Source organism: Choloepus didactylus (genome assembly GCF_015220235.1).
Source record: "Choloepus didactylus isolate mChoDid1 chromosome 11 unlocalized genomic scaffold, mChoDid1.pri SUPER_11_unloc7, whole genome shotgun sequence".
NCBI lineage: Eukaryota > Metazoa > Chordata > Mammalia > Pilosa > Megalonychidae > Choloepus > Choloepus didactylus.
The window spans coordinates 115371-259549 of NW_023637584.1; the positions used below are offsets into that span (position 1 = coordinate 115371).

The 144179-nt window shown below is 40.0% G+C and overlaps 1 protein-coding gene and 3 pseudogenes across 1 annotated transcript; 1 reads left to right on the plus strand and 3 right to left on the minus strand.

Moving 5' to 3' along the window:
* Positions 1-31865: 31865 nt before the first annotated feature.
* LOC119524754 lies at positions 31866-32989 on the plus strand (annotated as a pseudogene).
* A 7167-nt stretch (positions 32990-40156) lies between these two features.
* On the minus strand, positions 40157-48174 carry LOC119524751 (annotated as a pseudogene).
* A 2252-nt stretch (positions 48175-50426) lies between these two features.
* Positions 50427-81457, minus strand: LOC119524752 (calcium release-activated calcium channel protein 1-like). Its single transcript, XM_037823417.1, is given in 8 exon segments — positions 50427-50457; positions 50459-50747; positions 50750-51169; positions 51444-51510; positions 59892-59972; positions 60063-60200; positions 65496-65766; positions 81381-81457. Coding segments are annotated over 8 exon segments (1374 nt in total).
* A 7758-nt stretch (positions 81458-89215) lies between these two features.
* On the minus strand, positions 89216-96858 carry LOC119524753 (annotated as a pseudogene).
* Positions 96859-144179: the final 47321 nt, after the last annotated feature.

Below are 144179 nucleotides of genomic sequence, written 5' to 3' on the forward strand. Positions count from 1 at the left end.
GTGCAAGACATTATCATAAATTAATTTGATAATACTTGGAGATATGAAATATTCATAATTTAGAATATAGTCCTCAGGTGTCCCATTCATGTCACCATGTACAATGAAACACATACCTTAAGTTATCAGTTTAAAAAAACAGCACATTATAAAATACTACATTTTGAAACTACTTTAAGCTATTTTAAAGCTATAATTGGGTGACTATAAATAATCCACATTAAGACATTCAAGGATTGTTTTTCAAAAGTAACTTTTTCTCTATAATTTTACTGAACCAGTTGATAAGCAGTGATGCAAAAAATAGATTTCCTGATTTATTTAACATCAATTAGATATAAAAACAGCCAACCAAGGTAATTCCATGATAAATTTCTGCAGTTATTTTTCCTATTTGCAAATAGGAATGATCATAATCATATACTCTTAGACTTTATGAAAGTTTGTTTCAGCTGGATTTAATATAATGTATCATTGAGAGAATACAGGGACCAATGGATAGTGTTTGTGTTAAAACTTTAGGTAAACACTGCTGCCTTTAGGATACATTTGAATTATTCAATGGTGTTCATTTAAGGAGATTTGATATTGAATCTTCATTCTGGATTTTTCCAGTTTTATAAAAAATTCTATAGTTTTACAAAGGAAACATGAGTTTCAATTGTTTCCTATGGTTCAAAAAGACATAAATGGAAGGGGCAAGATGGCAGACTGGTGAGCAGTATGTTTTAGTTACTCCTCCAGGAAAGTAGGTAGAAAGCCAGGAACTGCGTGGACTGGACACCACAGGGCAATCTGACTTTGCGCATACTTCATACAACACTCATGAAAATGTGGAACTGCTGAGATCAGCGAAATCTGTAAGTTTTTGTGGCCAGGGGACCCGCACCCCTCCCTGTCAGGCTCAGTCCCAGGGGAGGAGGGGCTGTCAGCTCCGGGAAAGAGAAGGGAGAACTGCAGTGGCAGCCCTTATCAGAAACTCATTCTACTGATCCAAACTCCAACCATAGATAGACTGAGACCAGACACCAGAGAATCTGAGAGCATCCAGCCCAGCAGAGAGGAGACAGGCATAGAAAAAAACAACACAAAAAACTCCAAAATAAAAGCAGAGGATTTTTGGAGTTCTGGTGAACATAGAAAGGGGAAGGGCAGAGCTCAGGCCCTCAGGCTCATATGCAAATCCCAAAGAAAAGCTGATCTCTCTGCCCTGTGGACTTTTCCTTAATGGCCCTAATTGCTTTGTCTCTTAGCATTTCAATAACCCATTAGATCTCTGAGGAGGGCCCTTTTTTTTTTAATCCTTTTTTCTTTTTCTAAAACAATTACTCTAAGAAGCCCAATACAGAAAGCTTCAAAGACTTGCAATTTGGGCAGGTCAAGACAAGAGCAGAACTAAGAGAGCTCTGAGACAAAAGGCAATAATCCAGTGGCTGAGAAAATTCACTAAACACCACAACTTCCCAAGAAAAGGGGGGTGTCCACTCACAGCCATCATCCTGGTGGACAGGAAACACTCCTGCCCATTGCCAGTCCCATAGCCCAGAGCTGCCCAAGACAACACAGTGTGATGGAAGTGCTTCAAATAACAGGCACACACCAAAAACTGGGCATGGACATTAGCCTTCCCTGCAACCTCAGCTGATTGTCCCAGAGTTGGGAAGGTGGAGCAGTGTGAATTAACAAAGCCCCATTCAGCCATCATTTGAGCAGACTGGGAGCCTCCCTACACAGCCCAGCAGCCCAGAACTGCCCTGGGGGGACGGCACTCACCTGTGACATAGCACAGTCATCCCTCAACAGAGGACCCGGGGTACACAGCCTAGAAGAGGAGCCCACTTACAAGTCTCAGGAGCCATACGCCAATACCAAGGACTTGTGGGTCAGTGGCAGAGACAAACTGTGGCAGGATTGAACTGAAGGATTAGACTATTGCAGCAGCTTTAAAACTCTAGGATCACCAGGGAGATTTGATTGTTAGAGCCACCCCCCTCCCTGACTGCCCAGAAACATGCCCCATATACAGGGCAGGCAACACCAACTACACACACAAGCTTGGTACACCAATTGGACCCCACAAGACTCATTCCCCCACTCACCAAAAAGGCTAAGCAGGGGAGAACTGCCTTGTGGAGAACAGGTGGCTCATGGACGCCACCTGCTGGTTAGTTAGAGAAAGTGTACTCCAAGAAGCTGTAGATCTGATAAATTAGAGATAAGGACTTCAATTGGTCTAAAAATTCTAAAAGAACCCTATCAAGTTCAGCAAATGCCAAGAGGCCAAAAACAACACAAAATTCTAAAGCACATGAAAAAACCAGACGATATGGATAACCCAAGCCCAAGCACCCAAATCAAAAGACCAGAAGAGACACAGCACCTAGAGCAGCTACTCAAAGAACTAAAGATGAACAATGAGACCATAGTACGGGAAACAAAGGATATCAAGAAGACCCTAGATGAGCATAAAGAAGACATTGCAAGACTAAATAAAAAAATGGATGAACTTATGGAAATTAAAGAAACTGTTGACCAAATTAAAAAGATTCTGGACACTCATAGTACAAGACTAGAGGAAGTTGAACAATGAATCAGTGACCTGGAAGATGACAGAATGGAAAATGAAAGCATAAAAGAAAGAATGGGGAAAAAAATTGAAAAAATCAAAATGGACCTCAGGGATATGATAGATAATATGAAACATCCAAATATAAGACTCATTGGTGTCCCAGAAGGGGAAGAAAAGGGTAAAGGTCTAGGAAGAGTATTCAAAGAAATTGTTGGGGAAAACTTCCCAAATCTTCTAAACAACATAAATACACAAACCATAAATGCTCAGCAAACTCCAAATAGAATAAATCCAAATAAACCCACTCTGAGACATATTCTGATCACACTGTCAAACACAGAAGAGAAGAAGCAAGTTCTGAAAGCAGCAAGAGAAAAGCAATTCACCACATACAAAGGAAACAGCATAAGACTAAGCAGTGACTACTCAGCAGCCACGATGGAGGTGAGAAGGCAGTGGCATGATGTATCCAAAATTCTGAGTGAGAAAAATTGCCAACCAAGAATTCTTTATCCAGGAAAGCTCTCCTTCAAATTTGAGGGAGAGCTTAAATTTTTCACAGACAAATAAATGCTGAGAGAATTTGCTAACAAGAGACCTGCCCTACTGGAGATACTAAAGGGAGCCCTACAGACAGAGAAACAAAGACAGGACAGAGAGACTTGGAGAAAGGTTCAGTACTAAAGAGATTTGGTATGGGTACAGTAAAGGATATTAATAGAGAGAGGGGAAAAATATGACAAACATAAACCAAAGAATAAGATGGCTGATTCAAGAAATGCCTTCATGGTTATAACGTTGAATGTAAATGGATTAAACTCCCCAATTAAAAGATATAGATTCACAGAATGGATCAAAAAAAATGAACCATCAATATGTTGCATACAAGAGACACATCTTAGACACAGGGACACAAAGAAACTGAAAGTGAAAGGATGGAAAAAATATTTCATGCAAGCTACAGCCAAAAGAAAGGAGGTGTAGCAATATTAATCTCAGATAAAATAGACTTCAAATGCAGGGATGTTTTGAGAGACAAAGAAGGCCACTACATACTAATAAAAGGGGCAATTCAGCAAGAAGAAATAACAATCATAAATGTCTATGCACCCAATCAAGGTGCCACAAAATGCATGAGAGAAACACTGGCAAAACTAAAAGAAGCAATTGATGTTTCCACAATAATTGTGGGAGGCTTCAACACATCACTCTCTCCTCTAGACAGATCAACCAGACAGAAGACCAATAAGGAAATTGAAAACCTAAACAATCTGATAAATGAATTAGATTTAACAGACATATACAGGACATTACATCCCAAATCACCAGGATACGCATACTTTTCTAGTGCTCATGGAACTTTCTCCAGAATAGATCATATGCTGGGACATAAAACAAGCCTCAATAAATTTAAAAAGATTGAAATTATTCAAAGCACATTCTCTGACCACAATGGAATACAATTAGAAGTCAATAACCATCAGAGACTTAGAAAATTCACAAATACCTGGAGGTTAAACAACAAACTCTTAAACGATCAGTGGGTTAACAAAGAAATAGCAAGAAAATTGCTAAATATATAGAGATGAATGAAAATGAGAACACAACATACCAAAACCTATGGGAAGCAGCAAAAGCAGTGCTAAGGGGGAAATTTATAGCACTAAACGCATATATTAAAAAGGAAGAAAGAGCCAAAATCAAAGAACTAATGGATCAACTGAAGAAGCTAGAAAATGAACAGCAAACCAATCCTAAACCAAGTAGAAGAAAAGAAATAACAAGGATTAAAGCAGAAAAAAATGACATAGAGAACAAAAAAACAATAGAGAGGATAAATATCACCAAAAGTTGGTTCTTTGAGAAGATCAACAAGATTGACAAGCCCCTAGCTAGACTGACAAAATCAAAAAGAGAGAAGACCCATATAAACAAAATAATGAATGAAAAAGGTGATATAACTGCAGATTCTGAAGAAAGTAAAAAAATTATAAAAGGATATTATGAACCACTGTATGGCAACAAACTAGATAATGTAGAGGAAATGGACAATTTCCTGGAAACCTATGAACAACTTAGACTGACCAGAGAAGAAATAGAAGACCTCAACCAACCCATCACTAACAAAGAGATCCAATCAGTCATCAAAAATCTTCCCACAAATAAATGCCCAGGGCCAGATGGCTTCACAGGGAAATTCTACCAAACTTTCCAGAAAGAACTGATACCAATCTTACTCAAATTCTTTCAAAACATTGAAGAAAATGGAACACTACCTAACTCATTTTATGAAGCTAACATCAATCTAATACCAAAACCAGGCAAAGATGCTACAAAAAAGGAAAACTACCGGCCAATCTCCCTAATGAATATAGATGCAAAAATCCTCAACAAAATACTTGCAAATCAAATCCAAAGACACATTAAAGAAATCATACACCATGACCAAGTGGGGTTCATTCTAGGCATGCAAGGATGGTTCAAAATAAGAAAATCAATCAATGTATTACAACACATTAACAAATCAAAAGGGAAAAATCAATTGATCATCTCAATAGATTCTGAAAAAGCATTTGACAAAATCCAACATCCCTTTTTGATAAAAACACTTCAAAAGGTAGGAATTGAAGGAAACCTCCCCAACATGATAAAGAGCATATATGAAAAACCCACAGCCAGCATAGTACTCAATGGTGAGAGACTGAAAGCCTTCCCTCTAAGATCAGGAACAAGACAAGGATGCCCGCTGTCACCACTGTTATTCAACATTGTGCTGGAAGTGCTAGCCAGGGCAATCCGGCAAGACAAAGAAATAAAAGGCATCCAAGTTGGAAAAGAAGAAGTGAAAGTGTCATTGTTTGCAGATGATATGATCTTATATCTAGAAAACCCTGAGAAATTGACGATACAGCTACTAGAGCTAATCAACAAATTTAGCAAAGTAGCGGGATACAAGATTAATGCACATAAGTCAGTAATGTTTCTATATGCTAGAAATGAACAAACTGAAGAGACACTCAAGAAAAAGATACCATTTTCAACAGCAACTAAAAAAATCAAGTACCTAGGAATAAATTTAACCAAAGATGTAAAAGACCTATACAAAGAAAACTACATAACTCTACTAAAAGAAATAGAAGGGGACCTTAAAAGATGGAAAAATATTCCATGTTCATGGATAGGAAGGCTAAATGTCATTAAGATGTCAATTCTACCCAAACTCATCTATAGATTCAATGCAATCCCAATCAAAATTCCAACAACCTACTTTGCAGACTTGGAAAAGCTAGTTATCAAATTTATTTGGAAAGGGAAGATGCCTCGAATTGCTAAGACACTCTAAAAAAGAAAAACGAAGTGGGAGGACTTACACTCCCTGACTTTGAAGCTTATTATAAAGCCACAGTTGCCAAAACAGCACGGTACTGGCACAAAGATAGACACATAGATCAACGGAATCGAATTGAGAATTCAGAGATAGACCTTCAGATCTATGGCCGACTGATCTTTGATAAGGCCCCCAAAGTCACTGAACTGAGTCATAATGGTCTTTTCAACAAATGGGGCTGGGAGAGTTGGATATCCACATCCAAAAGAATGAAAGAGGACCCCTACCTCACCCCCTACACAAAAATTAACTCAAAATGGACCAAAGATCTCAATATAAAAGAAAGTACCATAAAACTCCTAGAAGATAATGTAGGAAAACATCTTCAAGACCTTGTATTAGGCGGCCACTTCCTAGACTTTACACCCAAAGCACAAGCAACAAAAGAAAAAATAGATAAATGGGAACTCCTCAAGCTTAGAAGTTTCTGCACCTCAAAGGAATTTCTCAAAAAGGTAAAGAGGCAGCCAACTCAATGGGAAAAAAATTTTTGGAAACCATATATCTGACAAAAGACTGATATCTTGCATATATAAAGAAATCCTACAACTCAATGACAATAGAGCAGACAGCCCGATTATAAAATGGGCAAAAGATATGAAAAGACAGTTCTCTGAAGAGGTAATACAAATGGCCAAGAAACACATGAAAAAATGTTCAGCTTCACTAGCTAATAGAGAGATGCAAATTAAGACCACAGAGAGATACCATCTCACACCGATTAGAATGGCTGCCATTAAACAAACAGGAAACTACAAATGCTGGAGGGGATGTGGAGAAATTGGAACTCTTAGTCATTGTTGGTGGGACTGTATAATGGTTCAGCCACTCCGGAAGTCAGTCTGGCAGTTCCTTAGAAAACTAGATATAGAGTTACCATTCGATCCAGCGATTGTACTTCTCGGTATATACCCGGAATATCGGAAAGCAGTGACACGAACAGATATCTGCACGCCAATGTTCATAGCAGCATTATTCACAATTGCCAAGAGATGGAAACAACCCAAATGTCCTTCAACAGATGAGTGGATTAATAAAATGTGGTATATACACACGATGGAATAGTACGCGGTAGTAAGAAGGAACAATCTTGTGAAACATATGACAACATGGATGAACCTTGAAGACATAATGCTGAGCGAAATAAGCCAGGCACAAAAGGAGAAATATTATATGCTACCACTAATGTGAACTTTGAAAAATGTAAAACAAATAGTTTAAAATGTAGAATATAGGGGAACTAGCAATAGAGAGCAATTAAGGAAGGGGGAACAATAATCCAAGAAGAACAGATAAGCTATTTAACGTTCTGGGGATGCCCAGGAATGACTATGGTCTGTTAATTTCTGATGGATATAGTAGGAACAAGTTCACAGAAATGTTGCTATATTAGGTAACTTTCTTGGGGTAACGTAGGAACATGTTGGAAGTTAAGCAGTTATCTTAGGTTAGTTGTCTTTTTCTTACTCCCTTGTTATGGTCTCTTTGAAATGTTCTTTTATTGTATGTTTGTTTTCTTTTTAACTTTTTTTTCATACAGTTGATTTAAAAAAGAAGGGAAAGTTAAAAAAAAAAAACAAGGAAAAAAGATGTAGTGCCCCCTTGAGGAGCCTGTGGAGAATGCAGGGGTATTAGCCTACCCCACCTCGATGGTTGCTAACATGACCACAGACATAGGGGACTGGTGGTTTGATGGGTTGAGCCTTCTACCATAGGTTTTACCCTTGGAAAGACGGTTGCTGCAAAGGAGAGGCTAGGCCTCCCTGTGGTTGTGCCTAAGAGCCTCCTCCTGAATGCCTCTTTGTTGCTCAGATGTGGCCCTCTCTCTCTGGCTAAGCCAACTTGAAAGGTGAAATCACTGCCCTCCCCCCTACGTGGGATCAGACACCCAGGGGAGTGAATCTCCCTGGCAACGTGGAATATGACTCCTGGGGAGGAATGTAGACCTGGCATCGTGGGACGGAGAACATCTTCTTGACCAAAAGTGTGATGTGAAAGGAAATGAAATAAGCTTCAGTAGCAGAGAGATTCCAAAAGGAGCCAAGAGGTCACTCTGGTGGGCACTCTTACTCACACTTTAGACAACCCTTTTTAGGTTCTAAAGAATTGGGGTAGCTGGTGGTGGATACCTGAAACTATCAAACTGCAACCCAGAACCCATGAATCTCGAAGACAGTTGTATAAAAATGTAGCTTATGAGGGGTGACAATGGGATTGGGAAAGCCATAAGGACCACACTCCAGTTTGTCTAGTTTATGGATGGATGAGTAGAAAAATAGGGGAAGGAAACAAACAGACAAAGGTACCCAGTGTTCTTTTTTACTTCAATTGCTCTTTTTCACTCTAATTATTATTCTTGTTATTTTTGTGTGTGTGCTAATGAAGGTGTCAGGGATTGATTTAGGTGATGAATGTACAACTATGTAATGGTACTGTGAACAATCGAAAGTATGATTTGTTTTGTATGACTGCGTGGTATGTGAATATATCTCAATAAAATGAAGATAAAAAAAAACTAAAGGACAAATGGGGTGGGATGGGGAGATGATTTGGGTGTTTTTTTTTCACTTTTATTTTTTATTCTTGTTCTGGTTCTTTCTGATGTAAGGAAAATGTTCAGAGATAGATTGTGGTGATGAACACATAACTATGTTATCATATTGTGCACAGTGCATTGTATACCATGGATGATTGTATGGTGTGTGAATGTATTTCAATAAAACTGAATTTAATAAAAAAAAAAAAAAGATTAGGTAAGGGATAAACAGAATGTGCTATTTACATACAATGGACTACTATTCACCCATAAAAAGGAATGAAATTTTGATATATGAGACAACATGGACGTAACTTGAAGACATCACGTTGAGTGAAATAAGCCAAAAGGACAAATACTGTATGGCTTCACATATATGAAATACCTAGAAAGAAGAAATTCATAAAGACAGAAAGTAGATCGCAAATTACCTGGAGGTGGGGGGGTTGGGGAGTTATTGTTTAATGGATATGGAGTTTCTGTTTTCGAATGTAAAAGTTTGGTAATGGATGATGGTAATACAATATTATGAATGTAATTAGTATCAATGAATTGTACATAGTAAAGTGGTGAAAATGGTAAAAAAAAAAAAAAGACATGAATGACAATAGAAGTTTTGACCTGTTCTTCTTAGATGAGTCTGGGGGCTTATTTCTCCATTTCATAACATATGATACTTCTATCAGAAAACAAACACATGCCAGGTTCACCTAATTTAATTGTATGTTCATGACCAAGAGCTCATATGTCTCTAAAATGGGACAGCTGGATAAAATCTATGTAGACCAAACCTCAATACTCTACCCTTTGCCAAAAATCCCTTGATATAAAATCATGGTTGTTAAAATTTCATTTAAATTTTCTTTTCATTCTATCCCTTTGGCAAATGAAAAATTCCAGTTTAGTACACACTTGGGAAGCATTTTGTTATAAAAGGTATCTTGTCATCAGCTGGGCACATCCCTTGCTAGGATGGCCACAAATTGTATTTCAAATCCTGCGTTATTTGTACATATGTGCACATGTACTCATAAATGCCTCTCTGGGAGCACCAAGGAGTAGAAGTGATGTGTGACAGAAGCTTACTTTTGCACTTACAAAAGAAACTCATTTCAATCCATTTGTGAACAATGTACAAGAGTTTGTTTGGGAGACTTGCTTTTTCTAAGTCTGTGTTGTTCAAATGTGATATCCCAAAATGCTCCACTAACTCTGACTACATCTGTAGTTATTTAAGGCAGATATTGAGCCCACGAGTCTAATCTCTGAGTTCTCCTGAAATTACCTGAATTACACTCAGAATAGTGACATTTTCCTTCACCTTGGATCACAAATAGAAAGACTTTGATTCCAGAATATAGGTAGATGTATTCCCAAGCAAAGGGAAGAAAGGACCTACCTGCAGTTGAAGATGTGGAAACTAGCCTACAAGCAGAAGTCAGGATGAGAGAAAATCTTTGTGTGAATGAAAAAAAAGAGACTAAACCTATAGTTACAATATCTGTATCCAGAATTACCTCAGCCCTCTTAGTTTCATGGTTATTTTGGCTTTGATTGTTGATGTGAAACCCTTCTTCAGAGGTTTCCCACTGTAACTGGAAAATTGCCAGATGGAGGATGTACTGGGTACTGCAGTGAAGATGATTTGAACAGAACTGTCAGATAAACTGTGATGGAAGTGTCTCTTGAGGAGCAATAAACCTTTGTTGTTTTAACCCTCTGAGATTTGAGGCATTGTTGGTTAGTACATCACACCTTAGCCCATCTTCAGTTACAGAAGTGGAATAATGCCAAATGCTATATAGAAAATTGGGAAGATGTGCTCTCATACATTTGTGGTGAAATTTTGAATTACATAGCATATTGCATAGGGATATAGCCATATATGTTCCATGAAGAGCAGGACTGTGTTTGCTAAATAATTTAGTTCAATACTTACAAAATTCCTAGGATATACAGGTGCTCAATCAGTTTTTGTCAAATGAATAAATAAATTGGAAGACCAATTTAAAAAAAAAAGAGCAATAATATAGACAAACTTCTAGAAAGACTGACAACGAAAAATATGAGGAGACAAAATAACAAAAATCAGAAATGAAAGTGGGCACATGGTAAAGCCATACTGATATAAAAATGATTATAATAGAAAATCATGAACAACTTATATGATCAAGAAAAATGGAAAAATTCAGAGAAACACTCAAATTACAAAATCTGACTCAAGAAATTATTAAAAATCTGAAGTGAATTATAACCAGTAAAGAGGTTTAATCAGTTATTAAAAATGTCTCAATAAAGAAAAACCCAGAATCATATAGCTTCTGCAATGAATTCTACTTGATAATGAAACAGAGTTAATATAAATCCTTCTTGAGCTTTTATGAAAAAGAGAAGAAACGCTTCCTAAAATATTCTACTAGAAACATTTACCCAGGTAGTAAGACAGGCAATGACATTGCCAGAAACAAAAAAAAACTACACATCAATATCTCTTAAGAATATAAACACAAAATATCCTCAGTAAAACTAGCATGCCATATGGAACATCATATAAAAGTATTATGCACCAGAACAAAGAGTGAACTATCTCAGGATGGCACTTGTCATTCAGTGAAAGAAAATCAATGCAATAAACTGTATTAATCCAAAGAAATGAAAAAAAGACATGATCATCTCATCTGATTCAGAAAAATCATTTAACATTAAAGTTAAACAACCTGTCATGATTAAAAATTACATGATAAAGTTTATTCATGTAAAATGCACAATTAACCTCACACACAGTAAAGGATAAATGAAAGTTTTCCCAAATATCAGAAACAAGGCCACGATATACAATTTCACCACTGTTATTCAACACTGGTCTGGAAATTCCAGACAGAGAAAATAGTCACAAATAAGAAACAAATGGTATCCAAATTGGAGCTGAAGAAATGTGTTCTCTATTCTCAGATCACATGATCCTTTGTGTAGATAATCCAAAAAAATAAAAGTGAACAAAAACACTACTAGAGTGAATGACTGAAATCATCAATGTTGTTGTGTTAAAGATAAACACCTAAAATCTGATGTGATTTTATACACCAATAATTAATACTCTAAATAGGAAATTAAGAAAATAATTCTATTTCCAAAACAATTCTATTTACAAAAGCATCTTAAGTAATAATATATGTAGGAATACATTTAAGCAAGGAGGTAAAAGACTTGTACACCAGGAAGTACCAAACATTGCTGAAAGAAATGAAAGAAAACCTAATAATAGAAGTAATTATCATATACATGGATTGGAAGACATAATATTGTTAATATGGTGTATTATTCAGGGTTCTTGAGAGAAAGAGAACTGAGATGATATATAGTAAGAGATTTGTTATAGAAATTGTCTCACACGATCATGGGAATAGGGATTCTGAAATCTTTAGGACAGTCAAAGATGTAAACTCAGAATAAGTTGGCAATACTTGAATAGACTTTTTGCAAAGTTGATAAACAAATGGCCAGTTAGGACATGAAAGTTGCTTAATATCATTGCCATGATGGACGGCAAATGAAAACAGCAGTGAAATCCCACTTCACACCAACTGGCAATTTTTTAAACTGGAAAATAACAGTTGTTGAAGATGTGAAGAAATGGAACTGTGCATTTTGATAGGAATGTTCCATCACTGTGCAAAACAATTTGTATGTTCATCAAAAAGTTAAACATTGAAATACCATCTCATTTAGACACCCTACACTTAGGTATACACATAAAATAATTAAAAATAGGTACTCAGAGAAATGTATGTACATACTTTTTGCATCAGTAGTGATATATGCTGCAGTAATGAACCTGGAAACATCATGTTACATGAAAGAAGCCAAACAAAATAATGTCACATATTTTATGATTCTATCCATCTGAAAGGACTAGAATAAGAATGTGTACAAAGACAGAAAGATGATTAATTGTAGCCAGCAGTTGAATAGCAATGGATTGGGGAATAAGAACTTAAATGCACGCATGGGTTTCCCTCTGGGTGAAAAATATGTTTTGTTACTAGATAGAGGTGGTGGTTGTTAACACCAGGAATGCTCCAGTGCCACTGAATTTCCACTTGAAATGGATCATTTTGTGTCACATGAATTACACTACAATTTTTCAAAATGCAAAATGGATCATAGATTTACATAGATTAAATCAAAGGATTTATATAATTTAAATAAATACATATGTATAATATAATAAACATGTAAAGCCACAAAACTATGAGAAGATAATATAAGAGAAAATGTTCATGTCCTAGTGTTTGGTGAGGAGACATGATAATGAAAGAACAATCTACAAAAAAGAATAATGATAAATTGGACATCATAAAAATTTTTTACAAGGTTACTCCATGAAAGACTGTCAAGTGGATTAGAAGATAAGTTACAGACCTGGAGAAAATATTTGCAAACTACACTTGTGACCAAACACAATGATTATGTATACAATTGGCATAAATCAGTACTATAAAACTAATTAGAAAATGGGCAAAGGCATGAAGAGATAGCTCACTGAAGAAATATATTGATGACAAATAAGCACATGAAAAGAATTTCAACATAACTTGCCATTACAATTAAGATCACCACAAATCTTCACTAGACACCAATTAGAAGCGTGAAAACTTTTTTAAAATGTGAGAATGCCAAATGCTCATGAGAATGCAAAGAAACTAGATCACAGGTGCACTATGTAAAAATGTAAATTGGTACATGACTGAACAATAGTTCTGCAGTTTCTCTACAAATATAAACAGGCAAAAATCATGTCACAGCAATATTCTCTGGTTATTTATCTTTGATAAATGAAAGCATAAGTTTACACAAAAGTATGTACACAATTATTTTTAAAAAATTATTTGTAATAGTTAAAACCTGGAAACATCCAAAATATCTGTCAATAGGTAGGTAAATGATAAACCAATCTTGAACATTCTTACAGTGAAATACTGCTTAGGAATGAAATAGTAATACATGCAAAAACTTGGCTGGAACTCCATGTATTATATATAGTGAAAAAGAGTCAAAATGGAGAGGTTACATGCTATATGATTCCATTTGCAGTCATAAACGATTAGGGAGGTTGGTAGAGTGACTATACAAACTGCCTGAGGAAGATCATTGTGGTGATGGAACTGTTCTGTGTGTTGATTGTGGTGGTGGTTACACAAATCTAAACATGATAAAATGACATTGACCTATAATTATACATTGTATCAGTGTCAAATTCCTGTCTTTTCTATTTAACTATAGTTATGAAAGATTTAACAATTAGGGGTAACGATGAAGAGTACATGGTATTTCTCTGTATTCTCATTGTAGCTTCCAGTAAATCTATTATTATTGCAAAATTAAAAGTTTACAATTCTTGAATTGTTTTCTTTAGCACTTAATGTCTGAAAAGATGCTAATATACTGGTCAGTTATGTATTTGAGGAGTCAATAATAGGTATGAAGAGAATAAAGAATTAACCTTTATCAGTATTTGGTGTGTGAGAAATGGAGTGAAGAATATTTTCAAAGAAATTTAAAAGATAACTCATTCAAGAACAGGGCCAGGGAGCCAGGGCAAGATGGCAGAGTGGAGGTATGAGTTTTAGTTACTCCTCTGGGGCAGCTTGGAGATAGCCAGGAACTGTGTGAAATAGACACTGTAGAGGAATCTGAGTTTGGACATGGTCATACAACAATCACAAGAAAGTGGAGCAGCTGAAGTCAGCAAAATATGGAAGTTCTCACAGCCAGAAAGCCTGTGCACCTCCCTGCCATGCATAACAGACTGTTTTGCAACTGGATTCCCAAGGGAGGAAGGGGCACCAGTGCTGGGAACCAGAAAGGAGAACTGCAAGTGCAGAATGGATTAACAAACTCAGACTGCTGAAGAAAAACTCCAACCATAGATAAACTGAGACCAAACACTGGAGAGTCTGGGAGCAGTCAGCCCAGCAGAGAGGAGATAGGGCTAACAAAAACAGCAAAACAAAAACAAAAAACAAAAACAAAAAACCTAAATTTTGGGGTTGGTAGCAAACATAATACAGAGAAGGGCTGGGCTAAAACAGAATCAGGCACATATGCAAACTGAGAGGTCCAGGGCCCTTCTCTGAAAAGCTGTTTGTTCTTTTTTTTTTTCCCACTTCATTTGCTCCCCAACTCCTTGTCTTTTGGCCTTTTAATAGCCCATCAGAACTGCAAGGACAGAATTAAAGCACTTTTTCATTAAATAGTCTATACTGGGCCCTTATTCTTCTTTTTTTACCTTTTCTCTTTTTTAAAAAATAACTATTCTAAGTAGTCCATTACAGAAAGCCTCAGAGACTTGCAATTTGGGTTCAGGCAAGAGCAGAGGTAAGATAACACTGAGAGACAAAGCAATAAGTCTAGTGGGGAGACAATTCACTAAATCTCATAATTTCCCCCAAGAGAAGTGGGTCATGGTCCACCTGCATTAGCAACCCTGATTCTGGGAAATCAGATCCCAGAGGCTGGAATTCAGAAACCAATTCAGCAAGACACACCCCCAACAGGGTCAGTGTCACCTGGAGAAATAAAGTCTCCCCACCTCCTTACACTGATGAGGGATCTGCAGGCCAGCGAGAACCACCTTCTGGACTGGATGGAAAAGCACAGAATCAAAAGGCCTCACAGGAGGGTCTCATTCTCAAGGAAACTCCATACCCTACTCCTGAGATCTGGGACTCTCTGCACTGGAAAAATCTGACTGGATTTGATCTTATCTGAGGAGACCCTCACACAAAAAGGCTACAAAGAGGCAGGGCAAGAACTAAAAAATTAGAGGTGAAAAACTCTGATCAACTAAATGTAACCTAAATTAGAAGCCTAGATTATGGTGAACTGAATACCAAAGATTAGAGAACAAAGCCAACCAACAAGAAAACCCTACGTGAAAGAGTGAAAATGAGCTCCAGAATAAACTAATAAAGAGAGTCAGATGGCTAGAAAGTTTAAAATAATGAGCCACACTAGGAAACGTGAAAATATGGATCAGCCAAAGGAACAAACTAATAGCTCAACTGAGATACAGGAGTTGAGGTAACTTATGCTAAATCATTGCCTATATAAGGCACTGACACCACTCCTATGCTTATGTGGCCTCTTTCCTTTGTTCTTTAACTTCAGAGCCAGTTTGAGCTAGTTTGGTAACAAGTTATGAGGCTATTTCAGGAGTTTCTACATCTGACTCTCCATTTCCCCTATTCCATATCACCTTGTGTGAAAGCTAAACTTAATTTTATTCTCACTTGGTGAGGCAACCATCACTCAACATGTGAATCCTGGACCCAAAAGTTGTCATCTCCAGACATCCATCTTTGCCTGATTTGAGTTGCAGAGATAGAGTGCTTCCCTTGTGGCAATGTCCAGGGAGCCTCCTGACATCTTCTGTGAGGCTGCTGAGCTCTGTGTTTGCAGAGCTCCATGCAGGAGATTGTCAAGGAGCTGCTGGAGGGGGTCATCTACACTGTACCTTTTGGAAGTTGCTGGGGCCTCCTGGCAACTACTGAGGCCAGAATTGTGTGCGAGTGACAGTACGTGCAGCCAGGTCACCAGCTCAGGTTCCTGAGGCAGATGGGGTGAGCTGCAGGGCACAGATCCCACCCTGCTGACTTCCTCAGGCACCTTCCCACAGCTTTGACATCTAACTGGTTCAAGGGCTTCTGTTCTGGTCCTCAGATATGTGAAGACTTTCTCCCACCTGGAAACACCTGGCATCTACCAGTTTGCTGGAGCAAGGATCTCCATGGACACACTGTTCTCAGACCAACTTTTAAGGTAAAGACAGACAAATCAGGGTGTTGTTTTGAAATCACTGCTTCCAAAGTGGGCAAGGAATGAAATGTGGCAGACACTTTCCCTCCATGTCTGGAACAGACCTCACTTCCCACACTGTGGAGGGAAGGTTAAGAGAGCCAAGCATGAATCATTCTGTTTTCTGATTTGGGTGGTTTGTGATGACACATGGACATAAAGCTCTTCCCAGGCATTAATGCAGTGAGTTTCTATACTGATTCAACTACCAGAGTGATGGCAAGTGTCTCATAACTTCATTATTCCCTCACCTCAATTCTACTTTGGAGACTGGAAACTTTTTCTGCTAGAAGCACTCCTGCCCACCTTCTTGTCCCAAGTTACAGAGGGCTTGGGACAGGCAGAACTACATCTCCCAAATCCACCCATGCTCCTGGATTCTCAGTACAGCTGGTGACCACCTGCTCATGCTCAGCTTTGTCCTAGCATGGAAACATGTCAGCCTGGAAGAGGGCATGGAACAGCCCAGGGAGCATTGACATGGAGGTTGTTTGGAAGAAGCTCATGGAACTCTCAGTGCTGGCTGTACAAGAGGGCAACTGGGCCTATGTAAACATCCTCCTGGTAAGTTACCAGGCCTTCCTCACTACAAAACAGGTCCTGGACCATGTATCCAACTGATGACTTTCTGCCCCTCCTCTACCCCATCACAGCTCTGCCACTCACGAGAAGAGGAAGGTCATTGCAGCCTCTAGCTGCATATTCCTCTTCTGGAAGATGGGGTGGAAGCAGGAACAAACACCTGGGACTCAATGGGCTGAGTCATGTAAGGTGCTTGGGGTGGTGGCCTCTGTGGAAGGGTTGGTCAGTGGGGAGATGTTTTCATCATTAAGTAATTTTCTCTCCACATGCACATGAAGAAGCTCTGCCACAAATCAGCTTTGGAAACCTGTATTCACATTCAAAGCAGTTTTGAGATTGCATCTATGTGGATCCTGTCCTTAATGGAGTCTGGGAATGAATTGTTGGGTAATAGCAGAGGAACCCCAGACCCTCTAGGGAATCATTTATCAAATATTCATGAAGCATCTACAATGTGCAGACAACTTTTAATGCATTTAGCCTGCTTTATTGAACAAACCTGAAAAAGGCCTGGTGATCCTGGGCTTCCCTTCTAATAAGGGGGTCAAAGAGCAGCATGAGATTTCATCAACAGGTGGTGCACAGAGGAAATAATATGTGACACCACAGCCCCACCCCAGCTCTGCTCGCCCCTCAAACCCTCCATGAGCCACAGACACATATCAGAAGTTGTCATGAGAATGCAGCTAACAAATCTGCCTGAGGATTCAGTTCTCTGAGCCTCAGTGCCAGGAGGCTGTTTTGGGCAGTACACATGCCCTTTGGTTGACAATAAGGTGGGTACAAGAGACCCTCACAAGGCTCAGAGAAAATGAGGCATGACCTCTGGGAATGAAGCTCAGACTGAGGGGCCATGAGGGCCCAGAGGAGGCTGAAGTGAGGGGCAGGCTCTGTTTGTTCATCTGGCAGTGGTTTATGAATGACCTGTGCATCAGTCTGAGCCAGGATCCCTTCCCTTGAGAGGGTGGACATCAGGAGGTATTGTGGCAGAATGGCCATTCATCTCACTCTGCTGCCTGCCCATCCACCCACAGCACCATTTCCTGCCTCTTGCTCACCTGGCTGGATTAGTACCCAGAGGAGTTCTACCAGACCCTGGACTTTCCATGCCTCAAGCAGCTGGATGCCTTTGCAGAGGTTCCCCTGCCTGGGTCTTCCCTGGAGAAGCATGCTTACATTCTCTTTTCTGAGCTGGTTCCCTCACAGCTGAGTGAGACAAAGACAGAGGGTGAAGAGCACTGAAGTTGAGGGCACATGAGTGAGTGGAGAGGAAAGTGCTGGGCAGCACAAGGAAGAAACTCCAGAATTTGCCTTTGGACCCAGAGTAAAGAGGAGCTTCAGACCCCTCAGCAGAGGCATTCCAATTTGGGAAGACTTCTTGTGGGTGAAGTGCTTGGGTGGTGCTCTTTGTAGAGGAAGGGCAGTCATTCTGCATCTGGAAAGACCCATAGAAAGCTAGTTCTGTTGTTGCATCATCCTCCTCTTCCAGCTCTCATGTCAAACAGAGTTGCAAACTACTTCAGCACTGCCTACTGCTCCAGACCCTTTACTGTCAACAGACGTCATTCTGGCTCCAGAGTCTGAGGCAACTGTGGCACTGCCTCTCCTTTCACCTACAGCAACAATCTTTGCTCCACCTCTAGAACTGGAGACAACTATGATGCCACCTGCCATACCTCCTCCAGAGGTTGCATCATCACCTGCTTTGGAGGTAAATCTCAAGATTTCACCTGATGTACCATCAGTTACAGAGCTGAGAGTAGCTCCAATGGAACCTCTACTGCCTCCTCCCAAGTTCAAGCCACTGACAGCTTCTAATCAGGGACATCTGGTTCACCAACAGAAGCATGATCTCCAAGACAGGAGGCAGCTCTGTCGCTGCATTCAGAGGTGGTATCCATGCTAATTGTGGAGCTGGAGGCAGTTACTTCACCATAAGTAGGATTGGTTCCACAGCAGGATGAGGCTTCCATGTTACCTCTACTGCCAGCTGCAGAACAAGAACTGCTACTGTCTCTGAAAGCAGCACCCGCTACCTCACTATTTGTGGCACCTTCTGCAGATCAGGAGGCAATAATGATGTCATCTCCAATGCCACATGTAAAGCTGAAATCAGAGCCAGCTCTTGTTCCAATAAAAAAGCATCCCTGCTCCTCAAATGAGAGCCTCAATGATGGAGTGAGGAAGGTGAAGCTTCCTCTCTTGATGTACCCACCCAGGCTGGTGGCAGAACAGTTGACTCAGATGGATGTGGTGAGCAGTGGGTCTCTGCAAGGTAGCATTAGGGGGACTATTCTGGCATTTGCTATCCCCAACTTGCCAATCTCTGATCTGGCATCCAATGATCAGGGTCCAAATAACATCTCCATCATTTTCCATCCTGGTTACCTTGAAAAGTTTCTAATTCCTAACTCTTCATTCTCCACAGCAAGAGAGGATATCACAGGACACTCACCACACCTGCCACACCAATGGACTGTGGAGAATAAAGGACTGCAAAGCAATTTCTGCTGGTGGGGATGGGCCCAGTGAGGAGCACAGTGAGGTCTCTAATGCACAGCTTTGTTCAGGGATAACCCAACCACATTTCCAGGAAGTCTCCAGAGCATCCACATGGATTAGACACTGATGTATCCTGGACACAAGGGCAGGCCTCTAAACTAAGGTCTTGAATGTAACACCAACAATAATGTACATCTAGCCAAGAATAGATGGATTCTGGGAGCTGTTGGGAGGAAAGCAAACTGTTTCCTCAGCATGCATGGTGGGAGTCACCATTCATTGCTTGGCAGTGGTGAGGATGCATTGAAGGAAAATCAGCTCTTGCCATCCTATTATTGGGTCCTGGGTCTCAAAAGTTCTGAGCAACCTCAAGGGGCAAAGCATCAAATCTAGAACCCTCCACCAAGCTTAAGTAACACCCTCCACTTGCAAAGTTGCAGTTTAGGACACTGAGCTTTGCCCTGGGGCTGGTGGGTTCACACTGGGGTGTGGAATGGCCAGGTGACATGCCCATCCTCCACAGGAGCTGTTCAGGAAGATGCTGGCCTATGATTGTCTGCAAGCCTTCAGTTCCTTTCTTGCAAAGAAGGGTGAGGCACACCTGGCACCTGCCATTCGTGCTATCATTTCCCATTCAAACTGTGTGGCAAACTTTGTCATCATGACCTGCCTAGGAGACAAGAACATGAAGGCATCAGACAGGGCCAGGGTTGTGAAGCACTGGATCGAGGTGGCCAGGGTATGCTGTGGGAGAATGGGCTCCTCCACACTATCAGGTCCTGGATGTCACTCATCAATTTCCTCATCTCTAAGGATTGGAGTTTGTGGTCCAGGCCACTTCATGGACACAAGAGTCCCTATTCAGGTGACACTGTCCTTACCTTGTCTGAGCCAGGAGAAGGGCACTCACTTATTACCTCAGGACCTTCCTTGAATTAATGTCTCCTTCCTGAAAATTTTCATGGGCTCTGCACAATGCATGATGTGGCCTCCCTGGCTGTCTGCCTCATCTATGAGGAAGATGCTATTTCAGCTCCCCCTTTTGGCTCATTCCTTTCTCCTTTCCCAGGAGTGCCACACTATCAGAAAATTGTCACCATTCCATGCCATCCTCTCTACTCTTCTGAACCCCTCAATTCAGCATCTAAATCAGACATGGGACAAAATTGCCAGGTGGGTCATCCTCTCTCCAGAGGAGCCACAGTGGGAACCAGGGACCTAGCCAAGGGCTGTTCATTGCCCTCTTAATGGCCTGGGCCCTTCTAGAAGGCAGCACATCCTGGGGCTATGACCAGTGGGGGTGGGTGCTGGCAACCCCATGACCAGAAGGCAGCAGTCCTGTCTGAAGAGAGGGTTGCCATAAAGTTCAGGTTCATAGCTGAGCCATAGGGGAGCTTTCCAAGGGTTTCCTACAAGGCACTGCAGTTTTTGTCCAATTGAAATAAAAACTAGGAAGAATTAGCTCCTCAGTTGTTGTGGTATGGAGGCCCCATCTGGATATGGAGGGTTTATTGTCAGTGTTTCAAAAGCATTCATCCATGCTATTGGGATCCTAACAGTATCAAATCAAATGGATTTGCATTCACACCCCTCCTCATGATTCCCCCAATTTCCTCTTCTTTCTCCTCTCCAAAGGGGCAGCTCCTGTAAATTCAAAAATATGAAGAAAATCTCCCTGAACAGGGCCATGCCAATCCAGGTAAATTGGAGCCAGGTGCTGCTGCCAGGGTTGGATGTGGAGCTCTTAGATTAACATTGAAATTTTCTTGGAAAATTCCAGTCTTGTCTCCTCTGGGCTAAGAGGAAGAGGGATTTGTCTGACCAAGTGAAACCTGAGGGCAGTTGGGGGAGGGAGGCCCTGGTCATCTGGTGTGTTGGAGGAGCTGGGCTATTTCAGGAGGAGACACTGAAGCAGAGGATTTAGCATTTCCCCATCCCAGCTGTAGGATTCTCACCCTGGGGCAATGTCCTCAGTGACTTACATCCAAGGTCATTTGAGAAATATTTGGAAGACTTATAAAATCACAGCAATTTATTCTGGACCATCTTTGTAAACCGCCACTTAAAAGAGGAGCAAAACGTCAATGCCTCATGCTGCAGGGAGGCCACTTCCTAAGTGGACACAGAAAGAGGTCTTTGCACAGGGAACTTCCCAAGAATATTCTGGGTGAAGGGAAGACTTTGGACTTGCTTTTGTCTGAGATTAGGGGGTAGACTCCAATGAGCTGGGGATGGCAGGAGCTGCTCAACCAGGCTTCCAGAGCCACCCCATCACTCTTCCTCTGTGAATTGTCTGGCTATATTAACAGCCACAAACTTTGAAAGCAAAACCTGGCTGCAGTGTTCAGTGGTGAGGTGATTTTAATTCAGAATGTGCTCAGATAGAGAGAGCAGAGCCAATGAATCATTGAAATCCTGCAGGACTTGAGACAAGTTGCCTATCTCTGGAACTTCTATCTCCTTATCTGGAAATGGAGTGAGGGCCAAATTGTGTTGCTTTCCTCAAAATGCAGCAGGAGATTCAAGGGAAGACAGGAATTTGGATGAGTTTTCCAGTCACCCTAAGGTGGAGATGTTTCTGGAGAGAGCATTCTGATAACAGGGTGTGACTCTGAGTCCTGTGGGAAAGAATTTCTGCCTGCACTTTGCATATGAGCAAAGGGTTCAGGGAGGCTGTTTCACTTTTTCAACATCCCAGCCAAGGGCCTGTTGCAGCTGGGATTTCTATCTGCACTCAGAGCCCATGACTGATGGCAGCAGCATTTCTGTCAGGTGATGTGGGCAGGCTGTCCAAGGCCCCATAAGGCTGGAAGGATGCTGGAGAGAGGGGAGGATGGCCTCACTGACATTGCCCTCAAACTTGGCAGGAAGGGAACTCCAGAGTTTCCAAATGGGGGATGAAGCCAAAGCAAGAGCAGAAGAGGAAGCTGAGGGAAAGCGTAAGTGTCCCTGAGAACAGTGAAGGGCAGGGCTGGCCACAAGGACCACAGAGGGGCCAATTCTTTGTGCACCACTGCATCCTGGTGCCCCCACACCTGGAAAGCCTGCTTTGGATATGACCTGCTGCAAAACCAGAAGTCTGTGTCTTGATCAGCTTGTATATAGGAGGCACTGTTTTTAGCTAGTCAAAGGAAGGCTTTGGGAGAGCCTAGTTGAAGGTGGATTTTGGGAAGAGGGGCTCCAGTGACCACATAAGCTTTGTAATTTGCCAAAATCTATCCTTCAGAAGTGACTAGCAGGACTACTTGAGTTCATGGGGATGGGAGGGGTGCACATTGGGAGGTAGAGAATGTCCAAGATTGGGAGATCTGGGTTGTGGGTAGGAGTTTGAGATTGAGGAGACTTCAGGTTAGGTGGCTTAGGTATCCCCAGAGAGCTTAGGGTTCTCACCCACACCATTTCCCACCTGTTGATGCTCTCCTCAGATCTGATCTCACTGCAAATATCTCCTCCAGGGTCTTAGGAGTAAGTGGGCCTGGGAGTGGGGGCAGGGGAGATTTGGAACACTGAATTGTGAGGGAGAGAGCACCTTCCTGAACTCCAAGCTCTCAACAATCTGCACAGCTCACCATAGGAGTCACAACTTACTCCTGGGTTGGGAGTGACATGTCCACTTCCAAACAAGGAAGCAAAGGGAGACAGAATCCACAGCCCATGTCCCATTCACACACCGACTCCTGACTTCACAACTGCGTAAGACAGTGGCTGTGCAAGACATGTCCTCCCACTCAGGTATGGGCATGGGGGGAGTGAAGTTGGCCATTCCATGGTTGTACAGAGTGGCTGATGAGGCCCTTCATGCCTGACACCACAGTCTCTTCATCTGTCAACAGAGACAGATATGCTGGAAGGCCCCTAAGCCTCTGCCCAGGTCCTCCTGTTTTGGTGTCCAGAACACTGAGAAGGTCTAAGTCCTGGGTGTCCTGGATTGTCCCTGTTGGCCCCTCCCAATTGTGCTGTAGGAGAGGAGTGAGGGGACTCCTCAGGGCCTGGAGGACCTCTTCTGATAGAAAGTCTCCATCTCTTGCCAGTGAGATTGATCAATTATGAAATAGCATTGAAGGTAAGGAGTTGGTGGTATCACTGCAGGGGTGGTGTGTGGGTAGGAGGGGCAGGATATCAGAACCCCAATGGGGCTGGACATTCCATTGTTCCACTTGCTTTCAGCATTTTTAGAGTGAGATTCAATTCCTAGAGATGTGGTAGATCTGCCACAAAGTGTTGGGAATGAGGTGGCATCTAGGACCTTTTTCTAAAAGAGACACTTTGAGAATCCTGTGCTGAGTACTGGAAATCTTGGATGAAAGGGCAGGTTAGGAGATGACCCACCACAAGCAAAGACCCAGACCCCAGCAGCAGCCCTTGTCATGCCCAGCAAGGCCACCCAGGCCTCCTCTCCATCTGTTCCCTCTGGCCCTGGGAATACCAGGTCATTGCAAGGATCCAATGCCTCCAGGCAGGAGGCACCTATATCTACTTTTGGCCAATGGAGCAATTTGAGGCCTGGTTTGGGGCTGTGGAACAGCTCAGAAAGTCTGAGTGTTAAGGCCAGGGCAGAAATTGGGCAGTAGCATGGGGCACCCTCCCTAAGAACGCATGTGGCTGTGGCACTTTGACCCATCAGACCTGTGGCCTTGGGACCCCTGTGGCTCCTGGTCTCTCCTACCATTTGGATTCTTGGAGGGTGCCCTGAGCTGTAGCTTCTGGTATCCTCACTGTAGCATCTGCCCTGTAGCTACCATCTGTCTTGTGAATTGGAGCCACCAGCCCTGATTGCCAGCAACACACTCCACTCTCTAAACCTCCCAGGTGTTCACAAGCCTCAACATGCCAAGTATTTGATCAAGGACAACGGCAACTGCCTTGTGGATCAGTGTTCCTATAGGCTAAGTGTGGACTCAAGGCTTTGACAGTTTACTATTGGGTCATCTCACCACTCCTGAACAGCCCTGTGATATAATTGACTCCCCATTTTGCTGGGCCTGGTTTTCATCAATAAAAATAGGAAATGCTGAGCCATCTCTCCAGTGACTGGTGACCAGGGCTCCCATGGCCTGCCACAACACTCGTCAGGGTGCCTGGAGTCCAGCGGGCAATGGATGTGTCCCTGACACCAGCCCTGAGTAAGTCACCCTTCCATCCAGCCACCAGGAACCCATCACCAATCCCAGAAGCAGTGCCACCCCACAGTCCAGTGTCCTATTCCAGCTTCACCCCAAAATCCATAGTGGGGACCCAGCTGCCTTACTTCCTGGACATGTGGCTGATGCCTCCAAGCCTAATCTGGAAATCAACATGGGTCTTTCACTGAATGTCTGATGGCCATGAGAGTCAGGTTACTGATACCCCTTCTCCCTGAAGATCCACCCCTTGGCCCCACTTGACTGCCTGCATTCCCTCTCCACACCCCAAAAAGGATTGAGGAGTCCCAACTTTGAAACAGACTTTCTGGAAGCCCTCTGAAACCTGCAGTCAGCCAGAGGTGTACTGTAGGCTCCCAGAATTCTCCTGATCTCCCCATCTCCCCACAGTGTGAGGAGTTGACCTCCTCATCCCACATAGAGACATCTGATATGACCCTCAGTCTCCAGTGGCATCACCTTCTTCTTAGTCCACCACTTCCTTGGGGTCCCACAGAGCACCCACATACCCTCCAGCTCACAGATTCTGTATAATAAGCTGGTGGATAACCAATGCATCAGTTGCATCAGCCTGCACATGGGCAATGGAAACACATATAAGAGCACCCTGGTGAAACAGGCTGGTGGCTCTCCATGAGTCCCTTCACTTAGTCAGATGGGAAATGTGGAATTTTCAACATGATCCTTCCCTGGCATCTTGGAATCAACAGCTAGTGAGATGGAAAGGACAGACACTCAAACAGATCTGGAAAGATCAAAGGCAGGTGCATGATGGCTTTCAGGGCCATGGACAGTAGGTGTAGCTGTGCAGTTTCTACAGTGAGGTTGGACAGCCTGGGAAGACCTCACTGAGGCAGCCCCATGGAGGAGGGGAGGAAAGGAGCAGCCTGGAAAGGCCCAAGCTCAAAGTTGTCTTGGCCCACTTTAGGAGAAGTTCAGAGGCCAGAGGTGAAGTAAAAGGCATTATGGGATGTGACTGAGGTCAGGAGGCCATAGAGGCCAGGTCAAGGGTGGGACAGGCCCAGGGAAATCTGTTAGAGACTGCTGTTGCCACCCCAGTGGTGGGAGTAGGGTCTGCCCCAGGGATGTCACCCTAAGGGGAACAGTTCCTTGATAGATATGTCCATTTAGCCACCCCAGCACATACCCACATGCAGGCTGGCTGAGGTACCTTGTTACACACTTGTCCTGCTCTGAAATTCTCTTGAGGCCTGGATGTTGGGTGGTTGTAACTAGGCTGTCACTTGTATGCCTCTTCATCTGAGCACTGCCTGTGCCCTGGCACATGGGATGAGGCAGTTGGGTGGGTCCCCTGAACCAGCACAGGCCTGGAGCCTAGTAGGTTTAAGGGTGCCCAGCTTCTCCACATTGCTACCCTCCAGGCTTGGGCAAGAAGTCTTTCTCAGAGTTCACTCTTATTGTTATCCTGGAGGGGCCTGTTCAGGAGGTCAGTAAACTGGGGATACATAGATGGCCAGTGTGTGGTGGGAAGTGCTGGCAGAGAATGGCAGAGACTAGCCATGTCCATCTCCAGCACCTTCCTGTGTGATGGCTTCTGTTCCTGGGGCCCTTGAAACCTGCAGATATGCAGGGTGAGGACATAGAGGAAAGGGTCTCAGCCCTCAGTGAGGGAACTGTTGACAGATATGCAGTTCTAATAGGAGTTGGGTAAGGAATGTTTGGGGAGACCCCACTCATCCATGGAGGTCTATAAGGGGAACAGTAGAGGGCAGTGGGGCCCTTGTACACTCAGAAGAGTCTAAGGCTCAGAGCCCTGGGCTCCCTACTGAGAGTACTCCAAGGGTCCCTGGCCTCTGGCTTTGTGAGAGCCAGCTCCAGATCCCATGCCCTGATGTTCTGTCCCCCTACATGCCCAGCTGACCTGCCATGATTGGGCTCCAACCATGATCTGCAAAGCCATGGAAAAGTACTACCTGGAAGACAAACCAGAGGATTACATGCTGGTGCAAATAATTTCAGAAGATTGAAGTAAGTCATGGAGCTTCTCCAAGAGGCCCACTGTATGGGGGCAGCCTCAGTACCCCACTTCCAGCCTCCAGTACTGAGGCTTCTGTCTCAGAGACACTCTGAAATGGGTGGTTGTCAGTATGTCAGTGTCCTTGGTGCACAAACAACTGCTCCTGCTGGCTCCTTCTCCCAGTCATGTGCCTTCCCTGGGTGTGGCTCAGGCAGTGGGGTCCTAATGCAAAGCTGACATCAGTGATGTCCAAGAGAAAGGTCTCTCTACTTTGCCCAGTGGGCATGAAGCCAAGTCCACAGTCTCCACTGGCAGTGCACCCTCTCTCAGGGATGGGGTGAGTTGTCCATCCCAATTGTGAGGCTCTGGACACCAATACCAAACACTAAAAGCCATGTTTTATGATGTGAAAACAAAATCCCCTTGATCCCTTTGAAGGCTCCAAGGAACCAAGTCAATATTCACAGCAGTGACTGAGAGCCAGGCAGTCTAGTCTGGATGAAAGGCGCCATCACTCAGGGCCTATATGCCTGCTTCTCATTCTCAGTGGGAGAGGAAACCACTCCATGTGAGAGCACATAGCCTGTCTGTGCACTGTAAATCATAACTTAATTTTCTTTTTGCTGTGCTGATCAAGCCTTCTCAACCATTAGCCCAACAAACAGTTCTGAATCCCTGGACATAGTTTTCTGAATCTCACATATGTCCCAGCACCATTTTGGGGAGATGGGCAGGACAGTAGGCTCTGTCTTTCACACAAGAAAGACTGAGACCTAGCGAGAATAAGGATTTAGAGAAGAAGCCACACACCCAAGGCAGGAGCAGGAAGTCCAACCCAGAATTGTGTTACAACAGACCCTAGAGCAGAACAGGTAGGTGGAAAATAGGATCAGAGAGGAAGTCAGTAATGGCTGTGAGCTTCCACAGAGGGAGGAGGCCTCCTTGTACTACTGCTCAGAAGGCCTGTGCTTGGCCTATCCTTCCTTGGACTCAGTCACCTTGTCCTGAGGACTGTGGGATTAGGGGGGATGGCTGCATTCTTGAAGGATTCTTCTAGCCCCAAAATCCCATCAATGAAAGCATCTAGGATTGGGTAGCAGGGTATGCAGATGGGAGGACCCTTTGGCAGCTCTGCCTGAACTTGACAGTGGTGGAGTCAGAGTCACTTGTTAACAAGATTTGTTGGGTTCACTGCTTCCTGATATTGCTGTTCTGCAGGTGTCTTTCAGAGGGGTCTTTGGTTGTCCTAGACATGGATTGGGGGACTCCCATCTCCAGCACAGGCCTGCACATGTGCAGTGCTCAAGAAGTGGAGTGGTTTGGGGTACCATTGAGTACAGCTAACTGTCCCACTACTTCTGCTCCCCAGGGCTGATGATTCCTGACAATGCAAATATCTTTTATTGCATGGAACCTTCAGGGAATTATGATTTCCTTCTGACTAAACAGACCTATCCCATTGGGAACAGGATGAAGAAGAAAGGGTTCTCAACCCTTCTTCTGAGGAAAGGGAAGGGACTAAAGTTGCAAAAGGGCAGCTTCTAACTTGCCCTGATGCTTGCTGGCCTCAGGGTCACCCTTCCCAGTTCTAGCTGTTTAGTTGTTGTAGCCATCTGTGACCAGAATATGTCAAGCCTCGCACGCTCTTTCTTCCCAATGAGCCAGCTGAGGCCTCACTGTCCTCACTTCAGTTCTAGCCCTGAACCTCTCTTCTTGTCTGGCTTGGCCTTATCCCCTTAATGACTGACCTGGACTCAGCTGCACCAATTGCTGCCTTAGGGTGCACTGCACTTCCCTGGATACCATGTGTCCCCTCCCATGACCTTCACAGAGATTCTGAAGCTGTCTTACCACACTGCAGCTTTCCCAGGCTGCACCAAACCTACAGCCATCAGCACCTACAAAGTGTGAAGGCTTCTCCACCAACACTGACCCTAGTCCCCCATCCCCAAGTAACAGGGAGGCCATCTTCTCTCAGCCAACACTTTCCCAAGTGAAGAAGGAAGGGCTCAGCTGGAGCCAAAAGCCATGGTTTCCTGGGGTTTATGAGACCACTAGAAGTGCCATTAGTGGAAGGGTAAATTTGGGGGATGGGTGGATTATTGAATTTTTGTATAAAAGACAAAAAATATATCTACTGGAGAGGGGTAATATAGCAAATACTAGACTTCAATATTATATTAAATTTTGTTTTCTTCCAGCTTGGCAGTTGAGGATTACTTTTTTCAAGTTGTCTGTAGAATGAGATAACATTTCTCATCTGGTCATTCAAGTAAGAAGCTGGAGTGATGCAGTGTTGTCAGTTTCTTGTATGTGAGTAGCTAGACAGGCCAGTGAACCTTCCACAGCTTCTGGAAGGAAACACACAAACCCCTTTCCCCAGAGTTAACACCAGAGTAAATGTGCATTTCAGTGTCAGTCAACTGCCCAGGAGGTAGGTTTGACCATCTGAATTCCCTGGCATTAGAGGTCAAAGGACCTTCTAGAGGGCACAGCAATCACCTCAGAAATTGCTCAAAGTAACATTAGCAGGGTCCTCAATTCCCAACAGGGTCCTTCCTATGATTCCAACTGTATGAGTATTTTGAAAACCACAAAAAACAGAGAGTATAAAATCTGAGGTTGTCACAGGTTTGGGGGTTGCCAGGGTGAATAGGTAGTGCAGAGGGCATATTTAGGGGAGTGAAAGCATTCTGGATGCCACCATATTGCTGAATGCATGGCATCATTCACCTGTCAAACCACAGAACTATGCAGGCAAAGAGTGAACCCTAAATTTCACAATGGATTTCAGTTACTAAAAATATATGAACAGGTGTTAGCTAATTGGAAGATGTTAATGCACAGAAACTGGGTTTGGTAAATGGCATATGTGAACTCTGTTTTGACTAATAAGCATTCTAGCCTCACTCTGGGCAAGAGATCTCAGCGTCAGTGGAGGATATGAACTCAGAACCTCCACTGATTGTCCCCCCAGGCAGCTACATTTGAGAAGCAGGAACAGTGCTCCCCAGAAGGCAGGGCCAGTCTGGGCTGGTGTCATACCTATGTCTTCTGGCTCATAGCCTCTCAGCAGATGGTCCTGTTAATGTGTGCAATTAGCCATGAGCCCAGGATACAACTTCTGAAGAGCCTAGAGAGGCTTGCCCCTGACCCAGCCTCCCATTATAGAAAAACAGAATGTGGTAGATGTTGTGGAAAGCTGTTCTGTAAAGGGAAGACAGCCAAGGGCCTGACACTTCAGCATGAGAAGGAGGCACATCAAATGGCTCTAGAGTCTCCCACACACAAGGCTCCACCTACCTTTCACAACTCCTAGCCTCATGAGCCTGTGGGGATCGGTTGCTGACTGTACCCACTGCACAGCTCTGGGTGAGGATTGGTCCAACACAATGCAGAGAAAGCTGAGCACAAGGCAGGATGAGGGTTGGTGGTAAAGGACATTGTTTCATGGGATCCTTGGGATCAGTGGATCCTGTGAGATGAGAAATATTGGAGTTCTTTGGCTGAATCAACACAGGGGAACTAGGAACTAACCAAAGGCCTCAGAAGTCAACAGAGGACAGCAATGGGCAGCACCATCTGCAGAGCTCACCAGGGGCTTTGAGGAGGTCATGTCTCCAATGGGCAGAATGGAGGAAGCTCACAATACAGGGGTCCATGTTCATAGTGCTCTGAGGGCATTGTCTCTATGGTGGGACAGTCATTAGCCCTGGGCTAAAGCCTGCTCTGGGCCCACCTATACACTCAAGAGAAAAGATCAAACATATTTAAAGGAATATATTAAGGAAAGATGGTGAATTACAGTGGCAGGGGAAGAGGGCTCAGTGCCATAGGAACTCTGAGTTGGAGGATTTCTGTATTTATGCTCATTAAGAAATCAGTTAGTCAAGACCCTTTAACTTGGCAATTCCAATTCTAGCATCTTCTCCAACAATCTACTTGCACCTGCATCAGAATCATATCTATGATGATGCTAACATCAGTGTTCCTTGTAACTTCAGAAGATTAGAAACTCCCTACATGGCTGATAAAGGTTAAATCAATGATGGCATATCCAAACACAGGAACATAGTATGCCAATGAGAGGAGTGAGGGTTACTCATTTATGATGATAAACACTACCCAAGTTCCAAAATAAATTGTAAAGTTGTAAGAGCATGGTGCACATTAGACTGTCAACTCACCCTGTTGGACTCTGTGACCACCAGCCACATGTCTGGATGTGCAGGTACAGTAGGTGCTGCAAGCAGTGTTCAAAGTCTTTGTATGAAATAAAGAAGGAAAATATCTAAATATATTATATATTTACACCATGTCAAAGAGACATATTTTCAAATACATTGAATTAAATGAGATACATATTATGATCAATTTTACCCATTTCTTTTTCATTTTCTAATACTGGGTCTTAGAAAGTTTAAAATATGTATCTGGCTCTCATCTTATTTCTCTATGGAAGCAGTAGTACAGACTGTGCTACCACATATACAGACACACACATATTTGTATTATTCATAGAAAATTTCTTAAAGGATACACAAGAGAACAACAATGTTTAACTCTTCAAAGATAAACAAGGGATCTGAATGGGAGATAATTGTTTGTAAACTTTAACTAAATAAATATTTCTTTGTAATGTTTAAAAAACAAAAAATATCTGTAACACCTTTGAATAAGGCTAAGAAATATTAAAAAACAAAAACAGAAACAAACAAAGTAAACACATTGGGGCAGAAGGATGTTTGACCTCTGGATTAGCAAGGTGCTGCTGTGCATTGATTCCTGGCTGCATTGGTGGTAACAGCTTGGGCCCAAATCCAGACCCTCCTGCCAGCGGTTGGGTGGCCATAGAAGGCACAGGCAGCAGTACAGGGATCTAATCTGAGCTGAGCTGCATTAGATCCCAGCTTGCTCCTTCACCACTACCTCACTCTCTCCCTCCCTGCATGGCTCCCTTTCTGCCTCCAGCTACCAAGGTCCCAGCCTGGCTCACTGAGGGGCCCAGGGCTGCTGCTTGCACTGGGAACTGACCTTAATCCAGGCTGCACCTCTGAGCTCTTCATCAATATCAGCTTACATCACTGAAAAGATAATTTCAAAGACATGTTTTGCTGAAAAGACAACTAAGAAAAAATCATTTTATGAATGGGATGAGCACAGAGTAGTTAATTTGAATTCTAATGTTACCCACCTGGCACAGTTACCTAGTGATGTACCTATTCTCAAAATGCCCTATTTCAGTGTGCTTGTCTTGATTAAAGAATTCAAAGTGGAGTACCCAAACTTGATATGGATAAAAAGAAAAGAGAGACAAGGACAAATCAGATCACAGAATGGCACGACCTAGTGGTCAAATTGGGCACAACATGATTAGGTAAAAATTTATATGCAAAAAAATACGTGGCAATTAAGCTGGAACCCATGAAGCCCAGAGCACCACAGCTACACTGGAATACAGTTTCTATAAGCAATTAGGATTTGGAGATGGCATACCTCAAGTTTAGTATTTTGGTCCTTGTGGTAAATACCTTCCTATGATGCTACAACTGCTGGGACCTAGTCTGGAGACTTGTTTGACTTGTGTGATAGAACATTTTCTCTTAAAACAGGTTGCATGATAGGTATCCAACTAATTTCTCATATGGAATTTGTCCATTCAAAGAATTTAATATACAGAGATGTAAAACATGAGGAATTCTTAATAGGACAACAAGGAAACAAAACCCAAAAAAATTATTCCCATTATAGATTTTGGTTTGGTAAGGATATATCAATCCAGAGACAAAGAAACACATACCATACAGTGAACACAAGAGTCTTACAGGATCAGCTGAGATATATAAACATGAACACACATTTAGGAAAGAAACAAAGTAGAAGGAATGATTTAGAACTTTTAGGAAACATGTTTATGAATTTTCTGAGAAGACATCATCCTTGGCAAGGCTTAAAGGCTAACACATTAAAAAAAGAAATATCAGAAAATTGGAGATACAAAATGAGCCACACTAATAGAAGTGCTATGTGAAAATTTTTCAGAAGAAATGGCAACATATCTTTGTTATGAAAGACAGTAAGATTTTTTTGAAAAACCAGAATATGGCTACCTAAGAAAACTTTTTAATGACTTGTGTGATCAAAAAGGCATGTGTCAGAGTATAAATATGACAGGATCAGTAAACAGTTGTCTACTCAAGTGGGTGCAGTTCAACAAGATCCTGCTCTGTCATCAAACAGAACACAGATAAAATGCAACCATACAAAAACCAGGTTGTAAGTTCTACAAATGGGAAATTAAACACAGGTGAGCCAACTGCAGTACATTCAAATGTGACCATCACAGCCCTTACAAAAGTAGAAGTATTGGATAAAACCAAGTGCTGCTGTTTTTTTCAAATGAAGGAAAAGGAAAACCAATCAGCATCACAAATGACCCTAGACACAAAGAGATCATGAATAGTTACTTATGTGTTCATCTGCTGTCTTGTGATTAAATTCATCTCTGTAGCCACATATATTTTCAAGAACTCACTCTTAAAGACAAATATGTCATATTTTCATAGGACATTTTGTGACTGTCCTACATCTATTTTTTCCTAATTTAACTTTTATAGAAGCTTTAAAGTTTTCTCAAAATGTGACAGCTTTGTCCATCAGTGAATGGACTGGATCAATAAGGTGGTATTGATTATGAGTTCTGTAGAATATCTTTCAGAAGCTCTTCTCCCATTGTGGAAAGCAGTACAGTTTCTTAAATGTCAATCAATTATTCACCTAATCTGGCTTTTCTTAAGTTCCATAAGAGCATAAACTAACAGGAATTTTATCCTCACTGAATAATGTGAGAGAGAAAAAAACAGTGGCCAAAATATTTAAAAGATGTTATTTCTTGAGAAGTTCACATTTATGTAACATCTGCATTGATTTCAGCAACACTAACAGTACTGCTATTCATGAGGGATACTAACATTCTTTCTGTCAAATCATGGTTCAGTCACTGTTCAGAGGCACACAGGTAAAACCTCTATGGGCTCTACAGATGGTACTGGGAAAATGGATCAAAAGTAGCTTGGTAAAATTCTGATTTTGTTGCACCACTATGCAAAGTGCAGTGTTGTAGAAATGGCAAAAGAGCTTATTTTTAAAATGCAAAACATTTGCATAATGTAACTTTTTGATTCCAGATAATAATGCATGTTAGACAGCAGTAAATGAATACTTTGAGAACTGAGGCATGTTGGGGTTTTGAAAATTATACCAAGGAGAAGAAACATATGTGAACTTCATTGCAATGTATTAAGGTTGAAGCCTAAGGAGAGCCCACAGAACCCTTCTGGTGAATGATTATATTTTTCCTTAAGCAGAAAACTGGATGTACCATGTGTTCTGGTTTGCCAATGCTGCTGCCATGAAAATACCAGAAATGGATTAGCTTTTTAAAAGGGGGGTTTATTTAGTTGCATATTGACAGTTCTAAGGCCATAAAAGTGTTCAAACTAAAGTATCGACAATATGATACGTTGATTGAAAGAAGGCCAATGGCATCCAGAACACCTCTGTCAGCTGGGGAGTCATGTGTCTGCCATCTGGTGGTCTTTGCTCCTGGGTTGTGTTTCAAAATGGCTTTCTCCAAAATGTCTCTGGGCTTGTCTCCTTAGCTTATTCAGCTGCTGTGCATCTAAGCATCTGGGTTCCTCTCTTAGCTTCACCAGGGCAAACTCTGGGGTTCTTCCCTTAGCTTGGCATCTCCATATGTCCTTCTGTCCATGTCTCCAAGCATTTCTAAGCATCAGCATGTGTCAGAGTTGGCTACTAACATCTCTGTCAACTACCAAGCATCTCTTAAAGAACCCCAGTGATCTAATTAAGACCCACCTTGAATGCACATGGCAAAATATCCATGGAAATAATTTGATCATAGTTATCACCCACAATTGATTGAGCCACATCTCCATGGAAGCATTCAAGCAAAAGTTCCAATATAATCAAGACTAATATATCTGTTCCCAAAAGATTGCATTAAAAAATATGGCTTTTTGTGGGTACATAATATATCCAAACTGGCACACCGTGCAGTGGTGTTTTTTAAATTAACTATCTAGCTCTTTGATTTAAAAAAAAAGTCCCCCAGCAAAAAAAAACCTGCTCACTCTAATGCCCTCTGGGCACATTAGTGTCTTGTATTCAATCTTGCTACTTTATGGAATTTTCCTACTTTTTAGCATAATTGTGATAATTGAAATGTTTTGGAGAGGATGAGTCAGATGCTTTGCCTGCACAACCTTTTGAAACGCTGCATATAAACAATGTAAAGGTTCTATATAAAAGGAAACCCATTCCACTTTTCAAGAAGGCTTTGTTTTAAGCCATAAGGACACAGGTGTACTTTTGTCACATTGTACTAGCCAGAATTTTCAAGAAGAGTTAAAACAAAAAGACTGGCTAGAAAGATAATTATATTGATCAAATCTCATACTCACCTTTCACTTACAAATGTGTCACTTACTCCTTCCATGCAGTCCCTTCTTTGTCTTTAAGGACATGCCTCCAGGCATGCTTATTTATTTTAATTGTCTCAGGGTAGCATTTAAAATGTGTATTAAAGTAAAGACATACTCATTTTTTTTTGCTTCATTATTACATTTACAGGGATTCAATTGTTCTTTGTAATTTATTTTTTATCAGTCAAAAGTTCAGTGCATTGTTTTTGATGAATTAGGCACCCATTTGAATGCCAAATTTTAGATATTGTTTTTCATTTTTGTATTAATCCTATAAAGGATCTTTTCAAATTTTTGATTTTGAAGATGTACACTCAGTCTAGAAATATCTGCTGTATAATTTGCTCAACAATTTCCATTCTATGTGTTGTATACTGTCATGATGCCTTAAACTACAGGAGTTCCATAATTGGTTATTTTTATGTCATTGAGCAAGACAGATGGTTGTCTTGGCCATTGTAATGTGAAATCACTTTGTTCTTTATGGTATTTGGCCAAATTTGTGTGTCTACAGTATTTGCAAATACATGTGATATCTATACGTCTTACCATCAGGTTATATAGTTTTATTCTTTTTAGGGATTTTTAGACTGTACAGAGTTTACATGATTTGAACCATTTACACATAAGAAGGTGTCTTAATTAATCCAATTACAGACTTAAAGTATTTTAAAGGTATAAATGCCCTTATTTGCTGCAAAGAACAGTGTGTAGACATTTGCTTTTAGCAATATTTTCAAGTGCTCCTTTTTAATGCCAACTGATAAGTCTTTTGGCAACACAAACTGGTCAATACTAGATAATGCAGATATGTTCACATTAAGCCCACAATATTTTCCATTTATATGCTTCTTTTCTGTCAACACTAATAAACTCAACACTGTCTGAATGTCATAAAGAAATGCATCCTTGTTTAAGACTATGTAACTGAAAAAGAAATAAAAAATTAAAGGTAGTTTAAAAAATTGGCACCATGCTAGTGCTTAAGAGCTTGCAAAGCACTTTCTCAACTAATATTCCCTTTGCGCCATAAATGTTGTTCAGGATTCAGGAAAGAGATAATTTCATTAGTGAGACAGTTGTGGAAACCAAAGGGTAAAAGAGGAAGTGTCCTGATCTGCTCACTGAGCAGGGAGTGTGAGCCTTGCCAGCATGCAGGGCTCCTCACTTGACATTCCTTTCCCACCCTGAGTCCCAAGTCTGCCCTCCACACACAGCCACAAGGCCCACTCCACATGTTGCTGGCCTTGCACATGAGTGTCATCAAAATTCCAGAAGGGCTGGGGGGAGCTGCAGTGTCCAGACTATGCCCAGGTCCCAGGGAATGTGAAGAGAGAGGGAGAAAGGCAGGACTGCCATGAAGTATTGGGGTCCCTTCTGCCAGGGGAACCTTCTCTTGGATGTCATCTGTCAGAGACTAACATTAGGCAGCAGATGAGGAGGATAAAAAGGCAGGACCACCAGACAGGTGGGAACTGACCTTGGGCAACTTGTCAATTAGAGAGAATGTGTGAGAGAGAGACAGAGACAGAGACAGAGAAGAAGAGAAATGCATTAGATCCCTAAAATTTTGGATATGTTGGATTGAGGAGATGGTGTCCAACACGGGCCACAGGCCCAATCTGATGTGCTACTTGTTTCTCTAAACAATGTCTATTTTGCAACAAGTCACTCAGTTATTTACTTATGTTATAAATCTGCTTTCCTGTCACAGTGGCAGAATTGAGTATGTTTGGCAGAGAGTGCATGGTCAACAAAGCCTAAAATATTTGTATCTTGGGTATTATGGAAGGTTTGATATCTCTGGCACACAGTATATACTGATATGTACATAGATGTACAATTCATCAGGGGATAGGAAGGACCTGGAACATGCAAAAACATATGGTATCCTCTTATGAAATATAGATGCAGCTTGACCACACTGTCTCTATATTAAGCCATGTGAGCAAAAATGTTTCCTAAATATGTATATAAACTCTTTATAGACACCTAATCAGGACAGAGCCAGTGATGCAATCACACAAGAGACACAGAAGGTTATTCTCTTTCATTGATGGGAGCAGTTTCACCCATTGGTGTCTTCATGCTTCATCTCAGAAACAAGCCTTACAAAGGAGTACTCTACTGCCATTCACTGCAGAGAATGCTGGCAGTTTTGGGGGTTTTAATTGAGACTGTGGTGCTCTACATTACCCTTAAATGTACATGAGATCAAGTCTTTAGTTCACATGATTAAACTTTGTTCACTGGGAATATAATAGGTGTTTAGGTGATAAAATTAAAGCCATATGTTCTTTGATGCATATTTGAAAATAAATTTATTTCTTGGATTATTCTTTTAACTTCTATGTTTCTTTTTATGAACAATATAGAAATTTAATTTGCATACTTACAAGCCACACTCTTTACCTTTACCTAGTAATACACTTTGAAAAGGCTTCCTCACCCATGAAACTACCAACACATCCAGAGTTGAAACATCAGCCTCATTGCAGCCACTACCCACAATCATCCCACATCCCATGGCCCTGTCAGTGAGAGATGGAACTCACACCTCTTCCTTTCAAGGACATCATTTTCACAGTTATAAGGAGTTTTCAAATCTTATGCAGTCAATTCATGGTGCTGAATTATAACCATTTCTTCTTCCACTGTGCAGTCTACCTTCTTGCATCTTACTACATTCAGTGACACTTAATAATAAAATGAAGGGAGAGCATCAGGCTCTTTGTGATATTGTGGGAACTCAGTCCAATAGGGAATGGAGGACACAGTCAAATTTTCATTCAGCTCCAATAAGAAGGGAGGTGCCCAATTAGCAGGAGGACACAGTCTTGAATGGTCCCATGGCTAGGCCAACTGGGAGCTGAGTCTCTGGAGCTCTGATGTAGAAAGATAACAGGTGAGTGGGGGGGAAGCAGGGAAGTCATTACCTGGCAAAGCTCAGGGATCTCAGTGAGACTTCAGAATATTTATTTTCTGCAGTCTAACCACAGTGTAGATTAAAATCTGAGAATTTTCTGGCTGAATAATTTAGACAGCAGGGTATGACTGCCTGCTGAAGCCTCCTCTCACTTATGGGAATATTGAATTTACAGAACATCAAGTTTAAGAGTAATTATTACCCAAACATTTGCATCCTCTTCTGGAGAAAGTCTTAGTGCATTTCCAGTTGCACAAAGGATAGTTGAATAATGTCAGGCAAAGTAGGACTGTTGTTTTTATTTAGAGATTAAGTATGGTTTATGGAGATGTTATGGTTGCCAAAGTGACAAGGGGTGGACTATGATGGTAAGCGTAGGTGTCAACTTGAGATTACAGGTCCAGTTGTTTGTTCAAACAAGCAATGATTGTGACTTTGAGGGCATTTTATGGATTTATATTATCAGTCATTTGGTTGCATCAAAACTGATTAGACCTACAATCACCAAAGGAAATTACCTTCAGCAATGAGAGAAGTTCATAAAATCATTTTACAGCATTGAAGGGAGAACTGATGTTTTAAGCTGTCAGAAAAAGAAATTTCATCTCTACTTGAGCCAGGCAGCTTTTTGTGGAATTTATCATCACCTTCATGAAAGCTCCCAACTTTTAGACTTCCCTACAAAATTTGGGCTGGCTAATCACTAAGGTGACATAAGCCAATTCCTATCATAATTCTCATAATAGTCACATACACACACATGTAAATACACACATATATCCACATCTATACACTTCCATATGCATACCCTGTCTATCCTATCAGTTCTGTTTCCCTGGAGAATTCTGAATAATACATTGACTGACCAGGAGACCTGGAATTTCCTACAAAAGCAGGAATTCCTGGAGCATTAGGTGCATCTGGAGGAGAGGAAATAGATTCCCAGATTGTCAAATGTGTTACAAATAAGCTCAAGCACAGGGCATAATGAAGGATTTGAGGCAGGATTCCATAAGCTGATAACTTTGCACATCTTAGGACCATTGTGCTGTAAAGCCAGAAGCAACAGTGGGAAGCCATACCCTGTCTCTCTGGAGGTCATGGACTATGAATGGAGAAGCACATCTGCTGAGACTGCCCCTGCTGTATAACTTGCCCTGGCCTTTGAGGGAGTGAATTTAGGAAGCCCAGCCCACCACAGTGTGTGCAGAGTAAGGTAGAGAAGACTGAGATTGTCCCCTGGATCTAGATCCTCTCCTCAGCACAAAGGACTTCCCATCAAGTTGATGCAGGATCCTTTCCCTTGCCTCCCTCTTCATTATGCTCCACAGTAATGGGCACAAATGCAGTGGCTCTGAGAGACATTTTTCTGATCCTCTTCATAGTAGACATGGTCCCTCCATATGACAGAAATAGAGGGAGACAGTCCATGATGTCTGCATGAGCTCTGCTCTCTCTCACTCTGTCCCTCTATTTCACTCTCCCTCCCCCTTTCACAATCAAAGTCACTTCCATGAAACAGACTTTCCATTTTTCTTCTTGGCATAACTCCTCCAATCATGAAAACCCAGTAGCCCCTTATAGTTTCATTGGCTTCTGCTATTTTTACCCCTAAAATATTACCCAGTTACTCATTGAATTTCAAATGTTCAGAGAAGAAACATCACAAATTACATTTTCAAGTGGAAAATTTTGAACATGAAATGTCTGTTATATTTGCTAATCAGAGTTCTTTTACCCTGAAGTATTTACCAAATTCCCTAATCTAGGGGCTTTTCCCAGAGTTTTAACAATAACGTACATGATTATTCACTTTTATAATGTTTAAAATGTAGGAAAATCATTACTCATTTTAAATTCACTTACTGCTCTGAATAACTATCAACTCTCTAAAGGGGGTTTCATAATCATGACTTCATAGCCTTCTCAAGTCCCTGGAGATTCTCTGGAGCTATGATTGCTTTATCAGGAATTTTTTTAAAATCCTCAGAAAAGCACCCTGGCCATTGACCCCTAAAGACAATGCCTCACTGGGCAAGAGAACAAGATGAGATGTTCACATATACTGATGCCTGGGGCCCATCCTGGGTCATTCCATCAGATTCTCCAGGAAGGGATCCTGGTCATTGTGTTTACAACACTCTCCTGAGATCTCTCATCTGCATCATGGGTTTCACTCAGGGTTACAAAATTCCTGCCTCCCGTAGGACAATATGGTGAGGCATGTCCTAGGGGGGCCCTGCTCATGGGAGCAGATCAGTGTACAGCTCATCTTGTCAGCTCTAAGGCAGCAGATCTCAAGCCAGGCTGCAGATAAGGAACACATGAGGAGCTTTTCCAAACAGAAATTCCTGGGTCTCAGTGCTGGGTAACTAAGTCAGAATCACTGTGAATGTCCTTTGCTGAAGCAGACTCAATGACAGCCTTGTAGAGTCATGGAAAGGATGTTGCTCCAAAGCTGAATTCACTTACAGACTGGAAAACACTAGACAAGTAGGAGAGCCAAATTTGACCAATATATGTATTCATTAAAGAGAAGCCAGAAGACTGGGAAGAACCAATGAGAAAACTTAGTATCTGAAATGGCCTTTCACATAAAGGAGGAGTTAAATGATAGCACAGGGATTAGTTGGAGTTAGCCTGGTGAATGTTTGTCTGGATATTAAGAGAAAGATGAAGGCTGCTCAACAAGGGAGCAATAATAAAGGTGTTTGATAGATATTTCACACTCCCTATCAACCAGCTGTCTCTGACTCTACCACCTCACTTCCTCATGTTCCAGAACCCTGTGTCTTGGTAATTGAAAGTGGCCATTACCTTTCAATCAATTCTGGGTTAAGATCAGGACAAAGAGTTTGCCTGGGATTGTAGACACCTAATTTAAAAATTCAGGATACAAACTACACATTTGTGGTAGAAATGTTGCAGTGTGGCTCAGGTAATCTAGGAAAGAAAATGAAGGGATCCACATTCTCCTTTCCCATCCTGCTGGGTATTATATTCAGTTTGCAGAATGAGATTCCTTGAATATGAAGTACAATTCAAGATGTGTTTTAGGAATCAAATAAAGTTGAAACAAAGTTGTGATTACATGGAAGAAACTTGAAGACATAATGCTGAGTGAAATAAGCCAGACACCAAAAGAGAGCTATTGTATGTTACCATTAATGTGTACTCTGAAAAATGTAAAATAAATGTTTTATATTGTAGAATGTAGGGGACCTAGAGATAGACAGCAACTAGTGAAGGGGGAATGATAATCTAATAAGAACAGATAAGCTATTGGGGGTAATCTTAATATTATGGGAATTCTCAGGAATGACTATGGTTTGTAAATTTTCTTGGGTATGGTATGAACATGTTAGAAGCATTGTAGTTATTTTAGGTTGTTTTCCTTATTCCTTTGTTTTATTATGGTATGTTAATATTCTTGGCATAGGGTATGGACATGGAAGCAACACAGTTAATTTATGTTATTTTTTTTCCTTATACCTTTGTTTTGTTTTGTTTGAATTGCTTATTTTTGTAATTTTTGATAAACAAAGTTAAAAAAAATGCTGTGATTGCTAGTTTAATTTGTTAATTTAGCTTGTTTATGGTGTTTAGTTGTTTGGCCAAGCAAGCATTGGCCTGATTGTTTCTGTGAGGGTATTTGTGGATTTCAATCATTAGTTAATGCATTTAAGGCTGTTTGCATCTAAAATTAACAAAGGAGATTGCCTTCAGCAATGATAGAAATCTCATCCAATCAGGTGACAAACTTAAAGGAAGAACTGATGATTTCAGCATTAGAAAGAAGAATTTCTATCCCAACTTCAGCCAGCAAGCCTCTCCTGGGAAATTCAGCAGCACCTTCATGGAGTTCTGAACTTGCGGCTTCTGGCAATTCAAAGGCAACATAGAGTTCCCAACCTGTGAACTGCCCTACAGAATTCGGGATTGCCAAATCTCATGTTTGCACGACCAACTTCCTGTAGTAATTTCAGCCCCCCCCCTTCTTTTTTACTCTTCAGTTTTATTAATTTCTTCAGTTTGCTCATATTTTAACATTTTGTTTTGGAATAAATTCAAAGTTATAGGAACAGTTGCAAAAGCCATACAAACCCCATACACAGAACTCCAGCATTCCCTGACCCCCCAATACCCCTGATACCCCCAATCCACAAACTTTAACATGTTGTCCCACTATTTCTTTCACTCCCTCCCTCCGTCCCTCCCTCCCTATCTATCATCCATCATCTATTGCTCTGTCTTCTGAACATATGAGAGCTAGCTGCACACCTCCTTGAGCAAACACTATAATTCTCATATACAATTCCCATGAACAAGAACATTCTTTTATGCAATCCCATTAAGCACAGCTAAGAAGTACAAGGGATTCAACAATGATACAAAGCTTATATTCTATATTTCCTTTTCCTTATGTCTCAACAATGTCCCTTTGAGCTTCCTGTCCTCCATTGTCTGATACTATCCAGGGTCATCCTTGGGATTCAATTGTTGTCTATTTAGAATTTTTTTTTCCTCAACTGTGGAAACATATATACAGCCTAAATCTTCCCATTCCACCCCCTCCCTAGCATTCCATTAGTGGGATTAATCACATTTAGAATGTTGTAATGCTATCACCTTCCCACCCTCCATTGCTAGAAATTTCCCTTCACCTCAAACAGCAACCTTACACTCATTTCTTAACTTCCCATTGCCCCTTCCCTCATTTCTCTTTGATACCAGCTTAACTTCTATAGGACACATAGACTATGTTCCTATAATCCTCCATTCCCCCACCTTTATATAATTCTTGTCAAAAATTACATATTTTACATTGATTTCAAAACCACTGATTTGTTCTTAGAGTTTGTGTATTTTATATCATGTAGGAAGTAAACAGTGGAGTTACAATTCAAAAGATTATTGACTTCTATTTATATTCCATTGTGGTTGGAGTATGTGTTTTGAATATATTCAATTTTCTTTTTTCTTCTTAAATTTATTGAGGCTTGTTTTATGTCCCAGCCTATGGTCCCTTCTGGAGAAAGATCCATGATCCCTAGAGAAAAATGAGTGTCCTGTGATTTGGGATATAAGGTTCTATATATGCCTTTTAAAATGTTCTATATCACTTTCTACTTTCTTTGTTTCTCTGTCAGTAGGGCTGTCTTTAGTATCAGGAGTAGGGCAGGTCTTTTATTGGCAAACTCTCAGCATTTGTTTGTCTGTGAAAAATTTAAGCTCTCCCTCAAATTTGAAGAAGAGTTTTGCTGGATAGAGTTTTCTTGATTGGAAATTTTTCTCTCTCAGGATTTTAAATATGTCATGCCACTGCCTTCTCACATCCATGGTGACCACTGAGTAGTCACAACTTAGTCTTATGTTGTTTCCTTTGTATATGATGAAGTGCTTTTCTCTTGCTGCTTTCAGAACTTGCTGCTTCTCTTCAGTATTTGACAGTCTGATCAGAATATGTCTCAGAGTGGGTTTATTTGGATTTATTGTATTTGAAGTTCACTGGGCATTTATGCTTTGTGTATTTATATTGTGCAGGTTGGGGAAGTTTTCCCCAACAATTTCTTTGAATACTCTTTCTAGACCTTTACCCTTCTCTTCCCCTTCTGGGACACCAACAAGTCTTAAGTTTGGATGTTTTATTTTATCTATCGTATCCCTGAGATCCATTTCAATTTTTTCAATTTTTTTCTCCATTCTTTCTTTTGGTTTTTCATTTTCTGTTCTGTTGACTTCTAAGACTTTGAGTCTTTGTTCAACTTCCTCTAATCTTGTATTGTGAATATCCAGAATCTTTTTAATTTGGCCAACAGTTTCTTTTATTTCCATAAGATCTTCTATTTTTTTATTTGCTCTTGCAATGTCTTCTTTATGCCATTCTGGGGTCTTCTTTATGTCGCTTATATCCTGGGCCATGGTCTTCTTGATGTCCTTTAAATCCTGTGCTGCATTTTCATTCCTTGATTGTAGATCCTTGATTAATTGACCCAAGAACTGGGTGTCATCTGATATTTTGATATGGGTGTTTGGACTTGGGTTCTCCATATCATCTGGTTTTATCATATGCATTGAGATTTTCTGCTGTTTTTTCCCTGTTGGCATTTGCTTTGCTTGACAGGGTTCTTTTGAGTTGTTAAAAAAATGCCAATCTAATTTTTCAGAAACAACAGATTGGTGGTGTACACTGTCTCTAGCTAACCAACAGGTGGCATCTGTGAGTCACCTATACCCCTCAAGTCAGCTCTCCCCAACCTTGTCCCCATGGTGTGTGGGGAAATGATTCTTGTGGGGTTCAGTTGGTAAACTCAGTTTGGGTGTGTTGCTAGAGCCATCTGCCCTGAATGTGGGGCATGTGTCCGGGTGGCCAGGGAGGCAGGGCAGTTTTAATATTCAATCCGCCCAGGGTGTTCCTGGAGGTTCAAGGCCGTCACAAGAATCTAAGCCTTCATTTCAGATCCATCCCAGACCCTCTCTCTTGGTGACCCACAAACCACTGGACTTGGTGCAGTATCCCTGGGTTTTCCAAGTGGGCCCTCTTTCTCAGCTGTGATCTTCCAGGACCTCTGCTGAAGGACAGCTGTGCTACATCACAACTGTGCACCATCCCTCAAGGGAAGCCCCAGGCCACCCTGCCATGCTGGGTTGCTCCCAGCCTGATGCAAAAATGGTTGAACAGGGCATCTCCAAAACCCCCTCTCTTTGCACAGTTCCTTCTTCCCAGCTCCAGAACAACTGGTGGGGATCTGGGCTGTGGACATGGCTCTGGGCAGGAGTTTATCCAGCCTCTGGGGATCCAGCTACAAGCTGCGGGGCTTCTCCATCCTTCTGGCTCTCCCCTGCCCTCCCTGGTCCTGAGGGTGTCTTCCATGAGCTATCTTTCATGGCTGACACCAAGAGGCCACCTCAGCTCACTCCTGTCATGTTTTGCTGCATGGTTTCCACCATCAGCAACTACAGCCGCTCCTGGGATTTTCCCTTTTTTTAAAGAACCTGTTTGTCTCCAACTGCCAACTTCCAGCTTCCCCACACTGCAGCACAGCAGCAGGTCTTCCAGCCAGCTTACTCACTTGTTTCAGAACACAGACTCCTGATTACACCAAGTATATGGCCCCTGTGGTGCTAGGAGGCCTCATCCAACTGGTGCATCACTGAGACTGGTACTCTGGGTCTCTTTCAGTTTTTTTTTCCAGTACTTTTCATGGAAATTTTTTTTGTCCTTTCTCACCTAGCCACCATCTTAGGTTCTCCAGTTTGCTCATTTTTAAAGCAAGACATGTGCTTTAAAAAGCATTCATACACATAAAAAGACCAAGGAACAGTTAAGTAATTCATCCCCAAAACAGACAAATTAATTTTATTAAGGTGTGTATAAGAAAAGGAACTAAGCTTTAAGTCTTTTTCTTTGGATTAAGGATGTTTGGAAATTATTATTCAGAATTGCAAAATATTTTAGTAGAACAAAAGTAATTTCCCAATAATTTTGAAATGCTGATGCAATTAAAATGCATTTGTGTTGTTAGAGAAGACTGGAAAAATGTGCTGTACATAATCAACAGGAAAAGAGTGGGCCTGGGATATATTTAAAATAAATGAACCAGGTAGCAGGAATCAAGAGGTTTAGATGGGAGAACAGGAACCAGGAGTGAGATTATGTGATGCGTATGTCTTCAAGGAACCTGACTAGGCCAAGGAGGTGGCTAGGTTCTATATATTAATTTGTTCTTTTGTTTGGAAAATAGTCAAATATAATATATTTTCTATTTAAAAGCATTTATTGATAAATAAATGCAATTAAATATTGGGCTGTAGAGTTCTTCCTTTCAGATACACACCAAAAATACCTAATAAATAACAAGTGGCAGAGTAGCCTAAGCAGTATGATTTTAGTCCAGTTTCCTTACACTGCAGTTAAATGAATCCTAAACTTTTTTATATTGTTTCTATACATTGTACTATCTACTGTCTTTCAAGTTTCACAAAACATTTCTTCAAAACTAAGCATATTAAAGAATTTATTGGCCCCCTATCATGTTTGAAATATTATTGAACAGCACTCAAACACAAACCTAGGATAGACTACTGAACCTATTCAGTTTGGGCTTTTCCCAGAATGGGAAAAAATTTCCACAATACCTCTAGTCACACAACTAAAATGCTAGCACATCCAATGTGGTTCTCTTCCTTTTCTTTGGTGAGCCAGTGCAATTTGCCACCCCATCCCCTCAACTACCTATTTTAACAATACAATTGCCCTAATACATACAGAAGAAAAAGGAATATAAACAACCTTTATCAATATATAAACCATCAACTTCTCAAATCAACTGTAATATAGAAACAGGATGTGAAGCAATTCATTGTATCAAAAATGATCAGCACACTTAAATTTATTCCTGAAAGTGAATAACAGAACAGACATAATTGTGCATGCTACTAATGGGTTAGCAGAAAGCGCCCCATCTGACTGCATTAAAATGTTTATATAAGCCTTAGTAAAACTTAACCTTTCTGGGCTCCTATAAAAAATGCAGCACCAACAATTTGATTACAATTCTCAAAATAACAACTATTCTCCACTTATATTGTTTCGAAGCACCTAAAACTCTTCAATAACAAAAGACATTAGGATGTGATATAAGTAATACTGTCCCTTGAATGCTTTTTTGTTCACATCCAAAGTACCTCCTTAGTTTTAGTATACCCCTCATAAAACCAGCTGTTTCTACCTTGGTGACTTTGTGCATTTAAAACCAAAAAGATTTCTCTGTGTAGACACTAGTAAAACCAAAGAAACAAAGAAACAGCTTTTAAAGGCAACTGCTGCAATGAATGGTTCAATCTGAAGTGCACTGAGAAAATTGGTTGATAGGACAAAGATAAAATCTGGAGCCATAGAACAAGATATTTTTTTTAAGTGAGAAGAGGATTGAAGACACTGACTAATACCACCTGTCATTAGTGAAAGGTCTGAGTCACATGGATTGCTTTTAACTCCTTATTCTCTCATATCTTTGCTTAGCTACTTTTTCTTTCTTATTTCTTCACCAGAGTGTGCTAGTTTGTATATATTATAGCCCCCAACAAAAGCCATATTCTTTAATGCAATCTTGTGGGGGCAGATGTATTAGTGTGGATTAGGTCGGAATCTATTGTTTCAGTGTTTCCATGGAGTTGTGCCCCACCCAACTGTGTAGGTGATAGCTCTGATTAGATAATTTCCATGGAGGTGTGGCCATGCCCATTCATCTTGAGCCTAGATTAGTTTACTAGAGTCTTAAATAAGCTCAGACATAGGGAGCCCACTGCTATAGCTAAAACAGACATTTTGAAGATGGCTGTTGGAAGCTGATGCAGACATTTTGGAGGACACCATTTTAAAATGCAGCCTGGGAGCCAGCAGACACCAGTCATATGCCTTCCATGCTAACAGAGGTTTTCCAGATGCCATTGGCTGTCTTCCAGTGAAGGTACCCAATTGTCAATGCATTACCTTGGATGCTTTATGGCCTTAAAGACTAACTGTGTAACCAAATAAACCCCCTTTTATAAAAGCCAATCCATTTCTGGCATTTTGCATTCCAGCACCATTAGCAAACTGGAACACACAGCTTGGCCATGTAAAGCCACCACAGAGAGTTGACACAATGATACAGATGAACACAATTGGTACAACAACGATGATGATTGTAAGCTTGAGATTGTTCTTACACATGGCATGGGCAATATTTCTGCTGGTCTTTCAAAGGTGAAAGATTATGTTTCTGACCATGATTCCTTTCAGATCATCCCCTTGTGCTTGAGTCTCCATCACTTTGTCTAGGCCCCTATTCTCAGAGTGATGCTTCAGCTGTGCAGCCAAACACATGAGAACTCACTATTGATGGCACATGCAAGTGCCGTCTATCCTCCTGAACCCTATGTAGTCTGGAATCTCTTCCTTAGCTCATTGGAAAAACTAAATGCTCAAGAACATTCAAAATCATCATCAGTGACTCAAAGATATATAATTCTGACATGATAGATGTAATGAAATAAATAATTGACATATGAGTACATTAGTTTGTTATTTTCAGACAGTATCTTAGCCAGAGTCTGCTCTGTCACCTCCAGAAAGTTTTCTCCACACCAATAATGTTTGTCAAGGATAGTGGTTCCCCTGGCAACAATAGCAAAAAGAAAGGCCATGGCTTCAATCTATCTGGACCCCTCTGCAGTAGCATGGGCTCTGGTTGTGGGGCATCCAATTTATAATGAGTCTCTTAATATTTTCAAATGCACACACAGACACAGACACAGACACAGACACACACACACACACACACACAGACACACACACACACACACACACACAGGTATATCTCCTGTTTCTCCAGAGTCTTCTGACTACTACAATTACCAAGTGCCTCAGGTACAAGGATCTAAGAAAAAACTGGGACAATGTCTCCACATTCTGATGAGTTTGCAGGACTTAAATAGGACTGTTCTTAATGCCAACCAGAGACCAATGCACAAGCCTTATGATGCCGTTATGGAGAGACCCACAGAGGACACTTGTCTACAACTGGGAGGACCACATCTCCTCTCTATCCCAATTTCTTGTCTTTAAGGCAATGACTTCAGCAAGCCCCACCCATGACTGAAAAAGGCACAGAGTGCCGATAATGGCCCCTACCTGTAGATTTCCTCTGCACATCAGCACAAAGGATTTACCAACTGAGCACAGCCCAAACCTTCCCCTGCCTCCCTTTCCATTTTCTCCACAGTAACTGGTGCAAAATACAGTGGTCCTGAGGGATTTTGCTTGTCTTCTTAATCAGAGTGGATATGGCCCCTGCTGTATGTTAGAGGTCCAGAGAGAGGCATGTCATCTTCTGGTGAGCTCCAATTTGCGTGTCTCTATTTCTCTCAATCTCTCTATATCTGACTCTGTGTCTGTCTTAACAAATCTGTTACACAAGGATTCTGAGTGTCTCTGCAGGGTAGTAGTCATGTGTGCATGTCTCTCCTCTGCCCTCTCAATTACTATGCACTTCAGCAACTCATCAACCCATTTAGGGAAAGATTCCACATGTTCTCCTCATATCATTTCTTTCTTAGGTGCTCCTGATTCCCTTGTATCATGAAACTCATTTGGTCCTTCACACTTAACTTTCCTTTTTTATTGAGGAAACTAAAGCCTTCATTCACCTTTCCAAATGAAGTACTTCCAAGCCATTTCCATGACATAGCCCTTCTACCATTGGCTCACCCAGACACCCATAAGTTCACTTTGTCAAAAATCACATCCACCCTTGAAAGCCCAATCACAAGTTATAATTACTTTAACTTCAAATACATTTCCCCCTACTATGGTGCCCACTTACCCATTTAATTTCAGATATTTGGTGGAGAAACTACACATTCATTCTTTTTTTTTCATTTTTCCCTTACATAGTATATTTAATTTTTTTGTTTATTATTGAATTTGTGGGTTGACAGACCAATCATGCACAAAACACTGGATTATCATATACCACCTCACCAACAACAATCTGACATTGGTGTAGGATATATATAACAACTGATGATAGTACATTTTTGTAATTGTTATAATTAATTAAAGCCCATGGTTTGAAATAGGTTTCACTTTTAGCTGTTTAGTACCATGGATTTTTAAATTTTTTATTCTATTACCATATATAACTCAAAGATTTCCCATTTTATTCATAATGTCAATACATTATGTATTTCAAAGCTGTCAATACATTATCTATATTGTGTGACCATCACTACTATCCATTACCAAATCTTTTCCATCATTCCAAATAGGAACCAAGTACATTATAAGCCTTAACTTTCCATTCCCTATCCCCACCCTGTCCCCTGGTAACCTTTGTTCTTGATTTTGACCCCATGAGTTTGATTACTGTAATAGTTTTAAGTCATTGAGATCATATAATATTTTGTCCTTTTGTGTCTGGCTCATTTCACTGAACATGTCATCAAGCTTCATCCATGTTTTCAGTTCTATGCAGTTCTATGAGGTCTATATTCCTTTTTGCTACTGAATAATATTCCATGATATGCATATATCACATTTTATGTCTCCATTTATCGATTTATAAACATTTGGGTTTCTTCCATCTTTTGGCAATCTGAATAATGCTGCAATGAACATCAGTGTGCAAACATCTATTGAGTACCTGCTTTCAATTCATTTGGTTAAACACATAGGGGTGGGATTTCCAGGTCATATGGTAGTTACACTCTATCTTTTTGTGGAACTGCCAAACTGTCTTCCACAGTGATGACACCATTCTGCATTGTCAATGTAATTGCTCTACAGTGTAATTCCCTCTCCTCTCTTCCCCCTGAGGAAAGCCCACCCACTGCACATGCTGTCCTTGAGGCTGGGGCAGGACAAGGTCATGGAGAAGAGCCTTGAGGCCAAAGGATGCTTAGGCATCATGACTGCCAGGCATCAGGGTTGTCCCCTCTGTGGTCCAGCTGGTCCTGCAAGTGGGCAAACTCGGCCAGCTCACTGAGCTCCTGGAACTGCTGGTCCCTCTTGTGACTGACCAGCCAGCAGTAGAAGGGAACCATGAAGCCAATGAAGACCAGGCTAAAGGGGACCAAGTTGGTCATGGAGGCAATGGCAGTTGCCTGGCCTGGGGTGGTGCCACTGCTGCTGCCTTTGGAGCTGCACTCAAGTGGGGGGTAGCTGGTGGGCTGTGGCTGGCCAGTCTGCTTCTTGAGAGGCAGAAACTTGACCCAACAGCAGCTAGGAAGAGCAGTGTGCTGATGATGGTGGGCAACGCCCAGGCCAGCTTCTTATGGAGATGCATGCACTTGTGGGGTAACTCTTTGACAGATTTGAGGTTCTGCACATTGCTCATGGCCTCAATGTTGTTCAGGATGCAGGTGCTGATCCTGAGGGCAAACAGGTGCATGGCCCCCAACACCATGGTGCAGGTGCTGAAGGCCATGAGCAGCCCCAGAGGGTAGTCATGGTCAGCATCCAGCTGCACCTCCACCATCACTGCCATGGCAAAGCCTGAGAGCAGAGCTGAGGTCCCGCTGGAAGCTTGGAGCTTGGCATCACTCAAGCAGACCTTGCGCTGGGACAGCACCTCCATACAGTGCTCTTTGAGGCTCACCACCCTGAAGTAACTTGGGTAGATCTGGTCTGGGTAGGTGACAGTGGGCAGAGGCAGCAGGAACCTGCGGGGGAGGTGGATCCTGTGGGAGGTGCTGCAGTCGCTGAGGGGAAGCTGCTTGGGGTGGAGTGGGCTCCAGATACAGGGAGCACCCTGCAGAGGTGCAGGCAACCTGGGCACCTGTGAAGGTAGGGGACTGCATCACCCCCCAAGCCCCCTACCCCTCACCCATCAGCGGCACATCAGCCGCCACCTGAGGCTGCAGTCTCTGGCACCCATGTGGGCAGGGCCTGACTTGGCCTGACCTGGGTCTTGGCCAAGGAGGAGGGGGAGGGGTAGGAAACCACTGCAGATCCAACTCACAGGCCCATGGAGTGGCTTGCAACTTATATGGTTTCAATATCCAAAAAACCTAAAGAACTTCTGCAACTCATCAATGAAAACTCAAATAAACCATTTAAAATATGTGCAAAGGGCTTCAACAGATATTTCTCAATATCTGTTGAGAAATGGCCAATAAGCACATGCAGAAATTCTCAAGATCATTAGGCATTAGGGAAATGCACATGAAATTTACAGTGAGATACCAATTCCCAGCCACCAGGAAGGTTATTTTAAAAATGGGAATTAATATGAGTCGGTGAGGACTTTAGGCAATTGGAATGTTGGTACATTGTTGGTGGGAATGTAAAATGCTCTAAATGCTGTGGAACAGTTTCACAATTCCTCAATAAGTTAAACATATAACTACCATTTGACACAGCAATCCCACTCTAGGAGGGTATAAAAAATAGTTGAAAGCAAAGTCGCAAACAGATATGTGTATATAACTGCTCATATCAGCATTTTCACAATATGCCAGTAGTGGAAGCAACCCATTTGCATCAACAGATAACTGAAAAAACAAAGTGGTATAAGGTAGATAGATAGATATAGCCCATGATATATATCAGATATAAAAAGGAATAAAGTTCTGATACATGCCACTACATGGATTAAGCTTCAAATATGTTGAATTAAATAAGCCAGACATAAACAGGAAAATATGGTCTGATTCCAGTTATATGAAATGATTAGAATATGAAAATTCCTAGAGTCATACAGTACTGGTTGCCATGGGCATAGGTGGTGGAGGATGGGAACTTAATGTATAATGCATGGAGGGTTTCTCTGGAGAGATGGAAACATTTTAGTAATGGATGGTGGTGAGCATAACACAACACTGTGAATGTGATTAATCCCACTGAATTTTATGCTTGTGTGGGATTGACTTTGGAAATTTTAAGTTGTATATATGTTCCCACATTCTTTAAAAGTAAAAGACAAGAGAGACAATGACAATTAAGTGCAATACAACATCCCTGGGCTAGACCTAATAACAGAGCAGAAAAGTCCCAGAAGATCATTGTTGGGGCAATTGAAAAGTTGGAATATAGAATGTATGCTTTATAGCAAAGATAAATTTCTTGAACTGAATAACTCTAATATAGTAACAAAAGTGAATATCCTTTTTTTTTTTTTTGTAAGAAATATACATGAAGGTATTACCTGTTCAGGGATCATGATGTATGCAACTTACTATCAAATTTTAGAAAATAGGTAGATAATTAGATATGTAGATAGATTGATAGAATTATATTACAAATGTGTCTAAATCTTAAAAGTTGGTAAATTGGGATATGAGTATGAGATATATTGGAGTTCTTTGAATTGCTTTTCTATTATTTTTGCAACAGTTCTTGATTTTAAAATTATTTCAAAATAAGTAACATAAATAAAAAAATAACCCCCCAAGTAATCCACATTGATGGACCCAAGAGTCCTGCCACAGAATGGAAGGAAGAGACAATGATGAAGGAATAAGAAGGGAGAACTTGACTACTGCAGGCTCCAGAACAGAGGAGTTCACTCTCTGCCTTGGGAGGGGCCCCCTTATCTTGCCCCTACTCCAACTGAGACCTCACTGTGGGTGGGGGCCTTTTCCTGAGATCTGGGACCAGCTCCTATCCATTGGACACTGGTCTCCACTACAGCACAGGGACAGTCACTGCCTGAAACTGTCAAAGACCCCTTGGTCTTCAGATCCCCATCTTCTCTCCACCCTCAAATACTTCTGTTTCATTAACCATTCCATAAGTTCTCCCACATACATCATCTCTCTCTGCTAAAATGTCATGACACCTTTCTCTTCTTTCCAAAATATTACATTTCTTTTGACACTAAAGATTCTGAAATGACATTCCATTATCTCCCATAACATTCTTTGATATTTGTTCTCTAACCACTTGTTAAATTGGACTTGGAAAGTTATCACTTCTATACATACATGTTATAATCTACAATAAAAATATGATTTAAAAATTAATGAAACAATAAAATATTCCATTTATCCCCTCCCCCAAATAAATACTCTTCTAACCCCCATCCTTGGCACAGCAGAAACTACCTTGCATCATGGACACCCAGGATTTCTAACATCTCTGACTTCTTCTTTGTTAAACTATTATCAACATATCCTCAAATATTTCCCCAATTCTCTCACCTATTCCTTTCAGACTGCCTTGAATTCTAAAAGTTTGGCTGAGTAAAATTTCATAAATTATATTTCATGTTGGAATTCAAACATTTTCTTTAAAATTGGTGAGTTTCTCTCAGCTCACAGGGATCCTCTCCTGTCTGTGGTAAGGCAGGCAGCTCCATCCTTGGTGAAATCCACTTCTCTTTAGTCCCACATTACACTTACACCTGGTTACACTCTTATAAGTTATGAGAAGGAGCTTCCAGGTCATGTCCAAATCCTCCACATGAGTGAGCAGCTTCCCAGACCCTAGAGAACCCAGGTGATTCTGTCAGCTTCTCAGAACTCAGAGGACAGTTGCGGATCTGTCCCCTCTTAAAGCAGAGCTCCTCAGCCCTGTGTGCCCACCCAAAGCCCCTGGACCTATTGAAAGCAGAGTGCTAAGAACCTCTCCAAACTACTCCATCAGAGTGCTGATAGTTGTGTGTTATTACAGTGTCTCCTGGAGAAGGATTAACAGTACTGAATGTCCTGTGAAAGTGGTGGAAAGTTTAGAGTCACATATGTCACCAAAAGGAAATTTGGAGTTTAAAACGTGGGAATGTATAACACAGTGAATCTTGTGGTGGACAATGTCTCTGACTATACATACAAATGCAAAAATGTTCTTTCATGATGTAGAACAAATGTATGACCCTATTACATGGAGTTAATAATAGAGGAGAATAGGGGAAAATACTACCTATTACAATGTATGGACTATAGATAACAACAATCAATATTTATTACTCTTTCATCAAGGGTAATAAATGTACCAAACCAATATATGAATAAATAAAAGGGGGGATAGGGTGGGATGATAAATAGTATAGGAGGATTTTGGATTTCCTTTTCATTTTCATTTCTTTTCTGGAGTAATTAAAATGTTTTAAAATTGATCATGTGGATATATGCACAACCTGGTGTTGATACTGTGAGCCAGTGATTGTATACCTCAGATGGATGGCATGGTATGTGAATGCATCACAATAAAACTGCATTTAAAAAATTAAAAACAACAAAAAATTTAAAAAATGTGTGAATTAAAAAAGTCTTTTCATGTATTCTTGAACTCTATCTGCTGTATTTCATTTAAGATTGGTTGTAGTTTTCATTTTGTTTGTGTTTTTCTTTTTCAGGTTTTGGTGTCTAAGTAATAGAAGTTTCATAAAATAAATTGGAATTAATACTAAATAAAAAAAGTGTCCTAGAGATTCTACTGTGTAATCAGACTGTGGGGTACATTATATAAAGCCCCTGCTTCCCTGAGTGCAATCAGGCAGGAAAGGACCAAGGAGGAACCTGAGCTAAGGTGGAGCTCATTTAAAAGTCCATCATCATAACCCTGAGTCTGTGGTCCTCATCCATCCTGTCTGGCAGAATGACCCAGGGATCTGCTTCATAGACAGATGCCTGGATCCCTCTCTGAGCAATGACCTCAGAGTCATTGAAGAGTGGTGTTCCAGCATGGACAGTTTACAAACCCTTGCAGGTGTTTCCAATGTGGAAGAGTCTCTGCCCTGCAGCTGCTTTCACTGAGCAGACATCCTCAATCTCAATGAGATTACAGAGGAATGGGAAGGAGGAACAAATACAGTGTCACATCTTTATTCAGGTCAAAGAAAGAACACCATGGAAACAAGTGTTAGGAGTCTCAGGGTAAATGAAGGCATCCCATGGGAAAGAGAGAATTAACTGAGATCCCAAGTATCTTTGGCTGAGTGGTGACCAGTCCCTGTGTGTAACTAAACCACCAGGGCCAAGGAAAGGACCACAAGGAAGCAGGCTAGCAGAGGGCCCAGGCACACTCAGATAGTGGGGCAGGATCTTTTTGGTTCAATCTATAAATATATAATGAGCATCTACTATATATGCATGTACAGAATATATAATTATGAACACATCAGATAAAAAACACTGCCTTGTGGGCCTCCACTCTAGTTGAGGAGTCAGAGAGTGACACTAGACATCATGAGCAGGGAGGGCTCACAGTACCTACAATATGACCCTCTCACATCCCCCTCTAGATATGGACATGTCCTACCATATTGTCACAGAATGGACAACCTCCAGAATCAACTTTAAAAATAAGTGGGATTTGGATCATAAAAAGGGCCCCTGTCTTCACAGATCTGTTGGTGTGACTGGGAGGGAATGGGCAGAACCCTGTCTAGGAGCTTTCCTCTCAAGATAAAATGTAATCAGATGGAAACTTGAAGGGGTTTGGGCCCCAAGGATGCAGAGGTGAGTCTGGGGACCTATGGAGAGCCCCTGAGAGAATTTGCCCTACATGCAGCTCACAATGCCCAGCTCTGAAATGGAAAATCATGACTACCTTCTCTTTGTCAAGCTATAGCACCTGGAGCTCCCTGAGGCAGAGCACAGGAGTTGGGACAGTGTCTGGATGGGCAGGGGCAAGCACAGGAGCTCAGCTCCTGCAGAGTGCCATCAGTGACCAGAATGGGAGGAAACACAAGGCCTACAACTCAGCTTCTTACTTACCCATCCTCAATGGCATCTCCTCCATCCTGGGCATCTGGCAGGAATGCTACTTGGAGGATTTCTGTCTGTGCCTACACTATCCCTGCCTCAAAGTGCTTGTGAGTTACACCTCAAACTGCCTGGTCATAGCTAGAGCCCCATAACCACATTCAGCTTGTTTAGCATGAGGTTATGGACCACATTGAGGCTGAGCCAGAGGTGTGAGGCACAGCCTGGGACTTTGTTCTCAATGAGGCTGCACTGGGAGGACCCTGCCAGGATTCAGGGAGGTCCCTCCTGTCTGCTGACCAAGCCTCCCTCAGCATCTAACATGTGGGCCTCTGTAGGACAGCCCAGAATATCACAGCTGCTTCCCTAGTGTAGGATGTGAGAGAGAGAGACAGGGAAAGGGAGAGAGAGAGAGAGGGAGAGAGAGAGAGAGGGAGAGAGAGAGAGAGGGAGAGAGAGAGGGAGAGAATACAAGAAGGAAAGAGCAAGACAGAAGTCTCAGACTTTAACTAAATCTTGGCTGGAACATATATCCTTTTTGCCATGTCCTATTATTTAGAAATTGGTCAAACAGTCCAGCCACACCAAAGGGTGTTTTCCCAGGATGTAAGGATCCTTAGAAGGCATTTGTAGGTTGCCCAACACATGGGTTTAGAGGTGGCACTTGGAGCTGATTCTAAAGACAATGGGAAGACACTGATGGGATTTACACAACAGGGTAAAGATGCCTGACTTTCATTGAATTTCAATCTGCTTACTGTGTGGACTGAGAAATAAAGCCAAGTTTCCCAAAATCACACTGGCACAATTCATCCCTATTTTAGTTGTGCCATGTTGCTTCAAACACCATCTAGGAATTCTTCTTTCTTAAAGTTTGTGCATTAGCTACATAGGACACCAGCCCAAGAGTTATATATGTATTATCTCCCATTCACCTGTATTTCCCTAGGAAACACAGACTAGTATGAGACTGTTTCAGTTTGCTGAAGCTACCAAAATGCAAGATGCCAGAAACACACGGACTGGGGTTTTATTAGCTTACCCATACACACTGGGATTTTATTAGCTTACAAGTTACAATACTAAGGCTATGAAAATGTTCAAAGTAAGGCATCATCTGGATGATACCTTCTTTGAAGAAATGTGGCCAGCATCTGGGACACATCTGTCACATGGGAAATGACATGTCTGGCATCTGCATGTTTCTACATTGGGTTTTATTTCTTTCTGTTTCTGGCTTTAGCAGATCTCTCAGCTCCTCTGGGACATTTTCACCCTAAGCTCTCTTGGCTTTCCCTCTCCTTTACCCTCTCATAAAGGACTCCAGTAAAATGAATAAGATCCACCATGATGGGGTGGGTCACAACTCAACTGAAATTACCTAACCAAAGTCCCACCTACACAATAAGTCTGCACCCAAAGGAAAGTATTAAAGGAACGCAGCCTTTTCTGGGTACATAATAGCCTGAAACCAACAAAAGCCTCTTGTTCAGGAGAAGGATTTGGGGGATGCTGAGATAGTAAACTACTTGTCCAGGGTGACAGAATTGGGATAAAAATAGCCAGGTGTGAGCTCAGTTCCATCACGTCAAATTACTTCATGGTGTCCCCAGTCTTGACAGGAAAGCAAAGAGGTATTTTTTTTGGTGAAACTGCACACAATTAGGCAAAACTGGGACAAGGAGTGTGAGGATTCCACAGCCCAGAGGGTCACTGGGGAGTCATATTCAGGGAAGAGTCACAGGGAAGTTTATCCCTGGAAGTGACCTCACTTCTTTGATCACAGAGCCCAACAGAACTCAGAACCCTGGTAACCAGGCACTGACATTCCACAGACAGCCCCATGCCCAGCTCTTTTAGCCAGAGACACTCGAGAGATTAGCATATTCTCCTGTTGCATTCATAGATCTCAAGAACTTGGCCTCAAAAACATGGGAATGAGACCTTTATCCAACATATTTTGGAACCCCTGTAACCAGGCATGCTCAGTCTAGAGACATCCTCCAAACAGCTCACAAAGTCAGTGATATTCAAGAGAACAAGATATTTTCTTCCTGTCTTCCTATTTGAAGAGCCTTTGGTCTCAGGAAACTCTGGAGCAAGAGCCTTTTACAGTAATCCAAGTGTTGGCTCAATCCTTACCCTCAGTGACCCTGGCCATTTACCAGGAGGAACCAAAAGGAAACCAGAGGACACAGGGCAGGGGACTACAAACAAGGCCACTGACTGTGGTCCTGCCTGGACAGTCTCAGTACCTCCCACTCCCACAGTGTGTGGAGGGGAGGTCATGAGCAGGGACAGACCCTGAGCAGGAGCAGGTGGCTGGGGATGGAAGACTGGTGGACTAGTCATTTCCCTCCAAGCTCATCACTGACAGGGCAGGAGGGGGAGATGTGGGGTGGGGCCCATTTGCCCACAGCTTGATACAGAGACATGGACTTGTCATCTCCTTTCCTCCTGTGAGAGGTATCTGTAGAGGGGCTCCTGTGCCTCATCTGGAAGCAGAAGTTCTTGTGGTGTTATCCCTGTGGCAATGGCCAGGAAGGATCCTGATTCATACCTGCCTGGTGCCAGGCACTGTCTTTTTAGAGCTTCACTGTGCCGGTTTGAGTGTATTGTGTCCCCCAAATGCCATTATCTTTGTGGTCTTGTGTGGGGAAAACGTGTTTGGTGCTGGTTGGATTAGCTTGGAATGTGCCCCACCCAGCTGTGGGAGATGATTCTGATGAGATGTTCCCATGGAGGTGTGGCCCCGCCCATTCAGGGTGGGCCCTGATCGGTGGAGCTATATAAATGAGCTGACTCAAAGAGAGGAACAGTGCAGCTGGGAGTGATGTTTTGAAGAGGAGCAAGCTTGCTAGTGAGGAACGTCCTGGGAGAAAGCCGTTTTGAGGCTGGAGCTTTGGAGCAGATGCCAGCTGCCTTCCTAGCTAACAGAGGTTTTCTGGACGCCATTGGCCATCCTCCAGTGAAGGTACCCGATTGCTGAGGTGTTACCTTGGACGCTTTGTGGCCTCAAGACTGTAACTGTGTAGTGAAATAAACCCCCATTTTATAAAAGCCTATCCATCTCTGGTGTTTTGCGTTCTGCAGCATTAGCAAACTAGGACATTCACCCAGGACACCAGTGTGGAGCTGCATAGTCATATCATGGAGTACAACTCCCTGATCAGGGTACATGTGCAGCACACTGTCCATAAAGGCCAGAGCAGGCTAGAGGTGACACTCCCAAGCCTCAGGCCAAACCTGAGAGCTCCCCCAAGCTTCTTCCCAGGAATTTTCCAGAATAGCCCAAAGTTCCACTCCCTTATAAATCTGGAATTCCACTGCACTCCCTTCCAACCTCCAATCCCCAGGTGTGGCCACCTGCTAAGCTACATTTCCCATGTTTGCAGCAACATGAGGTACTGGTGACCACAAGAAGGTCAGCCTGATGGCATCAGCACTCCTGGGACAAGCATCATGATCTGGAGCCAACTGTGGCAGAACAAAAGAGTGAGGAGCACTGGGGAGAGGGTGCTTGATAGTCCATGAAGAACTGCACAGGGGAGCATATAGGGAGGAGTCTCCTGTTAAGCAAGGAGAAAAGAGGAACCACAGACCTCTCATCCATGGTCCTTTGTCTGCAAATGCTTCCTGGGGTGTGCTTTTGAGCTTGTTCTTCTCAAGGGCAGTAGGATGTTTTCTGAATTTGGAAAGACATCTGGAAGGGAAGTCACCTGGTGAACATCCTGCTGCTTCCAGTCCAGCGTCAGCTCCATTGCCAGCCACATTGACAACTGCATCTCTACCTCTAGCACCTGTGCCAGAGTGTTCAACACTTGAAGATCTAGAATCCTCTGCAGCTACAGCTCTTGTGGAGGCTCTGGAGCTGGATCCACCTGCGTTACTGGTTCTAGAGCCAACTGATACAGTGCCAGCATCAACTCCATTTGAGGGGTTGGAGCCTGGACCAGAGCTGGAGGCCATGACAGCACCAGGGCCAGATAGAGACCTGGGAGCAATGCCAGCCCTGGCTCCAGCATCACCTGCCCAGGAAGAGCATGCCCAGGCACCAGATTCTGTTCCTACTTCTCAGGTTCAGACAGGGCCATACCAACAAATGGAGCCTTCCTTCCCCTCTCCTGTGGGGGCAGCACCTTTTCTGTCTGCTGCATTTTATAACATATCTAACTTTTTATATACATTTCTTTAATTTCCTTTTAAATTGCTCTTAAATGTATGTTACTACCTTCTGAAGGGGGCATATTGGTGCCTTAATGCACATTACAATGCTGTGCCATTGTCCTCTCTTTCTTGTTCCAAACTATTTCTTCACCCCCAACATGACCCTCACACCCTCTTGCAGCCCCTCTACATCCTGTCTTTCACACCTGGGAATCCTTCATCTTCTCTGTGTCCTTTTCTTACCATGGGTGGGCTCTGGACTGAATGCCTCTAGGGTCTTATTTCCTGCCAAAGAGTATGGCACACTGAGGGAGCCCTTATCCTCATTTCACAGGTGGGAAAATTTTGGCTAATTTGGTTAAATGACCTGCCTGAAATCTCCCAGCTGGAAAGTCAGGGAACAGGGATGGGAACCAAGGATGAGGGTGCACAGCAGGTCCATGGGTCTGCAGCCTATTCCACTCACATATGGCTAGAGGCCTCCTCTCCACTGCCCCAGGAACAGCCCTCAACCCAAATGTGCCTTATGCAATTTTGGCAGAGATGATCCTAAAGGTTGTTATGGCTTTCTGTACAGTCCAGACATATACAATAAGAAAGGAATTTGTGAAGGGCTTCACTATGTTATACTATAGGTGGTCCAAATGATCTGCCCCTACTAACTGGGGATGGTAATCATCCAGTAGGGGCAGGGCCAAGGGTTAGCTGAAGGTCTCAATACTCCTGATGATGAGAGAGACAACCACCCACATTCACCTGGTCCTAGTCAGAAAGCACCAGTCCTAGAGAAGGAACTGGGAGGGGGGCATGAGATGAATATGGAATGCTCTGGGGAATTACACAGGCTCACAAAGATATGGAATTCTTATATCTTGGGAAGTGTAAACTGTGGGTCATATTTATGGGTTCTACAAGTTTAGATGTATTTATACCTCACCTCCACAGGAATTTTTAGGCATCTTCCCCTTTTAATTCAATACAAGGAAAGATTTTTCTCTCCCAAGGGATTTGCATTCTTCTTTCAATTGGATAAGGAGTGTACTCAGCTGTTTCACTATTGGCCAAGAATGACAGGAAGCTCAGAACTGTATGTTTTCTTTTCTAGCTATAAAACTTCACTCTAGATTTCCAGGTACTTCTGAAATTTCCCATGTTTCAAGTATTCCCAACTTAGTTAATTTTATTTGGTTACTATATGGAGTCTTTTCATGATATCATAGTCTTAATTTCTATTCTAAGGGATTAAAGGTGAAAACCTTAGATGTCTCATTATACAAAGACCATCACACAATGTTCTCTCAATCCACTGAGCATGAGTGCTGGAAGATAGATTTAAGAATTTTCCAATGGGTGGTCTAGAGGATGTGGGAGTGATCACTGGTTTGGATGGGACAGGCGGTCATGGAAGGGACTTGGAAGCTCCAGGGTGTCTCATCAGACCTAGCCTAATTGGATTATAAGGAAATGTGCTGGAACTTATGTTAGGCCTTCCTGGGCATCTCAAAGCCTTATAGCTGCCTGCCATTGATGCCATGACAGGATGGTTAAGTGTCCCTGTTTGGTCTCCCAAGAGAATTAGCCCTGCACCCAGGCACTCCTTGGTGTTGGCCTTTGAGGCTAGGGTAGAGAAGTGGTTGGTAAATTGGGAGAGGTACTTTTCAAGGGCAGGTGGAAGAAAAGCAGCTGGAATGTTTGATGGATGCAAAGATCCCACAAGTGGAGTCAGCCCTGAATGCCCAAAGAAATCCACTGTGGGTGAGAGAAGGCATCACATGTTTCAGGAAAAAGAGGTAAACCCCATTCCTCCCTTGATCATGAATTAGATGTTTTTTCCTGAGACAGTATGGAGTCTGGAGGAACAGAAGGGTGTCCCTAGTAGAAGGATATCAAGTGTTTGGGAAAAGGAGGTTCAAATTGGGGTGCTGTCCAAAGACAGAGAGACACGACTGACTGGGACTTTCCAAGTGGAAGGAGGGGCATATATATGGGGCAGGGATGGTGGTCAGACACTGTGCATCCCTGATCAGCAGGAGAAATTGGCTGGAGGTACCCTGGTAACAGTGCAGAGTAAGTGAAGCTGAGCCCAGCAGGGAGGGCATCAGGCCCTTTGCCTGGGATACTGTGGGACTCATCCCAATAAAGAATGGAAGACCCAGAAGCCAAATTGTCATTCAGCTCCATAAACAAAGGAGGGGCCCAGTTAGCAGGAGAGGGACACAGGGATGACCGGGTCCTTTGTTCAGGCTAACCAGGAGCTGAGCATCCAGAGCTCCCTGGTAGGAAGCAAACAGGACGTGGGGCAAGTCAGGGAAGGTCACCCCTGGGGAAGCTCAAAGATCTCAGTGAGGCATTAGAATAATTATTTCCTGCTGCTGGACTACAGAATTTTCTGGCTGACTAATTTAGACACCAGGATAAGACACCCTGCAGAGGAATCCCCTCCTTTATGGGAATATTTAATTTACAGGACACCAAGTTTAAGAGCAAGTATTACCCAAATATTTGCGTCCATTTCTGAGGAAGTCTTACTACATTTCCAGTTGCATGAAGGACAATTTAATTTTGTCAAGAAAACTATGACTGTTATTGTTCCCATTTAGAGCTAAAGTATGGTCTATGGAGATGTTATGCTTGCCAAAATGAAAAAGGATGGACTATGATGGAAAGTTCAGGTGTCAACTTACTGAGGTCACAGTTTCCAGTTGTTTCAAGAAAGCAATGATTGTGACCTTGAGGACTTTGTGAGATCATCACAACAAAGGCTGATTAGACCACCAATCACCAAATGAGATTGCTTCAGCAATGATATAAGTGTCATGCAATGAGTTGAAGGTCTTGAACGGGGAACTAATGATTTAAGCAGTCAGAAACAGGTATTTCATCTCTACTTCAGCCAGGCAGCTTCTTCTATGGAATTCATCATCACCTTCAACAAAGTTCCCAAATTTAGACTTCCCTACGAAGGTTGGACTTCCTAATCCCCAAGATCACATGAGCCAATTTCCATCATAACTCTCATAATATTTATTTATACTCACTGTGTATACACAAATATATGTACCTAAATATACACATACATGTACATACATTGTCTACCCTCTCAGTTCTGTTTCCCTGGAGAACACTGACTCTAGGGTCAGGGCTGAGTGACCAGGAGATTAGGAGTTTCCAAAAAGATTGGGGATATCTGGAGCATGAGGTGAATCTAGAGGAGAGAAAATAGAGTCTGACACTGTCGAGTGAGTTGCCAAGAGGCTCAAGCACAGGGTAAATGAAGGGCTGATGGCAGGTCTCCAGAATCTGATAGCTTTGCAGGTCTTACATTTAAGACAGGCATGGACCTTTCCTCTTGCCCAAATAGCTTGAACAAGTGTTTTACCACCGCTCCCCCTCCATCAGAGTCCTGCTTACTGAACCTCAGAAATATTCAACTCAACCACTGTTCCCATTGGTGAAGCATCTGCCAGGGACAAGAGAGATCTCTGGATGCTTGGGAGGCAGTGATTGCCAATTGGCTTTGAAATAGTCTCATTTCTTCACCTGTAAGTTGGGCAATGGCAGCATGTTTGCCATCAGCAGCAGTTACATGCTCAGGGTACACTGGCTGAATGGAAGGACTATTTGCTCTGCACCCAACCATGAGTTTCCTAAGGAGCAGAAACTTCTGTGAGAGTTTGGAGCTATATGTACCTCAGAAAAACATGTTCTTAAACATAAATTGTTTTTGTGGGTGTGAGTCCATTATAAGTAAGACATTATGATGAGGTGACTACAGTTAAGGCTCTTAATCCTATTACTAGAGACCTTATAATTTGAATGAAATTCAGACAGTAAGAGAGAAAAGCCATATGAAGCAAGAAGAGATATCAATGGAACCTGGAAGAGAAGCACAACACCCAGATATGCCTCCATGTGACTTGACACATGCTAAGGACCAAGTTTCACAAGCAGTCAGCCCAAGTATGCCACATTTTTCACAGATAAAGTATCACCTTGATAATGCATAGATTTGGACTTTCCCTTAGCCTCAAAACCATAAGCTAATAAATTCACATATTATTGCCAAACCATTTCATGCCATTTACTTATGTAGCCTAGCAAGTTAAAACACCTTGATTCTCCATGTGTGTGTGTGTGTGTGTTACAGCTGAGATGGCTGGACAAAGAATTGGTGCACTGATATCCAAGTCTTCCAAGTGACAGTGGTCCCTGCTAGAAAATTTCTGAAAAGTAGTTTCCCCACTTCTGCCCCTAAACAATCATAACTGCTATGGTGTATCCACCCCAGAATCTGGGCTGATGTCTTTTTTGTTAATGCATCCAAACCATACAAGGATCCTGGAGGTTGGTGCTCTCTTTTGAGCCTTTTCCAAAGGAGGTGCTAATATTTGGGCTTTCTGTTGTGGAAGATTCTTAGTTTTTGACTCAATTACTTGAAGAGTAATAGGCCTACTTAGATCATCTATTCCTCCATGAATATGCAAATAACAGTATCTTCAAGAAATGGTCATGGGAAAGTGGATTTCTACTTAACAAAAAAACTGGAGGTGAACCCTATCACAAGCCACATGGAAAAATTAACTCAAAATGTGCCAGGAACCAAAATATAAGAGCTAAAACATAAAAATCCCTTAGAAGAAAACATAAAGGAAATTTTCATGATCTTAGATTGGCCAATGATTTTTAAAGCTAACAACAAAAGCAGAAACAACAAGCCAAAAGATAGGTAAAATGGACTTCATTGAACACTTCTGTGCATCAAAGGACATCAAAAAGTGAAATGGCTACCTACAAATAAATGGGAGAAATTTGTAGCAAAGTTTATACCTGATAAGTGTTGAATTTATCCAGGATATATAAAAAGTGCCACTACTCAACAACCAAAGAACAGACAGCCCTATTTAAAATGGGCAAAACACTTAAACAGACATTTCTGCCGAGAAGACATGCAAATAGCTAATAAAGTACATGAAGACAGGATCAACATCATTACCCATTAGGGAAATGCAAGTTGAAACCATAATCTTGCAGGACTGTGCTACTGCAGGGTGGTTAAGGCAACTCCATATTAACACCCTCCTTGTCCTCCTTTCCCTCCTTGCCTGCACTCATCAACCATGTCCCCCTTCACCCTGGCATCAACTGCTTCCCCTCACCTTTCCTTCCCTTCCTGGCATGTTGGAGAAGGGTCCGGCCTTACTGGGGAAGAACTGATTGGCCAAGGGCAGCACCAGGAGCCCAGGGGTGGCAGAGCCAGTGGCACCTCGACCACCCACAGTGGCTGCACTACTCAGAGCCTGAGAGCTGCTGCAGCAGTGATGACAAACACGATGTTGAGATGAGAGTCTAAACTGAATTCCAAGCTCTGATACCTGATTGTGATCCAGGAGGTGTAGCTTTGATTGAGACATATGCAGAGTGTGGGAGCTGTGGGGAAAAATGGGGAAGGTGGTGGAGAGACACCACAGGCCCCCACTTTGCAAGCCAAGCCTAGGGGGTGAGACCACAGGACAGGGGCTGCAGCTGCCCAGGAGACATTTCCTCCCCAAGCAGCCAGTTTCCAGCATCCTCAGCCAGGCCAGCTTGAGGTCTCCTTGTCTCCTTTCACCAAACAGGCTCCCTGGTGGTCCCAGGATTTCAGCAAGGATGGGGATGGGGGGAAAGTCTGCACATGGGGGTACCCTGGATGGAGCCTCTCCCAGGGCAGTGCCTTTCCTTTCCCTACCCAAGCCCAGACCCTCTTCAGTTAAGGCCCCGAAAAGAATGTGGGTAGTATGTTAGGAAGAAAACAGCTGAAGCTAACAAAACCATAAGGGAGTGTTCTAGTTTGCTAATGCTGCTGAAATGCAAAACACCAGAGATGGATTGGCTTTTATAAAATGGTGTTTATTTGTTTACACAGTTACAGTCTTAAGGCCATAAAGTTTCCAAGACAATGCATCAACAATTGTGTACCTTCACTGGAGGATGGCCAATGGCTCTGGAAAACTTCTGTTAGCTGGGAAGGCATGTGGCTGACATCTGCTCCAAGTTCTGGTTTCAAAAAGGCTTTCTCCCAGGATGTTCCTCTCTAAGCCACAGCTCATCTTCAAAATGTCACTCTCAGTTGCTCTTGGGGTATACTCTCTCAGCTTCTCTGGAGCAAGAGTCTGATTTCAATGCCATCTTCAAATTGTGTCTCATCTGCAGTTACACTCTCAGCTTCCATCCATTCTTCAAAGTTTCCCTCTTGGCTGTAGCTCCTTTGCAAAATGCCACTCTCAGTTGTTCTTCAAAATGTCACTCACAGCTACAATGTGTTCCTTCTGTCTGAGTTTATATAGTGTCCCAGTAAACTCATCAAGGCCCATGCTGAATGGGTGGAGCCATATCTCCATGGAGACTATCCAGTCAGATTCATCACCTACAGTTGGGTGGGTTGCACCTCCGTGGAAACAGTCAATGAATTACAATCTAATCAACAGTGATATGCCTGCCCACACAAGATTGCATCAAAGATAATGGCATTTTAGGGGACATAAAACATTGAACTAGCACAGGATGTAAAGATCCTGTATGCAGACAATTACAAAACATTGCTAAAGAAAACAAAGAAGACCTAAATAAATGGAAAGACATCCTATATTCATGTTATGGAAAACTAAATGTGAAAATGTCAGTTCTACCCAAATTGATCTACAGCTTCAATCAAAATTCCAACTGCCTACTTCATAGAAGTGCAAAGCCTAATTATCAAATTATTTAGAAGTGTAAGGGGCTTTGAATAGCCAAAACCATCTTGAAAAAGAAGAATGAAATGGGAGGCATCACACTGCCTGTCTTTAAAGCATATTATAAAGCCACAGTGCTGAAAACTGCATGGTACTGGAATAAAGATAGACATATTGATCAGAAATTGACCCTCAGATCTAAGGTCTATTGATTTTTGACAAAGCTTCCAAATCCATTCAACTTGGATGGAACAGTTTCTTCAATAAATGGTGTTGGGAGAAATGTATGTCCATATCCAAAAGAATGAAACAGGACTCATATTTCAAACCCTACACAAAAATTAATTTAAAAAAGATCAAAAATCTGAACATAAGAGCCAGTAACATAAAACTTCTAGAAGGAAATATAGAGAAACATTTTCAAGATCTAACAATAAGAGGTACTTTCCTAGCTAGACCTTACATCCCAAGAATATGCAACAAAAGAAAAAATAGATAAATGGGGACTCCTCAAAATTGAATCCTTCTGTACTTCAAAGGAGCTTGAAAAATGGGTGAACAGGCAGCTGACTCAATGGGAGAAAATATTTAGAAACCATATATCTGATTATGGTTGAATATCGAGAATATACAAAGAAATCCTATAACTCAATAATAAAAAGACAAAGAGCCCAATTTAAAATGAGCAAAAGATGTGAATAGACATTTTTTTCCAAGAGAAAACACAGATGGCTAAACAGTGAATAAAAATGTACTCTTCTTCACTAGCTATTAGGGACATGCTAATCAAAACTGCAATGTTATATCAACTGACACCTACTAGAATGGCCACTATTAAACAAACAGAAAACTGCAAGTGTTGGAGAGGATGTGGTGAAACAAGAACACTTTTTCAATGCTGGTGGGAATGTAAAATGTTACAGCCACTGTGGAGGCCACATTGGCAGTTACTTAGGAAGTTAAGTATAGAATTGCCTTACAATCTGTCAATCCCAATACTTGGGTTATACACAGAACTGAAAGCAGGGACATGAACAGACATTTGCTCACTGATGTTCATAGCAGCATTATACACAATTGCCAAAAGATGACAAAAACCCAAGTATCCATCAAGGGATTAAGGGATAAACAAAATGTGGTATATGTGTATGATAGAGTATTATTCAGTAGTAAGAAGGAATGAAATCCTGAGGAATGTGACAATGCTGATGGACCTTGAGGACAGTATGTTAAGTGAAATAAGTCAGACACAAAAGTACAAATATAGGTTATCTTATCAGGATATAAGATGAGGTTAAAGAAAGGGGAGTGGATGCTTAATATGTGCAGAATATTTAACCAGGTTGAAAGTAAAAGATTGGAAATCCATAGAGGTGATGGTAGCATGTCATTGTGAGAAAAATTACAAGTATTTAATGGTGTGTTAATGGGGTAGAAAGGGGAAGTTCAGAGGCACATATGTCCCAGAAGGAAAGGTGGAGGTTAAAACATGGGAATATGTAACAGTGAATCTCACCATGGACCATGATTCTGATTAACTGTAAAATTTTACAATTAGCCTTATTTGAACATACTGAACCCCTTCATCATCAATTGCCCAGTCTCTGCCCATTTCTACATCCTGATAACCTGAAAAAATCTGGAGCTATTAAACTTTCCCTCCTGGAGAATTCCTGATATTCTCTCAGACACTAGGGACCCCCAGTATAATAAGCCAAGCCCTGGATCTTGAGGCTTACTGTTATAAAACTAATTTTTTTCTGCAATGGCAAAGCTGCAATTGCAGTTTGTTAATGTATTTTAACTTATGACTAAGAGTAATCCCCAGTAAGCCTCTCATTTTGCTCAGATGTGCCCTCTGTCTTGAAGCCAACTCTTCAAATGAATATACTACACTCCCCATACATGATATGTGACTCCATTGCAATGTGGGACATGACTTCTAGTGTGAGCCTGGCCCATGCATCATGGGATTGAGAATGTCTTCTGGACCAAAAGGGGGAAAAGAAATGGAACAAAATATAGATTCAGTGCTAAGAGATTTCCAATAGTGTCAATGGGTCATTCTGAAGGTTACCCTTATGAAAGCTTTTGTCAGATATGGCAAACTACCACACTGTGCTAAGCCCCAAAGAGAAGTATTCATGAAAATGCCAGGAATGCCCTGGGCTCTATCTAATTCTCTATAAAAGTTTTCCCTACTAAGTTTATTTTTTTTCAGAAATCTAAGGCCTCCAGATTGATCCTATGCCTGATAATCCGTGAAAGCCAGAGATACCAGTCTTTGCAACATCAACCAGTATCATTCCTCTACCCCAAAAGGTCAACACCAATTTCCAGCATAAAGAAGTTAAAATAGTCATTTCCTAGATATCCCTGAAGATTGAGGGAATGATCAAATGAGAGGGAGGAGATGTAACAGAGCAATTAGGATTCGACAAATGCCTGTGACTACTGATCCTTTATATAGATATTTCTTTTTAGTGTCTGGTATTTTAGAATAGCTGTAAAGAAATACCTGAAGTTTTTGAATTGTAATTCAGCAGCTGGACTCTTCCATAATGAATGCATAACTATGTTGAAAAAAAGTCAGTTGCCCATGTTTGCACTGATCTACTTCTGGATATTCTGTGCCACTGATCTAAAGAGCTATCTTTGACAATACTACACTTTCTTGGTTAACCTACCTCTATTGGAAGTCTTAAATTTGGGTAGGGTGCACACTAGAGGTCAATAAGAGGGAGGGATAATGACTATGGGATATTTGGGGTCTTCTTTTTTCTTTTTATTTTGTTTCTGAAGTAATGCAAATGTTCTAAAAATGATGATGGTGATGAATACAGGAATATGTGATGATACTGTTAATCCTTGATTGTATATGTTGGAGAGATTTTATGGTGTGTGAATATATCTCAATAGAATTATTTTAAAAATAATAGAGGGGGTGTTTCCCAAGGAGAGGGAAGCCATGGCAGCTGCAGTGTGGCAATGTCAGCTGGGACTGAGCTCATATCTGTCTTTGAATTAGCAGTGTGGGAGCTGAAATGAACCAAGCACAAGCTCGAGGAAGCCCCTGCCATCTTGCACCTGTAGTGGTCAGGTAAAGCGAGGTATTTACTTCCACACATAAACACACAACCCAGTTACTCCATCATATACATACATATTAACTTCCTAGTATATATACTAACACCCTTCTGTTAAATTCAAATAACCATAGAATATCTACATCCAAACTGCTGTGACTCTTGAATACACACACTGTCAATTCACATATGCATCAAATACACTCACAATTCTCAAACACACTACAAACATGAGCAAATGCCACTCTGTTGCCCCAATGCACATACATCCCCAAACTACCTACAGCTACAATCCTCAGACTCAAGAACAGTCACAGAATCCCCCTACTCCCAGGGGTGTAAATACCCCTGGCAACAGGGGAAATGACACCCTGTGATGAGCCTAGACCCAGCATCATGGGATTTATGACTGTATAACTATGTAGCTTACAGAGTGAGACTGTGTGCTTGCAAAAACCTTGTGGTTCACACCCTCTTTATGCCGTGTATGAACAGATTAGGAGAAAAATGGGGACAAAATTTAATGAAAAAAATATGGTGGGATGAAGGGATGGGATGTTATAGGTGTTCTTTTGTACTTTTTATTTTTATTTTTTTTGTTTTGGAGTAATGAAAATGTTCAAAAATTGATGGTAATAATGAATGCACAACCATATGATAGTATTGTGAACACTTGATTGTACACTGTGGATGATTGTATGGTATATGAATCCCAGTAAAACTGAATTGAAAAAAAAGGACAGTCACAGAAAAATCCACTATCTTCTAGAATACAGATTCATAACACCCCACAGTCCTTCCATCTGAACATATACAAAATCCATCTGCTACAAAATTTAGTCTTATAGCTACACTCAAACAGCAAAACACACACACACAAGTCCTAAAAATCACAGAAATATGCATCAACATTCATCATGTACTAGGTATATTCAAACAATGCTGCATTCCCCAAATATACAAAACACAAACCCTACAAACTAATATACACAGATACATTCCCTAACATTGCCATATGCATAAGTAGAAACTCTACCTAATTTACAACTAAACACCAAAAAAAGGCACCATAATATCCTCCTCCTGAATGCCTCTTTGTTGCTCAGATGTGGCCCTCTCTCTCTAGCTAAGCCAAGCTGGCAGGTGAAATCACTGCCCTCTCCCCTACATGGGATCTGACAGCCAGGGGATTGAATCTCCCTGGCAACATGGATTATGTCTCCTGGACAGGAATCTAGACCTGACATCATGGGATGGAGAACATCTTGACCATAAGAGGGATGTGAAAGGAAATGAAATAAGCTTCAGTGGCAGAGAGATTCCAAAAGGAGCTGAGAGGTCACTCTGGTGGGCACTCTTACACACAATATGGATAACCCTTTTTAGGTTCTGGTGAATTGGAATAGCTAGCAGTGAATACTGGAAACTATCAAACTACAACCGAGAATCCATGAATCTTGAAGATGATTGTATAAAAATGTAGCTTATGAGGGGTGACAATGTGACTGGGAAAGCCATATGGACCACAGTCCCCTCTGTGTAGTTTATGGATGGATGAGTAGAAAAAAGGGGGAAGAAAAAAATGGCACCCAGTGTTATTTTTTTACTTTAATTGTTCTTTTTCACTTTGATTTTTACTCTTATTATTTTTTGTGTGTGGTTATGAAAATGTCAAAAATTAATTTTGGTGATGAATGAACAGCTATATAATGGTACTGTAAACAACTGAATGTATGTTTTGTTTTGTATGACTGCATGGTATGTGAATATATCGCAATAAAAATGAATTTAAAAAAAGGCAGCAAATTCATGGAGAAAACACACACAACATGTTACAAAGAGTAACATTTCCAAAGCCTCAAATTACAAATAAACAAACCCCAACTCCTTTTTATACATGCACTGCATCTCACATTCTCTAAAAACACATAGTCCCAGACACACTCAAAAAACATACAGGTGACCTGTACTTATTCACAAATATCCAAACTGACAGCACCAATCCAAACATTTGAATACAGATCACATTCCCTCCAACCCATTAAATACACACAGAACCCCCAAACTGTGAATTCATAGGAACACATTCCCAAAGACATGCATAACAGAGCTCACACTCCCTGAATTTCTATTATCCCCAGGAGGCCCACAAATAACCCATAAAAGTTAGCCCATTTCAAGGAAAACAACTAGCCACTACCTCTCACCCATGAGGCCAAAAACAAAATTTGCTCAAATACACATACTGTCAACTAACAACCCACAGAGGAACACACATGAGCCTCACAATCCAAACACTTCCCTTCCCACAGAACCACTACTCCTCAGAACACAGATGAAACCACAGTAGAGCCTCAAGTACAGAGTGGTGTGCAGCAAAATTTACCAAACTGCATATCTGCTTTCTCTGAAGTGAATGTGGAGATTATACAAAGAAACAAGTGTAATAAATTTTAACAGATGTGTAGCATGCTATCTACAAATGGTTTCAAAATATATAACACCTAGTATTGTAATTCCATACAGTCAATTGATCCTCACATAATGCTTTTGGTGCTTTTTATACCTTAGAACTTCACTCAAGTTTTAATAATGTTAGCTACCTCTTTCCTCAATAAAATAATGGTTTTCAAATACTGAAGAACTTAACCTCACATTTTTTGTATTATTAGAATGTAACAGATACAGATCTGACACATTGAACTTTGCTCTACATTATTAAATCTCCTAACTCATTTTGAATCTAGACAATCCAATAGTCAATAACTGCAGCAGGGTCTGGTCTGCAGGCTCCTGTTTCTCATGGTATAAATCATCCCCACAGTGCCAGGTGGCATCGGGAAGGCAGAAGTACACCCTCAGGGAGCAGCTCCTGGTACTGACACAGCAGATGCAAGTAACCCAAGAACACACACAACAGTGACCTCAGTGATAGCATTAGAGAACCATGGGGCTCAGGAGATATTACCTTTTTTAAAAATTGTCTACTCTTTTATTTAAAGTTCATAATAAAATCACAATTGTAAAATGAATACATTAACAAACAGAAAAGATACATTGCAATTACAAAAATATGCAATGAACATGCATATCTACTGTAAATTTTGCCAAAATCAAAAGAATGAAAGACAATACAAAAAAAGTCAATCTTCAAATATATCCTTACCAAAAACTCTCTCCTAAATAGTAAAATCATCATTTAAGAATATGCATACATATCTGGACACCAGCTGCAACAAAATGGTGGGAGTTGAGGAGGGCAATGAGATGATACTGTCTGAAGGTTTTCTAAATAAAAATATGTGGGCACCAGAGATTCAGGGTTAAACATTTAACACACTCTTAAATCAAATAAAATGATCTTTTCAAACATATGACAACTGGATGAAACAAACTGCCTTACATTTTATTTTCTGGATAGAAATGAGATGGGGCATTTCTTAACAGTAACACCTTAGTTATCACCTAAAGAAAATGTGGAGATCCCCCTACCCTCACCCAACTCATTCATTGAAAACAAATATGTTCATGAAATTATCATTCACATAACTAAAATGCACCCATTTACTTGGGACAAGCAATGCTCAGTGTACTTCTAATATGTGTTTTCAGATGTGTGGAAGTATCAGAGCTGAGAGTTTTGTATTACCAGTCTTTCAATCTTTGCAAAGAGATAATAATCCTTCACTATAGATTGACTGGATTTCTTAAGAAAATCTGATTTACTATTATAATACTGATGCTGGTATAATAAGTGATACAATAAAATTTTTTAAACAACATGCAAACCATGTAACATTAAGTAGTAAATATGTTACAATGTGCACTTTCTTGACAAGGAATGAGTTTTCAGAGCCAGAGCCTCCTGGGTAAATGAACCAAATAAACTGATAATGGCATTTATGACCTGTTTTATTACTGATGAGCTACAACTAAGGTTCAAACAATGGATAGTGTATGCATGTGTTGTTAAGAAAAAAATCAAAACTGTTAGGTTCAGAGCCATTCAGGAATCCACACAATGCAATGAGTCAAAGTATAGAGTTTATTTAGAAGAAGAAAGTGGGTGGGAGCCAGTGAGAGAGAAAGAAAGAAAATGGCTCCAGCCCTCTATCTGAGAGCAGCCTTTTTTAAAGGAAAAAACCCACATTGGGATGGGACGGTGTCAGGGGAGAAGAGTGTTTGCTGAGTGCATCCTATGCCTTGATTGGGTGGGTGCCTATCAATTTCTAGGCTGATAGGTTGTTAGGATTTTGCCCCATTATTCTTAGAAAAGCAGCTGCATTATCTATCTAGGGAGAGCAGGCCTTTTTGGTTATTCATCTTATGGACATATCTGACCTTGCTTTTACCCACCTTTTGGGGTTGGGGTGCCACTGTGGCTGGAAGAGCCTTGATCAGTCTTCATTATTTAGTTTATGGGGCATTTGTTTTCTGTGAGATAAGCTGCAGGGGACTCTGGGTTAGAAACTCCTTCTACATGTTAGTTTCTTTATTTCTGGGATCTAACATTCCTGTCTTTTGCTTTTAACAAAATTGTCAAGAGTTTGAGTTGTATTAGTGTTAAGGCTTTAACTTAGTTTGAGGCAACCTTTGCAGGGGGCTGGGGCATTGTTCTTTCTTTGGCTACTTCCAGCTGTGTGGGGGCATAGTTGGGGATAGTTGCCTCAAACTAAGCTTTAGCTTTATTAAATTGATGTTTAAATATCTTCTGATGGAACTGGTTGGTAGTGAGGCTTTTGCTGTGGCAGGAGCAGTTTTTCAAATTTTTGTTGCAGTAGAAGTATGTTTTTGGAATTTTGTTGGTGAGTCACAGCTGCTATTGATGTATTGACAAATTTAATTCGACATTGTAAGAGACAAGGAGTAAAAAGAAAAATTAATATAAGGATAATTAATGACCCAATAAGGGAGAGTAGAATAGCTTGTAGAGGCAAGGAAAAGAATGACAGATAGTTTTCTAACCAAGAATCGTCTGCATTTGCTAGACTATTTTTTATTATGTTTATATTTTGTTTAAGTACTTGTAAGCTTTGTTCAACCTGTCTGTTATTGTTGATGTAAAAGCAAAAGGTTTCATTTATCACTACACAAGCTCTTCCTGCTGTTGCAGTTAGGACATCCAGTTCTCTTCTATTTTGTATGACTACTTTAGCTAAACTGTTTAAGGATTGTTCTTGTTTCTCTAATGCTTCAATAGTGGCATTCCATGTTTGTGTAGCATTCAAGAAATATTTAGAATAGAGGCTTCTAGCATAGGAATACCAAGAAACCAAAAAAGACCGTGGTATATGGTGTGACCTAACCCTGGGTTTTCAAAAACTGGATTAAGGTGTCCTCTATCTGGGTTTAGTGTTTGAGTTTGTGCTTTAAGGAGGTCTAATTCCCCACACTTTCTGTTCCCTTTAAATCCTATTTCAAGGAAGGATCCTAGATTAGGAATCTGTCCTGAAGATGCCATTTCAGCAGGGGCTAAAACTTGAGCATTGGGAACTAGAGTGGTAATAGTACAGGTTCCTGTCCAACTTTCAGGGAGTAGCAAGTATGCTGTGTCTCCACATAGGAAGTAATACCTGGTACCTATGAGAGAGAGAGCTGTTGAAGATCCTTGAAGGCAGAAGATCCTTTTTCCTCTAAAAAGGCAGGGAAAAAGTAGGGAAAAAAGACAGTTTTGGGATTTAAGTTTTCAATTCCATTAAACTGTTCTTCTGTACATAGAGGAGAAAAGTGAGGTTTGCAGGGGTTTTGCTGACTAATTTGACTTTGGCATATCACATTGCAAAAGAGGAGTCGAAGGAGATTATTTCTTTTTGGTATTTTGGTGAATGAAGTTTTTGGAGCTTGGGTTAAGGTTGTTTGGGTACAGAAATTTTTGTCCTTTAAGTCTTTACTGCAGCAGCAGTGAAGGTATTGGGGTTTATGGATATTATTTATTGTTTGGAATAGGGTTTGGAGCAATTTGTTAGGGATATGGGTTAAGCATAAACATTCTTCTGATATTGAACTAGGCTTTTCTAAGTTCCATAAAAGTTCTTTACTTGTATTTTTAACAGCATGATTTTTGTTACATTAAAGAGTTGCCCCATGCAAGTTCCTAGGCCTAAAAGTGGGGTGTTATTTAAGGAACTATTGAATATAATTATATCTTTGATGTATTGACTTGTAGAATTTTGTATATTAGATCCTCAAAATAAGAGTCTAGTATGATTCACATATATAATATAGTTATTTGGGTTGTTAGGTTCCCATTTAAGCAGAGTTGAGTTAAATGTTAAAGTATGATTACAGACAGAAGTGTTAAGGTGTCCTAATGCAAGGGCTTTAGGATCTGAGGAAATGTGAGAGAAGCATAGATAAGGTTTGCCTTCTAGCTTCGGTATTGTTTCAGTGGGGCCAGGACCTCTCTTCTTGGGTTTTTGGTATAAAGATTTATTAGACAGAGATTTATCATTATAATATTGTAGCTTATATGAAGGCTGATCACCTGAGTAAAGAAGGTGGTAGCCATAATATTGAGGGGTTATGGTGAGTAGCATTTCTGTACTTACTGTAAAGGCAGAGGTAGAGAGAGAGGTAGAGTGTATAGAGTCTGGGCATATCCAGCAATTGGTTCTATTAATGGTTGTAGCAATGCTCTGAATGACAGGTACAAATGAATGTTGAAGTTGAGAAGATAGTTGTGTTGTTACAGTTAGGAGGGCTACAAGTTGGAAAAGCCACATGATGGAAGGGTGTTAGTTATGCAAAAGATCAGCTATTAAGAGGATAAGAATGAAAGATTATAGGGTGATTTGGTGAGGTGTGTGTTCTCTTGTAGGTCTCCTTGTAAGCAGAGATCAGTAATAAACTCCAAGAGTATATATGGTGAAAGGGTTTTCGAATAATGAACAGGCTAGATTGTCAGAGACTATTTGCAAAAAGCTGAGAACAGAGGAAAAATTAGACATGGGGTATTATGGTTGGGTGCCACCAAATTAGAGTATAATTAGTATTGAGAAAATAGTGAAGGTGAATCTCTTCTAGTAGGGTTACTATTACCATATGAAGAAGGAACATAAACATGAAAATAAAAAGTACCAGACCACAGATATGGCAGGCTAAAGTACTCATCCTATGCTGGGATTGATTTTGGTGATTCTAAGTTTAAGTGCTCCAGCAGGTGTGCAGGAATAACACTGGTCATGGTCCCTCATTGAATTGATTGTGGTTTTAGGATTTTCACTTTCAGGATTTGTTTCAGCAAGTTGTTGAATTAATTTAAGCCTGGAGAGGTGAACCCAAAACATCAAGCCTGACAATTTAGCTGCCATTGGAGTGGTGAGTAACACTAAGTATGGTCCTGTCCATGAAGGGGTTAGGGACTTTGTAGACTTTTTAGATATACATACTCACCTGGAGATATGTGGGGATTAATGGGATCTTCGGTAACCTGGGGAAGATTGGTATTTGCATAATTTCTCAGAGTTGCTCGAATTTGGGTTAAGGTGGGAAGGTAGTCCCCATAGGAGGAGACTGGGGGAGAGGTTGCCAAGCAATAAAGGACTTCCATATATAATCTCAAAAGGGCTTAGCACGTGGAGCTTATGTGGGACACTGTGAATTTTTAGTAGTGTAATTGGTAAAAGGTTAAGCCAAGGTAATTGAGTCTGAGTCCTTAACTTGGTTAGATGCATTTTAATTATGCCATTCATTCATTCTACCTTGCCTGATGATTGAAGTCGATATGGAGTATATAGTTGCCAGTGTATACCTAAAGCTTGAAACACTTGTGTAATTTGAGAAATAAAGGCTGGGCCATTGTCTGATTGTATGGACATAGGGAGGCCAAATCTAGGAATTATGCTTTGTAATAAAACAGTAGTTACTTCAGAAGCTTTTTCTGAGATGGGGGGGAAGGCTTCAACCCATCCTGAAAAAATATCTACTAAGACCAAAAGGTATTTAAACTTTTTAATGGGTGGAAGATTGATAAAGTCAATTTGCGAGTCTTGTCCAGGGATTTGCCCCCTTGTCTGGTGAAAAGAATAGGGGGCTGGTTTGAGGTTGTCTTGAGGGATGGAATGTAGACAGATGGTGCATATTTTTGTAATGTGCTGGAGCTCTGAGTATAGGCTAGGATGGTTTAAGGTTTGGGGTAAAAGGGAGGTTAGTGGCTTAGCAGCAATATGAAATTGGTTATGCAGGTCAGTTAAAATTTTTCTTGCATGCTGTTGTGGTAAGACTACTTCATTATTTATGTAAAACCATCTCTCATTAAGGATGGAACCAAGCTGTGCTAGATCTGTTTGCTCTATTGTGGAATAAGCGGGTGCTGGTGTAGGCATTACTAGAAGCTGATTAGAGGCTTGGGCTTGTCTTTTAGCTTCTCTATCTGCTTTGTTGTTGCCTATTGAAATGGGGTCTTTCCCACCCTGATGACCCTTACAGTGAATAACTGCCACCTGGGTGGGATTTGTGCTGCCTCAAGGAGTTTAAGGATAAGAGTTTTATTAATAATTGGAGAGTTTTTGGAAGTAAGATATCCTCTCTCTTTCCATAAAGCTAAATGTGAATGGATAATATGGAAAGTGTATTTAGAATCTGTATAAATGTTCATGGGGGCAGCTGCTGCTAATTTTAGAGCTTGAATGAAGACTATAAGTTCTGCTTGTTGGGAGGTGGTGCCAGGGTTAAAGGTCTGTACTCAATTACTTCTTGTGCAGATACTATGGCATATCCAAGTTGTTTAGAAGAATCTTTACAAGCACTGTCAACAATAAACAAGGTGTTGGCTGGTGTTGGTAGAGGAGAATCCTTTATGTTGGAAAAAGGGTGGAGGAAATGAGCTATGGTTTCTGCACAGTCATGTTTACGTTTTTGGTGCTTTGAGGGTGCAAGGAATTTTGCTGGTTTAGGAATAGTAGATGAATAGGATATTGTAACTTGGGGATTATAAAGGAGCTGTGCATGTAAAGATTCAATACAAGAGGGAGAGGCACTAGAGATAGCTTTGGAGGTTAAGAGAGAATGGAGGTTATGAGAAGAAAGAACAGACAATTGAGCATAAGGAACAAGTTTAAGAGATTCCTGTATGAGTAAATCTGCAGAGGCTAAAACTTTAAGACAGAGTGGCCATCCTAGAGAAGGAGGATCTAAGGCTTTAGAGAAATAGGCAATTACATGAGCATCTGGCCCACTTGTTTTGGTTAATACTCCAAGAGCAAAGCTATCCTTTGTATCCACATACAGTGTAAAAGGCTTGTTCAGGATAGGAAGGGTTAAGGTGGGGGCTTGTGTGAGTGCTGTTTTGAGCTGCTTAAATAAGTGATAGTTTAAGGATTATCTAGCAAGTCTTGGAGGCTTCCTGCAATAGCTTGATATAGGTGTTTAGTTATAAGTCCAAAATTGGGGATCCAGTTTTGGAACAAATTGGCTAAACTAAGGAAGGAAAGAAGCTCTTGTTTGGTTTGGGGAAGGTGTACACTTAAAATTGTTTCTTTGTGCTGAGTGGTAATGCCCTTTTTGTTGGGGGAGAGGGAAAGTCCAGTATGTGACTTGAGGCTTGGAAAATTGCCCTTTATCTTTGGAAATCTTACATCCCTTCTGTTGTAAATGGTTAAGGAGGATGACTGTGTGTTCTTATGATAAGGCTTCAGACAGGCTGCATAGCAAGAAGTCGTCCATGTACAGAAGCAGCTTGCTGGGATGTAAATTTAGTGTTTGTAAGTCAGAGGCCAGGGCCTTTCCAAAGAGATGTGGGCTGTCTCTAAAGCCTTGTGGCAAGACTGTCCATGTTAATTGCTTAGGGGTTCTGGTAAAAGGGTCTGTCCAGGTAAAAGCAAACAGGTTTTGAGACTTAGGGTGAAGTGGAATGGTAAAGAAAGCATCTTTAAGATCTAAGACTGTATACTGTGTAGTATTTGGGGGAATTTGAGAGAGTATGGAATATGGATTAGGAACCATAGGAGTAATAGGTATTGTAGCTTCATTAATTGTTCTGAGATCTTGGACCAGCTGGTAAGTGCCATTTGGTTTTTTTACTGCTAAGATAGGCATATTGGCTGGGGAGATTGCTTCTCTAAGGAGCCTGGAGTGCGGGACACTGATTACGTGCTTCAACTTGGCGGGCCTGGGCTGGGGGACCTGATCAGCCCCTGGGGAGGGTGGTGGGCACGGGCGACAGCGCCCTCCGCAGCCCCCCGGGCCTGGGAAAGTGAGGCCGGAGGCAGGCCCCATTTCCTCACCCAAAATAACACTGTTAGGGGAGGCTTGCCGGAGGGAACCGCCTTTTCCCCACCCCCTTATCTTGCCCGGACACTCCCCGTTGCCAGTGCAACTCCCATTACCACCAGTGCGCATACATTGTTGCCAGACACCGTTACCGGAGCAACTCTCGCCCCTTTTCAATCAACTTCCGCGCCCTCTCAGAACCAATCCAAGCCTTTAACCTCTACAGCTATCCCGCCCTCTAAACGCCCGATATAAGCTTGTACTCTCCCCTAATAAACTCTCTTGACTTCTTCACCCTAAAAGAACCGTGTCCCGCCTGTTCCTTTCTTGCCGCCCTCCATACTTTGCACGCCACCCCGCCGGGGACCTGGCCAAGTCCCCCGCCTCGCCCTCGCCTCCGGGAAAGAGCCCCCGCCGCCGGCACCCTCCAAGCAATCCTGAGAGCCTAGGATTCGGTAACCGGCCGCCACCTCCCCCCCCCAGACGAGTCAACTGCGACCGCACTGGAGGTTAATAGTCTTTCAGTTATGGGTTTTAGGCTCATAAAGGCTTGGGGGGTGAGGGGATATTGTGGATTATTTGGGTATTTTCCGGGTTCCTTAAGGGAAACTTGGATAGACTTATGATGCTTAGTAACAGAGGGGGTGGAAGTATCCCATACTTGGGGGATCAGCTTTTTTTAGTCAGGATGACAGAGTTAATTCCTTGGGAGAAGAGAGTGTTTCCTCTACTGATAGGAGCAGGACAGTTTGAGGCAATTTGTTAGCATACTTTATCTCTGATAATTGAATGGTTGCTTTAAGTTTTGTTAGTAAATCTCATCCTAACAAAGGTGTGGGGCAACTAGGAATTATTAGGAAGCTATGAGAGAAGTTATAATTTTCTATGCTGCAGGCTAAGGGTAATGTTTTGAGGGGGACTGAGCATTGGTCTGTAATGCCTACAACTGAAATAGAGGAGGGAACAAGCTGCTCTGAGTGCTCAGACAGGACTGAGTAAGTTGCACCTGTGTCCAAAACAAAAGAAATGGGCTTACCTGACAACTTTAAGGTTACCCTGGGTTCTGTGGTGGTGATGGTCACCATTGGAGCAGTGCTGGAGCCCAGGCCCCATCATTCATTTGTGGCCATTCCAAGTAGATCACTTAGTTCCAGAGCCATTTGTGCCTGTTCAGGAAGAGACAGCCACCAAAACCCCCAGTAAGAGGCCAAGGGACAGTTGGCCTTCCAGTGACTGGTTTGATGGCACTGTGGGCAAGGGCCTGGCAGTGGGCCTTATGGATTTGGAATTATTTGCTGAGTGCATTTTTTGGTCCAGTGGCCTGTTTTGCCACAATGAAAGCACAGGCAGAGAGGCACATTTTTGCCTTCTGGATTTTTACTACCATATTTTGACCTGGGCTGCCTCAAGGCATTAGCAAGGAGTAAGTAATGGGCATCATCTCTTTCCTGTCTGACCTTTTCTCAAGCCATCTCCCTTTCCTCTTTCTCCTTTTCCTTTTGTTTTTCTTTTTCTTCTTTTTCCTCTTGTCTATTGTTATATACCTTAAAGGCTGCTTTCATAAGCTCCTGCTGGGGTGCTTGAGGACCTTGCTCTATTTTTTGAAGTTTTCTACAATTATCTGGGGCCAATTGGGTAATAAAATGGGTATGGAGAAAAAGTGCTCCCTCTCATGTGGTAGAATCAATGTTGGAATATTTTAGGATAGCCTCATTGAGGTGGTTTAAAAAGGTGGCAGGGTTTTCATTAGCTTCTTGAGAAATTTCAGAAATTGTATCATAGTTAACAGCTTTAAAACCTGCCTGCCTCATTCTTTCAATAATGCAGGTAAGAAAATGTTGCATTTTTCTTTTGTTGGGGGATTGATCTTTATAGTTCCAATTTGGGTCTGCTGTGGGAATGGCATTTGTTCCTTGCAGGCTGGGGAGAGAAGCTGGGTTCTCTGCAAAAAATTTTTCTGTGTGGGCTGTGGCTGCAGCCCAAATACAGTCTTTTTCTTCAGGGGTTGTGGTGGGTGTTGTAACTATATAAACATCTTGATAAGTTAAGTCATAGGTTGGGTTAAATACTTAAATTCTTTTGTAAATTTGTTGGATCAGATGAGAAAGACCCAAGCTGCTGTTCAATTTAGCCTAAGTCTGAAAGGGAGAAGAAGTCATGAACTTTTATTATGCTCTCACATCCTGCTACTTCTCATAAAGGAAACAGACCCTTTGCTGGGGGTTCTATTATAGGTGCTGGACCATGGGATCTAGTGAAAGGATGTGAAAAGGGTTGGGGAGTTTGAGTGGAATTTGGGAGAGTGGGACAAAAGGTGGATGGTAGGGTGGGAGAGGACTTACTAGGGTCAGGGATAGGTTCAGGAAAGGGAGAAGGGAAGGGGAGGAGGTTGGAGAGGAATTTGAGGTGCTGGGAAGGGAAGGGGCTGAGGGTGAGGGAAGGGGAGCTGGAGGGCTGGGAGGGGAAGAGATTGGGGAAGAGGGAAGGGGAGCTGGAGAGCTATTGGGAGGGGAAGAGGTTGAGGAAGAGGGTAGGGAAGCTGGAGAGCTAGGAAGGGAAGAGATTGAGGATGAGGGAAGGGAGCTGAGGGGGTCAGAGAAGGAGGGGGAAGTGGACCATAGTCCAGAGGGGGAAGGTCTGCAGGGTCAAAGGAACAGAAATTACTTGAAGGCTCATCAGGATTAGAGGGTGTTATGATTCTCTTAGAGGGGGGGCAGAGGATTAGGAAGGCTTTTCATGAAGGAGGAGGATTTGATAAGAGGCAACAGAGTGGCAGAGATGGCTGAGATCAGAGAGTCCAGAAAGCTTGGGAATAAGGGGCTTCAGACTATCTGCCATTGTGCTGAATAAAATTCTCAAGTTCAGTGAGAATTTGCCAACCAAAGGTGCCATTTTCTGGCCAATGTTTTTGTTGTTCTAAAGGATACTGTGGCCAAACTGTATTACAGAAGTGGATGAGTTTTTTTTTTTTTTTTTTTTTTTTTACTTTTATTTCCCCTTCTAATTGAAGTTTAGTAAGACTGCAGAGGAAACATCTGAGGGGAGTAGATTTAGGAGGCAATTCAGTTTTGGAGCCACCGAAAAGTGACTGTATATTACCCATGATTATTTAAGAAATTTGAGAGACTTGAAGTTTATTAGGGAATTTTGCTCATCAGAGGCTTATGGAGACTGCCCATGAGAGATATATTCACAGTTCCCTGCTCCTTTAGAGGCTTATGAATTCCCTGGATGAGGCTGACATGAATTGGGGCTTGCTCATCAGAGGCGTACAGAAATCACCCATGAGGGGACCCACGGTTCCATGCTCCTTTAGAGGCTTACAGAGGCCACCCAAAATATTGCTCAAGTGAGACTAACAGCCCAGATCCACATGACCCCCACAACAACAAAGCAGGTGTCCCTGGTTTGTCATTGGGGGTCAGGAAATGCATGCAGTCTTTTGCCCAAGGTGTCCTCTGGGTTACCTTGACTGCTGCAATGGGGAAAGACACTCACAGAGCACTGGAGAATTTTGACTGAGTGCTCAGGTTTTCCTAGGTTTTTGAAGCTGAGTGCCACATTAAAGCAGCCTGAGGTGCCACACTGAGTGGGCTGGGGTGTCCACAGGACACTGAACAAAACTTCTGAAGGGGGATCTGGGCAGAAAGACATCACTTACCTACCTAAGCCCAAATTACTTGTGGAGATTTGAGAGCCATTAGTGAGAGTCAGCATTGCATCATGGTGGTCTGAGTTGATGGACTCAAGCTGCTGAATGCATGGATACCTGAACAGTTGTAGTTGAGGGAATGGAATCAACTGGAAGTCTGCTCCACTGCCCAGAGAGGCTGGGAAACTCAAACCTCAGTAAGTCCTCTGAACAGGATTGACCAAGAGGCTGTCCCATTGCCCGCTAAGGGACCAGAGACTCAAGCTTCAGTCAAACCTCTATCCCAGGCTTTCAGCACCAAAAATGTTAGGTTTGGAGCTGTTCAGGAATCCACACAATGCAGTAAGTCAAAGTATAGAGATTATTTAGAGGAGAAAAGTGGGTGGGAGACAGCAAGAGAGAAAGAAAGAAAATGGCTTCAGCTCTCTAGCTGAGAGCAGCATTTTTTAAAGGAAACAAATCCATGTTTGGTTGAGGGGGTGTCAGAGAAGAAGGATATCTGCTGAGTGCATCCTGTGCCTCAATTGGGTGGGTGTCTATCAATTTCTAGGCTGATAGGTTGTTAGGATTCCAGCCCATTATTCTTCTTAGAAGAGCAGCTGCATTATCTAACTAGGAACAGCAGGCGTCTTTGGTTATTCATCTTTTGGACATATCTGATGTTGATTTTACCCACCTTTTGGGGTTGGGGCACCACTGTGACTGAAACAGCCTTAAACAACCTCCATTCTTTAGTTTATGGGGCACCTGTTTTCTGTGAAATAAGCTGTGGGGACCTCTGGGTTAGAAACTCCTTCTACATATTAGTTCCTTTCTTTCTGGGATCTCACAGCTGTCTCCTCTAGCTAAGCCAATGCAGTAGGTGAACTCACTGCCCTCCCCCAATATGTGGGACCTGACACCCAGGGGTGTAAATCTCCTGGCAATGTGGGATATGACTCCCAGGGATGAATCTGGACCTGACATTATGGGATTGAGAACATCTTCTTGATCAAAAGTGGGATACAAAATGAAACAAAATAAATTTCCGTGGCTGAGAGATTTCAAATGGAGGCAAGAGGTCACTCTGGTGGACATTCTTACACACTATAGAGATAACACATTTTAGGTTTTAATGCATTGGACTAGCTATATATACCTGAAACTATCAAACTGCAATGCAGTAGTCTTGATTCATGATTATTGTATACCAATATAGATTACAATAGGTGACAGTGTGCTTGTGAAAGCATTTTTGATAAGACTCCTCTTATCTAGTGTATGGTTGGATGAGGAGAAAAATGGGGACAAAAATCTAGGTGAAAAATAGTGTGGGAGTAGTTTGGATGTTCTTTTTTACTTTTATTTTTTACTCTTATTTTCACTTTTTCTGATATGAAGAAAATGCCTAAGACATGGATTGGGGTGATGAATGCACAACTGTATGATGGTACTGTGAACAATTGAATGTACACTTTGGATGATTGCTTGGTATATGAATATATCTCAACAAAATTGAATTTAAAAAAAATGAGAGAGAGATTAAGATATTCCCAGATAAACAAATGATTGTGGAGTTTGTCACCACTAGGCAGCCCATACAAGAAATACTATGGGAGTTCTTAGGTTAAAAAAAGGGCCCTAGAAAATAGATCACAGCCTCAGGATAAAATAAAATCTTTGGTAAAGCTAACAACATAGGTAATTCAACTGCCGGTACTCTGGTATTTTTTGTTTATAACTCCTCCTTTTGTGTCTTACTGAATCTAAAATTAAAATATATAAAAAGTGATGCTAAATTAATGATTTGGGACATGTAAGGTATAAAGATGCAAGTTTTGACAAAGGCTACATAAAGGCAGGGTGTTGAGTGATATACAAATATGTGTGCTGTTGATGTTCATTTGGCATCTACACAAAGGACATATTTATAGATTTAGGTTGGAAAATTGTGGGCAACCACAAAGAAAATATAAAAAAAAGTATGCACAGAAGGAAATGAGAAGATTCTATAAAGGGTTCACTAACAAGATCAACTAAAAACAAAAATAGGCTTTAATGTAAGAATTGAGGGACAAGAAATGTAGAAAACACCCAAATGTTCATCAGCATATGAGTGGATAAACAAAATATGGTATATTCATACAATGGTATATTAGTCCTAAAAAGGAATGAAGTTCAGGTACATGCAACTATATGGATGAACTTGAATGTATCATGTTGATTGAAATTAATCAGACACAAAAGCACAGATGTCATATGATTCTACTTATATGAAATAACCAGGATATACAAAGTCATTGAGATGGAAATTCGAGTATAAGTTAGCAGAGTTGGGTGATGGATGGGGAGAGAGTGTGTAGTTAATGCATATGGGTATATAGTTTCTATTTGAGGTGATGGGAAAGTTCTGGTAATTGATGGTGGTGAAGCTGGTACAACATTGCAAATGTGATTTATCCCTCCTGAATGCAATGCTTCTGTGATATTGAGATGGAAAAGTTAATTTTGTATAAAATCCTTACAATTTAAAAAAGGAGCAACTAATGAGACAATACAATTAAATGCAATGCATAATCCTGGATTGGACCTAAAAATGGGGGAGGAAAGTTTCAAAAGGACACATGAAGAATTATAATATAAACTGTATGCTTTATATCAATGTTAAATTTCTGGAAATTTATAAATATACTTAAGGTGGTTACAAAACTGGAAATTGTTCTTAGACATGTACAGGGAAGTACTATGTGTTCACAGAGCCGAACACATGTATGATGTATACTGTCTACTCTCAGTGTTTATAAAATAGATAAATAAAAGATAGATGATATAGATGTAGATAAAGATAGATGATAGAGTAGAAAGGTAGATGGGGAGAGAGAGAGAAAGAGAGAGAGAGAGAAAGATGATACAGCAAATGTGGTAAATGTTAAAATAGGTGTATCCGGGTATCTGTTGTGGGGGTACTATGGAGTTCCTTGTAGGGGTTTTGTATTATTTTTGCAACTGTCTTGTAATTTTTAAATTATTTCAAAGCAAAATGTTTAAGAAAAGAAGAGCTTTTCAAGTTTATGTGGGAACAGCAGCTCTTGAACAATGGAATAAAATTATTTAGAAGAAAAAATCAGCAAAGAAATTTACGAGAGAGAAAGAGGGATGTTACATATTTATAAAGAATTAATCTAATGGGTGGAGAAAGTGACAAATCCTCCAATACAGTTTGGCATTTCAATACTCCTCACTCAGCAATAGATATAATGCCTAGACATAAAATAAGCAAGGGTATAGAAGAACTCACCAACACAATAAGAAGTCATTCAATGCAATCAACCATTACAGCAGGCTAAAAAATACATAATCATATTAATTGATTCAGAAAAAGCATTTGTTAAAATTCAGAAATCACTCATGATTTTAAAAAAAACTACCAGCAAACTCGATGTCAAGGGGGAATTTCCTCTACTTGATAAATAAAATCTACATAAACAACAATGACTAAAACAAAACCTATAGCTAATGCAATATTTAAGAGTGAAAGAGTGAATGCTTTCCTTCTAAAATCTGTAAAAAGGCAAGGAAGCCCACTCTCACCAATCTTTTTCAAAATAATATTGAAAATTCTAGACATTGCAATATGACAAGTAAAGGAAATAAGACATAGTGGTTGGAAAAGAGTCCTCATTTCAGTCAGTTTTCATTCTCAAGCCTTCATTTACTTCACTCTAATGTGGCATAAGAATCTGAGACACTGCAGTGACATTTCCCATGACTATCCAACCTGAGCACATGTGGAGATTGGATATGGCAGGATGAGGGAAGGGTGCTAAACTTCAGTGAGAGGGAGGAACCTCTTTAGACAAATACTTCCATTATGTGGGAAATCTTGGAGGCAGTGTTTGTTCCTCAGAACTTTCCAAGGTTATAACTGAGGTTGCCCATAGGAAGTGGAAAACAGCTCCTTATATTGGTTATTAGTTTTCCCTATTTTACTGCCCCCAAACTATCCATCCCACTCCTTGAGATTACTTCCCATGCTTGAGTTAAGCTCTGCTATGGAGGTATTTATCAAATTGAGGTGTAATTTAAAGAACACAGCTACTTGATAATTATCCAACACATTTTCAAATAACTCAGAATCTGAATCCAGAATTTGTATATGAACTTCTTAGGGAAATTGAACAGAAGCATATCAAATTGTGGATTGACCTGAAATTTACCAAGGCCATTGATATTGATAAAATGAATGATTTAATTAGAAATAACCATCTGTATGTTTATGCAAACATGTCATATTTTCCACCCAAAGGTAATCACCAATATGTCTTTGCACTACAATTCATATAACAGACATTACTTCTAAAATGATTTAAAAGCAGAATTTGGCAGAGGACACCAATATAAACAGATTTGGTGTATTAGATTTTGGAACTGAAAAAAAAAGATAGATTAGGGGTATTAGGTAATGTTCATGATTTACAAAAAAACTAAAAAATCATCTGTGACAAGGTGGGGAAAGAAATCGGAATTCAAACTCAAACCATGGAGTTTCCTGTTAACTTTAGGCACGTAATTAAATCTCTGTTTTCTTAAGGAAAATTAATATTTTTCATAATTGATACAGGATATCTAGAATGAAAGCTGTGCTGCATAAAATGTGTTGTTCCAAAGTATCACTTTTCATGAAATAAACACAATTGAAGAATGCAATTATGGAGTAAAAGTATCCATGTTTATTGAACAAAAATTCCTTCCAGATCCATTGCTTAGATATGTGAAATCTCATGTGAACGGGCTGACCTGTAATCTAATTAAAGACAAGTTTAATGATGTCACAGCAATTGTATTCCGTGACTATATATAGATAGAATAAAATAGGTGTACAAACAAACCAGAAACTTGCTTTGTTCATCTAAATTTATGTATACTTGATAAGTAAATCAGGTCAATCAGGTAACCTATTGTTTTTATCATAGGCATTTGGCTGTAAATCCAAAGGTTAAGAACTGACAGAATAAAAATTAGCAAAGTAATGTCCATACTTAGTGATCACAGACCAAGTTATATTCATTTAGATAATCAAAATTTTTTTATGATTTTCATAATGTAAATATAGGCAGTTAAAACTTGTTAACAAAAAATATGTCCTGATCCACAAAGAAGTAATGAATTGGATGGCTGAAAATTGCAACCAGGTTCCCAAATTATTCAGAAACTCTTAATATTACCATGTCACACTGTAATTAGGTTTTACCCAGAATGTTCTTTAGAGCCTCTCCCACCTCCTTGTTTCTTAGGCTGTAGATGAGTGGGTTCAGCATGGGGGTGAGGATGGTATAGAAGATGGAGAGACCCTCATCTTGCTCTGAGCTATGCAAGTCACTAGGAATCATATAAATAAACATGGTTGGACCAAAGTAGAGAAACACCACCATCAGATGGGAAGAGCAGGTGGCAAGAGCTTTATTCCTTGCCTTGGAAGAATTTAAGCAGAGAACACTGAGGAAGATAGATATGTAGGAGGCTAGAATGAGGCCAAAGGGAGTGAGGAGAAACACGATTCCCATCACAAAAACAACTTTCTCATAAGTTGAAGTGTCCTCACATGACAGTTTGAATACTGCCTGCAGTTCACAGAAGAAATTGTGGACTTCTCTTGAGCCACATCTTGGAAAATTCATGGTATATGTCGTTTGGATTAAGGCATTAAATGCACCCCCTAACCAGGACACAGTGACCATCTTCAGGCACACTTGAGGATTCATAATGACCACATACCTCAAAGGGTTACAAATGGCCACATATCAGTCATAGGCCATCAGAGTGAGCAGAATGCATTCACTGCCTCCAAGAGCTAAATGGAAATAAACTTGAGTTGCACAACCAATATAAGAAATAGCTGATATTCCTGAGAAATAGTTGGTGAGCATCTTGGGAACAGTCATGGAGATGAGGCCTATGTCCATGAGGGAGAGCTGGCTGAGGAGAAAGTACATGGGTCTGTGAAGCCAGGGATCCAGAGAGAGGAGGAGGACCAGGGTGATGTTTCCTGTGATGGCAACAACATAGATGAGTAGAATAGTGCAGATGAAGAAGCCAACATACCTCAATCCTGGGAACAGTGCAAGGAGAGTAAAACCTACTGTGGAGGTCCCATTTCCTCTCCCCATGTTTTCCCTACAGCTAAATGAATGAAAGGGAGAAGTATGTCAGTGTACTCTAAGGGAAAATCATTTATAAAGAAAAAGATTTTCATGTAATAACTTTGTGATAAAATTATTATCCCCAATTTGCCCTAAATTTGACCCATCCTTGAAGAGAAACAGACTAAAATTAGCTTTAGTATTTATTAAACATAGTGAGAAATGCCAAAAAATATACATTATTGATCATATCCATAAATTCATAACAATAGCTAGGTCTGTCCTCCTTACCTGTACAATGAAGTTTATGAAAATTGAGAGGTTTATTATGAAGTAGCTTTCTACATGCAGTAATCTTGGCATGTAATTCAAATGTTGATACTTCAGGATTTTGTAGTCATATATTTCAGGTTGCTTGGGATATAATTGAATTTCAATATGATTAACCTGAATAACTGTGATGGAGCACAATGAGATTTGCATATCATATTAGTACTCAAAATTCCAATTTTGCAATTTATTTCACTCTGTGCTGGATGACATCCAAGAAACATAATTATTGCTTTGTCTTCATCAGTATCTAGGCAGCTAACCAGGACAGTAAGGCCATAAGAAACAGCTCATCCAGTTTTATTGCAAGAGGCCCATTCTCTGCCTCTTGGTGGAATTGTTCACCAGGGTGGCTTCAGGCTACCGACTGACCCCCAGTGATCACAGGGTTGAAACTCTCCAGAGCACTGTGAGGAGGTGTTGAGAGAACTGCAATTACTGTCCACCCCACATCTTATGGTCATCAGAAAAATTCCTAAATATAGCTAAGTCTGTCCTCCCTGCTTGTACAATGAAGATTATACGAATTGAGAGGTTTACTTTGAAGTCCAAAACTGAGCTACATTTACTTGCTGGTTGCCCCTATATGGACAATCCCATGCATTTTCAAATATGTCATATATCCCTCCATTAGGAATGGAACATCACACATCTAAATATTAAGACCCTTGTCCATTCCTGAATGAAGGCAGTTCTTCCAGGTTGCACAGTATATACTTAATGAGATTGCAATATTTTTTGTGTTTTTTTCAACTTACATAAACAGATACTACAATTCTTGCATCATCCTGGGAATACTGTGGCACCAGTAAGACTTTAACAGATACATCTCAGGTCTCCCCTATTTCTATTCTTACTACTTTTACTTAAGAAATATTAAGTGAGCACCTGTATGTTCAAGGCACTATGCTAGTTGATAGGAGAGATATGAAGCTTAATAAAAAATGGTAATTTATAGAAATTTAAAGCTTTGTGGCAGAAATAAAAGAAAAATAAACATAGAAATGATTCTGACACAAAGCAGAAATACCAGTGATAAATCTGAATCTCTTCTGCCATATTTTCAGCTAACTCTAACTTTACATCTATATCTATACTATGTATTTTGTGCCGAAGGACTAAGAGGTCAAAGTGAAAACATGCACAATAGAAAGTCCTCAGACCCTACCACCCAGCAGGAGATGTGCAATCTGCCAGAACCCAGAGCCTATGTGTTTCCAGCACAGCAGCTGCCTCCATTTCTGGGATGCACTGGATGTATCAATGGCACAGCAGGGTATCCAGGACTGAAAGAATGACAACCTAAGTGCCTTAGACTTTATTTCATCAAGAAAGGGAGTGAGTGGTGATTCTCTATTGAAATCAAGGGATGAACAAAGTGGACTTGTCTTGTGGAAGACCATGAAGGAACCTGAGAGCATGCTGGATGATACAGCTAAAGGTACATTCCTGCCATATTTCATTACAACCAACAAACACATCTACATACAGCCATTCTATTTCACTGCTGCATATACTCCATTGACAGTATGACAAAAAACCTTAGATATATATCTCAAAAGAGAATCATTGGAAGACTTTTCTGTCATCACCATCACTGCTTACAAAATGGTCATATTTTGATCCCCTGTATCCTACTTCTGTGACAGGTGATGTGACTCTCACTTTACCTGCTTTCTTGCATCTCAGAATCCATAACTGAGTAGTTGCCAAATAGTAGTGAGGTTCACTAATTAGAAGAGGCAAATGAACCCTGGCCTTGTGAAATCAGTGGTATTAGTACCCCAGAGAAGTGCCTTTGGGGACTTCTGTTCCTGGTCTTCATTTATTTTTAGTTTTCTTTTTTTTTCATCAGATTTAACTTTTTTTTGGAGTAATTTCTAGAGAATAATTATCTGTTACTTCTATTTGTTCTATTGAGAATAGCAGTATCTTCTTCCTTCTCAGCTCCAGCATGTCTTAATAATTATGCTGTAACTGTGGGTACACATGATATCACTTCAGCCAAGTGTTCTCACCCGGGCTGTCACAACTGACCTCTGGAAGGCCACTTTTGTTTGGAATAGTGTCTGAATTATTCATTAAAGAGGTAAGCTGACACAATAGGAGTCTCTTCCCTCCACTGTGTTTCCACAAAAGGGAAACATCTAAAATCATCACAGCAAGATTGTTTCAGTCATACATATGGGCAAATATAAATTAAGATTTAAAGTAGTAAGAATTAAGAAAAATCATGTTCTCAATTTTTCTAATGATTTCTATTATATATATTTTTTACCATTTCATGTTTGAGTAATCATAAATATTTACTGATGGCTTTTCTGAAAATTTGAATATCATTCACTAGAGGAGTAATTTGTTTCTTTCCAACTACCTTTACTCTCTTTAAATAAAATCTAAAAATGACTTTACAGAAAGTCTTTCCATCAATTATTATATTCCCTTACCACTGAAATACTAAATCAACTAAGTGATAGATATATAACCATTATAGTTAATAAAAATGGAGTTCCATCTCTATGTACCCAGGACCAGTCTATTTTCAGAGGGTGAAGTTAATTATACAAAGGCAAAAGGGAGATGAAACACTTGACTCCAATGCCAAATCCAAAAAGGGAATGATTTAATTCAGGTGAAGAGCTGCCTGAAACTAAATCGTATTTGCAGTTCAGTAATCTCACATTTCTGATAAATGAGAGGAAGTGCTTTCTTCTATCATATGTACTTCAGAATGAATGAAAGATTCAGTGATGGGCTGGAACAAAATGGATAGTTTTCACTGACACATGGCCCTTGTCATTGTGCTCCAGGGCCCAACACATGACTATGCTAAGGTCTCAATGAATATCTGATGAATAGATTAAGTCAAGCAAGTAACTTTCCCTACTGGGTTTGGCAAGAAATTCAACAACTTAATATTTACAATCACCTGATGGTTTTATATTCTTAATGCAGGATCAGGCCTTTTCAAGGACTAGTGGCTGAGCACTCAGAGTTTCTGCTCTGGACACAAAAGTTAAGTTGTGTGTTTCTTCTGAGAAGGTTCAACTAATTAGAAGTTCCCTCTGATTTTCAAAGATTTTGTTGCAGGTAGAATTTATTTTCAGAATTTATCATTGTATTTGGACACTCATGAATTCTTTCAAAAATATATGTTTTAGCACATGTAATGATCCCATTATTTTAGAATTCATGTGATTTAAGATTAATATTGCATGGCTTATGGATATACTTGCTAATATTTATAGCTTTTATGTTTATAGTGTTTAAGGGTATACATGATAGGTTTCCTAATAATAAGTCCTTAGGAAACATTATAATTTATTGTTTTTCATTTTTAAATTTAAATTTTAAAAGTATTTTCCCTAATTTTATTTAAAGCTCTGTTCTGTGTAAGAAAGTAATTATTACCAAAATTGTGTTACCCACTGCCATCATAGATTGCACATTCTGATCTTGAACACAAACATTAAAATAATCATAATGATACCTCTATAGTTCCAACCTTGAGAACAGGTGTGAAGAAACAAGAGAAGAAATGGTGAGAATGTCAGTTAAGGTGACCTAATCTAGAGTGGTTCAGGTGAGGCCTCCTTGAGTAGTAATATTTATCTTTAGACTCTAGAGCCTTTTCTTCATTTGCACAATTCCAGGATGTTTCCCCTCATCCATGGAGGAAATGGATCATCTATCCTCCCCCCACTCACTCACAGCCACCTTTTCCTGTCCTAAGGATTCTACTACCTCCATCTCTTTCATGGAGTCTCAACATATTCTACCATAAAGAAGTGCTGGCCCACACTTACTACACACCACCCAGGTCTCTTACTGGTGCCAGACTAGAGTCAAGTTCAATGTGGTCTTCCTTCCCAACTGTACACTGTGGTATGTGAAGATATCTCAATAAAACTGAACTTTAAAAAGAAAGTCCTGTGTGATACTAAGATTGGCTATCATGCTTTTTAAATAGAAGGACTTGGGGCAACTTCTAGGGCAGATGATGGCATACAGAACTCCAGAACTCAGTCCTTCCTAAAAAAGAAACAGGCATTAAAAAGGCAGGAATCAACTGAAGCAACTGTTCTGAGGCTCCAGATGCCTGAATAACACTGCACAGCATCCAGGGGAAAGTGAGAGGAAGAGGCTGATAAAATATGGTAAAGAACAGTTAGTAGCTCTTTCCACCCAGTGGCTGCTGATTCCCATCTCCAACTTTCATCATGGGCTGCCTTGAGGTCCAGTCTCTGGCTGACCACTGCTGGAAAAAATATCATAAAAATCCTCCTCCCCAAGAACAGTGCTGGGCACATTGAAGTACTAATTGTGATTTTTGATTAGTAAATCAGGAAAGTTGGGTCCTGACTGAGTTAATATTTCAACCTGTCCCAGAAAAGGTGGTGGCAGCCATTGTTGCAATACTACCCCAGAGAGGAGCCTAGGTGATAGGGATTTAATGATGCAGTGCCTCTTCAAGTCTTTTGGGAACAATTGCTGAAGGGAAGCATCTACTGTTCAGGACAGGAAAGCAGAGCTTCAGGGATCCCTCAGAGAATCTGCTGACTTCCTTCCTGATCACCTCCACAGGGGACATCAGAGTAGTATACAACTCCTCTGTGGGTCTCTTGCCTGTTTTGTCTGGGAAATACTGGCTTGGGAAATTTATCTCCTGGTCTCCCTCTTGCTGGATTTTGCATGTTGGGCAAAAGCAGCAAGGAACAATGAAATGAATGTAAAATATAGAGAGAGGCAAATGAGAAACAAGCAGAACAGATCAATTTTCCTGCAGAAGGAACAGGGGAATTGTTGCTTTCTCCTGCAGGTGAAACAACTGCACAAAAGTATGATCTTAAAAATTAGACCACTTATACATGGCAAGAGTAAGATGAAAAAAAACTGGGGAATTCCTCACTAAATACAGGCTATTCTAAAGGTCTAGACTAAATTGAACAATGGATCAAAGGGAGACTTAACACAAAGCCAATCAACAATGACTGAAAGCAAGAGAGAGGAACTGACCTTCAGAGTAAACTCATTAAGATAATCAGATGCCTAGACATCAGCAAACAATTACAAGTCATATTAAGAAACAGGATAATATGACTCAGTCAAAGGGACAAAAAATCTTTCCCACCTCAGGAGTTACTGATACTCTGACTGCCCCCCTACATGAGACATGACTATCAGGGGTGTAAATTTCCCCAGCAAGATGGGATGTAACTCCTCGGGATGAGCCTGGACCCAGCATCATAGGGTTGAGAAAGACTTCCTGACCAAAAGGGGGAAGAGAAATGAAACAAAAGAAAGTTTCAGTCACTGAGAGATTTGAAATGGAGTTGAAAGGTCATTCTGAGAGTGATGATGGCATCAAACACAAAGAGATGCTGGTCCACCTGGGGGGAGAGAACAGAACCTGGGGTAATGTAGATAATCATGGTTGAACCAAAGTAGAGCATTTTGCTAATAAAAGACCTGCTCTACTTCAGATACTAAAGGGAGCCCTACCAACAGAGAAACAAAGAAAGGAGAGAGATATATAGAGAATTTTAACAGACATATATAGAACATTACATCCCAAATCACCAGGACACATATTTTTCTATAGTGATCATGGATCTTTCTCCAGAATAAACCATATACCAGGACATAAAACAAGCCTCAAAGTAGAGGCTCACAACACACAGATGGGAAGAGCAGGTGGCCAGAGCTTTGTTCTTGCCCTCAGGGGAGTTCGTGTGGAGGACATCAAGGAAGATGAGGGTGTAGGAGGTCAGGATGAGCCCAAAAGAGATGAGAAGGAAAACAATGCCAGACACCAACACCACCTTCTCGTAGCCTGAGGTGTCCTCACAAGAAAGCTTCAAAAGGGCCATATCCTCACAGTAGAAATGGTGGATTTTCCTGGAGCCACAGGTAGGAAAATGTGTGGCATAAATTGTGTGCATTAGGGCAATGAGAACACCCCAAGCCCGTGACCCTGTAGCCATTTGCACACAGATTCTGGGGGTCATGATGATCTGGTGTCTGAGAGGGCTACAGATGGCCACATAGCAGCCAAAGGCCATGAGAGTCAGAAGAACACACTCAGCCACTCTCAGCATCAAGTAAAGAAAGATTTTGACTGCAAAGCTGATGCAAGAGATGCCTCTGTCTCCTGAGAAGAAGTCAGTGGCCATCTTGGGGATGGTGGTGGAGATGAGCATCAGGTCCATGAGAGAGAGCTTGCTGAACAGGAAGTACATGGGGGTGTGGAGGTGGGCATCACCCCAGATCAGCAGGGCCAGGATGGAGTTTCCAGTGATGACAACCAAGAGAATCAGAAGGACAATGGCAATGAGGAAGCCAGGATGTCCAGAGTCAGAGAAGAGGGCCAGAAGAATGAAATCTGTGGTGGTGGATCCATTTCCTTGCCCCATGTCTTAGCCTACTGTCTTGATCTGAAGGTTGATGAGGGAAAAGATGCACAGTGAGATCACTTCAATTTCCATTTAGCCTCAATAAATTAAAAAAAAAGCACTGAGTATATTCAAAGCACATTCTCCGACAATGGAATACAAATATAAGTCAATAATTTTTTATTTCTAACTCCACTATTCACTTCCAACAGGATGTAAAATACATAACCTCTAATGACAAAGCCATGGTTTTGGACTCAATGTAAAATATGTAATTTTTGACCAGAACTACAAAAAGGTGTGGGAATGGAGGAGTATAGGAATATAATTTATGTGTCCTATTGAAGATAAGTTGGTATCAAAGCAGCAAGGGAAAAGCAATTCACAACATACAAAGGAAACAAGACAAAGTAGTGACTACTCAGCAGCCACCATGGAGGTGAGAAGGCAGTGGCATAACATATTTAAAATTCTGAGAAAGAAAAATTTCCAAGAATACTTTATCCAGCAAAACTCTCCTTCAAATTTGAGGGACAGCTTTAATTTTTCACAAACAAATGCTGAGAGATTTTGTTAATAAAAGACCTGCCCTACTTCAGATAATAAAGGGAGCCCTATCAACAGAGAAACAAAGAAAGGAGAGAGAGAGATAGAGAATTTTAACAGACATATATAGAACATTACATCCCAAATCACCAGGACACATATTTTTCTCTAGTGATCATGGATCTTTCTCCAGAATAGACCAATAACTGGGACACAAAACAAACCTCAATAAATTAGAAAACAAAAATGAGTATATTCAAAGCACATTCTCTGACCACAATGGAATACAAATATAAGTCAATAATTTTTGATTTCTAACTCCACTATTCACTTCCTACAGGATATAAAATACATAAACTCTAATGAAAAATCAACGGTTTTGGACTCAATGTAAAATAGGTAATTTTTGACAAGAACTACAAAAACGTGGGGGAATGGAGGAGTATAGGAATATAATTTATGTGTCCTATTGAAGTTAAGTTGGTATCAAAGAAAAACAAGATTTTCATGGATCTAAGAGGTTAAATTTAAGCCCCATCACAAACACAAAGATATTATAAGAGAATATCACCATAGAGATGAAAAATAGAGTATGGGTTATGAGAAATGAGGGAAGGGCCAATGGGGAGTTAAGAAATGAGTGTAGGGTTGCTGTGTGAGGTGAAGGGAAATTTCTAGTAATGGATGGTGGGAAGGTGATAGCATTACAACATTCTAAATGTGATTAATCCCACTAATGGAATGCTAGGGAAGGGTTGGAATGGGAACACTTAGGTCATATATATGTTTCCACAATTGAAAAAAAAAAAGAAAGAAAGAGTCTAAATAGGCAATGGCAATTAAATGCCAAGGATGAGCCTGGATGGGATCTGAGGAAGGAGGAGAGGAGACTCAAAGGGACACAGTGGGGACATAAGAGAAAAAAGGGGGGGAATATAGAATATAAGACTTGTATCAATGTTGAATTTCTTGAACTTCTTAGCTGTGCTTAATGGGATTGCATAAAATAATGTTCTTGTTCATGGGAATTGTATATGTGAACTATATTGTTTGTTCAGGGATGTGTGCAGCTTGCCCTCATATGTTCAGAAGACAGAGCAATAGATGATGGATGATAAGGAGGGAGGGAGGGAGGGAAAGAAAGAAATGGTGGTGTGACAGGATATTAAAGTTGCGGGATTGAGGTATCAGGGGAGGGGTGTCAGGGTATGCTGGAGTTCTGTGTATGGGTTTTGTATTGTTTTTGCAACTGTTTCTGTAAGTTTGAATTTATTTCAAAATAAAAGTTAAAAACAAGTGAAAACAGTCCCTTTGGCAGAGGTTGTGATCAATGGAAAAATGCATAGAACTGTTACCACATGCCTTCCACCTGGGGAGCACCTGGACATGTGAAAAGTATTATTAAAATGAGTCTTCCATAGAAGAAATATTTACCCCTTAAGTAGTGAAAAATAGTTGTTGTCCTGGTTAAATGTACTTTGGGAATGGATGATTGGGTGAGTTAAAATTAACCTCCAAATTCCCACCAGTTCACACACTAAGACACAGTCATATTGATGAATTTTGTTCTTTTCTACCCAAGGAAAGAGTGGGAAAGAATGAATCAGAGGGTTGAGTATAGGAGCAGTGAGGGCCAACTCCATCCTGACACTCAGAGAAATCCCTCCCCTTCCAACTCCATGGGGGATGGTGCCTTCCTTCCACAACCCTTCCTCAGTAACTGGTGGAAACCAGAAGCTCTGGACTGAGGAGGAAGCAGCCAAGCAGGAGGTGGCAAGGTTGGGAGATTGTTTCAAACAGTCCTCACCCATAGTCAGGAAAAAAATAAAAATCAATTCTGGCATGCAATCATCGCTTAGCAAATATTTAATAAATGCACACAAAAATTATTTGATTGAGTAAATAATGTCAAAGCATTGCACAATTAGCCATTTGAGTTCATCTTACAAGTAAAATAAATGGTGGGTTATAGTTTACTAGTTTCAATTGGTTGGAATCTCATCCTCATAGCACTTCCCAACTGTGAGCACATGGTATCATTCACAGTTACCATATAGTACTTTGTGTGCTTATGTTCTTGCTCTCTTATGTATTTTTAAGTCAGATATATGCAATATGCTTAGATGTGAATGCCATGTCTCCCTCCTCTCTAACTAGGGTTTTGTGTCAGGGAAAGCAACATTCAGTTCAATTAGCAATTAGCCATTTTCCACTGGTAGCTGTTTTATATTTTTTGTCTGGGATGTCATCAAAATGACCAGTCATTTTGCTTCTTATACACACTGAGAAAAAATCAGGACCAACATTTCATGGAGACATCTGTGTCCACATAAGGGCTTCACACAACTATCAAGGTATCACTTGGACTTCAGAGCCAGCAGTTGGTAATCATGATGACCATGTCATCTTAAAAGAATATCAAAGATAAAGAAAAGAACTGAAATTTCTGTTAAAAAAGGAAGAAAATTTTTAAAAACATAGAAGCAATGACTTGGGCTCCCTCATAAAAAATCAGCTGAAATAAGGGGTTGTATGCAGGTAGTTTGTTTTTGGAAAGGACTGGTAATGGGGCAGAGAAGAACGGCGACCAATGCAAGTCTTCACACAAGTTGTGTCTTTGCAGCAAGGGTTCAATGCAGAGGGGGAGGTCCTCTATGGAACTACATAAAAAAGACTCAGAATTTTCTGCCCAAGAAACAGAGAAAGAGCAATCATTTTCCTGTGACCACAATATCTGGAATCTTCAAATGGAAAACCTGATGTGTTGGGTAACACTCCTTTTCACCAGCTCCACCCTATCTGACTTCACAAAACTTTCTGAACTATAGTGGTCCAAGAACAGAACTAACTGAGGTAGGATGTAAGGAGAAGGAACCTGAGGAAGACCTGGCATACCTTGCTTCCATCCTGCCTTCATTCTCAGTTGGGCATCATACACATCCTTCCAAAGCCAGGTGCAAGTGTTAGGCAATCCAAGGATACAGAATCAGAGTATTTTTCTGATTCTGGAACTTTTCTGGCTCTGGAACGTTTATTCCTTGAGAGGCTTCCAGTCCCCCCCCCCACATTAGAAATGCTTCTAAACCGTGTCCTACAGTCCTTCCTCTGACCATCAACCTGGTGCACTCATTCCCAATTACATTAGAGATTAAGACAGCAAGCCACTGTACCTGTGGGGGATGTCAATATGACTATTTCATTAATACCCACAAGGTATATACTTTTTTCGTATATGAGCAAAATTTCAACATTTTGGTTCCAAGAGGCAGTGATAAATGAGTTTCCCTGTAATTATTGTTTTGTTGGCAATATTACATATCAGAAAACTTGTTTTCAGTTTTTATCATACATGAAACTGAAAAGTAATGACAAAAGTTTTGATGACCATTGATAATGAACACATGGGGCTAAAGAAGATCATGAGGATTAAATAACACATGGGGAGCTTTGCAGAGTGCCAAGCACTTAGAAAACACTATAAATGTTGCTACTAACATTTTTTTTAATTGTTGTCATTGCCACCGTAAATAAAATGAAAGATTTCAGAGGATGGCTGAAATATCTTCTGAGACCAATTCAGTAAAAACTCAAGACAAACTGTGTTTGTGTAACCTATTGTGATTGTAAAGGGTGGGAACTAAATGACCTTCTCTTTGTAGAAGGGTATGCATTCTTTAGACTTTCCATATATGTCATATTTTCATTCACTCAGGCAAAATCATCGTATATTTGACAAGAGTTACAATGCCTCATTAACTCACTACTGGGAATTTAGGGCTATGGCTAATCTCAGTGTTAACTGAACAGACTTGTAATTGCTTCTGACTGAAAATATATATGAAATAAGCTATATGCAACCAATTGATTGATATACTTAGATACACACACATGCATACACACACAGTCACTCCAACATGTAGAACCTGATCAACCAAATGAACCATCTCTTCAGAAACTAATATTTTCCAACCTAGGCTACCCTTGGGTGGAGGAATGGTAAGTGAAAGGCAGACAGGGATATTCATTTTGTTTGATTATTTTGGAAATATCATAAGTCTAGAAGGTTTAAAATCTGAAACTAGGGAGAACTTCAGTGTAAAAAGTCCACTTGACTGTCAATTTCTAGATTTTCCTGTGTACATGGCAACAAGAGTTAGTTTTGTCTTCTTGCCTGGATTATCATAAGAAATTGGATGAAAGCAAAGAAAAACATAAGTTGCCAAACTATGTAATCACAGATACAACCAGAAAACAAAGGTAAGATGGGAGGAGAAATGGAGACTTTATTTCATGCATTTACCTTGATTTCATTTACTATATATATTGTAAGCAACTCATCTCAGTAAAGTCATGAGCTTGTTCTTTTGATTAAGATAAAAAAATGTTTCACAAACAAATACAATGTTTCAAATTTGGTTTTACAAGATGTTTTTATAACATTGAGTGTGGCTTGTTAAAATACCTGCTTTCAGAAAGAGAAAAGAACCAAACTTGTCCTCTCCTTTCTCCTGATGAAATGACTCTAAAATGACCTTATAAGAAATTTCCCAGAAATGATAAAATTTAGAACACTTATTTAGAAAAATAATACTCCCAGTAAATAGCAGTGAATATGGACTCTTATAACCATGTAATGTTCAGTAAAGAAAAGAATATTTCAGTCATCATGATTGGCAGTCAATTTATCATGAAATAATAAAACTCATCTCCATCTCCTTGCACTGTTTTCTATTTTGATAGGGCCAAGAATCTGCTAGAATGATCTGTTCAATTCAATTCAACATGTATTCCCAGAACCCCCATTACAGTCAAGTAAAGTGGTAAAGGAATGCAAAACATTGATGCTACCATGAACCAGCTTATATTCTGATATAACTTCTGTCCAAATATATTTTTCTCCACTCCCAGCAACTATCAGAGGACTTAGAATTTGAGTTCTGTTTGAAAGGTCAGAGTGACAGGGGAGTGACTGTGTGTAAGAGGATTTTGGAGGTGGCCCTGTAAAGAAGAGTAAACATATGTAATGGATGGTGATGGACTAAGAAAAGAAGCAGGAAAAATGATTGGAAGAGTAAATTTTTAAAAGAGAGTAAAGTTGAAATGCTCTTTGGAGAATAAACTTGTGACAAATGAAGTGTCATGTGGACTTGTATAGGTGTATGGATAAAGGAGAATAAATAGATGGAGAAAGGGGACAGGACAAGGAAAGAAGTGTGTGATTTTGCTGTGTGCTGGGATGAGTGCCAGGATTTTCCCCACATTCTGCTTCTCCTCAGAAGGTTCCATAGGTCAGTGGTGGTTCCACCAGAGCTGTGACTTGACTCCTGGCTTTATTTCCTGTGGATGTTGGTGCCTCCTCATGGACAGCCTGTTAAATTACAAGGCCTCCATTTATCAGAGTCTTTGCCAAGAGGGATTTAGTAGAGGAAAGGGCATCTAAGCAAGAGTATGCCAGATCCTTCTAAAGTGGAAAGAATGTAGGTCACCAACAGAGTAATGCTGGGAACGGGGGAAGATCTCAGGGTGAGTGTCTCCTCTCCCATCATAACCCAAAGAATTCACTGGCACATCAACTTCCAGAAGAAGCCAAGAGCTTGCACACTCCACACTGAGTAATGAGCCAGTTGAACTCAGAACACATTTTGACTTCAAAGCTATGAGCTTTGGGAAGCAAAGATCTTAATCTACACATGTGGCAATAAAAGGGTCCAGACACAGAAAGGGAAAAATCAGAAAACCAGATAGAGAACTAGGACACTATGCCCAATAACTCAGGTTTAATCAAGGACCAGAATCTACATGAAAATATAACTGCCACAACTGATTCTTATCAAGAGCTCTGCTAGTCCTACCACCTCACAGCCTACTGAAATGTTTCTTTCACCTGACAGTTATAGAGAGGATAGGTACCACAACACTTCATGTACAAATACACCCCTCAAAATATAATGATGAAATGTATTTTTGTACATATTTTCTCCATCCAAGACATAAGGGGTTGGATTTAAATATTTTTAAAGGTGAAGACTTCTTTAGTTTAATAAGCATGAAATATATAAACATATAAAATTGAAATGTATTCATATTTAGAGTATGTTTTAGGCAATAAGAATCAACATATATACTCTTAGAAATAGACTACTTAAAATTAAAATTAGTTATATTCACAGCTTTCTAAACATTCCTTCACAGTCCTTATTCATGTAAGTATGTTATACACTGATTTGGAACAACTTTAGTTGTTGCCTAAGGCATCTGAGAGAGAACATATTAATGTGAGTAAGTTGAAAACAACTCAAGAAATAATTTGTAGTAAAACCCTACAAGTGGTTAAGAAAGTCAAGCTAATAGTAAACCAGGGTTACAGTTCCTTCATAGTTAACTAGCTATGTGATCTGGGAATAGATTTCACTTCCCTGAATTGTAGTTTATTTGGTAGTAGAATAACAGGGAGATAAGAGTGGCAGAGGATAAGAGTGTTAGATTTTTCTAAAGCATTTCAAATTCTAAAATTCAAGGATTATAAAAATACAATAAGGAGGTGAAGAAAGACAGTGACATAGGGAGGTGCAGAATTTACTTAGGCACCTAGATAAACTAGTAAATAGCCAAGAACAACTAGAAAATCATCTGGAACAACTGTTTGGGGGACATCCATGACCAGGCAACATTGTTCACCAGTAAGGAAATGGGTGGAATGGTGAGAATGCAGCATAGAACTGTAAGTAAACCTCCTCAATGTGTGGAGCTAGCACCTCTCCCCAACTGGCATGTCAGGTTGAGATGCAAAACTTCACTGTGGGAAAAAAGAAGCAGGGAACAAGGGACTGTAGCTCAACCAAGCTCCAATTGCACTTTTAATTAACAAATTTGGACTACTGAATATGTGCTATGAGTACAGATAAACACAGAGCAAGAAGGAAAGAAATCCAGAGGTTTATCCTGGCAGAGAGGAGGCAGGAATGATGGAAAAAAATACATAAATAAATAAAAATTGAGACCTCTGAGGTCAACTGAGCTCAGAATACAGAAAAGCGGCTGCGTTCCAAGAAAAGGTGCACAGAGTACCAGATATGAACTGCAGTTCTTGCTTGGTGAACTGGAAGTCTAGGAACTTCTTGCTTTTTTCCATGTTTTTCTCTTTCATTCTGAGTAACTCATTACAGAAAGCCTCAGGCATATTCAATTGTCAACACTGACTTAGGTAAGGGTGGAGTTAAGATAGAGAGTCAAAGGGAAAACTCAAGTATAGAAGAAAATTCCCTAAAGGGTGTCCGGCGCCGCCCCGCTCGACCCCTGTTCCCCGGCCGGCGAGGGGAGAAACAAGGGATGAGAGAGAGAGAGAGATGCAGACCACGCAAACTGACCTGGCTGGAAGTCACGACTCGAGCCACACGGCGGTTGCGAGAGCAAGTCTTTTACTGAAGCTAGATAAGCATTCTCTGTTACAGGTTTCCACGCGGGGCAGAGTGCCTCGCGGGAGAGCAGCCTCGATGTGGCCGTCAGGTATGGCTCCTAGTGGGCTGTCTCCCCGAGGTTCGCTTGGGCAAACTCTTAAGTACTCTACTCATAACCAATGATCTAGCGCCGCGCATATGCACTCAATTGGCAGATAGGAATAGTGAGTGTGCACGTCATAAGCGGAAGCAGGATATGGGCGCCATCTTGGCTCATTCGATGGGCGGGGGGACTTTGGAGCAGGTTTACAGCGCATGCGCTATGCCCGTCCCGGGAGACGGCTCTCCACAAAAGGGCTTATCTTCCATAAGGAAAGGGGGAGAAGGGCCCAACTCAATTGGCAGCCTTCCCTCAGAAAACTCATGCCCCAGGGCCTGGGGAAAAAAACAGAAACAGCTTAAGCTTGGCTTCTGGCTTCTGCCACCCTCATTCTCTGGCCAGAACAGGGTCCACTGAGAATTAAATACACCACACCTCTTCAGCTGGTGGGGTTCTGCAGACTGACAAGTGCCACCCACTGAGAAGGATAGTAAAAGCACAAAGTCTAGACTCACAGAAATGTCTGACAATTTGCTGGGTCTCACCCTCAGGGAAACCTAGTACTGAATACATTCTCCTCCTGAGACCTGGGTCCACATGGTATGGGAAAATCTGATTGGTATAATGAAGGAAACTACATGACTAGAAAACATAAAATTACAGATCACACTAGGATTAGTGAAAATATGGCCCAGCCAAAGGAACAAACTTGCACTTCAACTGAGATACAGGAATTGAAATAGCTGATTATTAATCAAACAAATCTCCTAAATCAATTCCAAAATCAAATAAGTTAGTTGAGGGAAGATATGGCAAAAGAGATGAAGGATATAAAGAAGACTTTTGGGAAAACATGAGGAAGAACTCAAAAATTGTACAAAAAACAATTAGCAGAAATTATGGGAATTAAAGGCACAGTAGAAGAGATGAAAAACACAATGAAGACATACAATAGCAGATTTGAAGAGGCAGAAGAAAGGATTCATGAACTGGAGAACAGGACACCTGAAAGCCTATACACAAAAGAACAGATAAGGAAAAGAATGGAAAAATATGAGAAGGGTCTCAGGGAACTGAATGTCAACACGAAGTGCATGATTACATGTGTCATGAGTGTATCAGAAGGGAAAGTGAAGGAAAAAGGGAAGAAAGAAAAACAGAGGAAATAATCACTGAAGATTTCCCATCTGTTATGAAAGACATAAAACTACAGATCCAAGAAGCACAGCATACCCCAAGCAGAATAGATCTAAGTAGTCCAACTTCAAGATGTTTAATAATCAGATTACCAAATGACAAAGACAAAGAGAGGATTCTGAAAGCAGCAAGAGAAAAGTGATCTATCACTTACAAAGGATGCTCAATAAGACTATGTGTGGATTTCTCAGTAGAAACCATGGAGGAGAGAAAGCAATGCTATGATATATTTAAAATCCTGAAGGAGAAAGACTGCCAACCAAAAATAAAAATCTTGCAAAAATGTTCTTCAAAAATGAGGGAGAGTTTAAAATATTTTCAGAGAAAGAGACACTGAGACAGTTTATGAACAAGATAATTGCTCTACAAGAAATACTAAAGAGAGAACTACAGGCAGATAAGAAAAATCAGGAGAGAGAAGTATAGAGAAGAGTGTAGAAATGAAGACTAGCAGTAAAGGTAAAAAGGGAGAGAGAGGAAAATATAAAAGTAAAATAAGATATGACACATAAAATCCAAAAGACCAAATTGTAGACGATAGACATTGTATAGATACAGTAATAGAATGTATAGCAAATGGTGTGATGGTAACACAACATTGTAAGTATTCTGAACAAAGATGACTGAGAATATGGTTGAAAGATGTAGACTAATGCCATGTCTGACACCAGAAGGAAAGATAGAAGATAAAGACTGGGGTTGCATAACTTAACCAAACTTAGAGTGGTCAATGATGGTGATTAAATGTACAAATTTAGGAATGTCTTGAAATGAGGGAGAACAAATGAAAATGTCAAAATTGCAAGGTGTTGAAATTGGATGGAATGGGGAAAATACAATCAATGCAAACTAGAGTCTACAGTTAATGGTAACATAGGAAGATGCTTCCATTAATGGTAACAAAGAAAAATATACAAAACTAAATGCCTATAAGAGTGGGATATAAGGGAGTCATATGATATTCTTGGTGGTGGTGATGTTGTCAGACCTATTCATTATATTCCAATTCTATTTTTCTTTCATCTTTTGTAGTTTTATTCTTCACTTTTTCTCCTTTTCCTCTTTCTTTGTGGAAGAGATGGAAATGTCCTCATATAGACTGTGATGGTGAATGCATAATTGTGTGATTGTACTGCAAATCATTTTTTACTTAGGGTGGATTGCATGGCATGTGAAAAAACTGTTAAAAACAGTGGGATACAAGTTCTGGAGAAAATTCAGAGACAGGGATGTATCTATTCCTTTTTGTTATGGAAGTAGAATGGCACAGCCCAGCTGGAGGGCAGTGTGGTGGTTCCAAAAGAAGCTAACTATGAGGATGCTATATGGTCCTGCAAACACATTATTTGGTATATGCTTTGAAGAACTGAGAGCAAGGACATGAGTGGACATTACACACTGGTGTTTATGGCAGCCATATTCATGATTCACAATGGATGGAGGTGGCCTAAGGGTACATAAACTGATAAATGAAATGGTGAACTGTGGTATATACACACAATGGAATAATGAGTAGTGACAAGAGGAAATGAAGTTGTGAAGTATACACCTAGATGAATCGACCTTGAAGACAGTATGTTGAGTGAATTAAGCCAGAATTGAAAAGACAAACATTTTAATGCCTCACTAATATGTACTAACTATAATATACAAACCCTGAGAATTGAATCTGAAAGTACAGGCTATCATAGGAAGGCTTATGGTAAAGCTTCCTTGATTGTAAACTCTTACAGCAGTCACATCTATTCACAAGCTGTAGTGGTTTTCTCTAAATTCTTAGATGCTGAACTGTTTGTGTATAACTTGGTTGTTCCCTGTAAGTTTGGGTATCTGTATGATACCTGAAATTCAGACCACATCTGTGGTCATCTAATGCAGATATTGAGCCCATGAGCCTAATCTGTGACCCAGTACTACTCTTCATGAAGAAAAGAATGTGAATTCAGAACTCTATGTAGATTTATTCACAACCAAACTGATAAAAGGACCTAACTGCAGTTGAACATGTGGAGACTAGCCTACAAATAGAAGTCAAGATGAGAGAAAACACTTGTGTGAATGAAAAGAGACTGAAACTATACTTACAATGCTTGTATCCAGAATACTTCAGCCCTTTTATTCCTGTGGGAATTTTGGCTTTGCTTGTTGATGTGAAACCTTCTTCAGAACTTTGCTGCAGTGACTGGAAAGTTTTCACATGGTGGCTGGTCACTCAGTCTGGTTCTTGCAGTGCAGATGATTTGAACACACCCTCTCAGCTAATCTGAGATGAACAAGTCTCATGAGTGTTAGGCTGGAGTTGTTCAGGAATACACACAATGCAGCAAGTCAAAGTGTAAGTATAAAGCTTAAGATGCATTAGATGAAGAAAGCAGGTGGGAGCCAGTGAAAAGAAAGAAAGAAAGATAATGGCTCCAGCTCTCTATCTGAAAGCAGCATTTTTTTTAACAAAGAAAGGAACCCACTTTGGGAAGGGTGCCTGCTGTGGTATTCTGTGCCTTGATTGGGTAACTGCCTATCAAGTTTTGGGCTGATTGGTTGCTTGAGTTCTCATACAGTATTCTTTTTAGGAAACCAGCTGCATTATCTAACTAGGGAGAGCAGGCCTTTTTGGTTGTTCATCTTATGGACATATCTGACCTTGGTTTACTCACCTTTCAGGCACCACTGTGGCTGGAACAGCCTTGAACAACCTTCATTCTTTAGTTTATGGAGCACCTGTTTTCTGTGAGGTAAGCTGCAGGGCCCCTGGGTTAGAAACTCCTTCTACATGTTAGTTTCTTCTTCTGGGATCTAACATTCCTGCCTATTGCTTCTAATAAAATTGGCAAAAGTTTGGGCTGTATTAGTGTTAAGGCTTTAACTTAGTTTGAGGCAGCTTTTGCAGGGAGCTGGTGTTTTGTTCTTTTCTTTGGCTGCTTCTGGCCGGGCAGGAGCATAGTTGGGAATAGTTGCCTCAAACTAAGCCTTAGCATTATTAAATTGATATTTGGCTATCTTCTGCTGGAACCAGCTGGCAGTGAGGCCCCTGTTGCAGCAGGAGCAAACCTCCAAATCTTTGTTGTAGAAGGAACATGTCCTTGGAATTCCACTGGTAAGTCATGGCTGCTATTGATCTATTGATAAATTTAATTTGATATTGAAAGAGGCAAGGAGCAAAAAGAAAAAAATAATATAAGGATAATTAATGGCCTAATAAGGGGGAGTAGAATAGCTCATAGAGACATGGAGAAGAATGAAAGAAAATTTAATAGAAAGTTTTTAACTAGTTTGAAGAGAGAAACTGGTCAGCATTCTCTTGTTATTTTTAGTTTTTTTTTCTTATTTAGGCTTGCTTTTTAAGGTTTTGATTATGAGACTATATGGTTACGTCCCTCATATTTTACCACTGTCAATGCTGGGAAAGTTCTTGGGAGTAGAGAATAAGTTTTTGTTGTTGAGATTAGAGCAACAGCAAGTTATGTTAACAAGGGCTTTTTATGGTCAGAGTAACTGGTTAGAATAACTTAAAACTTCTTGAGTGAAGTAATTTTAATAAACAGTTTTTTCTTTTTCTTTATTGGCTATTGAGGACTATATCAACAATTTTCTAGCTAAAGAATTTTACTGAATAGTATGTATTTATTTAGCTTTTAAATTTTCTTTTTTTATGAGACATTTTCCTTATTTTTAAGAAATGTTATCTTGTGAGCAGCTCTTATAAAAGGGAAAGTGGATAGAGGTTTTTCTCTTGTAACTGCTTTTTGCTGAGCAACACAGAGGTTTTTATATTAATTTGGAAGATGTTTTGGACATAAACTCACAGATACAATATAGGCAATAAAAAGATAAGCAAATGACAAGCAGAATTAAAAACTATGTTAATAAGGGCTATTTTCTATTTTATAGTAAATTTATTAACCGCTTAGAAAATGCATTTAGTTTACTATAATTTTAATATGATTATTATTCTTTTGCATATGATTTAATATTGAAGAGACATTGTTATATTTATTTGGTATATACGTGTAGCACTTAATGTTAATGAATGCTTAAGTTTTTTCCTGAGCTGCATTGGGTATTAATGATACCATACATGCTATCCCCTCATAGGAGCAGAATTTAGGGTTAATTTTGTTTTTAGGTTTCAACCACATCACACTGGCAATTACACCTCTGGGAGGTATCTTCTTTGTACAGTTGTTGTAGCACAACATTGTTGGTCTTCTGGGAAACAGGATGGTGGGCTTCCGTGTTTCATTGGGCTGTTTCATAGCACCCTCTGATGCTATGCAGCAGAGCCAGCTTGGAGGCAGTGTCCACTGAAAAGCTAAAGTGATTGAGCTTTTTCTGGCAGGCAGAGGCAAGGGTGTTTGTAGTAAAAGGTGTTTTTAGTAACAGCAGGTTCTCATCTACTTCTGGAGCACATTTATGTGATGTGGTTGACCCCCTTATAGTATTAGGGACCACAGAAATGGGTTTTAATAACTCCAATGGGGAGAGAGCATGCAGACACACTACTAGGAGCTTTGTTTAAACATGCAAGCACTTTAATTAAAACAGAGGTATAATTTTTCTTTACATTTTACTAGGATTATATTAGATAATGGGTAGAACATAATTTATATACTTGCCTTGCTTCTTTTTTAAAAGTTTTTCTTTGTGTAGTTGAAGATGAAACTGACTTGTAGCTAACTGCAAGCACATTTAGAGAAGCATTTAGAGAAGCATTTAGAGTAAAACAATGTAATTTAGAAGGACATTTGGCTGTTTTTGTGACTGATAACACTTTAAAATAACTGAAATTATAATTATAATTACTATATTGTTTAATGTTATACACATCAGTAACTAAAAGAAAGTTAGAAGTTTTTAATGTTTATAACATTGTCTAAACATTTCTTTTGCAACTTATATTACATGAATTTAATCATTTTTTAGCACTTTATTATTTTTTTCAAAGTGAAAGAACATTTTTTTTCTAACTGTTGGGTATAAAGAGATATTCTTTAGGGCTTGACCTTGATAAAGTAAAATGTTAAAAATTATTAGGTTTGAAAAAATGACAGTGCTTTTAAAAATGAGAAAATATTTTTAAACAATTAAGGACATAATAAAGTTAACATGAAGTGCAAGAAGTTATTTTGATAAAACAGACTTTTTACTTCCTACACTGATTACATAGAAAAACACTTCAACCTTTTACTAGGAAATGACACCTTAATAATTTAAGTAATCTTTTTAAATAAAAGCACACCATATATATATATATATATATATATATATATATATATATATATATATATATGCACACACACACATGTATATATTTCATTTTAAATGTTATCAAAATGATTTTTGAAATTGTTTTTAAGCAAACATTTTACAACATACAAGTATTATTATGAAAAGTAGGGTAGGAGGAGCAGAAAGAGAGTGACTGGGTTGATAGTAACACAGCAGGAGACAATAACATGAGGAGCTTGCATTACAGTGAGGAATGTCTACATTTTGTGAATTACTAGGAACATATTCATAACACTGAATATTACTTACTGTTTTGGGTGGTGGCCAAAATATTCAATGCTATTTTGTTTTATAAAACCACTTTTTTTCTTTAAGTTATGAGACTCTATTGTTAAGTAGTATAATTACTAGTTTTTATCATTTTTAAACTTTGACCACAGAAATAATAATTTTCACAAACTTTTTACAGCCTTCTGTATCTATCTTTTAACCTTGACTACAGAAATAAATTTTCTACTCTACAAAGCTTTTGCAGCTTTTTGTATCTATCCAGACTTCATCCCATATTTGTAAACAATGAGTCATTTAGGACAAAGCCACTTTTCTTTTCCTCTTAATTAGAAAAACATTCTTTACACCTTCTGTAAAACATGCTATTACAACCAAAATCAAGCTTGTTATAATGATGCTAAATATTTAAAACATTTTAGCTAATGCATTTTGAAAAAGTAATAAACAACCATCTTTTGGCTTTTTAAAAATATTTATGGCTTTTAACTCTTTAGCTTCTATTGAAGTACAAACTTTTAATACAGGACTTGGAGGATATGAATCATTTGTCTTAGTTATTATATTAAGACCTTTTACTTTTTATTATTTAGAAATTGTATTTTAGTGTTCTAGGGTGAAATTTTGTTAAATATTCTTTTATATTAGAAGGAATAACATTTTTTACCATCAGAACACAAATCATTAGTTGACATGTGAAAATAACAAGGCTTTTTAGCTGTTTGATTTTTATAGAGAGAGGGAGTTAAAGTTTTTATTATTAGATTTCTCAGTAGAGATATTATTTTATGACACTGGTTTGACAATTTGCACTTTTGCTGATTTTTAAATTGTATTAGTTACTTTTGATGTCTTTTTAGCAATTTTAGGTTTCTGCAAGAACCCTTTTGACTAGGCCTTTTTGACTTCTTAATTTTAAAAACTGACAGGCTAGTACATTTACATTATTATTTCTTTTATTTAATTGCTTTGGAAGGCTTTATATTAAAGCAGAGGTGGATGTCTGCATATTTTTAAATTGTAACTTTTAATTTACAGATTTCTTTGTCTTTTTAGAGGCAGTTTGCTATAGCAAGCCATACCACATGTAAAGTCCAGCTGACTGCAGCTATAGCTCATTAACAATTTTAATGACACTTTTCAAATTTAGATCAATTATTAAGAATAATTTTTAAGGGAGATGTAGCTGGCACATTTTGAGAGTTTCCCATGGCTTAGCAATAACAAAAGAAATAATAAAGACAGAATATAGGAGTAGGATCTGTTTAAATGTAACTGGTTTTTTACACAAATGCAAACTGTGGAAAATGAATGAAATTTAAAATGATAATTACAAATTTGAGGTTATGGATAGTGGGGCTCAAACCTACTGAGATTGCATGCATGACTCTTGGATTAACTTAATTAGCCTTACTACACAATAGACTAATTGAAACAAAAGAAAGCAAAGTGGACATAACCAACAAAAGATTACACACTTACCCAGCACAGGGAAAATCTTGATTGCAAAGTTACCTTAATTCAGATACATTTGGTGTTTGTCTGTGGCATGTGCTTTTACTTGGACTTCCCAGTCCCAGTATTCTAGGAAAAATTTCTGGGCAGCTTGTAGGCACAGAGCTGAGGGGTTCAGGGGAGCCCCATAGCTGATGAGACATGGTTCAGGGCTGCAGTAAAGGCAGCAGGTGTCCCTTCATGTTCACTAATTGTTACTATATGAAAACAAGGTTTTAATTAGACTCACCTGATTTTGCATTAGGGAAATAAGTTTTTGTTGTTGTTGTTCTTAGGGGAGAGGGAAATTTCTAAGTAAGTGATTCATGGCTTAGAAAATTGTTTTTTTATTTTTGGAAACTTTATATCCTTTTTGTTGGAGGTGAGGAGAATGACTGTTTTTGTGATAAGGCTTTGGAGGGACTGCATAACAAGAGTTTATTTATATAATGAAGCAGCTTACTGGGATGTAAATTTAGTGTTTGTAAATTAGAGGCTAAGGCTTGTTAGGGGTGGGGGTAGATTTGGGAAGGGAGGGGTTAAGGGAGAGGGAGAGCAGAAGAGGTTAAAGAGAAAGGAAGGGGAGTGGAACCGGTTGGATGGGAAGTGGGAGGGGGAGTATAGTTATGATGGGGATGGTTTGCAGGGTTAAAGAAGCAGAAGCTGTTTAAAGGCTTTTCAGGGTTAAGTTTTGTAGAAAGGAAAGTGGAAGACTTAGAAGGTTTTTTTGTGAAGGAGGAGGATTTGGTAGGAGGTGACAGAATGGCACAAAGTTAGCCAGGACTGAACAGTTTAGCAAGCTTGGGATTAGGAGCTTCAGACAACTTGTCATTGCACTGAATAGGATTATTAAATTCAGCAAGAATTTGCCAATTGAACGTGCCATTTTTTTGGCTAGCATTTTTGTTGTTCTAAAGGATACTGCCACCAAATTGTATTACAGAAATGAATAAGCTTTTTTTGGTTTTGCCTCCCCTTTTAATTGTAGTTTATTGAAATTGCAGAGTAAACATTTGAGGGGGTAGATTTAGGAGGAAATTTAGTTTTGGAGCTACTGAAAAGTGACTGTATGTTATCCATGATTATTTAAGAAATTTGAGAGGCTTGTGGTTAGGGAACTTTGCTCATCAGAGTCTTACAGAGATTACCCATGAAAGGCCATGGTCCCCCTGCACCTTTATAGGCTTATGGTCTCCCTGGATGAAGTTGACATGAATTGGGACAATGCTTGTCAGAGGCTTATGCAAATCACCTGTGAGAGGCCCATGGTTTCCTCCCTCCCCATGCTCCTTTAGAGGCTTATGGACTCTCTGTAGGGAACTTTGCTCATCAGAGGCTTACAGAGATTGCCTGAGACACTCACATTCCCCCCACTCCTATAGAGGCTTATAGAGGCCACCCAAAACATTGCTTAAGTGAGACTAATGGCCCAGACCCACATGACCTGTTACAACAACAAAGCAGGTGTCCCCAGTTTTCAGTTGGGGGTCAGGAAATGCATGCAGCCTTTTGCCCAAGGTGTCTCCCAGTTTACTTTGACTGCTTCAATGGGGAAAGATGCTCACAGAGCATCAGAGAGTTTTGACTGAGTGCTCAGGTTTTCATAGGCTTATGAAGCCAGGTGTTGCATTAAAGTGGGCTGGGGCACCACACTGAGGTGGGCCAGGGTGTCCATGGGACACCAAACAAAACTCCCAAGGGGGGATCTGGGCAGAAAGATGTCACTTACCTACCTAGGGCCAAATTAGTTGTAGATGTTTGAGAGCTGTGTGTGTGAGCTGGCATTGTGTCAAGGTGGTCTGAGTTGATGGACTCAAGCCACTGAATGTATGGACACCTGAATGACTGTGTAGTTTGGGGAATGGAGTCAACTGGAAGGCTGCCCCATTGCCCAAAGGGACTGGAGACTCAAGATTCAGTCAAACCTCCATCCCATGTTTTGGCAACAAATGTTAGGTCAGAGTCATTCAGGAATCCACACAATGCAGTGAGTCAAAGTTTAAGTGTAAAGTTTAAGATTTATTAGAGGAAGAAAGCAGGTGGGAGCCAGCAAAAAGAAAGAAAGAAAAATAATGGCTCCAGCTCTCTATCTGAGAGCAGCATTTTTAAATGAAAAAAGGAACCCACGTTGGGAAGGATGGCTGCTGTGGTGTTCTGTGCCTCAATTGGGTAACTGCCTATCTAGTTTTGGCATGATTGGTTGCTAGGGTTCTAAGACAGTATTCTTTTTAGGAAAGCAGCTGTGTTATCTAACTAGGGAGAGCAGGCCTTTTTTGGTTGTTCATCTTATGGACATATCTGACCTTGGTTTACTCACCTTTGAGGCACCATTGTGGCTGGAACAGCCTTGAACAGCTTTGAACAGACTTCATTCTTTAGTTTATGGGACACCTATTTTCTGTGAGATAAGCTGCAGGGCCCCTGGGTCAGAAACTCCTACATGTTAGTTTCTTCTTCTGGGATCTAACAATTAGGGCAATAAGTATTTCTTTTTTAATTCTCTGAGATTTCAGGGGTTGTTGGTTAGTATGTCATATGTTAGCCACCTTCAATGACAGAGATAGAATTTTAGAGATTAAAAATGGGGTAACCATACTCTTTCTTGATTTATCCACCATGGATCCCCATCAAGGATCTGGTAGTCAGCTTTGGGCTTCTGTTATTCCATAAAAACAATGATCAGGAGGAGCTGGAAACAGGCAGTGAAGAGAAAAGACAAGTTCAAAAACACTATCATCTCTCTGTGTTGTTTCTACAGAACTGACTTAGAGTAACGGCATTGCTTCAGTACATCTTAAAAATATTGTGCAAGTTACTCTTTTGGTCACCTCTAGCTGAGTCTTTCTGACAACTTGCGAAGAATCCTTTATTCTAGTATAAGAGACAATGGCTGAGCAGCAGTCTGATGACTTGATAAAGTTAAAGAGCCCCAGTTAAGTATGAATGCTCTTTAGTGACAGATATGTTGTTACAGTTAGCCCTCAGGAGGGACAGACAAAAGAAAGTGAAATTTCAAATTAGTTTGTCTGGATGGATGATCCTGCTTGTTCTGGCTCTACATGCTTTCCCAGACACTCAGAACTTGCAGCTATAGTTCATAAAAGCTATCACTTCCTCAATAGTGGAAAATTCTACAGCAACCTCTTGCCTACAGTCAATATCTAACCACATCTAGAAGTGCCTCATCTCCTCTCTTTGCTACAGGGTCAAAAATCCAAGGTAACTCGAGTTAGTGAAATGTGTGGTATAACAAGCAGGGAAAGGGATCATATTTAATGGTGCAAAAATTCACTGTCCTGCACCATTTGAAGCCAGGGAAGTATACTTGGGAGGGGTCCTGAGAGTTCATAATCAAGAGGGACTTAATATAAGACTGGATAAACAAGAATTCTTAATCAGAATGTATTACCAGATAAATGTTTTCTCAGGAGACATAATTTATTACACAGTTCATACTCACTGAGAAAGAGGCACTTAGAAGTCTGGGACATAGCTTGGTGAGGTGGAAATGCCTGGGCTCACCTGAAAGGTGATAGAGGGAAGAATATTTATGCTAATTGAAGTAGTCAAAGGACATATTGTGTAACACCAGTTCCCATCAAATGATTTTGTACTAGGCGAGGAAGTTAAGGATGCTTCATTCACCAAGGACATTAGGGAAGCGTTGCTGACTGAAACCACAGCATTACCAAGAATTTCAGAGGTGGTCTCCTCTGTGGGCCAGGAGTGATGGTAGGAGAGGTGTACAAATAGCCTCTTTAATGTCCACAAGTAAGAGAGAAACATGAAGACACCAGATGGCAGCACTTTGCAGCCAGAAGCCAGGAGGCTGTAAACACCTTAACAACTATCAAGATCAAAGGAACAGCCAAGAGGACTTGATCCATAGCTGTTGTGGTCATGTTTAATGCAGCTTGCCATCCTAGGAACAAAATAGGCTTGACACTAACAAGGTTATAACTTAAAATTTACATCCACAAAAGGTCAAATGGAGCAGGTAAAGCTAGAGTTGTTGCCACTGAAGGAAGTCATGGTCCCTTCCTCTGTTGTCAGACACAAAGCAAATTTTAGATCAGTGCCAATTACCTGCAGAAATAGTTGGGTTTTTAGTTTAAGTTCTTTGCAGCAATGTCAAGTGGAACTATATGGAACTTATCCCCTAGGCCTGGGGAATCAAAAACAATATTGTACCTGGAGGGTGGACACCGCTGGTGCTAACAAATAATTAAAGGATGCAGGATTTGGAATTCCTCTCACATCTGAATTATCTTTTGGCAAAATAAACTAGATGTGTTCAAGAGAATGAATGTTGAGCATTGGAGGCTTAACAGTGTACTAGCCCATATCAAAGCTGCTGTGACAGTGTGTTGTGCTTTGATGCTGGACAAAATCCAGAAAAGTATGTTCTTAAAGTTACTCCATTACTGCAGGTGTGGACCAATTGTAAATTGTTTGTTTTCATGAGGCTACTTCAGCTAAGGTGTGACCCATTTCATTCAGTGTAGTGTAAATAGTTTTTGTAGGACAAATTGTGCCTTCCCTGGTTGTTATTTCTTTCTCCTTCATTACTATGGGAATGAAAGAATACCTTGACATCATTAATATTCTAGAAACTGGGACTATTCATGGCATAAGTTGTGATGACTATGCATGACTGATACTGCTGATTGAAACACATTCTTGTGACTGTTGAGTGTCTTTGTAAAGAAACCATGAGAAATCACTTCAAAAAGAATGATATTCTTCAGAGTACCTCCCAAGTATTCTGACTCACTTTACCTATGAATATGTGCCTCCTTTGTTCTTGCCTACATAAGCTACTGTTAAACTTCCTCTGTCAGCAGAGATCTGTTAGGTCTACCTGCCACTCTGAACCATGTCTACGTTAGCAGTGTTGCTGCCACAAATAAATGATTGTATGAACCTCCTGAGTTACCTGGAAACAATCTTCAAACTACTCAGACAAGGGGACAACACCCTAGGAACAGAGGTGATGGCCTCGAGGCTGCAGTTCAATAATCAGAGATCCAGGGAACAATGAGCCAAGGGATGCTGACAAAGCAATGGTTGAGTCAGGAAGTAGAACCTCCATAGATGAAATTCATGGGTCATCTGTAACATCCATGTATGTAATGGTTGCATGAGTTCTTGAAGGTTGTGGTCAATGAGTGAATAAAGGGATGCCCCCAAATTGCAAAAGAGCTTGACCAAGGGGTTGGAAGCCCTGGGAAAAGGGAAAAAGAAAAGCAAGTGCCAGGAGACTGTGGCAGCTGTAGGGTACACACTACTGACTTCACTGGCTATAGCCACAGATCAAAATATGTTGCAGTTGCAAAACAATGTCAATTAGAGGAGGAATTAGGGCTTGAAAGTGATACATGGATAGCATGTGCCAACAATGCAGAATTAATGACTACCAAGTTGAAAGATAAAGACTGCAGTATTGAAGCCTTAGCTTGCTAGAAGCATGGCATTAGGGACACTGGTTCCCAAGGAATTGGGTACTGGGCTCTAATGTTCCAACAACAGTGTGAACCATGGGAAAGGTCACCAGTGAGAGCAGCACATCGGAAGAGCAGTATGAACATGACACTTTCTGGGAAGAAGTGATTGAGATGTCAATAAATGCAACACCCTGAATGCCTACCAAGATGAAAATTGAGCATCTATCAAGAAATGTATTATCTATAAAAGTATACTTTTCAGCAATATATACAGCTTCAAACCACCACAAGTCCTCAGAAAATGGAGCAGTTAAACATGGGATACTCTAAAGATCCAGTATAATTTGGAGTAAGCAACAAAGAGCGGTTTTAAAACAAGGCCAAACTATAATAAAACTGTAGGCAAGTGGGACCAATTAAACTTCAGAATTAGCAATCAAAATAAACTGAATCCCATAAATCAGCACAAAATTACAAGCCAAACTAAGCCCATGAATATATTGCTCAGTCAAAATAACAAATTAAAACTTCAGGTGAGGCAAAGACATTGGAAAAAATAATCACAGAATTTCAAAGAAGTCACCTAAATTAATTCAAGGACAAGAAGGACTATATGGCTAGAAATATAGTAGTGGTAGATACAGAGCTAAAGGATGTTAAGAAGAAAATGTGTGAATGAAAGGAAGAATTAGAAAGTCTTCAAAGGAACAACAAACTATGAGGATGAATGGCACAATGATTAAAAATAAATTAGAGACATTCATTACCAAGTGTTAACAGCTAGAAGAAAGAATCAGCAAAATAGAAGATAGGACAATCAAAATCATTGGGTCAGAAAAAAAGAGAAAATAATAAAAATCTGAACAGTGTCTAATGGTCTAGACTGACAGCCTGAGCATACTAACAGATATATCATGGAAGTCACAGAAAGAGAAGAAAATGGGTCAAAATAATATCTGAGGAGATAATGGCTGAAAACTTCTCTACCCTTAAGAAAGATATGAATATGCATGTCCAAGAAGCAAGATACTCCAGAAAGAATAAACTCTAATGATGTACTCTGATACACATATTAATCAGAATGTCAAATTCAAATGCCAAAGATAAAAGGAGAATTGTGTAACAAAAGAAATGCAATTTGACACATAATGTCCTCATTAAGATTAAGTGCTATTACTCACCAGAAACCATGGAGGCAAGGAGGCAGTGTTGTGACACATTCAAAGTACTGAAAGAGAAAAACTATCAGCCAAAAATTATTCATCTAGCAAGATGTCCCTCAAAAATGAGGTTTTTAAAACATTGACAGATAAACAGCAACTGAGAGTGTTCATCACCAATGAACTGTACTACAAGAATTCTAAAGAGAGTCCTTCAGATTGAAAGGAAAAGACAGGAGAGAGTTGCTTGGAGCTGTGGGAATATCTGTAGATGCAAAGTAAGGGTAACTAAATGAGTAAATGCAAGATCCAACAGTACTGTATCCATAATATATAATTCTACTCTTCAATTCCTATAAAAGTTAGAGTATACTTGAATAACAAAGATTTATCTTCCTTTATACCAGATACTCAGAATATAAAGACATAATGTAGAACAAAAATAACATAAATTTTGGAAATGGAGGGATATGGGAGTAGAGGACATGAATACTGTTGAAGGAAAGTTGAGATCCTTTCAGATTAGTAAGTTTTACAAGAAGGTTTGTGATACAAGCCATAGAGTGACCACAAAAAATTATTTGAAGATGTATACTGAAAGAATTCACTATGGTTTAAGTTTTTTTTGTGTGTGTATGTGTGTTATGATAGGAGCATATTGGAAACAAAGAAGCTATATCAGGATATTTGTTTTTCCTGTTCCTTTGTTTTAAAATATCTGGAATTTAAAAAATTTTTTGATCAACAAAGTTAATTAAGATAAAAAATAAAAAAGAAAATAAATGCAGAAACAGATGTGAGAAATTGATCAGTCAGATACATTACAAAGGAAACTAATCAAAAAAGAGTCTATACAGGGAAAGAGAGAAAAAAAAAAAGATATACCGTGAAAAAGAATGGGAAGATTGGTTGAAATAAGTACTGCCTTTAGAGTGATAACACTGAATTTTAAAGGATTAAGCTCCCCAATCAAAGGGCAGATTCTCAGATTGGTGAAAATGCATCATCTAACTATGTTGTTTATAAGACACACACGTTAGACCTAATGATACAAATAGTTGGGAAGTGAAAGGTTGTTGGAAGATAACCATGCAAATAGAACAATAGAGAGCTTGGATAGCTATACTAATATCAAAGAAAGATGGATTTTAAGTCCAAAGCAGTGATAAGAGACAAAGAAAGATACTTCATATTAATAAAAGGGTCTGTCCACCAAGAAGAAATGACAATCATAAATATTTATGCACCTAACCTTGGTGCTGCAAAATACATAAGAATAAACTGAGGGGAGAACTCGATACTTCTACAATAATATTTACAATAATAGATATGACTACCATACATCAATTTCATCAGTAGATAAAACATCTAAATAGAAGATCAAAAAGGAAACAGAGAACTGGAAGATATGATAAATGACCTAGGGGTAATAGACATATACAGAATTTTGCATCCCAAAAGATAGATTTTACATTCTTCTCAAATGTACCTTGTTTTTTCTCCGGGATAGACCACATGTTGGGTGGCAATAAAAGTCTTAATAAATTTTTAAATGTTGAAATTATACAAAGCATCTTCTCTGAAAATAATGGAATGAAGTTGGAAATCATTAGCAGGGAGGGAAAAATCCACAAATATATGGAAGCTAGAGAACACACTTGTTCTGGTTTGCTAATGCTGCTAGGATGCAAAACACCAGAAATGGATTGGCTTTTGTCAAGGGGGTTTATTTGGTTACACAGTTATAGTCTTAAGGCCAAAAAGTGTCCAAGGTAATGCATTAACAATCAGGTACCTTCACTGGAGCATGTCCAATGGTGTCCAGAAAACCTCTGTTAGCTGGGAAGGCACATGGTTCCAAGTTCTGGTTTCAAAATGGCTTTCTCCCAGGACATTCTTCTCTAGGCTGCAGCTCCTCTTCAAAATGTCACTCTCAGTTGCTCTTGGGGCATTTGTACTCTTTTAGCTTCTCAGGAGCAAAAGACTGCTTTCAAGGGCAGTCTCCAAAATGTCTCTGTAAGTTGCAGCATCTCCCTCCTCCCGTGCATTTTTTAAAGTGTCCCTCTTGGTGGTAGCAAGCTCTCTTCTTCTGTCTGAGCATATATAGTGCCCTAGTAAACTAATAAAGACCCATGCTGAATGGGAAGGTCCACATCTCCATGGAAATTATGCAGAGTTATCACCTACAGCGGGGGTGGGGGGGTGTCGCCTCTCCATGGAAACATTCAATCAAAGAATTACAATCTAATCAACACTAATACATCTGCCCACACAGGATTGCATCAAAGATAATGGTGTTTTGGGGGACATAATACATTAAAACTGACACAACACTCAAACAATCATTGGGTTAAAGGAGAATTCACAACAGAAAACAATAAATATATTGAGATGAATGAAAATGAGAACACAATATATCAACTTGGCTAGCTTGTGTTGTCCAGTTGTTTGATCAATAAGTACAGGCCTGATTGTTACCATGGAGTTATTGCACAGAAGGTTTTAAATCATTAGTCAGTGGAGTATTTTGGATTCACTACAGCAACAACAAACAAAGGAAATTTCCTTCAGCAGGGAAAGGATTCTCCTTATCCAATTGTATAGAGGACTTTAAGGTGGGAACTGAGGATTTCAGCAGTCAGAAAGAAGAATTTATCTTTTAAATTTAGTTCACCAACATCTTCTGGGGGGGGGATTTATTGCTAACTTATTTGGAGTTTACATTGTTGACTGTCCTACAGATTTCAGAATCGCTAATACCATGATCATGTGAGACAATTCCTACAATGAATCTCATCAAATAAATCCTCTCAGTTCTCTTTCTCCCAAGAACCCTGAATAATACACCATGTTAACAATATTGTGTCTTCCAATCCATGCATATAATAATACTTTCTATTATTAGGTCTTCTTTCATTACTTTCAGCAATGTTTTATAGTTCCTAGTGTATAAGTCTTAACTCATTGTTTAAATTATTCCAATATATTTATTATTTAAGATGCTTTTGTAAATAGAATACTTTTTGTTAAATTTCTTTTTCAGTGTTAATTCTTGGTGTATAGAAACACAACAGATTTTAGGTGTTGATCTTTTACCCAACAATATTGCTGATGTCATTCATTAGCTCTAGTAGTTTTTTGTTTACAATTTTTGGATTATCTATACAAAGGATCATGTGATCTGAGAATACAAAAAGTTTACATCTTCCATTCCAATTTGCATACTATTTGCTTCTTTTCTTGCCTATTTTCTCTGGAATTTCCAGCCCAAAGTTGAATAATAGTGGTGAAATTGTACATCCTGGTCTTATTCCCGATATTTGGGGAAATTTTCATTTATCCATTACTATGTGAGTTTTTAATAAATATCGTTTATCATTTAATATTTAATCATGTCAGGTTGTGCAATTTTAGTGTTAAATTATTTTTCTGCATCACATGAAATTATCATGTGTTTTTTTTTAAATTTCATTTCATTGCATTGATTTTCTTTTACTGAATAACAAGTGTATCTATGGATGATTCATTCTGGCTCCTAATAATTTTACATGGTTAAATATGGTTTTCTACTTTGTATAAAGGATATTTTGTGTATAAATTCTTAAGAGATATTGTTGTGTATTTTTTTTCCTGTGGCAGTGTCATTGTTTGTTTTTGATATATGGATAAATGTAACTAATAAGATACTTTAGGAACTCTTCCTCTCCTCTTTTTCATAAAAGCTTGAGAAGGATTTATATTAACTCTGCTTTATTGACTAGAATTTACTGGAGAAGCTATCTGGTCTTGAACTTTCTTTATTTGGAGAGATTGAATAAATTATTCAATCTCTTTAAAGCCTATAGATCAGTTCAGATTTTGTATATTTTCCTGAAACAGTTTTAGTAATTTGAGTGTTTCTAGGAATTTGTCCATTTCTCTAGATCACATAATTGTTCATGGTATGCAAATATAATCATTTTATACCAGTATGATTATTACCATTTGTCCACTTTCATTTCTGATTTTAGTTATTTGATTCTCTCATTTTTTTTTCATTTTCAGTCTATCTAGAGGTTTGTCAATCTTATTGCCTTTTCAAATAACTAACTTTTGATTTTGTTTATACTGTCTTCTCTATTTCATTTACTTCTGCTCTAAACTTTTTATTTATTTATTTCTGGGTGCTTGGGGTTATTTTTTCCTATGTCTTTGCCTCCTCCAAAGTTTTAATTTGTTATTTTGACTGAGTAATGTATTCATGTGCTTACTTTGGCTTGTAATTTTGTGCTGATATATGAGTTTCTGTTTATTTTGATGTGCTAACTCTGAAGTTTAATTGGTCCCTCCTGTCTAGGGTTTTAGTATAGATTGTCCATGTGTTAAAGCTCCTCTTTGATTCTTGCTACAAATTATATAGGATCTTTACAGTAGCTCATGTTTAATTGCTCAGATTTTCTTAGACGTTGTGGTGGTTTGAAGCTGTATATACCACAGAAAATATACTCTTAAAATTAATCATTCCTTGATAGACGCTCATCTTTAATCTTGGAAGAGAATCAGGGTGTTGCCTTTTTTGGTATCTCAATCACTTCTTCCCAGCAAAGGTCATCATGTTCAAACTGCTCATCAGATGTGCTGCTCTCACTTGTGTCCATTACCATGTTTCCCACTGTGGTTGGGACAGTGAAGCCTAGTACTTAATTCATTGGAAACCAGTAACCTATATGTCATGGAACCTAGCAATTTAAGGCTTCAGTACTGCATCCTTTAATCCTGCCTCCTTTAAATATTTAATGACAACAGTATCCACCCTCCAGGTGCAATATTGCTTTTGATGCCCCAGGCTTATGGAATATGTTCCATATATTTCCACTTGAGATTCTCCACTATGAGAACCCTCACCCAACAGTCCAAGCATCGAATTTGGGAGTTACTACAACTGAAAAGTATATCAATTCCAATTACTGACTAGGGGACAGGGGAATTGGTGACTGAGTGAGCTCATGGACACAGTAGACTGCATTAAGTTAGACTTGAGTGAGAATTTCAATCATCTGGCCATTAAGTAACCCACTATTAGTCCCTATTGTAACAGGATGATTTGATGATATGTATCAATGTATCTAATACTCCTCAAAATTTCTGTGTACCCTTCTTTCTCCAGAGCTCAGTCATACCTGTAAATGTCCATGTGTTCATTTGGGGATGCTCTAGAGGTATGACTACAATATACACTTGCCATATTGGTATAGAGATCTTCCATTAAGCATCCAACTACTTCTGCAGGTAATCTGTTCTGGATCTAAAATTTGTTTCATGTCTGCTAACACAGCATGGGATCATGACTTTCTGCAGTGGCAACATCTCTAGCTTTACCTGCTCCATTTGACCTTTTGTGGGTGTAAATGTTATGTTGTAGCCTTGTTAGTGTAAAACCTATTTTGCTCCTAAGATGACAAGGTGCATTAAATATCTCCATAACAACTTATGGATCAAATCCTCCTGGCTGTTACTTTGATCTTGATGGTTGTTAAGGTGGTTAAAGCCTCCTGGATGCAAAGTGTTGCCATCTAGTTTTATCATGAATCTGGCATCCTTGTGGATATTAAAGGGGTAACTTTTCTGTCCACCACTGAATATCTTGGTGAGGCAGTGACCTCAGTTATCAATGCTTCCCTAATGGCCTTGGTGAATGCTGTGTCCTCAGGGTCCTCCCATAGTAAAAAATCATTTGATAGGACATGGATTTACATAATATATCTTTGACTACTTCCATTAGCATCATTATTTTTTCCTCTTTCACCTTTGAGAGAAACTGAGGCATTTCCAGCTCACTGAGAGTTTTCCCAGATTTCTAAGGGCCTCTTTTGCAGTGACTATGACCTTGGGTTTTTGCCTGAGTAATAAATCATGTATCCTAAGAAAATACTTATCTGGACATACATTCTGCATAATAATTCTTGCCTTTCCAGTCTTACATTAATTTCCTCTTGGTAAAGCACTCTCATGACTCATCCGAAGTACACTCCCCTGGGTTCTAATGGAACACGATAGTGAATTCTTGTAGCATTAACTATGATCACTTTCCTTTCTTGTTGTACCTCACATTTCACTAACTTTATTGTCCTTGGGTTTTTGACCCAGCAGAAAAGAGTGGAGATGAAGCACTTATAGATGTGGTTAAATATTAACTGCAGGCAAGAAGCGTCTGCAGGATTTTCCACCATGGTGGAAGTGATGGCTTTTATGAACCATTTCTGCAAGTTCTGAGAGTCTGGGAAAGCATATAGAGCCAGAACAAGTAGGGGCATTCATCCAAACTAACTTGAAATTACAGGTTATTTGGTTTGTCCTTCCTAAGTCTCCAACTTTAGCAACAAATCTATCTATGAAGAGCATTCATGCATAAATGGGGTTCTTTGACTTTATGAAGGCATCAGTCTACTGCTTAGCCATCTCCTCTTCTGCTAGACTAGATAAAGGTTTCTTTGCAAGTTATCAGAATGGTTCTGTGGGTTTTGCATTCATCCATTAACTGCTTATCAATAGCCCTCCATCTTCCATTATCCCTCTGCAGAGCAGCAGTACAATTTAGCACTAACCTGCTGAATCCATTCTGGTTCTTTGGCAACATTGGTCCTCTATATAATTCAAAAATCCAAATCATTACAAGTGCAATGGTGTTTTCTTTCTGATGAGACATTTTCCCAGGTCACCAATAATAAAATATTTAGCAATTAGTATAGTACATTATCAAAGAGATTATCTATGCCTCACTTTCTAATTAGCATGGCATCCTCTTCATCCACTGGGTGGTGAGTAAGTCAGCCCCAGATCCCCAAATCTTGATTTCTTTTCTCAGAGGTAGAACTTGTTTTAATTCAAGTCCTTAGAGAATCAGCTATGAGGATGGGATTAGATATGAAAAAAATGTATTAGAGAAATTATTTGTAAAGGAAAAATACATGGGTTCCCAAAGAGTCCAGGAGAGTCATGAGACTGTGATGCAAGTCTGATACAGGTTAATGAGAAAGGGAAGTGAAGTTCTTGGTATTTTTCTGCCTAGAATATTTCTGTCTAGAATTTCTCTGCCTGGAGTCTTTGGGGATTTCAGAGACAAATTCACCTCTAAGAGGAATACTGAGTCTCACAGAAATATATCTGTGGAACTGGCATACCTTATTTTGTATGCCACATTCAGCCACTGAATTAGAACAGAACTCATGTAGCATGGCCAACAAACAACAAAATAATGGATTCAGAGTAGTGACTGTGTGTTAATTATGCTCTCCATGGTGGGAGATATGGTTGGTACATCTTCATGACTACCTCACCTACCTGATATATATTCAGCTTGAAGTGATGAAAAGAGTAATTTGCACAATAATTCAAAGGTGTATTGTAACAATGTCCTTACTCTCATAAGTCTGTCCTGCAGAAACAGGCACACAGAGACACCAGTGTTTTCCAGCTCGTCCTTTCTCTTACATGGTTATTTCTAGCTCGTCCTGATTGTGGTACTTGTAGCATAACAGAAGCCCCAGTGGGCTCACTACCAGATCCTTCATGAGGATCCATGGTTGCAGAATCAACAAAGAACATGGCTTACCCATTTTTAACCTCTAAATATTCCACCTCTGTCATTGCAGATGACTAAGTTATGACATACTAACCAACCAACCCTCAAATCTCAGAGGGTTAGAAAAAGAAGATTTATAGCCCTCATGAGATATGTCTATCTCAGATTAGCTAACAGGTCTGTTCAAATCATCTTTACTGAAGGACCCACACTGAGTGAATAGCCACCATGTGAAAACTTTCAAATCACTGCAGCAAAGCTCTGAAGAAGAGTTTCACAAAATCAAAGTAGACTACTAACAACATAAATACATGCCACACTTATTTATTGATATGTCAAAAATTATACAAATATACTGGATATTATGACATGAAAAGATTGGTGGTTTTAATTTGAATAGCAGCCCCTTACCAATGTCTTCCTCAATGCTCCCAAAACATCCTTGTTTCTAAGGCTATAAATAAATGGGTTCAATGCAGGGGTGATGATTGAAAAGAACACTGACACAGCCTTGTCCTGATTGGGGCTGTGTGAGGAGCCAGGAGTCATGTAGGTGAAGATGGCTGGTCCATAAAAGAAACTCAAGACCATCAGGTGGGAGGAACAAGTGCCCAGTGCTTTATTACTTCCCTTGGGGGAATTCATGTGGAGGACAGTGAAGAAGATGAGGGAGTAGGAGGAAAAGATGATAACAAAAGGGATGAGGACAGGGGGCAAGATGGCAGACTGGTGAGCTGTAAGTTTTAGTTACTCCTCCAGGAAAGTAGGTAAAAAGCCAGGAACTGCGTGGACTGGACACCACAGAGCAATCTGACTTTGGGCATACTTCATACAACACTCATGAAAACGTGGAACTGCTGAGATCAGCGAAATCTGTAAGTTTTTGCGGCCAGGGGACCCGCGCCCCTCCCTGCCAGGCTCAGTCCCGGGGGAGGAGGGGCTGTCAGCTCCGGGAAGGAGAAGGGAGAACTGCAGTGGCTGCTCTTATCAGAAACTCATTCTACTGATTCAAACTCCAACCATAGATAGACTGAGACCAGACACCAGAGACTCTGAGAGCAGCCAGCCCAGCAGAGAGGAGACAGGCATAGAAAAAAAACAACACGAAAAACTCCAAAATAAAAGCGGAAGATTTTTGGAGTTCTGGTGAACATAGAAGGGGGAAGGGCAGAGCTCAAGCCCGAGCTCAGGCCCTGAGGCGCATATGCAAATCCCGAAGAAAAGCTGATCTCTCTGCCCTGTGGACCTTTCCTTAATGACCCTGGTTGCTTTGTCTATTAGCATTTCAATAACCCATTAGATCTCTGAGGAGGGCCGTTTTTTTTTTTGTTTTGTTTTGTTTTGTTTTGTTTTGTTTTGTTTAATCCTTTTTTCTTTTTCTAAAACAATTACTCTAAGAAGCACAATACAGAAAGCTTCAAAGAATTGCAATTTGGGCACGTCAAGTCAAGAGCAGAACTAAGAGAGCTCTGAGACAAAAGGCAATAATCCAGTGGCTGAGAAAATTCAATAAACAACACAACTTCCCAAGAAAAGGGGGGTGTCCACTCACAGCCACCATCCTGGTGGACAGGAAACACTCCTGCCCATCGCCAGCCCCATAGCCCAGAGCTGCCCCAGACAACCCAGTGTGACGGAAGTGCTTCAAATAACAGGCACACACCACAAAACTGGGCGTGGACATTAGCCTTCCCTGCAACCTCAGCTGAATGTCCCAGAGCTGGGAAGGTGGAGCAGTGTGAATTAACAAAGCCCCATTCAGCCATCATTTGAGCAGACTGGGAGCCTCCCTACACAGCCCAGCAGCCCAGAACTGCCCTGGGGGGACGGCACTCACCTGTGACATAGCACAGTCATCCCTCAACAGAGGACCCAGGGTGCACAGCCTGGAAGAGGGGCCCACTTGCAAGTCTCAGGAGCCATACGCAAATACCAAAGACTTGTGGGTCAGTGGCAGAGACAAACTGTGGCAGGACTGAACTGAAGGATTAGACTATTGCAGCAGCTTTAAAACTCTAGGATCATCAGGGAGATTTGATTGTTAGGGCCACCCCCCCTCCCCGACTGCCCAGAAACACGCCCCACATACAGGGCAGGCAACACCAACTACACACGCAAGCTTGGTACACCAATTGGGCCCCACAAGACTCACTCCCCCACTCACCAAAAAGGCTAAGCAGGGGAGAACTGGCTTGTGGAGAACAGGTGGCTCGTGGATGCCACCTGCTGGTTAGTTAGAGAAAGTGTACTCCACGAAGCTGTAGATCTGATAAATTAGAGATAAGGACTTCAATAGGTCTACAAACCCTAAAAGAACCCTATCAAGTTCAGCAAATGCCACGAGGCCAAAAACAACAGAAAATTATAAAGCATATGAAAAAACCAGACGATATGGATAACCCAAGCCCAAGCACCCAAATCAAAAGACCAGAAGAGACACAGCTCCTAGAGCAGCTACTCAAAGAACTAAAGATGAACAATGAGACCATAGTACGGGATATGAAGGAAATCAAGAAGACCCTAGAAGAGCATAAAGAAGACATTGCAAGACTAAATAAAAAAATGGATGATCTTATGGAAATTAAAGAAACTGTTGACCAAATTAAAAAGATTCTGGACACTCATAGTACAAGACTAGAGGAAGTTGAACAACGAATCAGTGACCTGGAAGTTGACAGCATGGAAAATGAAAGCATAAAAGAAAGAATGGGGAAAAAATTGAAAAAATCGAAATGGACCTCAGGGATATGATAGATAATATGAAACGTCCGAATATAAGACTCATTGGTGTCCCAGAAGGGGAAGAAAAGGGTAAAGGTCTAGGAAGAGTATTCAAAGAAATTGTTGGGGAAAACTTCCCAAATCTTCTAAACAACATAAATACACAAATCATAAATGCTCAGTGAACTCCAAATAGAATAAATCCAAAAAAACCCACTCCGAGACATATACTGATCACACTGTCAAACATAGAAGAGAAGGAGCAAGTTCTGAAAGCAGCAAGAGAAAAGCAATTCACCACATACAAAGGAAACAGCATAAGACTAAGTAGTGACTACTCAGCAGCCACCATGGAGGCAAGAAGGCAGTGGCACGATATATTTAAAATTCTGAGTGAGAGGAATTTCCAGCCAAGAATACTTTATCCAGCAAAGCTCTCCTTCAAATTTGAGGGAGAGATTAAATTTTTCACAGACAAAGAAATGCTGAGAGAATTTGCTAACAAGAGACCTGCCCTACTGGAGATACTAAAGGGAGCCCTACAGACAGAGAAACAAAGAAAGGACAGAGAGAGTTGGAGAAAGGTTCAGTACTAAAGAGATTCGGTATGGGTACATAAAGGATATTAATAGAGAGGGGGAAAAATATGGCAAACATAAACCAAAGGATAAGATGGCCGATTCAAGAAATGCCTTCACAGTTTTAACGTTGAATGTAAATGGATTAAACTCCCCAATTAAAAGATATAGATTCGCAGAATGGATCAAAAAAAATGAACCATCAATATGTTGCATACAAGAGACTCATCTTAGACACAGGGACACAAAGAAACTGAAAGTGAAAGGATGGAAAAAAATATTTCATGCAAGCTACAGCCAAAAGAAAGCAGGTGTAGCAATATTAATCTCAGATAAAATAGACTTCAAATGCAGGGATGTTTTGAGAGACAAAGAAGGCCACTACATACTAATAAAAGGGGCAATTCAGCAAGAAGAAATAACAATCGTAAATGTCTAAGCACCCAATCAAGGTGCCACAAAATACATGAGAGAAACACTGGCAAAACTAAAGGAAGCAATTGATGTTTCCACAATAATTGTGGGAGACTTCAACACATCACTCTCTCCTATAGATAGATCAACCAGACAGAAGACCAATAAGGAAATTGAAAACCTAAACAATCTGATAAATGAATTAGATTTAACAGACATCTACAGGACATTACATCCCAAATCACCAGGATACACATACTTTTCTAGTGCTCACGGAACTTTCTCCAGAATAGATCATATGCTGGGACATAAAACAAGCTTCAATAAATTTAAAAAGATTGAAATTATTCAAAGCACATTCTCTGAACACAATGGAATACAATTAGAAGTCAATAACCTTCAGAGACTTAGAAAATTCACAAATACCTGGAGGTTAAACAACACACTCCTAAACAATCAGTGGGTTAAAGAAGAAATAGCAAGAGAAATTGCTAAATATATAGAGACGAATGAAAATGAGAACACAACATACCAAAACCTATGGGATGCAGCAAAAGCAGTGCTAAGGGGGAAATTTATAGCACTAAACGCATATATTAAAAAGGAAGAAAGAGCCAAAATCAAAGAACTAATGGATCAACTGAAGAAGCTAGAAAATGAACAGCAAACCAATCCCAAACCAAGTACAAGAAAAGAAATAACAAGGATTAAAGCAGAAATAAATGACATAGAGAACAAAAAAACAATAGAGAGGATAAATATCACCAAAAGTTGGTTCTTGGAGAAGATCAACAAGATTGACAAGCCCCTAGCTAGACTGACAAAATCAAAAAGAGAGAAGACCCATATAAACAAAATAATGAATGAAAAAGGTGACATAACTGCAGATCCTGAAGAAATTAAAAAAATTATAAGAGGATATTATGAACAACTGTACGGCAACAAACTGGATAACTTAGAAGAAATGGACAATTTCCTGGAAACATATGAACAACCTAGACTGACCAGAGAAGAAATAGAAGACCTCAACCAACCCATCACAAGCAAAGAGATCCAATCAGTCATCAAAAATCTTCCCACAAATAAATGCCCAGGGCCAGATGGCTTCACAGGGGAGTTCTACCAAACTTTCCAGAAAGAACTGATACCTATCTTACTCAAAATCTTTCAAAACATTGAAAAAAATGGAACACTACCTAACTCATTTTATGAAGCTAACATCAATCTAATACCAAAACCAGGCAAAGATGCTACCAAAAAGGAAAACTACCGGCCAATCTCCCTAATGAATATAGATGCAAAAATCCTCAACAAAATACTTGCAAATCGAATCCAAAGACACATTACAAAAATCATACACCATGACCAAGTGGGGTTCATTCCAGGCATGCAAGGATGGTTCAACATAAGAAAAACAATCAATGTATTACAACACATTAAAATCTCGAAAGGGAAAAATCAATTGATCATCTCAATAGATGCTGAAAAAGCATTTGACAAAATCCAACATCCCTTTTTGATAAAAACACTTCAAAAGGTAGGAATTGAAGGAAACTTCCTCAACATGATAAAGAGCATATATGAAAAACCCACAGCCAGTGTAGTACTCAATGGTGAGAGACTGAAAGCCTTCCCTCTAAGATCAGGAACAAGACAAGGATGCCCGCTGTCACCACTGTTATTCAACATTGTGCTGGAAGTGCTAGCCAGGGCAATCCCGCAAGACAAAGAAATAAAAGGCATCCAAATTGGAAAAGAAGAAGTAAAACTGTCATTGTTTGCAGATGATATGATCTTATATCTAGAAAACCCTGAGAAATCAACGATACACCTACTAGAGCTAATAAACAAATTTAGCAAAGTAGTGGGATACAAGATAAATGCACATAAGTCAGTAATGTTTCTATATGCTAGAAATGAACAAACGGAAGTGACACTCAAGAAAAAGATACCATTTTCAATAACAACTAAAAAAATCAAGTACCTAGGAATAAACTTAACCAAAGATGTAAAAGACCTATACAAAGAAAACTACATAACTCTACTAAAAGAAATAGAAGGGGACCTTAAAAGATGGAAAAATATTCCATGTTCATGGATAGGAAGGCTAAATGTCATTAAGATGTCAATTCTACCCAAACTCATCTACAGATTCAATGCAATCCCAACCAAAATTCCAACAACCTACTTTGCAGACTTGGAAAAGCTAGTTATCAAATTTATTTGGAAAGGGAAGATGCCTCGAATTGCTAAAGACACTCTAAAAAAGAAAAACGAAGTGGGAGGACTTACACTCCCTGACTTTGAAGCTTATTATAAAGCCACAGTTGCCAAAACAGCATGGTACTGACACAAAGATAGACATATAGATCAATGGAATCGAATTGAGAATTCAGAGATAGACCCTCAGATCTATGGCCGACTGATCTTTGATAAGGCCCCCAAAGTCACCGAACTGAGCCATAATGGTCTTTTCAACAAATGGGGCTGGGAGAGTTGGATATCCATATCCAAAAGAATGAAAGAGGACCCCTACCTCACCCCCTACACAAAAATTAACTCAAAATGGACCAAAGATCTCAATATAAAAGAAAGTACCATAAAACTCCTAGAAGATAATGTAGGAAAACATCTTCAAGACCTTGTATTAGGAGGCCACTTCCTAGACTTTACACCCAAAGCACAAGCAACAAAAGAGAAAATAGATAAATGGGAACTCCTCAAGCTTAGAAGTTTCTGCACCTCAAAGGAATTTCTCAAAAAGGTAAAGAGGCAGCCAACTCAATGTGAAAAAATTTTTGGAAACCATGTATCTGACAAAAGACTGATATCTTGCATATACAAAGAAATCCTACAACTCAATGACAATAATACAGACAGCCCAATTATAAAATGGGCAAAAGATATGAAAAGACAGTTCTCTGAAGAGGAAATACAAATGGCCAAGAAACACATGAAAAAATGTTCAGCTTCACTAGCTATTAGAGAGATGCAAATTAAGACCACAATGAGATGCCATCTAACACCGGTTAGAATGGCTGCCATTAAACAAACAGGAAACTACAAATGCTGGAGGGGATGTGGAGAAATTGGAACTCTTATTCATTGTTGATGGGACTGTATAATGGTTCAGCCACTCTGGAAGTCAGTCTGGCAGTTCCTTAGAAAACTAGATATAGAGCTACCATTCGATCCAGCGATTGCACTTCTCGGTATATACCCGGAAGATCGGAAAGCAGTGACACGAACAGATATCTGCACGCCAATGTTCATAGCAGCATTATTCACAATTGCCAAGAGATGGAAACAACCCAAATGTCCTTCAACAGATGAGTGGATAAATAAAATGTGGTATATACACACGATGGAATACTACGCGGCAGTAAGAAGGAACGATCTGGTGAAACATATGACAACATGGATGAACCTTGAAGACATAATGCTGAGCGAAATAAGCCAGGCACAAAAAGAGAAATATTATATGCTACCACTAATGTAAACTTTGAAAAATGTAAAACAAATGGTCTATAATGTAGAATGTAGGGGAACTAGCAGTAGAGAGCAATTAAGGAAGGGGGAACAATAATCCAAGAAGAACAGATAAGCTATTTAACGTTCTGGGGATGCCCAGAAATGACTATGGTCTGTTAATTTCTGATGGATGTAGTAGGAACAAGTTCACTGAAATGTTGCTATATTATGTAACTTTCTTGGGGTAAAGTAGGAACATGTTGGAAGTTAAGCAGTTATCTTAGGTTAGTTGTCTTTTTCTTACTCCCTTGTTATGGTCTCTTTGAAATGTTCTTTTATTGTATGTTTGTTTTCTTTTTAACTTTTTTTTTCATACAGTTGATTTAAAAAAGAAGGGAAAGTTAAAAAAAAAAAAAGAAAAAAAAAGAAAAAAGACAAACAAGGAAAAAAAAAAAAGATGTAGTGCCCCCTTGAGGAGCCTGTGGAGAATGCAGGGGTATTCGCCTACCCCACCTCCATGGTTGCTAACATGACCACAGACATAGGGGACTGGTGGTTTGATGGGTTGAGCCCTCTACCATAAGTTTTACCCTTGGGAAGACGGTTGCTGCAAAGGAGAGGCTAGGCCTCCCTGTATTTGTGCCTAAGAGTCTCCTCCTGAATGCCTCTTTGTTGCTCAGATGTGGCCCTCTCTCTCTGGCTAAGCCAACTTGAAAGGTGAAATCACTGCCCTCCCCCCTACGTGGGACCAGACACCCAGGGGAGTGAATCTCCCTGGCAACGTGGAATATGACTCCCGGAGAGGAATGTAGACCCGGCATCGTGGGATGGAGAACATCTTCTTGACCAAAAGGGGGATGTGAAAGGAAATGAAATAAGCTTCAGTGGCAGAGAGATTCCAAAACGAGCCGAGAGATCACTCTGGTGGGCACTCTTACGCACACTTTAGACAACCTTTTTTAGGTTCTAAAGAATTGGGGTAGCTGGTGGTGGATACCTGAAACTATTAAACTACAGCCCAGAACCCATGAATCTCGAAGACAGTTGTATAAAAATGTAGCTTATGAGGGGTGACAATGGGATTGGGAATGCCATAAGGACCAAACTCCACTTTGTCTAGTTTATGGATGGATGTGTAGAAAAGTAGGGGAAGGAAACAAGCACACAAAGGTACCCAGTGTTCTTTTTTACTTCAATTGCTCTTTTTCACTCTAATTATTATTCTTGTTATTTTTGTGTGTGTGCTAATGAAGGTGTCAGGGATTGATTTAGGTGATGAATGTACAACTATGTAATGGTACTGTAAACAATCGAAAGTACAATTTGTTTTGTATGACTGCGTGGTATGTGAATATATCTCAATAAAATGATGATTAAAAAAAAAAAAAAGGGATGAGGAGTAGCACAATGCCTATCACAAGTATTGCCAACTTATGTGCAGAAGTATCCCCACAGGAGAAACTCAAGATAGCCATGATTTCACAGAAAAAATGTTCTAACTCCTTGGGGCCACACTTAGGTAAGTGCATGGTGTATGCAGTCTGGACTAGAGCATTTAGAGCACCCCCTGCCCAGGACCCCATGACCATCATCAGGCAGACCCTCTGGTTCATGATGACTGGGTGTCTCAGTGGGTAGCAGATGGCCACATAGCAATCACAGGACATGAGAGTCAGAGAATGCATTCAGCTACTCCCAGCATCTGATATAAAAACATCTGTGTCCCACGGCCTGTGTTTGAGATGTTTTTCTTCTCTAAGAGAAAGTCCATGGTCATCTTGGGGACAATGGTGGAGATGAGGAGCAAGTCAATGAGGGACAGCTGGCTGAGAAGGAAGTACATGGGCGTGTGAAGCCTGGAATCCACCAGGATGAGGAGAATCAGGGTGGAGTTCCCTGTGAGGGCAGCAACATAGATGACGATGATCACAGTAGTGAGGATGTCAGCATGCTTCATGCCAGGGAAGAGTCCCAGGAGAATAAAATCCATCCCTCCTGTCTCATTCTTTCCTATCATCAATTAAGTTTCACTGCTTGAACTGAAGGGAAATAGGTACATTTTAGAATGCACCAATAATGACTTATACAAAGAAAAAATTTAAGAAATGAAATTATAATGTTCAAAACCTCACTACAAAAGCATCAGTTCCATTCACTATTAAAGCATTTTCAAAGTTAATGATCAAACTAAACTGCATCAAGCATATTCACATATTTACTCCATGGTGAAAATCCAAAAGAGCATAGAAAATGTGTAAGAGCAGTTACTCCAAACTAAGTTAAAGTCCCCTGTGATTTGTTGCATTCATAATTAACATACTCCCTCCACTCAAAATGAGGGTCTATATCTATTCCTGATACTTTGAGCTACTTTTTCCCACTCAACTATTTCTTTGCGAGGAACACAAAGATACACTACATTTACCAGTCTCCCTTACAGTTAACTGTGCCCATGTCATTGAATTCTTTTTTTTTTTTTTTTTTTGCAATGATACTTGGGAATTTTATTAAATACTTAGTCTCCTCTGTGCCTGAACTTCTTCATCTGAGAAAAAAGTGACTTACACCCTTACTCCTAAAACAACTGTTACTGAACCATTTTTTTTTTTTATAGCCAGTAGGAAAATATGACAAAACAAACAAACAAAAAGAGAAACTTAGGAAATGCCAGAGTTCAGCTTGGTTATAACAACAATTTTGTGCCTCTTCCTGTGAAAGACCAAAATCACCAACTTTGAGGAACTGGAGTGAATGTCCCTGCTGTCACAATGTGCTTGGGCATTTTGCAAAGATCAATTTTTCCCCGTTTGAGGTGGGCGATTGGGGGCCTCTGGCAAACAAGCCACTTCTGCTTTTGCCAAGCAGCTTCCCCTTTTCTGGAAACTGCTGGTTTCCACCCTCGCGGCCGAGCAGGCTCTTCCAATGGCAGCCCGTCCTCCGGCCCCGCCTCTGCTTCTTGCCAGGATCTGAAATGTGCATCAAAACAGTGCGGTTGTTGGGTGAGTTGTTTTGCTGGCTTTTTTTTTTTTTTTTTTTCTGATGTTGATGTTATGTTTCTCTTCAGAGTCTGCTGCAAATGAAAATTTCCTTATTCCCTGTCTCAGTAAAAATGACAGGCTTTTGGCTCCATCGTCACTGTCAAACCACTAAACCCTTTACACCCTGTGGAGCCAGGTGGACTGGAGCATGTTCCTGGGGCCCCTGGCTTTGGAGGCCAGCAAGGTCTGATGTGCCTGAGCACCCCAAAGGGATGCTGCTGGGAAAAAAGGAGAGGAATCCCTCCTTCTCCTGTATTGCCCATCTATATTCCCACATCCAAAACGTCTGACTCTGTGTTATCATCACCTATAAAATGTGTATCTTCATTCCCACTACTTCTGAAACACACTCCTCAACTTCCCCAGGGGAGTTAACATGAAAGAGAAGCTGTGGCCCTCCTGCGTGGGCCAGGCCCAGCCTCCATCCGGGGTAGGGGCTTCCTCCGCTCCCCCACTCTCTACCTGCCCTGCTTTACTTCAGCTGGAGGGCAGGGGGCAGCAGGAGTGGATGGCAAGGCAACTCAGAAGGAGCGTCCCAATGAGCCAGTGCTGGCTCAAGACTGAAAATGTTATGGCAGGATTTGTCTGTCTCCTTCACATTGAATTCTATAGAAAGCCACTTTAGATGACATGTTTCTATCCTATGTTGGGCAACTTTGGAAGACAAGTGTAGAAAGTGCTAGAGCCTAATTGTGGAAGGAATGTAGATATCCAGCGCAAAGGATAGATTGTTTTTGAACAGGAATTAAATTTTTCACGTGGGTTAAACCACTGAATTGTAGTTTTATTTTATATTGTATTTATATTATAGCTGCTAGTGTGAGCCAAATAATAAGTGTATTTAGGAGAATCTATTTTTACCCTGGTTCATGTGTGCTTATGTGAGGTGTAGGTGTGTGAATTATTTTAGCTTACCATGTAACAATATGGTTTCCTTTTCTCCATCATTTTCTCCAATGCCACCTTTTATCCCAAATTCATTATGCCTTAAGTAGACTTTTAACTACCTCCATATTAATCATTCATTTGTCTCCTAAATTCCAGAATTTGCTGGAGCTCCTAGCCTTAAGGCACATGGAATTTTTCTCTACTGTCTTCACTGGCCTAAAATGCTCATCCATGGTATGTTTGCAAAATCTTGACTAGATTGATATCCCTGCCAATACAATCTATGTCTACATCTGCCATGAACACCACTCAGGGCTACACAAGTGAATGTGGAGGGTATGCACACATATTCAAGCATGAGTGACACAAGGATTCACCCTTAGGAGAATGGTGTTGATTGATAAACAGAGATATAAACATGATCTTTATTCTGGCCTCCTGGATGAGAAAGGGAAAGGCTTAGTTTCAGAAACTAATTTACAGAATTCAGTGCATTGAATGAACAATCATTATTTTATTGCTATTATATCCATTCTCTTCTTAACTTAAAACATAGTTCCACTTTTTTATATATATTCTTGTGATAACACAATATTAAGAAGATAAGGAAGACTCCAAAGAAAACATAACATAAAGGTTCTGAAACTAGATATTTGCAATGGTTGCACACCATTTTGAATGTGCTTAATGCCAATGAATTGTACACTTTATAATGGCTAAAATATTACATTTTATATTATGCGTATTTTATCACAATTAAATATGTTTACAAAGCTATGTATAACATGCAGAGACAGTCATTGCTCTTCTACTAATTATTATTTGTATTCTTTTGTAAATCTGTGTGCAGGTACAAAAATTTTACTTAGAAGTATGCATCCCTAATCTGCCTCATAACTAACCATTAATTACAAAAACTAGACTGGTTCTTTTTCAAATGACAGCTAAGAATTTAATCATTTTGTTGAAATAAAATTTATTCATGGAATTTTTCCTATTAGTTCATATTGCTATTTCTACTGTTTGTTCCTAGTATGTCATAAACTACAGTGAGCGATGAATATCATTAAGTACTAATGCATTTCATCTATCAGTATATTTTTAAGAATTTAGAATTAAATTCTTTTTACTAATTCATTTTTCACCTTATCATAGGGTCCTCTCTTGTTTTCAGGGAGGCTGTGAGGATATGGGTCAGATAGCCAAATATGTGAATACAGTATTTCTTGCAGGAGACTACGGCTAGTTTTCTAGGCTTTGGAGAATGTCTGAAAATGTTGATTCTTGTTCTCAAGTCAATGACATGTGATGATATTGGCAGCATATATAGCAGAAAGGAAAGAGGCATGTTTCTATCTTCATTAGGCAGCCTTCTTTAACAACCTAGTATCTCCATTCAATATCACAGGTGCTAGGTGATCATACCGCCATATTGGTGCTTCAAATCAGGCTCATAAATAGCTTTGGGTTCTCCCTAAATATTCAAAATTGATAATGAATGTTTCCACCTCAGTTTTCCCTTTGTTAGTGATTATAAGGCCTCACTTCTAATACTTTCAAAATGAACTCAAAGATCTCCTATTACACTCTGGTTTCCTCTTTTCCATTTAGAAAATGTTTGAATTCGAATACATGGCATCACTGACAAAAGGTTCTCACAAATAATAAAAACATGGTGATTTGTTCATGATTAGTTTTGTATTGATGGTGCAAGCACAGCAACTCCCTGACTCAATGTTCAATAAATTATTTCAACCATACAGCTCTCAAGACATAAGTTCCTCATAGATAAGTGAGCAGAGTGTGGGTTTTCCAATTAGGTTACTGTGTTAATTCCTGAACTCACCAAGAATTTGAATCATTTATCCCTTCTTTAAATAGAAAGGGAGCATGAAAATCTCTTGCCTGTTGCAAAATATGTGTTCAGCATTAAATGACACAATACATGAACATAAACATTGCAAATTTAACTGTCAGTATGTTATTGGAAAGTGCCCATAATATTGAGCAGATCATATACACTTACATTAATTCCTTTTAATTGGTGAGGTTGTCTGAATTAAATATATCACTTCCCAGGGTTTCACATGAGGCAGCATCTCATTTTCATGTTCCCCATAATGAAATAATGTCCAGTGATGATTAATTTCCCAATGAGGGCAATGCACTGCCTGCCTGCAAGGCCTAAGGAACACACCCTGGATCAGTGACTTTGGTTTTCTAATGATCCCAGGCCTCAAACAACACCTGGATGCATCTGAGTTTGACCTTCCAAAATGAAAAACATGGCCTTATTTAAACAAGGAGCTGGGAACATATGGACTATATCCTATGATATTTCTGATGGGACAATGACCTATGGGAAAGTTTTGTCTTTCCACTTCAATTAAATAGACTTACCAGACAACTTTTCTTTTCATAGAAGTGTTCTAAGTCAAAGTAAAGTAAGAATACCCATCATTTCATCAGCAGATATTTGGGTATTTTTTGATTTCAGTCTTGTCTCCTTCAAAAATATTTTTTCTGCCATTTTATGTTTTCTCTTATTCTATGAACCTATACCCTAACTTTCCAGCAGCTCTAAGTGGATCTTATCCTTTATTTACTCTTCTAATATTTAGCACAGTGAGCTTATGTGATAAATTGTCTCATATTAGACCACAAAATTTAATGCTTATCATTTGTTTCTTCTTCTTCCCTTAGAACTTGATATTTGAAACAACACACAGCTGTGGACATACACTTAATCTCTGCTCCCTGCCTGCCCAATAGAATGTTGTGCTCTCCTGCCACAAGCTGGAACCTTGCTTAACTGGCCTCAGCATGTCTCAGTGATTCATTTCTAAATATTTACCCTTCTGTATCATGGAGCAAATATGTCTTTCACTGTTCAATAAATGTGAATGCATGCCTTTATATAGAAATACATAATCCTAGAATTCCCTTTATACATAGGCATACATTTAAGTCCTAAGCATATAGGAGCCTCAATTCAATTTCTCTTCCTTCATCTTGCTTCTCTCTAGGTCATCACTGATTTTTACTTTGTTGATCTGATGTTACATTTTTTTCTTCCATTTAACTGAATATTTATTTCAGAATTTCAATCTGTACCATAGAACATATGGCCTTTTTTAATGAATAAAGGAACAATTACCTACATTTAAAATAAAATTTATTCCCCAAGACATTCATAGGAAAATATTAATAAGTCTATTTAGGAATGGAATCAGTCTATATCATGGCATATACAGTTATATACACATGTGTTTAGCACAAAAATTGCAAAACCTCTGATTTTGCTCACTCATTCCTCTAGGCTTCCCACTTGAATATTCATCATGGCTTTCATACCTAGAGAAAATCCACCTGCTGTTTTGATCTTCTCTGATATTAACAGTGAAACTCCAATTTTTATGTGATTGCCTTTAACTTTCTCTTTTGGTCCAATCATTTTTTGTAAAAAATTCTCATTTCTTTGGCTTTACAGGTAACTCTGAGATGTAGCATAGAGTTTGCCAACTTTTTAGGCTCAGTATGAATGTCTTTCTTAATAAATGAATTGATTATATTTGCAGTTATCATACTATTTATGTGCTCTCTTGTTCCTATCATTTTATTTTGCTACTTCCTTTGTTTCCCAAGACTTATATATGTGCCTTTTTTTACTCATTATCCCTTTTTTATATGAGAACCATTTTATTACTTTGTTTATGCTGTATTATAAATTAAACCTAAATTTTAAATATTTCAGATTTTAGATTTAACTCATTTATTCCTTCAATGAATGAAAATAATATTAGAATATTTACTTTCTCTGCTTTTCCTTCTGAAAATTTGCCCCCTTTCTTTGGCACATGTTGAGGGTTTCATCACTTTTGTATTAAGGAAATTAATTATAGCTCATAAATATTTAAATATTATTATAAGCAAGATATAAATATTTGGAGTAATTATAACAACTACCTTGTTCAATAATTGAAATTATTGTAGTTGTTTGTACTTAGTACTATCTATGATCTCTGGAAATACTTTTTACACCTGAACATCTCCATTTATATCTTAGACATTTGATTCATAATTACTTGACATAAAATTTGTTGGTAAATACGTATCCCTACTTTAAAACAAATCAAAATATGACTACTTACCATCTTTAATCCATTCTTTCATAATCTACTGCCTGGTTTATTTTAACAGTCTCATACATGATGCCCCTCCTTCTGTTGCTGATTTCACCCACAGTTCAGAACACACTGGTCAGAGTGATCCTTTCAAAATGTAAGTTGACTCCTATCCCACAGCCCAACTGAAACTGCACTTATCAAACTGTTGGTGAGCTCTCCTTGCTAAACCCAATAGTTTCTTTTCAGCCCACATCTCATCTGGCTTATTGGTACTAATTTTAAGGAGTGGCAATCTTTCCATTTGGAATAGTTTCTTTACTTGACTTTAAGAATATTGCCTTTTCCAAAATTTCCTCAACATTTTTAACTGCTTTTTCTGTTCCTTTATTTTTTTGTTATGACTTTTTTTTTGCAGATCTTATTACTTTTTTCTCCTTAGCACCTACCACTATCTAAAATATGATGTCTCTTACTTTTTATCTTGTTTCCTTTCTTTCTTCCACACCTGTATGTGAGCCTTATAATGGCAGGAGTATTTGTAGAGATTGCTGATCCAATAACTCCAGATCCTGTCTTAAGCCAGTGACAGAGAATGGATTCTCAGCATGTATTTATTGAATGAAACATGAATGGGCCTGGCTATCATATGTAAAATGTCCTCAACACAGACCTCTTGCACGAGTGAGTGATGAATAAATCCCATAATCATGACCCTGCAGTGGGACACCACCTTACCCACAGAGAAGCCAAATTCTTTATACTGGTCCAGTAAGCCCTGAGTCATGAGGTCTCAACCACCTCTGTAATCTCATTCTCCATCACTGTACCCTCTTCTCAGGCTATTGCAGCTGCACTGGCTTCTTCAAGCTCCTCAAAGGCAGTAGGCACATTCCCAGTTTGAGGCCTTTTCACCAGCCCTATCCTCCCCAGAGCTATATTCCATCAGGTATCCTCAGGACTCACTTAACATCTCTCTCAGTTTCTGCTCAAATCTTCTCTCCAACATTTAAGTTTCCCTGAAAAACCTCAATTTTAATGGAAACCAACTATCACTCCTATACCCTTCCCATCTTTACTTTTCTTGATAGAGAATATCCGCTCATACATGGTGTATGAATTAAATAACACATCCACAAAATCTTATTTTTGAACTCAATAAATGCTTACTGAATTAATAAATTCATAAACAGTACCACTTACCAGCTTGTAATCATGGCTTTATTATAACACAGTAATCATTTCATTTTATCTTTTCAAAAATAACTAATTGATTCAGAATATATTAAAATGCCTTTGGTTTATAGTTTAAGTGATCCAGTCATGATATCTAATACAATGACCTTTATTCTATGTAATGGCTATCCTGATTAATATTTTTAGTGCAATTGACAGAGTTTTCATTAGGTATGACTTGCAAATTTGAAAACTTTATTCCACAAAAAAATGAATGAAAATAAATATTAACATACCTCAGAAAAAATTAAATTTGTTCTTGTAGATTTTTGTCATCCTACAAATTGATAAACAACCCTTATTTCTAATGTTTTAATTGACTTCTATAACTACTTCAATTTCTTGTTTTCCAAATTTCAAACTTCTCCACCATTCAACAATTGATCAACTCTCTTATTAAGTAATCTCAATGTATATGTTTAAGCAGTCAAATTATGCTGGATTCTAATCACCAGATCT